This window comes from Glycine max, chromosome 20 (assembly GCF_000004515.6).
Source record: "Glycine max cultivar Williams 82 chromosome 20, Glycine_max_v4.0, whole genome shotgun sequence".
NCBI classification, from domain to species: Eukaryota; Viridiplantae; Streptophyta; class Magnoliopsida; order Fabales; family Fabaceae; genus Glycine; species Glycine max.
Window position 1 is genome coordinate 46637292 of NC_038256.2, and position 143249 is coordinate 46780540.

The 143249-nt window shown below is 33.2% G+C and overlaps 14 protein-coding genes and 1 long non-coding RNA gene across 30 annotated transcripts in view; 6 read left to right on the forward strand and 9 right to left on the reverse strand.

The window, feature by feature from the left end:
• The first annotated feature begins 697 nt into the window (after positions 1-697).
• LOC100789533 (protein ALWAYS EARLY 2) lies at positions 698-15620 on the forward strand. Of its 8 annotated transcripts, none has more exons than XM_041013473.1 (21): positions 783-855; positions 1036-1082; positions 1199-1336; positions 1813-1950; positions 2662-2757; positions 2933-2995; positions 3461-3538; positions 3967-4129; positions 5566-5825; positions 6024-6399; positions 6494-6571; positions 7100-7359; positions 8956-9006; positions 11082-11363; positions 11494-11672; positions 11784-12066; positions 12641-12796; positions 13546-13677; positions 13847-14284; positions 14476-14769; positions 15199-15620. In XM_041013473.1, the coding sequence occupies exons 3-21, from the start codon at positions 1328-1330 to the stop codon at positions 15361-15363; spliced, it is 3501 nt and encodes a 1166-aa protein (XP_040869407.1). In that variant the 5' UTR covers positions 783-855; positions 1036-1082; positions 1199-1327; the 3' UTR covers positions 15364-15620. The 8 variants fall into 8 exon arrangements, with proteins under 8 accessions (XP_040869409.1, XP_040869408.1, XP_040869407.1 ...); XM_041013472.1 differs by having other exon boundaries at positions 788-855; positions 2659-2757; XM_041013479.1 differs by lacking the exon at positions 8956-9006 and having other exon boundaries at positions 790-855; positions 2659-2757; positions 13847-13987; positions 14072-14284.
• A 3393-nt stretch (positions 15621-19013) lies between these two features.
• On the reverse strand, positions 19014-34622 carry LOC100790062 (sucrose nonfermenting 4-like protein). 2 transcript variants are annotated; one of them, XM_003555557.5, is made up of 14 exons: positions 34234-34616; positions 33632-33911; positions 33297-33384; positions 30583-30765; positions 28973-29080; positions 28798-28857; positions 28622-28711; positions 21894-22025; positions 21420-21564; positions 21180-21353; positions 20577-20640; positions 20387-20456; positions 19569-19686; positions 19014-19461 (listed from the first exon to the last, which is right to left on the reverse strand). In XM_003555557.5, the coding sequence occupies exons 2-14, from the start codon at positions 33766-33768 to the stop codon at positions 19370-19372; spliced, it is 1461 nt and encodes a 486-aa protein (XP_003555605.1). In that variant the 5' UTR covers positions 33769-33911; positions 34234-34616; the 3' UTR covers positions 19014-19369. The 2 variants fall into 2 exon arrangements, with proteins under 2 accessions (XP_003555605.1, XP_040869414.1); XM_041013480.1 differs by lacking the exons at positions 19014-19461; positions 19569-19686; positions 20387-20456; positions 20577-20640 and adding an exon at positions 20764-21089 and having other exon boundaries at positions 34234-34622.
• A 5324-nt stretch (positions 34623-39946) lies between these two features.
• Positions 39947-42268, reverse strand: LOC100784762 (uncharacterized). Of its 2 annotated transcripts, none has more exons than XM_003556462.4 (3): positions 42142-42268; positions 41716-41785; positions 39947-40533 (listed from the first exon to the last, which is right to left on the reverse strand). In XM_003556462.4, the coding sequence occupies exons 1-3, from the start codon at positions 42211-42213 to the stop codon at positions 40310-40312; spliced, it is 366 nt and encodes a 121-aa protein (XP_003556510.1). In that variant the 5' UTR covers positions 42214-42268; the 3' UTR covers positions 39947-40309. The 2 variants fall into 2 exon arrangements, with proteins under 2 accessions (XP_003556510.1, XP_006606521.1); XM_006606458.3 differs by having other exon boundaries at positions 41716-41782; positions 42142-42256.
• A 4433-nt stretch (positions 42269-46701) lies between these two features.
• On the reverse strand, positions 46702-49769 carry LOC100790589 (cyclin-H1-1). Of its 2 annotated transcripts, none has more exons than XM_006606879.4 (9): positions 49745-49769; positions 49460-49521; positions 49247-49315; positions 49063-49104; positions 47982-48059; positions 47532-47590; positions 47262-47346; positions 47035-47123; positions 46702-46915 (listed from the first exon to the last, which is right to left on the reverse strand). In XM_006606879.4, the coding sequence occupies exons 2-9, from the start codon at positions 49478-49480 to the stop codon at positions 46834-46836; spliced, it is 525 nt and encodes a 174-aa protein (XP_006606942.2). In that variant the 5' UTR covers positions 49481-49521; positions 49745-49769; the 3' UTR covers positions 46702-46833. The 2 variants fall into 2 exon arrangements, with proteins under 2 accessions (XP_006606942.2, XP_014627782.1); XM_014772296.3 differs by having other exon boundaries at positions 49401-49521; positions 49745-49765.
• A 4090-nt stretch (positions 49770-53859) lies between these two features.
• LOC100791116 (nuclear transcription factor Y subunit B-4) lies at positions 53860-58120 on the reverse strand. The gene is made up of 2 exons (XM_003555559.4): positions 57155-58120; positions 53860-54548 (listed from the first exon to the last, which is right to left on the reverse strand). Exon 2 carries the CDS (start codon positions 54540-54542, stop codon positions 54126-54128), a length of 417 nt encoding a protein of 138 aa, XP_003555607.1. The 5' UTR covers positions 54543-54548; positions 57155-58120; the 3' UTR covers positions 53860-54125.
• A 3176-nt stretch (positions 58121-61296) lies between these two features.
• LOC102668502 (uncharacterized) lies at positions 61297-63662 on the forward strand. Its single transcript, XM_014772566.1, has 4 exons — positions 61297-61566; positions 62037-62139; positions 62310-63228; positions 63323-63662. The coding sequence occupies exons 1-4, from the start codon at positions 61297-61299 to the stop codon at positions 63660-63662; spliced, it is 1632 nt and encodes a 543-aa protein (XP_014628052.1).
• Positions 63663-84199: 20537 nt separating this feature from the next.
• On the forward strand, positions 84200-88176 carry LOC100785295 (zinc finger protein GAI-ASSOCIATED FACTOR 1). The gene is made up of 3 exons (XM_003556463.5): positions 84200-84719; positions 85820-86216; positions 86869-88176. The coding sequence occupies exons 1-3, from the start codon at positions 84503-84505 to the stop codon at positions 87842-87844; spliced, it is 1590 nt and encodes a 529-aa protein (XP_003556511.1). The 5' UTR covers positions 84200-84502; the 3' UTR covers positions 87845-88176.
• Positions 88177-91999: 3823 nt separating this feature from the next.
• Positions 92000-99917, reverse strand: LOC100792166 (lysine-specific demethylase JMJ25). Its single transcript, XM_006606462.4, has 13 exons — positions 99140-99917; positions 98912-99057; positions 98724-98823; positions 98255-98387; positions 98093-98147; positions 97333-97972; positions 96866-97195; positions 95940-96362; positions 95762-95834; positions 94110-94195; positions 92886-93005; positions 92654-92724; positions 92000-92348 (listed from the first exon to the last, which is right to left on the reverse strand). The coding sequence occupies exons 1-13, from the start codon at positions 99683-99685 to the stop codon at positions 92249-92251; spliced, it is 2823 nt and encodes a 940-aa protein (XP_006606525.1). The 5' UTR covers positions 99686-99917; the 3' UTR covers positions 92000-92248.
• Positions 99918-103209: 3292 nt separating this feature from the next.
• On the reverse strand, positions 103210-105534 carry LOC100785831 (DEAD-box ATP-dependent RNA helicase 16-like). 2 transcript variants are annotated; one of them, NM_001289317.1, is given in 8 exon segments: positions 103210-103521; positions 103639-103676; positions 103775-103857; positions 104236-104373; positions 104552-104647; positions 104844-105023; positions 105182-105247; positions 105456-105534. In NM_001289317.1, coding segments are annotated over 8 exon segments (807 nt in total). In that variant the 5' UTR covers positions 105522-105534; the 3' UTR covers positions 103210-103381.
• A 1330-nt stretch (positions 105535-106864) lies between these two features.
• Positions 106865-108579, reverse strand: LOC121174324 (uncharacterized). Its single transcript, XR_005890362.1, has 3 exons — positions 108525-108579; positions 108246-108346; positions 106865-107302 (listed from the first exon to the last, which is right to left on the reverse strand). It is a non-coding gene; the product is annotated as an uncharacterized lncRNA (long non-coding RNA).
• Positions 108580-108975: 396 nt separating this feature from the next.
• Positions 108976-117476, forward strand: LOC100786884 (acyl-CoA-binding domain-containing protein 4). 2 transcript variants are annotated; one of them, XM_006606464.4, is made up of 18 exons: positions 108976-109388; positions 109774-109844; positions 110133-110196; positions 110285-110356; positions 110639-110833; positions 110929-111006; positions 111226-111327; positions 111442-111508; positions 111999-112060; positions 112770-112909; positions 113256-113382; positions 113460-113574; positions 114898-114986; positions 115358-115441; positions 115537-115725; positions 116054-116194; positions 116523-116582; positions 116979-117476. In XM_006606464.4, the coding sequence occupies exons 1-18, from the start codon at positions 109245-109247 to the stop codon at positions 117168-117170; spliced, it is 1992 nt and encodes a 663-aa protein (XP_006606527.1). In that variant the 5' UTR covers positions 108976-109244; the 3' UTR covers positions 117171-117476. The 2 variants fall into 2 exon arrangements, with proteins under 2 accessions (XP_006606527.1, XP_003556514.1); XM_003556466.5 differs by having other exon boundaries at positions 108978-109388; positions 115537-115713.
• Positions 117477-121100: 3624 nt separating this feature from the next.
• On the forward strand, positions 121101-125420 carry LOC100792700 (uncharacterized). Its single transcript, XM_003555561.5, has 2 exons — positions 121101-122220; positions 122967-125420. The coding sequence occupies exons 1-2, from the start codon at positions 121266-121268 to the stop codon at positions 125180-125182; spliced, it is 3171 nt and encodes a 1056-aa protein (XP_003555609.1). The 5' UTR covers positions 121101-121265; the 3' UTR covers positions 125183-125420.
• A 1411-nt stretch (positions 125421-126831) lies between these two features.
• Positions 126832-129878, forward strand: LOC100787427 (autophagy-related protein 18a). The gene is made up of 4 exons (XM_003556467.5): positions 126832-127665; positions 128353-128560; positions 128881-129007; positions 129650-129878. Exons 1-4 carry the CDS (start codon positions 126958-126960, stop codon positions 129738-129740), a joined length of 1134 nt encoding a protein of 377 aa, XP_003556515.1. The 5' UTR covers positions 126832-126957; the 3' UTR covers positions 129741-129878.
• A 4608-nt stretch (positions 129879-134486) lies between these two features.
• On the reverse strand, positions 134487-141449 carry LOC100793222 (ATP-dependent DNA helicase Q-like SIM). Of its 4 annotated transcripts, none has more exons than XM_006606466.4 (16): positions 141315-141449; positions 140650-141158; positions 140354-140573; positions 139849-139959; positions 139391-139580; positions 138981-139305; positions 138614-138831; positions 137994-138050; positions 137332-137412; positions 137075-137138; positions 136841-136940; positions 136685-136768; positions 136344-136431; positions 135910-136026; positions 135707-135799; positions 134487-135057 (listed from the first exon to the last, which is right to left on the reverse strand). In XM_006606466.4, exons 2-16 carry the CDS (start codon positions 141134-141136, stop codon positions 134728-134730), a joined length of 2565 nt encoding a protein of 854 aa, XP_006606529.1. In that variant the 5' UTR covers positions 141137-141158; positions 141315-141449; the 3' UTR covers positions 134487-134727. The 4 variants fall into 4 exon arrangements, with proteins under 4 accessions (XP_006606529.1, XP_006606528.1, XP_003555610.1 ...); XM_006606465.3 differs by having other exon boundaries at positions 140650-141182; positions 141315-141443; XM_003555562.5 differs by having other exon boundaries at positions 140650-141148; positions 141315-141351.
• A 1045-nt stretch (positions 141450-142494) lies between these two features.
• LOC100793761 (formin-like protein 11) overlaps positions 142495-143249 on the reverse strand; it is a 3914-nt gene continuing 3159 nt past the window's right edge. Inside the window, exon 4 of the mRNA XM_003555563.5 lies at positions 142495-143249. This exon is cut by the window's right edge and continues 139 nt beyond it. Coding sequence (XP_003555611.1) covers positions 142648-143249 — 602 coding nt within the window. The 3' untranslated portion in view covers positions 142495-142647.

The window sequence follows — 143249 nt, forward strand, 5'->3', positions numbered from 1 at the left end:
AAATATTTTTTTGGATAAATGCTAAGAACTCTCTATCTAAGACACTTTCTTAAACACACTTTTTATTGATTAAATTTTATTGAAAATGACAATTTTTGTAATCCCATATTACATTTAATTATTATTTTTATTTATAATTTTTAATAATTTTAATCAATTAAAAAAGTGTTCTTTCTTTTCCAATTTTGGTTTTCATTCCTAATTTTTAAAACATTGATTTTATTTCATATACTTTTTTTAATCCCTAAATTTTGTTCAAAATATTAGTTTTAAGAACTAAAATTTGGGTATTTTAAAAATATAGGAACAAAAACTATTAATTTTTAAAAGTTATACTCAAAAATCAAAATTTGGAACTTTTTTAAGAACTAAAAATATTATTAATTCAAAAATTATTTATGAATTCCTTAATCAACACAACGATGGATGATAAAATGAAATAGGATATTTCCAATATCATGATTATAGATAATAATGGATGATAAGATGAGATATGTTTTTTTACACTAATCATAAATTAAAAAAATCAATTCAAAATTACCGAAAATGACAACCGAAATTTCAAATATAATCGAATACAACGAGAATTTTGAACCCTCAATGAGGTGCAGCACGTGGACCGTTGATGGGAGGTAGCTGCTGACGTGTACGCTAGATGATAGGATAATACAAATCCGTATTCTCCCTCCTCTACCGCGTTCGTGGCATTGCGTAAAATCTCATTGGCCAGTGCCCTCCTTATATTCAAGTTTCGCGGCAATGAGGTTATTTTCACCTCTCTCCGTGTAAACCCTGCCACTCCGTTTTTTCTCTTCTTCTCGTGCTTCGGCGGAAATCGGCTTAGCTCTTCGACCGGTTAGTACCACGGAACCAGTTTCACTTTCGGATCTGTAATCTAGGGTTTGAATTCGAAGAGGAAAACACTAATTTGTCTCTTCTTTTTGTTAATTAGAACGAATTTGTCCTTTTCTGCTTCAATCTTCGTCGTTTTTCTTAATAACGTTCTTGTTTTCATTGTTTTTCTTTTTCCGAAAGACAAGCTGTTTGGTGCCTGTTGGCTGATTCTGAGACTTTTTTCTATGGTAAATTTGAATTGGTGTTCCGTTTTTTTTTTTTTTTTTTAAATTGTTTTGAGGTGGTGAGGGTGAAGGTTTTATGTTTTATCTGGAGGATGATTTGAATCTTGTGATTTGTGAAGCACGTAGTCAATTGCTGAATTGGATGTGATTGTGAGAAGTTCTTCTTGGAAGATGTGGATCTTCCTTGCTAATCAGTTGTGTTTAGCTTGCAACGATTTCAATTTGCTGTTTATCCTGTTAGTTTGGAAATGTTTCAGGTGCATTTTGAATTTTCTCTTTATTTTGTTAGTTTTCTGGTGATACTGATTTTGAGGATTTAATTGATGCTCTTTGTCTCTCTCTTGGGGGTGGGGTTCAATAGCTGTAATTTCCTTAATTGATTTGGACTTTGCTATCTTAAATAACAAGAGTAGCAATATGAGAAACTATCCAAGTATCTACATGTTTTGACATTTTGTTTTTGAAAATCTGAATGCCAGCTATGAAGCAGTTGAACTTCTGGCCTCTAATTGTTTTCATTCATGAGAAAGGCAGGAAAGTTGATGTTATTTATTGGACTTCATAACTTGTGGATGGAAAGTGGAATAATAGAAGGCCAAAAGAACTTACACTGACCTTAGCTTCCATATTAATTAAATATTCCATAAGAGAAATTTGTGTGTTGTGCTTCTATCGTGCATTATTGATTAGTTCGTTAGCTGAGTTTTGACTGGGCTAACATTGTTGATTGCAGCTTTGCTTTTTGGTTCAAAGACATAAGAGCTCAATGGCACCAACAAGGAAATCTAGAAGTGTGAATAAACGGATGTCAAGTTCAAATGACAATTCCCCTGAGAAAGATGGAATTAATTCAAATAAAAACAAGCTGCGGGTATGTCTTGATCTGATGGCATTTTTTCCCCTAAACTGGAAGCAGTAGGACACATCAATTAAAATACATTAATACAATGCTCCATCCGACTTGGTATCATATTTTCATAATAGTTTTATAAAGAGGTTAAAGTGGAGGTTCTTGGGTTTTACCCTTAGTATAATATTGGTGTTAATATTTGCACATTTCACTTGAAAAGCTGTAATCTACATTGCACAGGTACCAATGCAAGTATTTGGTAAAACATGATACATGAATATAATTTTGATAGTTATGATATGAGCACAGCAATATATATTATATATTATATAAAATACATATGATAATTTGCTACTTTTTGTGATAATTTTGAAGAAAACAAGACTACAAGATTCAGATTATGCTTTGTGCGAGGTAATCAGAGAGCATGGGACTTGAATTTGTATCTTAGATTTTTTGAATAACATTTTTTCAAGGATGGTGTGGGTATTCACAAAACATACACACACACAAAAATAAATAAATAGGGATATGCCAAAAATTCAAATTCAAATGTATCATATAAATATTTGATATCAGATATGGATATAAAACCAAATTTCAAGTATTCATGTATCATACATAGTGGTTCTTATCCATCAGTGTACGTGCACTGAGCATCAACAATATTTCAACTATTGTTTTAGCCTCAAATTTTTTACTCCTGGTTAACTTGTGCCCTTTGCACAGAAGAAAAAGTTGACCGATAAATTGGGATCTCAGTGGAGCAAGGAGGAACTAGAGCGATTTTATGAAGCATATAGGAAGTATGGGAAAGATTGGAAGAAGGTGTGCTTTTGTCATGGTGTTATTTTCTCTCCGTCTTTCTTGTTCATTTGGGCATTTGAGGACAATTGGGCTTGTTCTTTCCTTTATCTTCTTTCCTGTATCCCTATTGTTATCATAAGCATTGCAGTTAGAATTCTTGTTATTGTTCTCCATTCTTATAAATTTGAATTTCCAGGTGGCTGCTTTTATACGTAATAGATCTACTGAAATGGTAGAAGCTCTTTACAATATGAATCGGGTAAATCAATACTACTGTAGTCTAATCTGTAGTCATATGTCATGTTTCTTATATATACATTCTACCTTTTGTTTACAAAAATATGTGTTGTTTGTGTGCGTGCTTTTTTAGCATAACTGAGTTGACTAAAAATTTAGATGACATTTATTATGGACTGATAAATAGATAGATGTTCAATTTCTACCAATGTAACCTAAGACATTTGTTCTTCCTCTTCTTTTTCCCCATCTCCCTCTACCTTTCCAATTCTTATTATTATTTTTAAATGGGATGTTATTGGATATCAAGCCATGTCATTTCAAATGGTTATGCCCCCATAAATCCAATAATTTCTCCATAAGGCTAGTTAGCACATTTAGGTCCTTGCTTATAATTTCTTACTTCTAGCTATCATGAATTGACTTATTAATGCTGTGTAGATCATTTGTTTTAAGTGTCATTGAAACTATAAGTTGTAATTTACAGGCATACCTCTCTCTGCCAGAGGGGACAGCTTCTGTTGTTGGCCTCATAGCGATGATGACAGATCACTACAATGTGATGGTAAGGTCAAAGCTAATTCCTGTTGGTAGATTTTTTATTTTCCTGGACAAAATTTGCAAACAGCTTGTGGTGTAATAATCTCTCTTGGAATCCCCCCCCCCCCCCCCAAAGAAGGGTAAAACTGTTCTATTGGAAACTAAATTAAAAACCTGTTCTGATTATTTGCCACGGTATCCCTTGTTATATTATAATATAATATTTCCATCACTTCTTCCTCTGCTACTATCATGACATACTTTACAATAATGTAATTCATTTCTACTTTTGGATTTGCATTTCTCTTTATATTTATTGAGACAGATTAATATTTGTGAAAGATGTGTTCTTTCAGTCTGGTTTCACCATGTTTTTTTGCCCCCTGATGATGTTATATATTGGCTTTGACTATGTACTTATGAGTTGTCATTTTCTGGACTTGAATTTGACAGGAAGGGAGTGATAGTGAAAGGGAGAGCAATGATGCACCAGGATCTCAAAAACCTGTAAAACGAAAGCATGAAGAAGTTCAGCTTAGTGTCTCTAAAGATCAGTCTCATTCAATTGCTTCTAGAGATGATTGCCTCTCTATATTGAAGAAGAGACGCTTTGATGGTAAAATACCTATTGTCATACCACTCCCTCTGTTTTTTCCTCATCCAGAGAGTCATGTTTTGGCTTGCCTTTCTACAAATTGCTTTTATTCCCTATTGGGAAAACCCAAAGTCCCACATTGGCTAGAGATAAGCCCAAGATAGAATATATAAGTGGGGGACAATCCTCACCCTATGAGCTAGCTTCTAGGGTTGAGTTAGGTTCAAACCCACATTCTAAGACCCCTGCATGACAAAAGTTGTTGTGGCTTAAATCCTTGCAACTGGAAAGTAGACTAGCAGTTATGTAACAAATGAAAACTGGCAAAGTTCACCCATATTACACAAGAACTCCGATAAAGATTCTTATGAAAGATTTATTTTAGGTGTCTGCACTTTATTTTTGTTCTGATGGAAGTCCAACTGTTAGATATAAAATTCATTCATGAGTTTTTTCACCCAATAGATTTAGGAGAGTTGATCTATGACATGGTATCATAGCCTTTTACAACCAAATGGTCAAGTGTTCAATTCTTACTGCCATCATTCATCTAAGTTATTGAATTTTAGCACATGGTAAAATGAGGTCTGGATTTGTTCACACTTCAAACCTATAGGGCTTTCACGTGAGGAGTATGTTAGATATAAAATCATGCACGAGCTTTCACTATGAATTGTGATAGTTATTTTTTAACACTAACTATATATAAATGGGAGTAGAGAAAGAAGTTGATTAATATTTTGAGTAAATTATGCTGACTCTCCCGAGGTTTTGTGAGATTGCACAAACTTTCCCTACTTTTTCAACCTCCCTTATAAGGGGTCATGGTGTAATGTTTTTCTAAGTTCTAACAGTTAAGAGGGTTAATGTAATGTAAAAGGAATGTTAGTGTAGGGGTAGAAAAAATAGGGATTTATGCAATCTCACGAAACCTTAAGGGGCAGTAATATAATTTACTCTAATATTTATTACGCAATATTGTAATTCATGTGGCTGCTATCTTCAAGTCTCCCCCAATTAGAATAAATCGAATCATCTCCTTCGTAAGATTTTGATTGAGCTAATATCAAGTCTTATCATCAATATAATTTGGTATACACTGCATTACTTTCTCAATGTACTCTGGTATTTGAGAATGATCTCCAATCTCCATATATCATCTGCCTTTGTTAGGATTTGCTTTCCTATCTGTGAAATTCCTTGTGGTTGAAATTTTGAAATTAAATATTAGTAGTGATAAAATTAGACCCTTCTTGAACTGCCCCTCCTTTCCAGTGCATTTCAATTAGTATAAAATGTGCAGGTAGAATATTATCCTATTTCTCCATCATTAAACCCAAATATTGAACTATGAGTAACATGGTTGATTATTCTGAATTGTTAGTCTTGCTCATATTCATTGCAATATATTTTTCATAATAGTTAATTCCAATATTAATGATTATTTAATTTACCAGGTATGCAGCTCAAGCCTTATGCTGTTGGTAAAAGGACTCCTCGCGTCCCGGTTTATAAGAAAGACGATACAGAAAATTATGTTTCACCTTATAGAAGAAGCCTGAAGTCGACTATTGATGCTAATGATGATGAAGTTGCTCATGTTGTAGCTTTGGCATTAACTGAGGCTGCACACAGAGGAGGCTCTCCACAAGTTTCTCAAACACCATCTAGAAGAGTAGAGCAAAAATCCTCTCCCATCCAGAGCTTGGAAAGAAAGGTATAAACTCTTCACTGGATTTTTCTGCCGTTATCCTGTACTTTTTGGCTATATTATTACTTCAAGATATGTGTTCTGAATGTGTGAATATGCAACAATGTTTAAATAGAATCTAATGGAAGTCATTGTGAATGATATGCTTGTGTTTTGATACATTGCATTTTAAAAAGTGTAATTATTTTACAATTTGTCAACTAGCACCAAATGTCAGAGACAGCTTGTGCCAAGTTTCATGATGTTTCTGTGGATGAAGAGGTTTTAGAAAGTAGTATAGAAAGCAGGGGAGCTGAAAATGGAGAATATGCAAGAGATAATAGTTCATTGATGGATACAGAAGGCATAAGCACTGTTAAAGTTTTTCAGAAGAGGAAAATTTTTTATAGAAAGAGAGAGAGAGTGGAAAATGTGGGAAATCATCAACTTGATGATGGTGGGGAAGCATGTAGCGGCACTGAAGAAGGACTTAGTTTTAGTTCACTGAAGGAAAAGGTTGATATTGATGTTACTAATGAAAAACTTGAAAAATTCTCTCCAAAAAGTCAGAGGAAAAGAAACAAGAAACTCTTCTTTGGAGGTAATTGTTACTACATATATATATGTGAAAATTGTTTGTGCAACTTTTAGTTCCTTTTCTTCATCTCTGAAAATTTAATCACTTTATCCAACAGATGAAACCCCTGCCTTGAATGCGTTGCAAACTTTGGCTGATCTGTCTCTAATGATGCCAATATCTACAATGGAATCTGGTAAGAATAATTCAATAAATTTAATAGTATAATTGTAAGAGACTTTTGCATTGCATGTGTGCGTGCACTCACCCTGACAATAGGCAAGCTGTAAAAAAATTCCATTTTTAGTGCTTTTACATCCAACACTACTACATATAGTAGTGTAATTGTAAGAGACTTTGGCTTGTGCATGTGTGGTGCACATACACAGAGCAATAGCCAAACTGGAAAAAAATTCCAATTTTTACTGTTTTCACATTCAACACTACTACATAATTGAGATTGATTTGCCTCATTTTGGCCAATCTTCGTTGAACATTATTAATTGCAATTTTAAGTTTTAACTTTTTATTTCATATTATTTGAGCTGCATCTTCCACTTTTTCAACTCAAATGCTCAGATGGAATCTACTTTTTACTGCTGCTGTCATTCATGTTTGTTACTGTACTGCTGTTGTCATTATTGAGATTTTGCAAAATTTTCTTCTCTTTATCAGAGAAATCTCTTCTAATTAATTTCTCAATGTTTTCCCCTTTCCCATCTAGAATCATCTATCCAGTTTAAGGGCGAAAGAATGGTTGCTGATAAGAATAATAAGTCTGCTTTACTTGAAGCAACATCAACAAACCATAAGAGACATCAACTTAAACACAGTGCGGTCCCTGAAATTGAGGTTTCAACCTCCAAAAAGTCTAAGATTGGAAAGGAATCGACAAAGGATACTAATGTTCTCTCTGAATCAAAAGGGAAACTTCCATTTGCAGATACAACATGGAAAAAAAAGCGGAAGTCTATGGGTTCAAAGGTAAATACATTCTTGTATGCTTTATTGAACAGATTTTGCATCGAGTCTGTTTTGGTTTTGCTTAATTTTTTTCTCCAAAACAATTTTTTACTCAAGAAAGAATTTTAGCCAGAAGTTTGACTGAATTTTTGGTGGTTGTTGGATGGAATAATGGAATAGTGGTAGGGATCACTCCCCCTTCTAGGTGACAACAAGCATGCTAGACCATTCTAGCAAAAAAATTCTAGTGCTCTAGAATTTTGTCAAAAATCATTCCTGAAAGTGATTGTTTAAAATTATTTTGAAAGTTTTGGAAATAAATGCCATTTTATCCTCAATCAAATAGTTTTTCAATTATTCCATATCTCATCTTATACTTTTCTACATAAAGCCAATTCTATTTACATAATCTTGTTGAACTTTTGGTTTTCTAGAAGTACATGGAGAGAATAAAGAGAAAAAAAGGCTTTGAATAATACTACTTCCGTCCCTATATATAAGACCCATTTAACTAATTCATAGGAATGAAGAAAGTTGGTTAATTTAGTTAGTGACATTAAATTTGTTAATAATTTGTATTTTTCAAAATTACCCTTATTATTGAGACTCATCACAAAAACTCTTTCTACCTGATTAATTAATGTGTGGAAAGAGAATAGTGGTTATGAAGTTTATCTTATTAATTTGTAACTACTCATCTTCCACATTCCTTACAAGAGAGAGAAAGAATCCATCTTATTAATATGCAAACCTTTTTAAACTGTCATGCTGTGATGAGAGATATTAGCTGAGTGGACAATGTCTCTTACATGACCAATCATGTGTCTCATACATGACTGATTGTAGCTTGTGACACTTTAGAGTCTGATTGGAAAATGACTCTGAATCAGTTGGTGGTGCTACTGCATTGGAAAATGACTCCCAAACCCAAGTGAATCACTAGCTAATACCATGAGTGGTGCTATTGCATTGCTGAGAATGAGATGTTAGATTACCATCTTTTAATTAGTAGATCCCATTGCCCGTCTTTAGCTTGATTACTAAGAACTAAGAAGCTATGAAGCATGGAAATTCATATGGACACAACATCATGGAAAGATAGCAAAATTTAGTGTATAGATGTTTTCTTGAAGTGTGTCATATTGTCACAAGTTAACCTTGTTAGAAATGGTTTCCTTTTTTTATGTGTGTGCTTCATAGCGAAGAGGACAATTCTAGATAATTGTGAGTCGTGAGTTTTTAACTGCAATCAGGGCATTCAAGAGTGTAGGGTTGTGTTAAATTTGTCGTTTTCATTCTATTCTTTTGAATGTTTTGGTAATAGAAGTGTTGCCTTATAAGTATCAGATACTAATTAGAAAAGTCATTTGATTTTGGAGCTTATTATATTTAGGGGGATGGGCAAAATACATGAACTGAATTGAATTGCTATAGAACTGAACCGAACTCGTAATAGTTCAGCAGAACTGAACAATGTATTCTTTTCCCAGTACTTTCTCAATTTTTATTCCGATCCAATAAATTCTGTTCTGTTCATCTCTGTTGTCCTATTTTGAATTTGTCAATTCAATGATATTTGCAACTCAATTAGTGAAGGGGAGGTTTGTCTGGCTGTAGGTTGCAAATGCAAAGCTTGATTCTTATCCAAGTGGTCCCTTGAAAGATGAGGTATGCAAGTCTTCTGTAGATTTTTATTTTCCCTGGAATATGTGTAAATCTCTGCAGAACTGAAGCAAGTTTTATTGTTATCGGCATTTTATTTATTCTTCCCTTTAGAATATATTGGACTCTGTTCAAGTGATAGAAGAGTAGCGTGAATAGTATAGATAACCTTGTCAGTTTAAAAAAATAGTTTCAGGAATTATGCATTCTATGGTTTGTAAATGTTTTAAACTGTAGTTTGATGTACTTCTAGTCTGTATTAACTTTGCATCAAAATATGGTTTTGTTAACTGGATCAAAACACCCTGAACTGGTGTAAATTCTCGGTATTATTCTTCAATTAATTTTGGTACCAATAGATAGATGGCAGTACCAGAACTACAGTATTACATAAACGAAAGGTAACGCAGGGTAAAACACCCTGCACTCTCGTTACAAAGTGGCATTGTATTTAATTTTGGGCATGGCTGGAAGCGCGATCCAACTTGGCATGCTTGCGATGTGACTTGGCTAGAATTTTTCAAGGAGATTATCCAGTGGAAGCTGAGGGAAACTGCTGATATTACCAGGGGCCCATCCACCACCTGCATATTAAAATCAGTATCTAGTTCATAAAATGTTGAAAATGTCAGTCACAGGGTGTGTTTGGGTGCATTCGGATTGAGGTTTAATTGTTAAATTTTTTTTTTTTTTGCACAGCAAAAATAGTATTATATATTATGAATAATGCAGTACTAGATGTACTGCAGATAGGAGAAAAAGTACAAGGCAAAATTGCCTAACCCAACTGAAAATACAGGATAACAATAGATAAGCCAAAAGGAAATCATCCCTTAAGACAACTCCTCCCTCAAACTAGTGGACCATTGATTAAAATGAATATGGAAGTCTTTGTCCATATATTTTAACCATGCCCAAGTGTGGAATAAAGCTTCGTCCATGACTTTTCCGGAGTCGAAAATCTGGTTATTAAAAACCATTGAATTTCTATGCTTCCAAATAGTCATGGATAGAGCTATCCAAAGCACTGCCCGTCTATTATCTATACATCTATTGCTACTCCAGCTTGAAAATTGAATGAAGTGGTCTTTGGGATCAGTGGGGAAAGGACCCACTCTGTCAGCCCATCTCAAAGCCTCCCACCAAAGACTCCTAGTTCTTGAGCAAGCAAACATGATATGGCCAGCAGATTCCTCCTCTCCATCACATAAAGGACAAGAATACGATGGAAGGCACACCTGCCTCCTTCTTAGGTTAGCCTTAGTAGGCAATCTATCTTTAAAAATTTTCCAAGAGAATGCAGCTGCTCTTGGAGGAATTTTCAATTTCCACATAAGCCTGGAAGCATTATCTTCATATTCTGAGCTGCCATCTTCCATGAGAGAGTTATAAGCTGACTTTGTAGAATAGGATCCACTAGAGTCGGCCCTCCAAGTGAGATGATCCATTCTAGAAAGGTGAAGTTGCACCCCATCGATCTCATCCATGAAAGCTGCCACCATTTCAATTTCGTGGTCGAAGAAATTTCTCCTCCATTGGAACTTCCAATCCCACCCATTTTCAGCATGCTGACCCATTAAACTGATAGTAAGGTCCTGCTGCTGGCTCACCTGATATAAAACAGGGTATTTGTCTTTAAGGGTTATATCATCTCCCCTCCATATGTCTTTCCAAATGGCTATCATTGACCAGAGTTTTCTCTGTTTGGCCTGTAGATATATGCCTATGGTTTGCTGTAGGTTAAACCACACTGAGTTTGGTGTTCATTTCTCTTATACCCATCATTGCTCAATTTAGTGTATGTCATATGAACTGGTTGTTCCCATAATTCATTGACGGATAGGCGCAAAATTCATTGATGGATAGGCACATTAAGTTTGGTATCATTAGTCATGCTTACCATGGTTATATTGATAAATAGGCACAAATTGGTATTGTAAAAAATTCTTTGATGTACAATAGAAATACACATGAAATTGCTTTCATGTGAAGCTACACACCAGTCCTTTTTTTTTTTTTTTTTACATTACATAATAATGTGTCCAATTATTGTACTCATCATAGTTGTGCATGCCCTGTAGGCCTTAGATGACGATAACAAACCAGTGGTTAAAGGAAAACACACTGACCAGGCTTTTACCCTACCAAAGCAATTGAAGACAGTTAAATCATCAGAGAGTTCCTTTTGCAGTGATCAGAAAGATTTGACAGTATCAACTGCAGAAGTTCCACTTTTGAATGAAGTTAGTTTACCAACTAAACGAAGTAGACGAAAGATGATTTTACAGAGAACTTCCTTGCCTAAGGAAAAGTCTTCTGATTACATATTGAAAAGTCAACCTAATAAGTACTCTACCCTTAAGGTACAAGCTTTTTCTTAATTTAAATTGATTATGTGTTTTTGAAGCTTTGAGGGGCTTCAAGCTTTTTGTTTACAACTTATAGAAAAAAGCTTTTTGTTCTAAAAATAATAACTTCCTCTATAACTTGCAGGCAAAGGTTTCTAGTTGCTTGGCATCTAATATGGTTCGCAGATGGTTTATTTTTGAATGGTTTTACAGTGCAATTGATTATCCATGGTTTGCCAAAAGGGAATTCATGGAGTACTTAAATCATGTTGGACTAGGGAATATCCCAAGGTTAACTCGTGTCGAGTGGAGTGTCATAAAAAGGTATGAAATTCAGTTGTGGTTATTATGATGTTCTGCTAAATCTTGAGAACAGTAAATTATGTAATCATAAAGGATGTATTTGAAATTGTCATGTTGTACTTGTTTTTGCAGTTCCCTTGGCAAACCCCGCAGGTTTTCTGAACACTTTCTATGTGAAGAAAGGCATAAACTTGAACAGTATCGGGAATCAGTGAGGAAACATTACACTGAACTGCGGACTGGTATTAGGGATGGACTTCCAACTGATTTAGCCAAACCATTATATGTTGGACAACGTGTAATTGCTCTTCATCCAAAAACAAGAGAGATTCATGATGGTAGTGTGCTTACCGTTGACTATGACAAGTGCAGGATTCAGTTTGACCGTCCTGAATTAGGTGTTGAATTTGTAATGGTAATATGATTACTTATTATTCTGCTGATTTTAAAAGTTATAGCCATTCTTCAATAGGTAGTTTCAATCAGTATGTCACATTTGTTTCAGTTTAACTTTGGAATAAAATTGCTTTTTCTTTTTGCTAAAAGATTTCTCTGGAAAATCCCAAAAAAAAGTGATTATTTCCTTAAAATAAATTGAACCAAGCATGCATGCCACACACTGAAATGTTATAATAAACAATAAAAAGAGCTACCTTGTGCTATACAGCTCCTTCTATGCAGAGTGTCTAGGGTACGGTTGGACCTACTGTGTGCCTATAGAAGGCAGCCTTGCATTTGCAAGAGCATGATTTCTAGACTTGAATCTATGACATACAGCCTACAGGTCACATTGTAGTACTCCAAGTGAAGGAAATTGGTTTGGTATTTGTAAAAATATATAAATGATCTTTGTGTACCACATGATGTAAATAAACAGTCAAAGGCTTAATATTTTTTTTTTCCAATTGAATAAATTAGCTTGATATTTTTTAAGTCTAAAAATGATTTTCACATTTTCTTGTTTTTAATGAGCGGAATTTTTGGTTCAGGACATTGATTGCATGCCTTTGAATCCATCAGATAATATGCCAGAAGCTCTGAGGAGGCATATTGGTTCCCAAAAAGCCTCTTTCATGAATAAAGAACCACAAATTAATGGAAATTCAAATTTTGGGGGCTGCGAAATGCATTCCTTTCCCGTGAAGGTACACACCTCCTCAAGTGACTTAGTAGTGCATGGAAAAGTTAGATTGCTAACAAGTATCAATATACTAATATTATGTCTTAATTTGGTGCTTACATTTTTATTTTATACATTCCATCTCTACATGACATTGTAAGTTTAGATTTAATTTGATTCTACTATCTGTCATGTATTGTCACTTCATTAAAGAAGTTTGACTATAGTAATAGCTACTTGCCTACTTGAAAATTTAAATGATGTGTTAACACATGACTTGATTATAGTGTAAAATGGAAAAAATATTTAAATCAACACTAGATCAAAATTAAACTCTTAATTTTTTTCATTGGAAGTTAAATATGCTTATCCTTTTTTCCTGACATAAAATAAGCTTGAAGAGTTAATAGTAGAGCTTCATAATTGGTACTTTTAATGATTGACATAGGCTTTCTTGTTGTCTTTTGACTAGTGGACAACCATTCACATATATTACCATTGTTTTGCACTGCTGTGGTTAGCTCATAGCTGGATGAAATTAACTGCCCAATACTTTTCTCAACCTTGGAAAATTAGCTGAAGGAATTCATGTTAAAGGTGTCGGATTGGTTTGTTGAATTTTACATCCCTTTTGCTTGGATTAGTAATCCAGATTTCCACTACCACTGATGAAACTGTGATGCTAGAAACATTGAAATATTATGTGTTCTAAAAGTTTTTATCTCATAATTGTTAAAATCTTCTTACACTGGTGTTAACTATGTCGTTGCCCAGGCAAAGGTTGCTACCGTTGATAACCTCTGTGCACAAGCTGGTTGTGCTCAACCATGTAAAGTAACACACCATCAAGCTAAGGAAGCTGACATACATGCAGTTTCTGAATTAAAGCGTGCTCTAGATAAAAAGGTTTATAATTTTTCATGCGCAAAAATGAATACTTTTGTGCAGTTCTTTTGGAATCTGTTTAACTTCTGCTTTCATGTATGCTTGTGATTTACTTATTTTCTAAATATTAATTGCATTATTTACATTGCTGTGGGTGGTCTTGCACCTACTTTTTGGGCTGCTCGTACAGGAGACATTGTTGATGGAGCTTCGAAGTGCAAATAGCGACATATTGGAAAACCAAAATGGCATAGAATGCTTAAAAGATTCCGAGGTTTTCAAGAAGCATTATGCCACGGTACTGGTAGAGCTAAAGGAAGCCAGTGGACAGGCATGTGGCTTCCAATGGATTATTTATTTCATTACAACATTCTGTGTTAATCTTGAGCAAAATATGATTGGTTGTTATTTTCAGGTTTCTGATGCTATGCTACAACTGAGGCAACGCAATACTTACAGAGGAAACTCTCTGCCACCCTGGATGAAGCCACAAGCAAGTTTCAATGTTCACGATGATCTTCCTGGTATGTTGGATAGTTCTCTAACACAAGAGTTAGGGTCAACTGTTGTTCAAGTTATTAAAGGATCCAGGCTAAGGGCACATGCAATGGTAGATGCTGCATTTGAGGTATGGATGATCTATGGATTTTCTGACCTCCCCGCCCCTCCTCTGCTTTTGTACTTGTTTTCTCCCCACTGTTCTTGATCCAGCATTGTATTATCTTAAAATGATTTATTGTTGGTTTAGCCACAAATATTAAAATGCCAATAGTGGACAAAACTCAAAAGTCAGATGTAATGGTTGCTCCTATAATTCAGGCATTGTCTTTGACAAAGGAAGGTGAAGATGCCTTCATAAAGATTGGGCAAGCATTGGATTCTATAAATCATCAGCAGTTAGCCTCCAAGTCTAGGTTACCTGTGATCAGGTCTCAAGAGCAAGTGAATGTGAATGGCAGTTTTTATCATCTTAGTCATTCAACTAGCGGTGTATCAGAACCTATACTCAATGATCCATCAGTTCCAAAACCACATAATTATTCTGACAAATTTGATACTGAACTTCCGTCAGATCTTATCGCTTCATGTGTTGCCACATTAATCATGATTCAGGTAATTTCCCCCTGGGTGTTTGTAAACATAATGAGTTCCTTGTTATGCTCTTTAAGTTCTAGCAACAAATTCTGAATTGCACATCTAGGTTTTTTTGTGTGCATCTTGCCTCTCAACTAATAGATGTTTATAATCACGTTTTAGTTCCCCCTCCACCATCTTGAGAACGCAGCCTCCATTTGTTGGAAACAACATAATAGTAAATCTATTCCACTGTCCTGTAGCCTAAATTCTCTGTGACTAAGTGAATAAAATTAGAATTACTTGGTTTTTTCTCCTTATATATTGAGTTCTGTATATACTTATTGATTTGCCCGAGTGTGTTTTTCACTAAAGCATGTTGCCAGAAATATCCTCTCCTTTTTTTTTGTCTAAAGATTATTGAACAAATTCTTGCTAACCAAAAATTAATATTCTTTTAACTTGCAGACTTGTACTGAACGGCAATACCCTCCAGCTGATGTGGCTCAGATATTAGATTCCGCCGTTACTAGTCTGCATCCATGCTGTCCTCAAAACCTTCCTATTTACAGAGAAATTCAAATGTGCATGGGAAGAATCAAAACCCAGATGTTAGCTCTCATCCCTACTTGACTTGTATCTTTTTTTCCCGCAGATCTCTCTCTTATGTAGCTGCTGCCTGCTGTACATATGATGATGCTGAACTATTAGTTCAGATCACATACGGGCTCGTCGCCCACCTTGTAATGTCTTTATTGAGAGGTACAATAATTTACTTCTTTTACTCCACACCAATAGGTTCAAACGGTGGTATTAGAAATCATGTAATTCTCTACCGTGTCTTTTTAATCTTTGGTGTCAAATGGTGGTACTTAATAAAAATTATTTAATAAAGGTGATAATTTAATATTTTGATAATTCAAAATTAATAAAAAGCACAATGTTATCTTATTTGTCTTCTGGGAACATCTTAATCCAGAGAGAGAGAGAGAGAATAACAATGCTTGGGTTAGTAGTTTTTTTTTTTGATCAGCAAAGATTAATATGTATATTAATTGATTCCAAGTCAGACTTAATGTAGTCTGGATAGGAACCAATTTCTGGATACATAGATGAGACTAATGTGGAATGTTAGTCTAATTTCCTATCCTCAGCTACTTAATAAACCATGTGCTAAGATTGCTAGACCAGTGATTGTAATGAGTGACAAAATCATTTTCCAAATTTCTGAACCATGTCCAGAGTAAGAAAATTGTATCGTCCAACATTTTGTTGGCATTAAAGGTATCATTGGAAAATATAATGTTATTTCTTTGCTTCCAAATGGTTCATGTCAAGGTTAGTTACCACCACTTCCACCTGTTAGCCCTTATTCCATCGGTCACTCCAAATATATGTTGGAGGAAATGTTGTTTTGGGTTATGCGGGAAAACACCTACAATATTCACCCAAGACAACAATTCCCACTATACGGGAAGAATTTTGCTGTAGTGGAAAAACAAGTGATCTACGCTTTCCTCCATGTTTCTACAGAAAGGACAGGTGCTATCATCTAACTCAATTTGTCGCCTTCTCAGGTTTGCTTTTGTCGGCAATCTATCTTTGAGTAGCCTCCATGCAAATGCTGAGATTTTAGTTGGAACCTTGAATTTCCACAGTTCCTCAAAAGCTCTATCCCGGATCTCCTCTAATGTCTCTCCTCTCAGCACATTATAAGCACTTTTAGTCGAGTATTGACCACTTGGATCTGCTGTCCACACCCACTAATCTATAGTCTTAGGCTGAATTCTCTTACATTCAACATCTTTTAGGAATGAAACAACCTTATCTATCTCACTATCAAACAATGTTCTCCACCACTTGAAATTCCACTCCCACCCCGTGTCTTTGTAAGCTCTCATTTGCTGGATAATTTGGTTTTGCTGACAAGAGATAATATACAGCCTAGGGTATTTAGCTAATAGTGTACCCTCTCTGCCTATTCAATTGTCCTCTCAAAACTTAAATTTGTCATCACAGTCAACCCTCCATAAAGTTGTATTCTGCAGTGCATCACCATGTTGCAGATGTTGAGACACCAACTTTAAGTCCCTCTCCACCATATGGATTTGCTTCATTCAAACTCTTCTAACCACCGTACTTAAATTCAAGTATCGTGACCCACAATTCCTCCTAGTGCTGAAATAGGTTTCACTTTCATTTACCAAGCAGTGTTAGGTTGAAAGTGATGATATCTTTGATTCTCAGACCCCCAATTTCTTTTAGAAGGCACATTGTGTCCCATTTGATCCAAACTATCTTGTTTTGCTTGGGTTAGTAGATAATGGAGTATTTTAAGCACGTTGACGGAGAATTTTTTACTTTATGAAAAAAAGTTATAAAATTATTTCTTTGCAGTGGAGGAATAATAAATCTTTGGTTGTCAATTAAGGATATATTGAGGAGTTGGGTTGGTATATATATAAAGATATAGATGAAATACAATTGTCATTCAGCTTCAACAATTGTTAGATTGTAACCACCTGAATTTATAGGATCATGTTCAGAAATCATTTGAATAATTAATTTTAATCAAACTAAGTAATATGCATCATTTATTTTTTTTTATTAAAAATCAAAATGTGATTGGAAGCTTTTGCACACGTTAACGTTAGTGCCTTCTTGATGTTTTATGAATCAAATTTCAAATATTTAACAGATTATCTTGCTTTTTAACAACCTTTTGGATATTAATACCTTCTAATATTTAACGGATTTTCTTAATTTAAAATTCAAAATTTACCTAATCTTTTTTCTGCTAAATTCTAATATTTTTAATCTATCGGAGGCTTTTAATGCTGTCCCTGCTTTCGAATATCTTGGTAATTAAGCGCATGACAGTATGACACGTTCAACTAAGTTTTGGATATATAATATTTGAATCATGATGGGTAATATGTTCTAACATAAGTATCCCTGAATCCTTTCAAGAAAAAAAAATCCCTGGACCTAGTCTAGAGAGACGATAGTTGAATTATTTAATTAAATAATACTATTATTTAAGCTGGAAAGCCTTCAATTAAGTTTTTTTTTTGTTTTTTTATAATTTCTTAATTGAATTATTTTTATGATATATATATATATATATATGACTTATTTTGTTTTAAAAATATTAAGCTAATACAGTTTTTGGTGATTATATAAAAATATAGTTTTATATCATATAAGTAAAATACAATAAAATAAAGTCGTATTTAAACCCCTTTTGAATTCATAGTAGAAAATATATTTATCAATTTTTTATATAGCGTTACCACTTTCTATCAAATTCATTTCATCTGAAGTCTGAACAATCTCAATACTGATCAAATTCAATTTTTGAATTATCATTACATTACAGTTAAGCTTTTTCAAAATGTATATAGATTTCATGTTTCTCTTTCAACTTAGCTAAACCATAAACAACATTTTCCTATCAAGTAAATTGACAAACCTTTCAAAACTTTCACTTAATTTAGTGATACTGCAAAAGACTCAAAAAATTAAGCACATACCTTATAAACTTTTCATGGTCTTTCCTTAGTTATACGACTCCTACATACAATTCATTGCCTCACGCTCAAATAAAATGTGGCAAGACATTTTGAAGTATCATTAAAAAAAAAACTTCGTACCCCATTTCTCAGAGGCTCTTCGCTATGCGAAGGTATGGGGGAGGGATGTTGTACGCAGCCTTACCCTTGCATATGCAAGGAGGCTGTTTCCGGATTCGAACCCATGACCAACAAGTCACCAAGGCACAACTTTACCGCTGTACCAGGGCTCGCCCTCATTTTGAAGTATCATTAATCACACCTATTTGTAACTTTTACTTAAAATAAAAATAATGAATACTATTCAAATGAAAACCATAAATAGCAAAATATTAACCGAAGTATATAATTATTTTTGAGAGTTTTTATTAAAAAAATGAATTTTAGGAGAAAAAAAATGAATTTGAGAAACTCAATAAAATTTAAAATCATTGTACATTAAATTAATATGTAATATATCCATCCATTGGATTTTTTTAACAGATGAATTGAATACTTACTTAAAAAAGTTGTCGAGTGGATAAATTTTTTTCAAAAATATTAATGGATCATAAATAGATTAACAATCATGTTTACCTATCATTATGGTCCTATGGATTTACCTGGCCAGGCAAAATGATGCATTAGGAAAGGACGAATTCATTCAAATGCAAGTATAGCAACATGAAGTCATGAACTCCCCAGTCATAAGAGAAAACTGGAATCATAATGGAACCCAAAATACCTTTTTCTTACAACCAGTCAACAGTGTACCGCAAGCGGCTACATATTGACCCTATCAAGTCCTTTCTTTTTTCCTCCTTGATTTCTGTTAGCACAGGACACAAACATTGCATTTGTGCCGGCACAAAGGAGAAAATCATGATATCATCAAGTTGTTTAAAGGAGAAAAAACTAGTCCCTCAATTTACAGACTTCTCTCTCTACAATTTCTATCCTATATATAAAAAGCAGGCTGGCCATGATGGCAGGTCAATAACTCAGATAACTAGTTTTCATAGATCAAGTCTTTTCCAGGGCTACCACTGCTATTCCCTTCATGCAAAATGATAGCCATATATTCCTAACTAACTTAACAAGAGTCTGAACACGTCGCCTATAGAAATGATACCTTCCACACGCCTGCTGCCTGCCTCCACAACCACAAGCCGTCTAACACCTGTAATGTGAAGAGAAGAAAATCGGTCACCAAAGGATATATTTATTGGTTTTTTTCTTTTTCTGCCAAGAAAGGGGAAGGAGATTGCTAGAGTAGAGAAGAAATACCAGGATTTGCCAAGCGCACCATCACTTTGTGCAATGAATCGGACCTCAAACACATATGACATCTCGGTCCATTGCGAAGCCCGTAAGGAAATCTTGCATCTCGTCCCAAAAGCAATGCCTATAACCATAAAGTGCAAAAATATGTAGATTCAACTTTTGCTGACAAATGAAATCAAACTTTCTATTGATTACCAAAGTCATTTAAGTTACATTATACAGATAAATAAGAGCCTCAAAAGGAGCACCTACTCAAAAAACATAACTTACTAGCCTGGTGCATCTACTGAAATGAAGAACCTAGTAGACATTTTAGCACATATAAAAGAGCACTTACTACACGAAGAAACCAGAGTTATCTAATTGATGAGTGCCCAACATTAAGATTGGATGGGCTCTAATACCATATACCAAGAAATAAACTGGTCAACTCAACTCTAAAAACCAGCCCAAGAAGGGACGATTACCCGTCTTATAAGGAGTATTCTGACCATTCCAAGCCAATGTGGGACATCTTAATAGAAGTTGATGATAGGGACTATTTTGTAAACATTTGTAAGTATGTGGACCAATTTTGAAAAGGGAAAAAATTATAGAAACTAAATTGAAAATGAGTGAAACCATAGGGACTAAAATTTTATTTAACCTAATAGATTATAGCAAGCAACACAGTTGAGGCATAAAAAAAAAAACTACATTAATTAGTGTTTCATTTCCTATATGTGCAATACTATTGTTTCAAGTTTCCTCTAATCAATACACTATTTAAGGATAAGTTACCAATACAGAGCCCCACAAACTTAGAGAGAGAGAGGAATTACCTGATGGATACTAAACCCAGCCAGACTTATCCTTGCATACACTTTATCTTTAACCAATGCAATAATATCTCTGAAAAGAAAAATCAATACATCACATAGACACATATGCTTGACAAACACCTTATCCCCCTGTTTAAGTATAAAAATGAGAATCATACACATGTGGACACAGGATAAAGAGAGTTCCTACCTTCTTGAATATATATCAAGTAATGAATCATTAGTATCCACAATCGGTATTGAGCTAACTTCAGCTGCAAAGGACAGCAAACATAAGATATAGAATAATTAAAATATAGTTTGCTTCTAATTTCTAACATGAATAACACTACTATATAATTAATCAAGAATTACGAAGTTCAAAGTTCCCACTGCAAGGGGGAAAATTATTCACATATCAAAGAAGAAACACTCCAATTTGGAAAATATGGAGGTAGAAATGGTATATCATTTTCTTTGCCATGCTTGATTAACAAAAACATACAATTGATACGACATTTTCAAATTTGAGTCTCATCATGTAGTTTTGACCAACTCACTACTTGTTTCTGAAAGTTCAGACATTCAGTGCATAAATGAATGGTGCATCATATGTACCTATCCAAGAATCTATCCTTCAATTTTCTGTTCTCTTCCTTATGTGATACTCATTGTTTATATATAAGGCTTTGAAAGAATTCCTTTTGTTGAGGAGGAAAAACAACTGCAACTTGCAGCAACAAACTTAAGGACCATTTTAAGTCTAGCCAGAACAAAAGACTTGACCACTAGTTTGAAAGAGAAGAATGATCACCTTGAATCAACAGAGACAAAGCATCACCAAGAGAAGCATTTGGCCTTAGCATAGCAAGTGGCTTTTTATTGGATTCCCCGACTTTTGACACCCATGTACCTACAGGTATTGAACCAATTGGTAGCTGAAGAATGGGCAAGGAATCAGAAGAGTGCTCAAAATGCCTGCATATACCTGAAAATTAAGTCCATACATTAGTTCCAAACCATTTATGCTTAGCCAATAAATCTAGAAGCTTACATTTTAGTATTTCTGTGAGGGAAACAAGGTGTAGCAGCTGAGGAAATGAATCATCTTCTGAAGAAGAATGGATAATAGGAACTGTTGCCACCTTGTTTTGCAAAATTTTTAAAGCAACATCTTTTAGACACTCAAGGGGCCCAGCCTACAGAATAAATAAACATAGCATGAAATACTATACAATCATAAAAGATAAACATAACAAGAAATCAAAATAAGCAGGAAGTACATGGCTAACAAGCAACATCTTCAAGATATAATGTTGAAATCACATTTAATCTATCTATCTATCTATCTATGAATTGAATATTCATCAATCATGTTGTGGAATCCCTGATTAATTCCCTATTCCCAAATATGATCAGAGCATAATCCTTTTTAACTTACCTAAAAAGTTAACAATGTCACAAATACATGAAATTGGAAAATTAATTTGATGTGCAAAAATTTTGTTGCAACGCTCAGAGCACTTACATGAACCAAATGTTGAGAGTATGTTCTCCCATTACTATCAGTTCTGCATTCTTGTACCTTTGCCTCTCTCCATGCTGCTATAGTATGTGTCTCAAGCTGTTCTTCAGTCAAGTTTGATCCATGAATCCCCAGCTGAAATTAAGCATGTTAGATGAAAACAGAATTTGCAGAATTATTTTATGTATTTCTCTATAAGAGTGCCCTACAAATCATAGATTTTGAAACAAAGGGTATTTTGGAGAGAACTGTATGTATGGGCTGCAAACTTGATCTCTTATTAACAGCTTGAGGATGATCGATCAATGAAGAAATTAAGAAGCTAATCAATAATCATTAACCTAATCACTAACTAATAGTCATTACAATTGACTATATATTCTAAAAATCCCCCATGAGCTGAAGTATAATAAGCTCTCAGCTTGTTACAAATAAAATTGACAAAACATAGACAAAACCAGCCTACCAAACCCAAGAACTCAACAATGCATGCAGAAGCAAAAGCAAACAGGGCCAATCCAAGCCAGGCCAGCAGCAAAACATGGTGAACACATATCCATACAAAATAAGCCACAGTGGATACATGTTTCCAAACAGCCTCTTCAAGTGGTGGAACTGATTCAACTGAAGCACTAGGGATGGATTAGACCAGAATAGGCCCAATAACCATCTCTCTGTAAGTGCTGCCAGAAGTGCATCTTTCCTTCACATGCCACCAGGGCAAGACATCACAGATTCCATTGATTCACTCATGGGGGCTTGTGGTTTGGGCCAATCTGAGCGATCAGAGAATGGAAAATCATCTGGAGAGGTACTGATAGGATGCTAAATCTAGGCTAAACTATAAAAGAGTAATAAGGATAAATTCTCACTCCTTTAATTCATTACCAACATTTATATACAAAAATGATCACACCAATCATTGGTTCTCCACAAATTCAGGTAATAGAAAAGGAATCTGGCAAAATGAAATATAAACATGGCAGTTGCAACCAATTCTAAAACATCATATAGAGCCTTTTACAATCTCAACAGAATCCTATCTATCCAATGACGCTACACATAGTTATTGGGATGAATGGGTTTCCTGATAGTCCTCTTGAGCCTAGTGGTTGGGCTGGATTGCTATCATCACCCTCCGCTGGAAAATGCACCTTGTCCTCAAGGTGAAAAACAGTGCAGATGTTTATCCCATGATTCCCAAGTGGTGCCTTCAGGGGCCAGCCCGAGCCATTGCACAAGAACCAGCTTGGTTGGTGGAGATGTAGTAGTGTCCCATTTCCAATCCAGCAGTGACAGAGGTTCAAGCAAAGGACGGTTGTCCAAAGCATCGGAAGAAAGTGGTGCGGGATTGTCAATGAGAGGATGGATCTTGGAAGAAGCGGGAAGCTGCAAACGGTAAGCAACAGAATCAACCTGTTCAATGATTTGAATGGGACTGTAGAAATGCTTGGAGAGTTTATGGTAGGAACCAGCGATGGAATGTTGCCAATAAGGGCGAAGGCGAACATACACCCAATCTCCAACTGAAAAAGTCACATCCTTGCACTTGGTGTCTGCAAAATGCTTCATGGCAGCTTGAGCCTTAGAGAGACGTTGCTGCAATAGGGAGGGTAAAGCCTCAAAAGTGGACAAGAGAGTGTCAACTGCCTCCACAACCCAACAAATACTGTGGAATGATGGGTGGAGGCTTACCATAAATAACCTCAAATGGAGTGAGACCTGTGCCCGAGTGCATTGAGGTATTGTAGGACCATTCAGCTAATGTGAGGAATTTGGACCACTGAGAAGGCTTGTCATGAACAAAAGACCTCAAGTATTGTTCCAAGACTCTGTTAAGTACTTCAATTTAGCCGTCCAATTCTAGGTGATAGGATGTGCTCATTCAGAGTTTAGTGCCACAAAGTTTAAATAGTTCCTACAAAAATGTACCGATGAATAAAGGGACCTGATCGGAGACAAGATTGTGGGGAAAGCCATGGAGTTTGCAAACCATGTCCAGAAAGAGAAGACCAACTTTGTAGGCAGTATAGTCAGAAGGTAAGGCACCAAAGTAAGCCCCTTTTGAAAACCGGTCGACCACAACTAAGATAGTGGAGTAGCCGTGAGAGTTGGGGAGACCGGTGATGAAATCCAATAATAGGTCCTCCCAAACAGCTGAAGGGATAGGGAGAGGTTGAAGGAGACCCATGGGTCACTTGGTCTCATATTTCATTTGTTGGCAAGTGGTGCAGTGGGCAACATATTGCTGAACATGTTGGCAGATTGTCTTCCAAAAGAAATAAGCTTGAAGACGATGCAAAGTCTTGGTGATCCCTATATGACCACCCAAAGGGGTTTTGTGATACTCCTCAAATAATGTGGCAGTAAAAGGGTTGTTAGAATTGAGCCAAATTTTACCTTTGTAGAAAATGAGGTCACGGTGAATGGTGTAGTCTGAATGAGTAGTTGGGTATTGTTGAATTTGGGTCATCAACTCACCAAATTCAGGACAAGCATGGAGAGTCGTTTCTAATTGGTCCAAAACCACAAAGTTTGGCAATGACAATGTGAAGAAAGTGGCCTCCGACGGATTGGAGATCCGGGAAAGGGCCTCAGCCACAACATTGTTGGTTCCTCTCTTGTATTGGATGGTGTAGTCGGCCCCAATGGCTTTGAAAGGTACACTTGCTGCTCAGGGGTTTGGATGACTTGTGCTATAAGTTCTTTGAGACTCTTGTGGTCGATGAGGATGATGAAAGAGTGACCCAACAAGTACAGGCACCATTTGCGGACGGCGACGACAATGGCATAGAGTTCGTGGACGTATGTGGAGGCATGCTGCAATCGTGGACAAAAAGGCTTGTTGAAGAAAACGATAGGATGGTGATTTTGCATCAAAACAGCACTCATGGCCAAGTCTGAGGCATCTGTCTCAAGTGTGAAGGGTAGATTAAAGTCCGGTAAGGCAAGGACGAGGGCCTCCGTCATGGCTCATTTGAGGCAATTGAAGGCTAATTGAGCCACCTCGCTCTAGAAGAAGTTGTCCTTGCGGAGGAATTTGGTCAAAAGGGCAGCAATGGTCGCATATACTTAGATAAATTTTCGGTAAAATCCGATAAGGCTTAGAAATCCGAAATCTGCGAAGGGACTTGGAGGAAGAAGGGGTAGGCCAATCCACCATAGCCTGAATCTTGGAAGGGTCAGGCTCGACACCTCGTTGAGACACAATATGGCCAAGATACTTGAGTTGTGATTGGACGAACACGCATTTGGAGAGGCGGAGATAAAATTGGCCCTACATAAAATTGGTCCTACAAAAGAGTATGAAATACAGATTCCAAATGAAGAAGGTGAGATTCAAAAAAGTTGTTATAAACTAAAATATCATCGAATAAAACAGCAACAAATTTCCAGAGAAAGGGTTTGAGAAGCTCGTTCATAGTTACCTGAAACATCAAGGGTGCATTAGAGAGCCCGAAGGGCATGACTCTATTCGTAATGACCCTGGTTGGTGCAAAATGTTGTCTTGGGATATCGTCCTCCGCCATGCGAATTTGGTGGAACACTTGGCAAAGGTCCAACTTCAAGAACCAGGAAGCATGGCCGAGTACATCAAGGAGCTCATAGATTGTTGGCATTAGTAAGCCGTCCTTCCCCGTGATGGAGTTCAGGGTGTGTTAGTCCACACAACACTGCCAGCTGCCATCCTTCTTCTTTACTAAGATAATCAGTGATGAGAAAGGGATTTGGCTCAACTGAATCATGCTAAGGTAGAGCATGGATGTGACTTGCCGTTCAAGATCGATTTTCTAGAAGTGGGGGTAACAGTAGGGGTAGACATTGACGGGGTCGAAGTTGGGAAGTAGGTGGATTTTATGGGCAATAGGCCGGGGAGGGGGTAGGTTGGTGGGGTCTTGGAAGAGGGAGGCGAAGTGGAGGAGAAGGAAGCGATTTCAGGGTTAGGGTGACTGAGTGGGTCATGAGTAACTTGGTCATGTTTGTAGGTCGGGTCGGGTAAAAGGGCTAAGGGAAACAAAGTTAAAGCGATGTGGGTCTGGAGAATGCGTTAGACCTCTTGGGCGGAAGCCAGTTCGGGTTTGATTAGGACGTCAACATGGAGGATAATGGGTTGGCCCAAATAGGAGAATGTCATGGTGAGAGAGGCATAGTCCGTCATGATTGGGCCAAGGCCTTTGAGCCACTAGATGTCGAGGACGAGGTCAGCCCCATTGATTGGGAGGACATGGAAATCTAGGGTGAAGTGGGTTCCCTGAATATTAAAGGTCACTTGGGGGCAAAGCATCTCACAATGAGGAACGGAGCCGTTGCCGACCACGACCAGTAATGGTGAAGTTGGAGTGCAGTGGAGACCCAGAAATTTGGCCACACGGGTTTGCACAAAGTTATGCGTGCTACAGCCGCCGACCAGTACTGTGACGAGAGAATGAGCGATGTGGCTGTAGAGGCAAAATTTCTCAGAGGCGGGCATACCAGAAATGGTGTTGAGACTCATATGGGGCGTGGAAGTATCTTTGATGATGGCGACAGAGAGATTGTGTGGATCTAACCGTGGGGACAACAGGTCAAGGGTAGCAGGATCGTCATCGTCGTCCGCTATGAGGAGCAACATACATGCTTTGCAGTGGTGGCCAGGTATGAATTTCTCATCGCAATGGTAATAGAGTCCTTTCTTGCAGCGAAGAGCAATCTCATCAAAAGAGATGTGTTTGAATGGAAACTTCTAAGGAGACGAGCTAGAAGATGAAGGTGGAGGAAGGGTGAGAGTGGGACCATGTTGTTGCAAAGTGGAACCAAAGCTACAACAACAGTTGTTGATTTTATCTTCTTGAATCTCGGCAAGTGCAATGGCCTGGGGAAGGGTCATGGGTAGCACAACTTGAACCTCGCGCTAGAGCTCCGACGACAAGCCAGAGACAAAGCAACTCAAAAGGAACGGCGGAGCAAGGCCGACGATACGGTTAGCCAACCGTTCAAACTCCGTGAGGTACTCGTTGACAGTTCCATGTTGGGAGAGTTTGAAAAACGCTCCCTTAGGATCGTCATAAAAGGAGGGGGTGAAACATGACTCAAGAGCTTGGAGAAGGCCTGGCCAAGATGTGATGAAACTTTTGCGGTACATCCTTTGATACCAGCTAAGCACGGGATCGTCCACGTAAAACGAAGAGATAGTAATACATTCTTCGTCGAGAGTGCCATGATAATCGAAGAATTGGTAAATTTTAAAAATTCATCCCAAGGGGTCATGGTCGTCAAAACACGGAACATCGAGTTTGATCAAAGGTTTATGGCTGATGGGGATGGGCGAAGGGGCGGGGGAGGGAGAGGAGGTGCTGAGAGTGAATAATCAGTCCAAGATGGAGTCCATTTTGAGGGAAAGCTCAGTGTGGTTGGTGGTGAGGCAGAGGACGGCATCCTCAAGACGGTCAGTGACTAACTTTCTGGTGTTGTGGTCAGCCATGGCAGGTCGGACCAGTTGATAGGATGCTAAATCTAGGCTAAACTATAAAAGAGTAATAAGGATAAATTCTCGCTCCTTTTTTCATTCTTTACCAACGTTTATATACAAAAATGATCACACCAATCATTGGTTCTCCGCAAATTCAGGTAATAGAAAAGGAATCCAGCAAAATGAAAAAGAAGCATGTGGCAGTTGCAACCAATTCTAACACATCATATAGAACCTTCTACAATCTCAGCAGCATCCTATATATCCAATGATGCTACACGTAGTCATTGAGATGAATGGGTTTCCTGATGGTCCTCTTGGGCTTAGAGGTTTGGGCCAGATTGCTATCAGGTACACACTCCAATAACAGCTAGGATAAATAGCACAGGGAAACCACAGGTTGACGGAAAAACCTTCCAGTGACTAGACAAAGCACACCATTTGTCAAGATAAAAAAAACATCATCAATAAAGGAGCTATAGGGAAAACGGTATAACAGAAGAAGTTTTGTTGGAGAAATTAGGGTTTTCTTCATCATCAACAACAGAAAATATGATAGAACAGCAGCCAGAATGCAGGCTGGGAAATTGCTGCTGGAACAAGGACACAGAAGTGGAGAGGAGAAAAAAACAATAAAGGGTTGAATATGACTGAACAAAACCACTGGAAACTAGAGAGAGGGCATCAATCAAAGGATGATACAGCTCCAATACCATGTAAAATAAAGAAATTTTGGGAGAAATTATGGATTTTTAGTCATCAACAGCGACAAATAGGATAGAATGAGAAGCCAGAACATAGACCAGAAAGATATAAAGAGAAATTGCTGCAGCAACAAGGACACAGTGAGGAGAGGGGAAAAAAAGAATAAAAGTTACAGAAGAACAAAGTGTCATCAAGGGGATCCAGCAGGCACATATTCAATGCCCTCCCTCATAAAGTTCTCTTTAAAATGTTTCAGGATCTAAATAGTCTTATGTGAACCGGTTTCATAAATGGTAGGTAATTAGCCTAAAATGATGCTAACAGGATTTACTAATGATGACAAAAATACAATTAACATGTGCAACATTAATGTATGCCATAACCAAACCAAAAGGATAGATCGACACGCGCCTCGTAATTTCTTTCAACTTCACAATAATCTAGGCCTCGATGATGATATACATTTTGGAAATTTCATTTTTTGTCATTATTTACCATTTGGCAAGTTCTCATTTTTCCGTACTTCTACTGAAAGCTGATACAGGATATTTTTTTAAACATTTTATTCCCCACAAACCTCTTTTAGAATTAGAATGAAGTCCATCGCACTAAGCATTCCAACAAACTGACACTTGTTAGAATCCCATACAGGAGCCATAGATATTCCCTGAAAGCAGATAAACATAGTATCATACATCGCTTGAGCATGGGTGTGTTATCTGACAAGTGTAATGAGGTGAAGAAAAAGCATACCTCTTGATAAAGAGCATGGAATGCTTGCTTAACTGGTAAAGTTATATCCAAGGCAACAACCTGAAATTATAATAAATCAAATCTAAAGCAGAATAGCTTTACAAAAGAACAGATAAGCTATTATTGAATGAACAGTTGGACACATTAAAAAAATTGAGAGAAGAAGTATTCAAACCTTGCCTGACTGGGGAAGCAACTCATAAGCAGTATGTGTGGACAAGAAAATAGATAAACGGTGTTTTGAGACCTGCAGATCAGACTCTGACATCCTCGGATTAGCTTCCTGAAAAGTTTCAAAGTCAAGGTAGCTTTTTTTTGTGTAGCACAATTTCAAGACAGAAAAGGATTATGGAATCAAAACTGTTTCTGACATCATTTGAGAAAAGGATATAGAATACAAAGATTTTTTTTTATTTCTTTCAAAGCAAATATAAATGTTTAAAATATTCAAGAATTTCTGGCACCAATTTTTTTTATCTATGAATGAAAGAAGAAATATTACTAGAAGAAATATTACTAGAAGAAAGAAGTATGCACACACACCAAAGAGAGAGAGAGAGAGAGAAGACAAAATAACAACATCTGATAGAAGAACGAGACAAGCAAAAGGCAAACAAGGTGTTGGGTGGATTTACGAAATCTCCATAGTCAGATTTCTGGTTCCTTAATGCTTGCTAGGTAGTGTGTATTAGGGAACCATACTTCTGCTTGGGAGAGTATTGACATGTATACATATTAGTACCACTGGTACTTGTTTTATCATATTAATATATACTATAATTTTTGCTGATAAAAAAAAATCAATAGAATAAGGTTCTCCAATCCTTTTGTGCATAGAGGCTGGGAAGAGTTCTTGAACACACAATATATCTCTCAAGCCAAATACGCCATAAAGCAGCATAGACAGTGCATCACCATAGAGACTTTCCCTCCTTAGTTCTACCAAAACCTTTGAAGCTAAACAAAAGAAATTGTTCCACAAATGAGCAAGGGATGTCCACAAAAATGCTCTCTCACTAAGAAAAACAAACTCCTTAAGGGAATCAGACAAACACATTTGGCCTTGCAAGTTAGTCAAATTATCCTATAAGAATCAGTTTCTTCTAATGATTTCCTTTTGAAAAATGAAGGTGGCAAGGATTGAAATCCTAACCACTTGGTCATAAGAGGCTTCGATACCATGTCAAATACCAATTATGAATTATCCCAAAAGCTTATGATAGATGAAGGCTCAAGATTGGTTTTATATCTTCATAAAAAGGAAAGCAATCACCTTAAAGTAAATAGATAGATCTTCATTATTTCTTCTAACCAGTTGATGAATCTCATCTTAAATTATAACTTCAGTAATTTAATGAAATGGGATTTACTATTTACATGACCCTAATTGTGACAGATTGTCGCGCCCTAGTTGCAACAACTATCACATATATGATTGTGTTACAAGTAAGCTCAAAATTCCTAACAACTTCCACGTAGGCAAGCAGAGAAGGGTCTTGCATTTTTTTGGGTGGATTCGCAGGTGAGAATTGTCACCGATTTATAATTTTTAATGTTACATTATGTCAGCATCTTCTTGCCTTCCATCAAACTCAGAAACGTCTACTATAGGCAGTTTCGTAGATAACAAAAGTGTCAAAGTAGGACTAAAATGCATGCATGGTACGTATATATGCTCACAGAAAGAAATAAATCCATACTTAAGCATAATGATAATTATAACTGTCATCTACCTCTAACATGCAACAATACAAGGGGATAGATGGTAAGGGAGAAAAAACTTACCACATGCCCAAAGATGTCATTGTCAACCTCCATGTGGGATTGACCAGGTGTTTCAGCACTTAAGATAGGAGGCAGAATATCTGGTTCTCTCACTAAATACATAGTATTCACTATCCCACAGTCCCCACTTACAAATGGCTGATGCTCATCATGCCGCCACTCACCGTCTACATTAAATTTGTACTGCACATAAGTGGAAACAATGTTATCACCATAATGAAAGAAATGCACTTTCCATATTATGTAATGTTTAGAAGTATTTCAGATTTTCCATAAAATATCATATACTACGTAAGACACATAAATTATATAATTCATGTGTTTTGAATAGTATTTAAAAGTAGCAACAAATTAGTGATTAGCCAGAATGTTAAAAAAATCAGAAAAAATTAAAAAAAAAAACAAAGCTACAAATTATCTATTTAATGACAAATTTTGTCATAATATGGAACAAACATCTCATCAAAAGTTAACATAACAAAATGTATTCATACCAAATATATGATATGAGTTAAATTTTTAATCTTATTCAATGTCTGCTACATGTAAGGACATTATAAGAACCGAATCTACTAAATGTCCTCGTTGAAATTATAGGGTTTAAGGTATTGAAGGAAGAAATTGGGAGAATGGAGACTTTGAATAAAATTCTCGAATATTGTAATGTGCTCAATATGCTTACAAAGCACAAAGCACTGACCCTTATTTATACTTATACTAGATCATACTCGTAACTAAATAAAGAAATATGGAAACCAATACAAAGAGATAATCTAAGATACTCTTAATTCTTCCAAGATAAATCAAGATACATTTGATATTTTTCTTATATTCTATTACTCGCCCTCAAGTTAAAGCTTACTAAGGTTAATAATCTAAAGCTAATTGGATATTTTTCATATATTCTAACACTCTTACTCAAATTTAAGCTTGTTACAAATAAACCCTATAAATATAATACGGGCTCTACCAAACATAGCTGGAATGATCATCATCCTAGAGAGCTAGCTGGAATGTTGCATTACCAGGTGCATGACTCATCAATCAGATAGGAGAAATCACCATCAGAATGATTCAGTTTATCACTAATTCATCTCTACATTACTCATTGGTAAAACTCAGTCACCAAAATGTTCGTTAGTGAAAAGAAAACATCATTGACAAACATCAGATGATTTGGGATAGAGATAAGGTGAGACTATTTGGGACCAAAGACAAGTAGGGCAACAGCTTCTGGAACTGGAGAGTAGCAGGGCCAGACCATGTCCGGGACAAAAACTGGGGCCACATAACATCTGGTACAAAAACTGGCAATGGCCAAACCATGTCTAGGACTAAGATTGAGGCTAGACTGCTTCTCAGACAGAAAGAAATATTGGACCCACGGGAAAATTTGCTAGCAGCGGAAAACAATAACGGCAAAATGGAGATTGTAATATGAAAAAATGGAAATAAAGTAGTCAAATTTTAAGGACTCCACAGCAGAATAGTGACATGATCAGTCAAGGAGGATGTTACCATTCTGATATCATATTGAAATTATAAGTTTTTAGGTATTGGGGGAGGAAATTGAGAGAATAGTTTGAATAAAACTCTGGTGTATTCTAATGGGTTACAATATGATACAAAACATAAAGCACACTTATTTATACTAATACTAGATCATAATCTTAACTGTAACAAATCATGAGATAACAAGGAAATATGAAACTAATATTAAAAGATAATCAAAGATACTCTAAATTATGCTAGGGTATAATCAAAATACTATTAGATAATCTTATTATATTCTAATAGTCCTCAAATCTAACCATAAAATATTTACACCGACTACAATAAGGAAATTGGTTCCCTAGAAAAGAAGGAATAAAAATAGAAAGATCATAATTGAGTTATATATTACTGAAAATTCACATAACTAACCAGGAGTATCACTTTGTATATTTAGCTGTGTTTAATTCATTATAGAAAAGCTCAAACCCTACAGGGTGTTTTTTTTTTTTTTTTGCTTTACTAGGGATTGAATTGAACGTATAAATTCTACCCAAATCACAGTTTGCCCATGTCACTTGAGCTAGGCCAAAGCATCAGCCAAACAAAAGTATATAAAAATCAATATAATTAGAAATTGCTCTTTCAATCTGATAACAGAAAATAGGCTTGATTCTCAATGAAATTGTAGCTCAATTGGTTCAATCTATAAGATGGGGATGTAATGAAGTTGAGGTTCAATCCTCCAATATGCCACCCAAGTACTTGCACCTTCAATGTACCATTAAAAAGGCTTGATTATATATGTTAGCTCTTTTTATTAGATGACATACAGTAAGAATAAAAATTAATACAGGCTTATGCCTCACATGAGGGCAAGGCCAGTTTTCTACTCATAAATACAGTTATAGTGATACAAACTCCTAAAGAAAGATAAAAATCATCATAAAGTTATTTTTTGTTTCCGTGACTACTTTACCACATCAAAATCTTAATTGCAAAATGAGTTTTAAAGCAATTAATTTACAAGCAACCTCCTTCTTTATCCTTTCTTAATCAGTGGCAGTGATCTCCTCATCCCCAATTCAGATCATCTGAAGAAAAAGGCACATTTCTGATCTAAAGGTCATTGACCATAATATAGATACAAGACATATAAATTTTGATCATTAGTAATTTATTTTCTCAGGTTTGCGAAATTCATAGAGGCAAAGCCAAACAACCTGATGATATCCTGGCGGTAAGCTGCAAATAACTTGAAATACAGTTGGACATCCTTCCATCGGTGACATAGGTATAAATGCCGACCATCTGTGTATACAAAAAGTTATAATAATATTTAAATTAATCCCAGCATGCAGTTAAAAAAATAAAACACAAACTAGAAAAAGTTAGAAAACAGCCAAAAAAACAATCAAAGTGACAGTCCGACACACTCACATCACGCTTCTCATGTTCAGTAACGCACGCACGCACAAATAAAGATCAAAACGGCTACAACAGAAGAACCACCGTCCCAATAAACAATTCAATAATTTCAAGTTGTTGTTGTTGTTACCTCGTGAAAGAACCTGTTAGAAACACCCTTCTTCCTCCATGAGGCCAAACGAAACGCTTCGGAATCAAAACGGGCCGCACAACTCCACCGCTCCCGTGCCCTCTACTGGCCCCAAACATTTCCACACCGAAATTCATCGCACTCTCCAATCGGAAAAAAATTTACCACAACACTCACGCATGCAGTGTAGTATACCTTCTCCGCGATCAAAAAATTGCAAAACTCGAAACTCAAAAACCTCACACTGTTAATCAAACTTTGCGGTTGATAAATTCAGTGCCTGAAATCAACAAAAACGTAGTGCCGTCAAATGAACAACACAAACACAAAGTTTCACCAATGAGCGAGTGTATACACAGTTCTCACAGAAACAAATAAATAAATTAACAAAGAGAAAATTCGATTACCTACCAGTACTTGAAACTCAAAAAAAAAAAAAAAACTAGGCACTGTTTATCAAACTTGGCGATCGATAATTCAGTGCCTGAAATCAACAAAACGCAGTGTCGCCAAATAAGCAACACAGACACAAAGTAGTTCCAGCAATGAGTGAGTGGAAACATATAGTTCTCAAAAAAATAAACAAAGAGAAATTCAATTACCAGTAGAAAAAAAGATTAAACGAATTCAAAGAATAATGCAGCAATCAACGAAAGCGCGTTGAAGTTGAAATGAATTAAGTTTAGGTCAGAAGGTGTTCTTGTAGAGAGAGATTTTGAAGAAAACGGGGAAAACTTGGAGAGCATGTTGTTGCATTGTGGATGATTCTGTTGGTTACAGAATCAAAATGGAGGAAGGAAGAGAGAAAAAAACGTGACGGGGCAAATAATAAAATTACGAGGGCAGACACCGTAAAACGGGGAGAGAATAAAGGGATAGAGTGGGAAACAAGAGCAAAAAAACACACTGCGCAGTAAAATTGTGCGACCCTGCCAGCCCAGCGTTCTAAAACGGGAAAACAATAATACCAAACGTGAAAACAAAAACGCCTAACCGTCATTGGATTCATGCTACTCCTGTTTCTTTTATTATTATTATTATTATCAACAGCACTTGATCGGGACTTAATCACTGATCGTGAAAATCAAATTTAAGTTATTTTTCACTTAATCGGGACTTAGTTATACTTAAGATGGTCTTTAATTGTGCGTGGGTGAGCTAAACCCATTGAGTTGCTATTCTTGTTTCTATTGCCATCTAGTTATGAGATGGAACCTCCAAAATACTATCTCATAGTAACGTTTTTAATCATTGCTGTTTGTTCAATAATAATTTTAAATTTAGTTCTATACTAATCTCTTTTGGCTCATATTATTATTTTTAACTAAAAAAGTATCAGAATTTTATATTATATAATTATAGGTACTGCATTAAACAGTGTGAACATGATTTTAAGGGTAATTGCATTTTTATTGTGACCAAGTCCCCCCCCCCCCACACACACACAAAGGCTCTGGTGCATGTTCTTTTCTCGTGACCACATTGGTGGTTCCTTCAATAGCAGAATTGTGGTTTGTTTTTTATTTGACTGAAAGAGGAAAATTTTAGTTTTGTTGTTCGGTTTTTGTCTTTGTTGCCAAATCATAACTGTGTGTGTGTAATGCTTAATGTCATAAAAGTTCGGGAAAATGAAATGTTATCTAATCAATACATCAAAGACATGTCTTAACTCCCGAAAAAAGTTCATAAATGATTTATCAATAAGAGATAATTAATAAGAATCCAAGTTCAAATCTTTTAGTCCACACACTTTTTATCTTAATTGTGGAGTAGTCATAATTGCTCATAAGTTAGGCAAATAATTTTTTACATTTATTTTCTTAAAATCTAATTAGATTATTGATTTAATATAATTACTAAATCTTAAAAAAATAAATGATAAATATGATGAGTAACTCTAAAAGAATTATTATGGAATAAGTAGATTCCTCCCTATGTATATATATTGTGGGATATAGGGATTTAAGTTGAGAAGAAAAAGAGAATGATAGATATGGCAACTAATGTGAAGAGAAAGAAAAAATAAATGCAAAAGCATGTAACATGATGGTAAAAACTGATATCAAAATCACCTGTAATTGAAAGAAGAGGAAGAAAAAAAACTGTAAGCTCATGTAGCTAATAAGGTTAATGAAAATATAACATTAGTTATATATGTTATTTATTTTATGAAATATTTTTTTAAAATGTAGATTTGGTATATTTGTTTCTATACCTCCATAGAATCTTAATATGCACAAATTACTATGTGAAAAATCATAATTAAATACACGGTATCTAAATTTGCATGTAAAATACGTGTGTAATGTTTAATTTGATGTACTTACTAAAAATAAAGGACTAAACTATCTAACAAAATGTAGACACCAAAATAAGATAGACTTGTTATAATAATTATAGATTATAAATAAATATATGTCATTGTACTTATTATAACATATTAAAGGATTTTCGAAAGTGAATCATCAACGTGAAATTATAATAAGTCGTTAAATTTGAAATTAATTGAGTAACAAAATGGTTCTGAATTTATACGTTATCAATTAATTTAATCTCTAAAATTTTAATAATAGTCAAATTGATTCCTAAAATTAAGGCATAATTTCACTTTTTACCCAACTTTTAAAATTTTGCAAACTATGTCCTCAAAGATTTTTTTTTCTTGCATACTTTGACCTTAAACTTACACAAGAAAAAAACTTTAGAGACATAATTTGAAAGAATTTAAATATTTAGGAAAAAAAGTGTAATTATGCTTATTTTTTTATTTTAGAGACCAATTTGACCGGCCATTATAATTTTAAGGACTATATATAAAAAGAGAATGTGGGAAAAATAAGATAGAGAAAAAAATGAATGATTTTTTTATGAGTACACATAAAAGTTGGATAAAATTAAACCATTAGTAGTGTTAATTTCATGTAATGTTAACATCATTTTTTTGTACATAACATTTTATAATTCATTAATCACTAATTATTTTTTATATATATAATTCTTTTTTAATTTGACAATTAAGAATGTTATTAATGCATTATTGCATCCACATGCACAAAGGAATAAATTAGTTTACACTAATTAGCATAAAACTTTTAAGCTTTACATGTTCATTTTTTTTTTTAAATATGATTTTTATTCAACTAAGTGTTGAATCCACCAAACGAAAAAAAAAATAAATCCAAGGCTTATCCCTCTTAGTGGATTGTTGACATGACACTAGTCATGTTAGTATTATACACATGGACATTTTAGTTAACTTGTTTGTCACGCATCATTTATATCACTTAAATGATTGTTACATGACAAGTAAAAAAAATTCCATCCTTAAAAAAAATCAAAAGATTACTTTTAGTTTCTATAAAATATTTAAAAATTGATTTTAATCTTTAGAAAATAAAAATCTCATTTTAGTTTTTATAAAATTCAATAATTTGATTGCAATTCTCGTAAAATTAAAAGCTTTGATTTTAATCCTTATAAAATATTATATTTTTGTTTTGATATGATATATTAAGCAATAGTAAATGAAAAAAATAACATAATAACGTTATTGATAGGAATAAGCATGAGACAAGTTATGATAGATTTTTATTTTTGTTCTTACCAACAAAAAAATTGTTAGGGTCATTTATGTGAACTTGAACCAAACTTGGTCAAGACTAATGATATGAATGTGTGTGACACTCTTGTTAGTAAAGAGTGTGCAACATAGCAGACAAATATACTCAAACTGCTACAGTCCATTGTGTTGCGTCACATTTGCTCTGATATATGTCTCGCAGTCAGGATAGTCGAACATATGCCCCATGACATTGTATTATCTCATCTCTTACCTCTTCAAAACTTACTTTAAGCAATTCAACTAAGAGGAAGACGACATCGTCCACATGAAGAGCTTCAAAGCTATGGAAGGCGCCTATAATGGGTAGATGTAGCAACGATGCCACATCATCTAGGGTGATAGTCACCTCTCCTACCGGTAGATGGAAACTACTAGTTTCCTTATGCCACCTCTTTGCAAAAGCAAGCATAAGTCCCAGAACACCAGTGTCCAGCGAACATGTGATCAGAAGACTTAATCATGTAGCAGCCACTAAGCCTTCAATCTCTAGAGCAGGCCTTCCAAAATTTTCTACCTTCCTTCTATGGGAGGACAACTTCAACTCAAGACATTCCTAAAAATAAAAATAAAAAACATTTGAACAATAATAACAAATAATTATGAAAATATTATTAATTTCAAAATATAATTACCTCTCTATTCCAAACTGTCACAGCCACATGATGAACATAGTCTGTCAAAACTGATGTGTCGTGAGACCCGCTTGGAAAACTCTCAACATCATTAACTACATCATCAGCAGGTGCCTCTTGAGGTTGTTCATGGACCTCTTGAGTAGCATGATCCACATGCTTAACATCCTCAACAATAGGTCCAACTTCTCGCTACCTACATTCAGATGTTGTGGGCCTTCATTGTTGGGGGCCTTCATCGGTATCACGACTTACTTCTCTACCTAAAGCTATTCCTATAATCATGCCTAAAGTCCGACCCAAACCTCCAGTTCTAACCATAATATGCACATTAAAAGCATGATTAACAAATTAATGGCATCGTTCAAATAATAATATGCACATTAAAAGCATGATTAATTTTTTTTTTGGAATGCACATCACTAATTGATCTACACTTAAATATATGAGAAAAATCCAACGGCAATTTCTTAAATTTCCAATAAATGAGTATTTTTTTACACTACCAAATATCATTTCTATAAATATTTATTACTATTATTGTCAAAAAAATTATATCATTACATCAATAAAAAAAAATTGTCATTTACATATATAGATTTTCTTGTTACACTAATTTATACTTATAAAAATTAACAATCAAACGTATTTAAATATTTTACAAACAAATATTTCAAATTTCAAATATAATTTAATTTCTTAAAGAATAAAGATTAAATACTTTTTTTTGGAATTAAGTAATTATTAAAAACCAACTTAAATAAACAAATGAAAATAATTAAATAAATACATATTAAAAAAATCCAATAATTTGTTTTTATAAAATAAATTTTATAACATATGAATTATTAAATTATTTTTTAAAAGATAAGTTATTTTATTTATATATATATATATATATATATATATATACGAATTGGTAATTTGTATGATTTATACGAATTACAATCCATATAAGCCATACGGATTTCCAACAACCAAACACCACCAACAACGCCACAGACCGACAAAGAGAGAAGGGACACTTACGGCAAAGAGGCAGAAGATGACAATGACGATTGAGCTTGTGGTCACTGGCAGAACGAGCAGTGGTGGCGGCACGAAGACGAAAACAGACGAAGAATGAAGAAAAAGAGCGTGTATGGACAGTGTAAAAGTAAAATGAGGGGGGGGGGGGGGGGCGTTTTTAAAAATTAAGTGAAGGGTGTTTTTGCCACTTCACATATTTTGCTGGGTGTACCAGTATTTCTGCAGGTGCCCAAAGCAACTGCCAATCAGCTGATAATAGGCCCTTCCAGGTCTACTGGTGGATCGTCCAACACCACTAGTCTGTTCACAATCTGCAAGCCTCGCTTCGACATTTCACTAAGACCTTGGCGCACTGGTTCAGTTCCCTGAGGGAGTGCTTAAACTCAAGCTGCGAGCCTTCTTTCACAAAAACTTAATGCTAGTTTGATTCTCTTCTCACTTTTAATTTTTAAAAATTATTGAAAGTCCTTGTAGATGTCAACTCTCAAAGAAAGCGACAATGTCATGTACCAATGAGTTATACGTCTTGCTAGGATGTAAAATATGGACTACAGACTCCATGAATTAATAAAATCCGAATTTTCACTTTTTTATTTTAAAAATTATTTTTTAAACAATTTTACAATATTCACCAATCAAATTTTCATCCAAAATTTGATGTTTTAAAATTTGTTTCTAAAACAAGTGTTTTAAAAACTAAAAACAGTAACAGTTGAGATATGTTTTATTATCTTCTGTTTTCATTTTGTTCCAGTTCTCCCTTAATTCCACAATCTCTCTGCCTGACATCACCCTCTACTAGCTGTTAAAAGTATTACTTAGAACAACCTTGTTTAGTTATATTTTAAAAACTAAAAACAGTTTTTGAAAAGTAGAATTAAACACACCTTGAGACTCCAGTTCTGTTCTGTAAGTACAGCATGACACCGGCCATGTTACACTAATCTTACTAATGTTCCATCTCAATACACTCTTCGGGTTGAGACTTCAGTGAAAACTCGTTCAAATTCAGAGATAAAGAAGCATAGATAGTGATCGTAAAGAATAATTGACATTTTCACTAGATTTAAGTTCAGTCAACTTCAGATCTTCAGCAGCCTATCCGATTCAAAAGACAAGACATTGTTTTCACAAAGTTCAATCTTAGTCAATTACAGTTTCGGACAAGATACCTAAAATAGTTCACCAGTCAAAACGTGCACACTACAAAACTCATCCATCAAGCCTCCACTTCATCAATAGAACATATACCTCTCCAGTATTCATATGATACTCTCAAATTTCCAAAAGATTGGTTAGTTTATGGAGCCTTTCAAGAATAGAAACTGCCTCACGTACACTTAATCTTTGATAAAATGAATCAAAATCAATCCTTATCTATAAAAAAAATCAAGATCAATTCATTTGATTAATAACAGCTTCCACAAATCCCCACCCATCATCAGCATCAGGTCCCACCCAATATCCAGATATAACTATTTCGGTGCAATAATCTACATCCAAATTATATGAGTAAGTTTCATGTAGAAATATTGTGCAAGACATCAAACAACGATGACAGCTTCCTTTCATGGATAGTATGCGTTTATTTGAACTGCAAGTTCCAAGAATCTTTTGAGCTGCAAATATAATATATACTGTCAGATTAAAATTGATAAGTGCAAACATGATGAAATTATTCAAAACACTCCCAGAAAAAATTTCATATATCTTCCAAAAGTTGCGTATGTTTGAATCCTAAATTGAAGTTGAAGTTAGCACAGATATGAGAGCGATAGACACAAATGGTTATGTGGGTGTAGTGTAGCCAACATTACCAACCATGATAAGATTATTCAGATTTCAGTTTTGCTTTACAATTTCTCGTATTCATCACAGCGTCTCCCCTTGCATGTTTTCTGATATACATATAAAATCCTAGTGGATGGGGGTGACAGAGGACTACAGAGATCTAGAAGGGAAAATTAACCCCACCGAGAATGGATCCAGGATAATTATGAAATCCGAAATAAATTCCTGTCTGAGGAAGCCAAGGCATTACTATACAATTAACAAATATACAAAAATAACACCAAACAGACAAAGTTTTGTACCCAGCATGCAGCTTAGAACATCGTAATATTGTATATTTTCACAGAATCTAAGTAAAGCTAACCATGCATATATAATACGCAGGTTTCAAAATCCAAGATGTCTGTCCTCTACTTTGTTTTTTAAGAGTGCGGGAGACTGATATAGGTAAGCTTCACCTTTTTATTCAAAAGATTAGGCTATTATTTTTTCCCTCATTTCATTCATCTTCTTCCTCACGGATGATCTCACTTCATCAACTGGAAACTTATAATACCTTCCACAGACTTTCCTTTGTGGTTCACATCTAAAGGTAGGTATCAAATTTAAGATTTAAGATGCAGATTCAAAACTCTAATCCAACCTAACCATTAAATGGCTGTAGCAATACCACCCTAAAAACGACTATTTGACTTTCAAGAAGCCAGCATGAAGAAACAAAAAGATTACACAGGTTGCAAGTTTAAATCTGACATATTAATAATATGGCCTTACCATTTTGCATTCTATCAATAAATTACTAGGGTAAGTATTCCAAGATCCTGGCAGTGAGCTTATATTAATGTAATAACTAATAAGCAACCATGAGCAATTAGAGTTAAACAGCTAAGTATAGAAAATCAAATCAAAGTTATCAAACATTTATAATGCAAAAAGAGTGATCAGTTCTATATATCAATATTCTAACGGAGAAGCACATGGCAATTAAGTGAGAGGTTGAAAAGAAAAACCTGCTGGAATAGTTGCTTTGCTTAAAAATCTATCTAGAGGATAATATAATTGATGTTGATGCACTCCCTGCTGGTAAGTCATCAAAAATAGTAGTAGTAATTAGTCATTCAACACGGACATACAAAGAGAAACTTTTTCCTATGCCGCAAAATGTTGTCACGCAAGTATACTTGTTAAATTTAAGCTGCTGATATTAATTTATTCACAATACCACAGAACTAGAAATTGAATGATTCGTCTATCTAGAGTGAAATGAAAAGGGAAAAAAATAACGAAAAATAAAAACAAAATAAAATTCAGTGATAGAGCAAACGAACGACAACAGTGGACATATGCTTTGGTACATTGTGGAACCAAATTATGAGATGGGTACGGAAAGTTGGAAGGGAATTGAAGTATAGAAAGAAAGTGAGAAAGTGAAGTACCTTGTTTTTGTTGAGTGGTGAAGCGCGCACTCGCAGAGGAAGGGTGAAGGTGGAGGAGACTAAGAACGCCATTTTGAAGACTTCAACCTCGCACCCTTGGGGAACTATAACATTCACAGAGGGCTGTTGTTCCAATTTTATCCCTTTATATGGCTTTTAGGTTAGTACAACGCTTTTGACTAATTGAGCTAATGAATCAATTAAATTATATTATAAAATAAATAATGTTGTTATATATAACACTAAAATTTCTAATGTATACTAAATACACATGTAAATTTAAATAATAAATTTTGTGACAATTAATTTTGATATAAAATCATACGTGACAAACATAAATGCACATTAAATATAGATTAGAAATTTTAATATTATGTATAATAACATTATTTATTTTATAATATAATTGATTCATCAGTTTAGTTGATTAAAGCGTTGTGCTAATAACTTAAAAGTCACAGATTCGATTCTTGTTTGGACCATTAATTTTAAATTAATTCGTGACAAATAATTTTTAAAAATAATTAAAAAAAACCTCTGAACTATATTCATATGACTCTTTACAGATGAAGAAAATGCTGAGTGCACCAGCAATACTGCTAGGTGCACCTAGCAACAGTGATGAGAAGAACCCATTCTCTTTAGGCTGGCCCAATCTATTGGTGCAAATTTGTTATTAGGTTGGTCAAAGTAGGGGTGTGCTTTCTAAGAGAATAAAATAGATAAGTAATACTTAAATATTATTTCTATAATCAAAGTATTTAAATAAAATAGTTAATTTAATATTAAAATATTATATTATATATAATAAAAATTAGAATTGAAAAAGGAGGGGGGGATCAAGACCCTTCTCCCGTATACATATGTTCATCCCTGGTTCCCCCCTGGGTTGCATGGTTACTAAAACTAGTACAAAGACAAAGTACCTCGTTCAGTTGTAAGACGCGCAGAGGAAGGGTGAAGATCGAGGACACTAAGCTCGCCATTATAAAGGCTTCAACTTCGAGGACACCAAAGGGAACTAACACTTGGCCCAATGTCCCATGCTATTCACAACTCACAACCCTTTTTTACTCTTTGCACTACTGCTAGTTTTTTGTATTATTTTTTTCTTACAAAAATACCTTCATAGAAATTAATTTCCGTAACATAAAACTATATAGAAATTAGTCTTCACGTCCATACGAAAACCAGATCTTTTATGTAGTTAATTAATTCATTATACATATTTTATTTTTATTTTTTAAATTAAATAATTTAATAGATTTTAATAGTTGAGTAAGTTGTCAAATAAACTATTCATAGTAATATATTTATTTTAAATAAATTTAATTGTTGAATAACTTGGTAAATAAAGAAGTATGATGCAAATCAAACTAAGTAATCATACTCATATATAATACATATATGCCAAATGCAAAAAAATAAAATACTACAACTAAAATGAAATTCATTCAGTAAAAAGAAAAACTTAAATAACACTGTTTTGGACAAAAACAAAAACTTGGCCTCTACGATAGGACCGTCGACATGTTTGGGCCTGAAGTGTGTCCCATATAAAATACGAGGGAGATGCTAGGTGCACCTAGCATTATTGTTGGTGCACCCAACATTTTATAAAAATGCCAAAACTGCCCCTGCACCCTCTTTCTCCTTTAAAAAGCTTTTTTATTTTTTAAAAATGGCACAGTGCTTCTTTCTCCATTTTTGTGCATCTTCTCCTTCGTTTTCTCTCTTCAATGCGTAGTGCTTTGCCGTATTTTATTCGTTTCCTTGTGATAGGTTAGGTTCGGTGAAGGTGAAGGTGCGGGTATTCATTGTTGCGGTGGTTGATTCGTCGGCTGCGACAAACGAAGTGCGCATTTGTGCTGGGTGTGTGTTCTGGTGGACCGTAAATTGTACGGATCAAGTTGATCCGTAAGGTTGATACGAATCAACTTGATCCGTATGTTATTTTTTACTAATACTAATCAAGTTGATCCGTAAAAGGCTTACGGATCAAGTTGATCCGTACAAGCCTTACAAATCAACTTGATCCGTAAGGCTATACGAATTTTGAAATTTTTACCTTTATTTAAGTTTAATTTTTTTTTAATTATTACTTTGTTTGTATTGTCATTTTCCATTTGAATTATTTATAAGTGTAGAATGATATCAGGTTTTTGCATTTTACTAATGATGAGTTATTGTAACTGACAGTAAAAGATTAGGTGTATAATAGTGCAGTTACTAATCATGAGTTATTATGTATAGTTTTGTATGTTATGTCTAGTGTGTTGTATGTCTGTGTTGAAATTTTTGATTTATTGTTAAGATGGACGAAAATCAGTGGATGTATGAAAGTATAATGTCTAAAGAAGTGGATATGGATTATCAAAATGAAGAAGAATGTGGTGTGAATGAACCACATGTTGATTGTTCCGATGCGTTCAATACTTCTCATGTAATAATGTTCATGATTGTGAGTGATTTAATAAAATGAATATGTTGTAAAAAACTGAAATTATCTGGATTGCTTTGTAGGTGTTTGACAGCCGAGAGGATGTTTTGCGGTGGGCTCGATCCGTTGTTCATGAAAACGGATTTGTGGCGGTGATTATAAGGTCTGACACAAACACTGGTGTAGATGAAGAACTTTGTTTGTGTTAATTGGTTGTGAAAGGAGTGACGAGTATAGGTGTAGGAAGAAAGAATTTGTTAGAAGAGATACTGAAACTAGGAAATGTGGATGTCCCTTCAAGCTTCATGACAAGCCAGTGGTTGAAGGACAGGGCTGGATGGTGAAGTTGATGTGTGAGATTCATAATCATGAATTGGCCAAGTCATTAGTTGGACATTCATATGTTGGACGATTGACTAAAGCTGAAAAGACACTTATTGCTGATATGATAAAGTCAATGGTGAAACCAAGGAACATTCTGCTAACTCTGAAGGAACACAATGCCAATAGTTGTACGACCATCAAACAAATATACAATACAAGAAGTGCATACCGTTCTTCCATAAGAGAAAGTGATACTGAAATGCAACATCTCATGAAGCTTCTTGAACGGGATCAGTATATTCATTGACATAGATTAAAGAATGAAGACGTGATTCGTGATATCTTTTGGTGTCACCCTGATGCAGTAAGGTTAGTCAACACATGTAATTTGATATTTTTGATAGACAGTACCTACAAAACAAACAGGTACAGACTCCCACTGCTCGATTTTGTTGGGGGTGACACCAACTGGGATGACATTCTTTGCCAGTTTAGCATATCTGGACGATGAATGTCTTAATAATGTGGTTTGGGCTTTAGAACGCTTTCAATGTATATTTTTAAGACGTGATGTCCTCCTTGGAGTTATTGTGACTAACAGAGACCTTGCATTGATGAATGCAGTAAAAACTGTATTTCTTGAGTGTACAAATTTGTTGTGCAGCTTTCACATAAACAAGAATGTGAAAGCCAAATGTAAATCGTTAATTAGTCAAAGAAATGTTTGGGTGTATGTCATGGATGTCTGGGAAACTCTTGATGATTGTCCTTCGGAACAGTAGTTTGATTAATGCCTGAAGAAGTTTGAAATGATTTGTTCACCTTGGTCAATATTTGTTGACTATGTCAAGGAAACATGGATAATCCTACATAAGAAAAAATTTGTTTTCGTCCGGACGAATAAGATGATGCATTTAGAAAACACAACAACAAACAGGTATAAATTCATTCAATTATTTCTATTAACCTTCATGAGAAACATTAGTTCCGAAGTGTCAAAACTACGAACGATTATCTCTGACAAATCCGAAGTGAAGACACAAATCTGAAGCAGAGATGTAGTTGTATTGATTTTTTATTTTTGCTAGACTTGGTTGACGCCACAAAGATTCTCCTCTCCTTTTCGTCAAACACTCACCTTTGCTCTCATCCTCTCCGACAACTCACTAGCCGATTCTCCTCTCCGATCCAAAGCAGAGACACCAGCCTGAAGTAGAGATGTGAATCTGGTTGTGACACAAAGCTTCATCGCTGAAACTCAAATCTAGTTGTGTGGGTCACTTAAAAGATGGAGCAGTCACAAAAATTGTCAAAGGGAACAACACTGGTAGAGAAAAAGATGAACCCTGCAAATGTCAATCATTTTCCGTTGTCATCGTCGACAACAACATTCGATAGATGGAGATACTATGCCTCCATTCAAAACAGAGAAAAAGAACAAAAAGAAAAAAAATACTTGATTTTTTTTATTTAATCTGGTGTAAGATGCCCACCGTAGTTTTCACTTATTTTAACCATTAATTTTATTTAAAGCACAATATTACTCCATTTTTTCTTCCTACCGTGGGAAAGGAGTTTACCATTCCCACCCTAGTCTTAGCCTCAACAAATAAAAATAGTGTTGCAGATGCGAAACTATGGGGGGGAAATGATTTGTAGTTTAAACAGAAATATTTGTAGAAGTGAAATGTGGCAAGGGCAAAATAAGCAAAATAAAAACACCACGAGCATGGAATTTTTAATCGAAGCATTTTCAGGCAATAAGTTCATTGGGGAACAAAGAAGACATAAGTGAAGCAACAAAATCAGACTCACTAGTAAGCCAGCGGAAGGAGTTTTCAAAAGATTCCTTTTCCTTTGGCCACTGACCGAGTCATTTTTTGTATCCAAATAGAAACAAAAAAAAATTGCCATCCATATGAAATGAGCTAGGCAATAGATGGCATATTTTGAGCTTCATTTGAGCTCTTTTTGGACTTGTGCTTTGATTTCTTCTCCCGCTTCTTGCCCCTGTAAAACAAGCCAAAGTTATTAATTATATAACACAATTTTCTCGATAAAAAATCTTTTTTTGGGTGTGTGGATCTGTAGGACCGGCAGGTAATTCTATTTAAGGGTAGAGAAAGTACTCGTCATGAGAGTGATGACCCCAACAAGACTTTAGTTTTCGGTTGATATGCTTCAATTCCTTCTCAGAAGGACTTTTGTATTTTCTAACCAGCATACAAAATCAAGGCCGCACAGTGGTCCATGTAAAACAGAAGTAACCCACGGTTCCCAGCCAATACAAAATGTTGATTTGGAATTTACACATTTGTTCGGTTAAAGGACAAACATTAGAATGAGAAACAATTACCCAAGAATCAATTGCATCCAGTGATTCAGAAAGCTCGGACATTGTATGCATGGAATTCTCACGGGAAAAAATACCCCTAAGATAACTGCAATTAAGTGCGAGTGTAAAGAGTATGCTACAATTTGGGTCAAAGAATATGCTACAATATCACACCCAAGGCAGGCCATTTTGTTACATGACTTAGTAACAAATAATAACAAAAGGGAAAAGAACAGGGGGAATGGTTAGAATAAATTATCGCAAAGAAACATGTGAAGCAATAATAAGTACCTATCAAAGTCAATGACTCTGTGGAGTGCATTTGAGTTGCCTAAAGCAGCCAAGGCCAACTGCATCCAAAGTCACAAACAGGTAGTTAGATTTTCGAGTAAAATGTTTAAAAAAAGAAAACTGAACTAGAATATTGAAATCTAGATTGATTAGAAAATGTTAAGTTGCAAATCAGTAATTGTGAAGTTTTCTGTTTTAGGAAACCCTAGCAAGCATATTTTCAATTTTGAAACAATCAACTTAAGTTTAAAAAAGAATAATGGTTAATCAATTTGCATAGAAGTAATGGTTGACCACTCTTTCTGACATGGATTACTTGTTTTCCGCTGAATAAATTTATTTTAAATCCTTGGTAAAGGCAATGCAGAACAAGAATTTTTTTGGCTGCTGTTTGTAACAAAACCACTGCTACAAGGAAATTTCAATATTTACAGATTATTTTAAGAATACCTGCCCAGGAGGAAATAAAAGTGGTGCATCTGTAAGCATCATTTTATCAACTTCAAATCTTGCTGTCTCTTGCAAAGTCTATATGCATTAGGAGAAAGTTTAACATAAGACAAGGAAGTTATTTGAACACCAATAAGTCAATGAACATGTGGTAAAGAGGACGTATATAGTTTAATATACCTACAGAAGAACAATGGTTAAACGGATAAAAATTAGTTTTCCATGAGAGAAGGGAATAAAGGAAACAATAACTAAACACATTGGAAGTGCATTGGGAAAGTGTCAGATGTGAGAATAGCAAATGTTGATCATCGATATAAGATTAAATGATCAAGATTAACTCTGCAGAGCCTTACGACCCTTTATTTTTATAAGGGCAGTCCTTTAGTAATTAATGCTCAATATTTGGCCAAATGCCAAGTATTCCATTTAATTGAAATATAAAAAATAAAAAATCAATATATTTCAAGTGGGACAAATGGATAAATGGATCGACATCATCTGTAGTCTAGAAAAAAAAAAACTGCAAGCTGTGAAGTTCCCAATGTAATGATTTAAATATATTATTCTAAAATAAATTTTAGCTATAGAATACGAATAATGGGTACATTTGTTAATAATTTTAGAAAGAGATTATAATGTAAAATAATATAATGTAGTGATTATATTTTAGAGATTTTAAAAAAAAAAAAACTAATTTATGATTGTTTACAATCATAAAATCACTTTTAAAAGAGTTGGTTTTTATTAGAAGCTATTTCAAAATAGCTTCTGATTTTAATCAGATTTTAGATTTTTTTCAGCTTATGATTATTTTGAAAAGCTCACACAAATGCATGAAAACCTTCTAAAAGTGATTATTAAAAACAAAAAGGAGACTTTTTATGAAAAATAAAAACTGTAACAAACAGGCCCAATAACCACTAATTGTCACAAGAGAGGGAGGGGGGGGGGGGGGGGGGGGGGGGTACCAGATGCACATCCTACATATAAAATAAAAAGCCTAAGGAATTTCATCTGCTCACAGTCACAACAATGTGCTCGGCCAGATAATTACATAGAACAATAGGATTACTAGTACCTTGAGCATTTCAAGCTGGTTATCACCAGCATTAAAGAATTCCTGTCAATGCCAATAGTCACAATTTTTAGAATAAAATAAAATCATTGAAAAATAAGATTTATTCTGACTATTTGAGATGCAGAAATAATTTTTAAAAATGTATCATTTTAAAAAGTTCCACTCATGGGCCAACCAGACAAACCTCCATATCATTTATAAAACCTTCAACTGAGCGATATGGTGCATACACAATAAGATCAAATTCCAAACTCTGCAAAACAAGGGTTTCTTGTCATAGATGAACAAAAACAAAAAATAAGAAAGAGACCATTTTGTTATTTGAGGCCTATCCATGCCTGATAAACTATCATCTCATTATTGAGAATCATTTGATGATCCTGTGATATCCCCTTACCAAGCTCCTCAGCTGACACATGATTTTCTTCTATTTTACAGGCAGCATATATGCAGGTCAACCTGTGAAAAAGTTTGATCTGACATACTGAGAAGCTAACAAGTAAATAAAAACTTGAAAACTGATGATTAACCAGGTACAATCATCCTAACCAATTTCAACATATTAAAATAAATTTAAGTAATGAATTCACTATTATGATCAATTAGTTTCAGTTCCAACTTAATATTGCCAAAAAAAACAAGTGTGATACATAGGTCCTCATAAGACTGAGGCAAATCTTACATAATGTGTTTTGGTTGATGTTCCAGAGACAATGTACACGACGACTATATTCAACTTTTTTTGGAAATTCTTTTCTTTGCTTTTCTCTTTGAATCTGATTGAACATGCAGGTTATGTGAGTAACATATAGTTACTGTTAACTTTGATTGGTTTCACCAAGAGTTAGTCTGTTATCTGTGAAAAGATTACGCGAGTTTATTACTTATTTCAAGCCTAAACAATGGGCAGATATAGGTTGATGTCACGATGCCAACTGAAAGATAATGACTTCAGGGAAGTCATGATTCAAAATAAACACAAAGAATAACATATAGGAGGTAATTTATCCCTTCGCAAAATGTTCTTTATATAATCAGAGAGTTTCTATGATATCCTTAATAATTTTGGAGGTTTTGATATTATTTTAATTTTTAACCAATCAAATTATATGTCATTTTTTTCTCATTAATTATAAAAAAATTGTTTTTTTTCAAATTAGTCCTTTATTAATTAAAATATATTTTTTTTTGTAAAAAGTTAAAATTACAACTATTTTAAATTAGAAAATCTTATTAAATATAAGTTTTGAAGTTTGAACACTAATCTGTTTCATATTCTTCACCGGTAAATCATACTGAATTTGAACCCTGATCTTCTTCGCCTCCTTCACAGATAATTTTTTTTAACAGTTTCTAAAGTAAGATTCCACACGGGCTTAGGGTGCCTAATCACAAGTTGACATAAGTATATGCAGTGAAAAAACTTCAAATCGGATCTGGCTAATAAATTTTAGAAACTCTCTATAGAAGAGTGAGCTGACTTGCAGGGAAACTTGGGTTAATTTCACCTTTTAAGCAACATTATCTTGGAACAGTTTTTTAACTGGCCTTTATGATTTTTTTAAAGGCCAAGATAAACTTTTTTTTATTAAGATCAGCTCGTTCACTGCACAAGATGTGCTAAAGCTAAAAATAAGGGAATTAGAGTTCTGATTTAATGTAGTTTACCGGTAAAGGAGGTGATGAAAGAGATTAGGATTCAGACTTTTAAACTTATTTTTAATCATATTTTCTAATTTGAAAAATTTTTAATTTTAAATTGTTAAAAAAACTAATTAATCAAGGATTAATTTGAAAAAAAATAATTAATGAGAGAATGACATGTAATTTGATTTATTAAAGAACATAGTCATTTTTACGAAAAACAATCGCGCAAAGTCATGCACGAATGTTATTATTTGATTTAGAACAAATTAACAATTTAACTTTTTCCTTTTTTATCTTTTAAATATCCAATGAAATGTGTACATGTATTTATCGTTCAAATTCGTGTGATATATTTTTCTACGAAATAACATAGCTCTTTGTTAAGAAACTAAGAATTTTAAAATCCTTAAAATTATTAAAGGCACCATAAAAACTCTTATATAAGTAACAGTAATTAAAAATATCAAGCTTAAGATATAAAAGTTAATTTTTGTATGAGATCTCACCAGTTTAACCAAAACTTGCTATTGACCAACTTGTTAATTGAATTATTTACCGTGCCAAAAATAATAAGCATAAAATTAAACATGTATATTGATACTGAACTTCTGTTAAAAATACACTTGGTGACAATGATCACACTGAAGTCTGAAGTTTTATATATATTAATTTCCAAAAAGAAGAGCGGAAAAAACCTAACTATATGCAACATGATTAATGAATTTCAGTTTCACGTGGGCTCCTAGCTAGCTAGCCTGTTCTACGAATTAAACAAAGAATTAATTAATTAATTAGTCAATTACTGTTCATAAAAATCCAATCAGCAGCACATGATATATTATATCATAACGTGGAAAGAGACTCATCAAGAATTCGTTTTCTCAGAGAGGGGAGATCTAATGGAAGAGAAGGGACATTCAGAATCATACTTGAAAACCATATTAGGGATGAATATATGTTGACAGCTCGAACATCAGAATTCATAACTCAGCTAATTTCGGTGTAAAACTAATTAATATGTGCTGTTGAAGTAACCATAAGAATTCATAACTCAGCTAGACTGATACATTAAAAGTCGTGTTACAACCTTTAACAATCTAATTTTCGGAGTTCCTGCATGGAACAGTGCTATACCACGGCCACAGGCATTCACTAAATTCCATGGAATATTAATATTAATTTTGATATATATATTGAGAATTTGCTCCACGGCAATTAAATCGCTGTATATTAATTTTTATATAATATGCGTACTCTATTAAAGCTTTTTGTGGTGTTGAGGTTCTGCAACTGATATGGACTACAAGCCCCTGATCCTGAAAAAAAGGCACATCTGACGCGGTTTGCCATATTGGTTGATAATTGTCAGTCCCCACTCCCTCAAAAGGAATGCTATGCAGCAAAGCAATGTTATGAATCTCGATGCCGCAATTTCGTGGTCGGAGCCAATGGGAACACTGTTCATTTTAAAGTGTTCATATGCAAAATCATACTGTGATTCATAAACGGTTACAGATTTTAATGTGTACAGTTATTCTATCAAGAAATCAAGCTATATCTTAGTGTTGGAGTGCTGGTGGTATATATATAGGTAGTCTTAATGATAATGATGATTTAGTGTTTTCTAAGTCAAATGGTCAACTGCATCATTGCATTGGTATGGATAGTCCAAAAAGTTTTGCGATTTCTGAACCTTCATAATATATATATATATATTAATTATTTTACTTTTCAAAAAAAGAATATTATTGATCAGAAAAAGAAGGCAAAACTAGTACAAGATATGTATCAAGTTCTGAAAACACCAGTACATGATGGACCTTCATAATATTAATTCTAAACTGATGTAAATTGTTTGATTTTTAGGTTTAATTGTATTCTTCAGTATATAAAATGCCAAATGTAAAAATTCAATATCACGGTTCCCTCTACTTCTGCCTCTTACTGATGGGAAACATACATCTCTTAGTGGTGAAGTTTTGTTATGTGTGTTTGTGTTTGTGTCAGAGATGAGATAGAAAGAGAGTATAATCCATTAAGGTAATATATAGTTGAGAAGTGGTCCCAAGGGCTTGTGTGAAAATCTCAGGCCATCGCTGAAACCCTAATTCTGACAGAAGATAAAATTGAGAAGCTAGGAATTTACTGTCAACTTTAATGGGACAATGTCCTAATTGTTCATTTGAAATATAGAAGAATGTAGGCATGCCCGAGATATGATTCGACTTTCACGGTTAAAGCAACGAGATAGTGGTCCCCGATTCTAGGGTTAGAAAATCAAAACCTAGTACATGTACCTCCCAGTTTATTTTATATATAGCCTTTTTCACTGTGTTACTGGCTAAAAATTTACCTGAATTTGGGTAACAAACTTATGGTTCTCCAGTGGTTAAACACTCATATTGTGGCAAGACTATCTTAATTTCATGATTTATAATATCAGTTAAGGACCGGAGAAGTTGGGAGATCAATCACAAGCATATCTAATGGAGATTTTTTGGTAAGGACACTTTAATTAGAACTTCTCAAAGCCTCAAACTAAACTACTAAATATGTTCTGTGTAAACAGTTGAGGAATGTTCTAAATAAATTAACGTTACTAGTACTGCATCACACAAGGAGGTTGCAATTCATTAATAAACTAGAGAGGAAAGTTTTGCGGTGCCAAAATACAAGAAATGATAAAAAAAGAAACTAACAAAGATGAGAAGAATTTCATTTATGAATTGACTTGTCCTTTCAATCTAATTCAATACTTTGCAAGATTTGGATTACATATGTTAGCTGTCAGTTACCACTGTTACTAGATTCCATTATTGGTTTGTTGAATTCAGTTACTAGTCCTTGTGTATAAGATCTCTTGTCAAGAACATCCATTTCTAATTAAATGAATGAAAATGTTAAGTGGTAACTAATAAGCTAGATCTAGCTGGAAACTAAATTCACAAACCCTATATATCTTACTAAAATTTCCACTTTAGTCTTGAACACGAAAATCATGTTTTGGTAAGGATCACAAAAGAAATCTGCGGTTCCATAATCTTCACAATAACCTCATGGAAAAAAATAATTAGCCCAGGATTTCGTTTCAAAGTAATTACCTTCAGCAAACCAGCCTTGCCCAGTTTAACTTATCTTCTATAGATATGCTCAGATGAACCGGATCATTTTTATTAATGATTCTCGTAGAAAATTAAGAGCTACTACTCTTAAAGCCCTTATAATATACAACATTGCAGAAGCCGCTCAATACATTAGTGATACACTACTTAAAGAAGATAGAAGGGGAAGTCCGCTTATTTGACAAGATGTATAGTTGCAAAATTACCTCACAACATCCAACAAAATTAGAAGTGTTCGTTCTTCTTGTCATCAACTTGTTCAATCTTCATCGGAAAGACACATAAACTATACTTTCATCCAGATTGATTTGTAGGAGGAGGGTTTTCAACCCTAGACAGAAGTAGTGGTGGTGGTGGAGCACGGTTGATTTGAGTTTGGTTCTGAGGGTTTTCATACTTTTTGGTGTGATTGATTTTCTCCCTTTCACCTTGCCTGTATATATGCAAGTACCTTCCAATGGCCTCAGCATAGTTGTCAAACCCTAAGGAACTTAGAGCCCAACAGATGTCATCCCCATTAACGGTCTTGCGATTCTCCTTGTGACACTTGTCAGATGCCTCACCAGTCACGAAACTTATGAACTCTGTCACACACTCTTGCATTAGTTGTTTCCCTTCTTTAGAGATCTTTGCACTGGGGGGAAGAATTTGCTTCATGATTCGACCCACATTTGCAATCGGCAACGCTCTATCTTGCACATCCTGATCCATTATTTCCTAAAATCAGATTACAAACACCTTAGATTTTGATGTATGAACAAACTTATATGTTTTAATTAAATAGATTATCTGTTTATATTACACATGTGTGTAAGTGAAGTGAAGGCAATATTTTGTGAAACACGATACGAATGTCACATGTGAAAATGCTGGTATGTTTATTGTAATGCAACATATTAATGGATTTAATTAGGTTTTTTCATAAAAATTATGCCAATAAATCATGTTGGAGAGAAAGAAAAAAAAAAGATTACCTTAGTCAATAAAAGATGAATAAAGTTTACATAAGTAATGATGAGTTTTTCGATCTGACAATAAAATTTGTAGTTTCTATTTAGATTATGTTTAATAAAAATAGCCAAAAATCTAGTAGTTGAAAGACTAGTTGAATATTAAAAAGTTAACTGATTCTTGAGAGTTGTTAGACTAACTTGTTGAATTTTAAATGCTTAATAAAATTATTTGTTAAATTATCTTGTAAATGTAAAATTATAAAATTAGACATGTTAATATGAAATTTTTATTTAAATTTTAATTTCAATTATGAATAAAAATATATTTTTGAAAACTATAATTTTAAGTTTTTTAGTTAATTTTAAACTCTGTAATTTTTACATTATGATCAATTATTTTAATTATATTTTTTAATTTTAATTTTTCATATTGTGCATTAATCTTATAATGTATCTTATATAAAATATTTATCTCAAATTTAAAATAAAATAAAAGAAATAATAAAACTCTACCGTATGTTATGTAAAAAGAAACAATAAAATTTCACTTTATGTAAAAAGAATAAAAAGTAAATTTAAAAAATTATATAATTTAAAACATTACTTGAAATATCATTTTAAAAAACATTATATATATATATATATAATAGAGACGTCATCATATACAACATATTTGATTAGAAATTGTATCGATTGAAATCTTATGTTAATGGTACAATTAAAAGACAAACACAAATTTTTTAAGTAATCATATAATACAAATTAATTTTTAATATTGTTATTCATGTACTGTTATATGATACAAATTAAATTTATGAATTTCATAATTCTAAAATGAAAATTATCCTCATTGCGTATGTCTCATTTTTTTTATCAGCCAACATCATTACATATGTCTTTATATTAGAAAAAAAATTGTTAATTTAAACATGTCAGAAGATATGAGAAAAAATATAATTTATTTTTTAATAAAATCCATGATAATTAATGATAATGCATATGAATTAAATCGCGTATGTAATGTATGTGACTGCAGTTTTCCTGGGGAATTCCGCTTAAAAATATGGAAGTCGGCCAATATTTACTTTCTATTTTGGGTGGGAATAAAGCTGAGTGGCAGACCTTAAACCATATCTTCTACACCTGAGACAAGAGCTATATATACTATTGGAAATTTTCTGTTGTAGAATCAAGGGTTTATTAGTTAAGGTACAATTGGTCCCCACTGCCATTTTATTTTATATTCATACAACGCACACACACACACACACACTCTAATGCCCTTAATTTAATTATTGGAGAATAATATAATTTTATTATTCGTACTGCTCACATAAGTGGAGCACCTTTAATTTGTGCATTTTCATGTTCTGGCATGGACAGATCCGACCCACACACACACACTCTAATGCCCTTAATTTAATTATTGGAGAATAATATAATTTTATTATTCGTACTGCTCACATAAGTGGAGCACCTTTAATTTGTGCATTTTCATGTTCTGGCATGGACAGATCCGACCTAAACGTACCTAAAAAGAAGTCTGTATACATACCATAATGTTTTAGCATAGTTCTTACTTTAGGTTAAATTATGTTTTTGACAACCTTTTGTGGCAATAGCATTTCTTCTTTTATAAATTCGAATTCGTTAGGTTTTAATTCTTTATCAAATTCTAGAACTCTCTAACTTTCGTATTGGATATTAACAAAACCTAGTGGATGCTTAGATTCTCAACATTATGATACAGATATGAAAAGTTTCGATTACATCTCATCATTTTAATAGGAAATTTAGAATACAATATGATATATATACTTTTGAATGCATAAAATAGTTAAGATATTAACTATGTTTTTGGTTCTTAAATATTTAGGTTTTTACTTTTAATTCTTAAACAACTAATTTTAGTCCTTGAAGTTTTGGTCCATTAGTACTTTTAGTCATTATCATCGTCAAGTCAAGTGTAGTTGTTAAATGATGAAGTAACAGTTGCATTTTGTGACATTTTTTTCCATTAAAAATCTCTAAAAATTGCTTGGTTTAATTATGTTCTTGTATGTTTTTATCGCAGTGTGGTTAATGGTATTTTTATTATTATTTATGATGAAAATTAAAGTGCGCTTGTCTAATGGTTTTAATTTGTTGTAAAACTGTATAGATTCTAACTAAAGAGAAATAACCTACAGGGTGGCTGTTAGCATAATTTGCAAAGTAAGAAAAAGTTTGCTAACCTACCACTCAAGCAATGTAAGGTACTAGATATAGGCGCAAGTTATCGTGGAGAAGTAAATTTTCTTATGTATGGTGCAAAAAAATAATGACCTTTAAATTAATATTATTTCATAGTAAGATGGGTATCCTCCGCACCTTAGCAGAATCCACAGTAGAGGCAACCGAGTAGCAAACTTACTCCTCTTACGCTTTGGCACCATTTTCGTGGATTTTAGGCTTCTTCTCAAAGCTTCAAGGATAAGCTAACCGATTTCGTCAATCCTTTTCTCATTCTAAGTCTGCGACGCGGAAGCTCTAATAAGAGCAAGTTGTCTCAACGGAGGTGATGCAACACTCTGGCCAGTTGAGCTTGCCGATCGAGATCCACTGCCAATGCTGATCTAACACAATAGATCCACCAGATCCAGTAACTCCACTATGTCCACTAACACCTAGCTCGGAATCCACAAAGGTCTTTGCTATTTCTAGAAATGAAAACCTATTCAAGAACATTCTCTGGGTCCTCCAAGATTCACAGTGCGAAAATAGAGATATATAGATCCTAGACTATTACCTAGCTCTTTATATCCTCTAATTCACTTGATTAGCATTGAATTTGAAACCCTAAGCAAAAAACAATTAGATCTAGGATTGTAGATCTGAGAAAATAAAACAAAGATTTGACAGATAATGGAGTAGGAAAGGAGAAAGGAGAGGGAGGACGACAGTGGCATTGGTTGGTGCACGGCTACCAGAAATCATCTCCAGTTACGATGAATGGTGGTTGGTGACAGAGCAGCTGGAGAGAAGAAGAGAAATAGTGGTGGTAAGGTATGGAGGATGCACTATAATATTATGAAAGACCTTCAAATAGGTTACATGTAAACAATTGAAATTTGACTTAATGAACTACTCAAACTCAACCCAATATAAGGATAGGAACGCAACACAATATTAGTATGACAAATTGACAATGTATCCATTTTCTTTGTAATATAACCAATAAATTGGCAAAATAAATACTCCAAAATTAAAAATCCCAAAACGAAAAAATGAGCGTCGTCGTTGTTGTTAAGTTGTTTGACTGTTTCTATGGGCACCATCCGGCTGGTGCTGTTCTCTTAATTTGACAATCATTAATTCAGGCACGCATATTACCCAAAACTTCATCTTCCAACGCACTAAATAAATACATTAAACTGAATTGCCATTTTGTGCACGAGAAACTTGGATTTGGATTGTAGCATCGTACTTCATATTCGGTCCTCTACCGGCTAGCTACTCGGTGTATAACATAAGCCCCTTAATTTACATGTGTTCCGAGCCAGCCACGATTAATTGATAAATCAATATAGGATAAATAGTTATTTTTGTTAATGTAAATGGTTGATAAATTTATCCATGAAAAATTAAGAATTCAATATTTATTTTCCGAAAATATAAAAAGTGTCTTTATCCAATTGTTAGCTTTTGTCTCTTATTATTAGTAAAATAGTTTATGTGACACAAATGGACGAATTTGTTACAATTAATTGTCAATTAACTATGTTGAATACATTGGATGAAAATGATAATAATTTTTTTGGGTGAAAATGTCAGTATTTTATTTTGGATCAAAATGTCAATATATTTTCATTGGACAAAAATGTCAATAAGTTATTATTGGTAGATCAAAATGTCATTAATTTTCTATTGTATCAAAATATCAATAATTTTTTATTAGACGTAAAATATCAATCATTTTTTGTTAAACCTAAACATTAGTATGTTTCTATTAGACTAATTTATTAGATCCTAAATGTTTATTAGTAAAACAAATATACTAACATCATTATATAAAACATTTAAGAAATTAACATTGAAATATGATACAATATTAAACATTAAATAAAAAACTTCTTCTAATAAAATTTCAATTAACGTCATTGATCATTTTTCTTTGGATATTTTATATTATTGTAAATTTTAAAACAAATTAAATAATATATATGCTAATATTAAAACTAAATATCTAAAAAAACCACTCTTTTTTTAATAAAATAGACTTAAGATGAAATAAATTTATTAAGTAATTGTATATTAAATTTATCTTTAAATTTTATAATTTTTTAACTATCATTTTAGTTTATATGAAATAAATGAGTACGTTTACATTTTAAATGATAATAAACATAAATTTGTTAAAAAATTTTTTTTTTAGATAATTTTTTTTAAACACAACTATATCTTTTTCTTAAAATATAACCTTATAATCTTGCTTAAAAAAATTATGACGTGGACGATCAGAAAATTAGTGACATGGACGATGCGAACGTGGTGAAGTGTCATGAGATGTACGATCAGAACAGCGAAATCCAGGTGCTGCTGGAGTTCATGGACGGAGGTTCTCTAGAGGGGAAACACATCCCGCAGGAGCAGCCTAAATATTTTTTTTCAGGCTTGTGTTTTTTTTCTCTGGAGGGGAAACACAAAATTTAGGCTTGTGTTTTTTTTGGACGTTGCAGTTGTGTTCCCCTCCATGGACGTTGCAGCATTCACAAGTGGGTGTTCCCCTTCCTCTGCAAGCGTAGCCGCTGTGATCTTCTACTAAAGATAGATCTGCTTTAATTCTTATCATTTTTGGTATTCTAAAATTTTGATGTAGATCTGTTCACCATTGGACATGTAAAGGAAATTATGATGCTCAGAAGCTGTTTGATAAAAGTTGAGTCAAATTGTTTCTTGTTATTGATGATGATTTGTTTTGTTGTCTGAGCATTATGGGTGCCTAAGCATGTTCGAATATACACAAAAAATTGCTTGTGATCTATTTAAATTTGATATGATCTTTTTTAAATCTTCTGCAAATCATTTATTCATCTTCTCTGCAAATTTTTTTGTTTGTTTTCCTTGAGGTACATTGCGAAGTAGATGAGATGGGAGAGTTTTGGGGATAATTTTTTTAAAAGAAATCACATGTCATTCAGACATTGACACGTGATAGTGAACGTTTGAGGTTAACGGTCAACGTTTGATTGGACTGTTCAGGACCAAAATTGAAGAAATTTATAAAAACGGGGATCAAATTTGTGAATTAAATTATCGGAAGATCAAATACGAAATTAGAATAAAACTGGAGGACCAAAAGTACAATTTTGCCTAATGAAAACATCCAAATATGTATTGTTAACCACCTTTAGTTGAATGTTATGTTATATACTTTAGAAATTATTACGAACAATATTACACACTAGTAGTTTTTATTGGCTGACAAAGTTGAAACAAAAGATGCAAGATTGTCATGTCTTGACAAAAATAACATGTATTCCTTATTATAGTTTTTACAATAAAATTGATCATGTCCCTCCGGTTATTTTGATCAAATAATACTTGATATTCTGAAGCTGTATCAACCTGTGGAGAATGTTGTATTCGAGAAGGAGTAGGGTAGGCAAATTGAATTTGCTTTTCCAGCAAAGAGAACTGATAGGGTTTTATGAGTGCTTTTGGTAGCCAATTAATGGTTTTAATTTATCTAGGTTCTAATTACCTTGGAGCAGAAATTACTGATCTCTGATTTTTTTTTTTTTGATAGGCAATTACTGATCAATGAATAGTTCCTAAACTCTGATGAATGAAAAATCGCTTCCCCAAAAGTTGCTCCTTTATTACTTGTATTCTACTCATGTACTGTACATGAATGATTAAGATTGTTTTATTAGTTCTAATTTTAACCATCCGTTTTAATCATATAATTGAAATTTACTCTTTTCACACTATAATCTCTCACTTGATATGCTTACAGTTTATATTCAAATTTCCACCCTTGACTAGTTTCAACCGATTCAGCAAAGTGCTAGAATCCTGATCTGTTGTGCAGCCTTTCAAATCTGCCAGTGTGTTGTTAGAGATTTTTTGTTTCTAAATACTCAAAAAGCAGTACATAAAGTTAATGGATAGTGTTTGGGTTTTAAGAAAAGGTGGTGTCTAATATTTTATTAGACAGCTAAATATGCATACATATATGGGGTTGAAAATTTAAAAAAGCAAAGGAGGGGGGACTAGCTAAGTAGCTTCAATACATGCATACTACTGGTAATCAAATCTGAATTCCTTCAACAAGTATGATGCCTTGCATAAGTGCTGGCAAGGAAAGCCTGAAATGGCTGGTGTGTGATTAATGGAACTCCCTGTACATGTTCTAACTCATTTGTGAAGCATGTTCTTGAACTTGTTATCTAAATCTACATTTTCTTTTTATTATTTTTAGTGTTGATTGAGTTTTAGCCACAAGTTTACCAGCCTATGCTGCTTGGTAGATGAAATCAATTGGCAAGGATTATGACAATATTATGGAGCATGAATCTAATAGGCAGCTAATTCCTCCAAGTTCTCCTGATAAAAGCAACATAGTTGGAGCCCCAAGGTCAAATCCTCGAATTGGTTTTGAATACCAGGTGGAAGTTCCTTCCATGATAAAAGAATCAAAACGGCTTAAACTTCTAATGAATACTGTTGATTCAGAACTTGTACATAATGAAGTGGAGGATAATGTAGCTAATTTGAATAACTCATGGAGTGATGCTGATGTAAAAAGTTTTCTCCTTGGTTTGTTTATCTTTGGGAAGAATTTTGTGCAGATAAAAAGATTTTCAGAGAACAAAGGGATGGGGGAAATACTGTCGTTTTACTATGGGAAGTTTTAAGTCTGATGAATATCATAGATGGTCAGACTGCAAAAAATTAAAAGGGAGAAAATGTATGACAGGACACAAAAATTTCTCTGGTCGGAAGCAACATGAACTATTGTCTTGCTTGACTCACCATGTCTTAGAACAATTTAAAGATGCTTTGCAACAGGTATTCAACCTTGCTTTCTCTGAGAATCCCATGTCTTCCGTGTTGCTGTTGATGAACTACAATATGCATGTTTCAGCTACATTATTATTAGCTTAGCTTGTGTCAATGCATACTATGATGTCAATGGTATTATTTAGAGCTTTATTATCAGTGGATTCTTATTCCCTTCAGTTCTCACTTTGCTCATATTTATAATCAGGTTTCCAAGTCATATTCAGAGGGGAGAATTTCTCTAGAAGAATATATCACTTCTTTGAAGTCTACTGTAGCACTTGGTGTTCTTGTGGAAGCTGTAGGTATTGGTAAGGGGAAGGAAGACCTTACCCGCCCAACTGTGGAACATGTGAAGAAAACCCAGGTGTTTTCAATACAAACTAGCAAAGCTTGGTCTTCTCTTGGACCTAGTGATATAATCAAACATTTGACTGGGGGATATCGACTGAGCAAAGCCAAAAGTAATGATATCTTCTAGGAAGCTGTTTGGGCCGCTTACTGGCAAGAGGTTGGCACTCGGAGAAACTAAAGAATCAAGGCTCTCTGAGCTCCAAAAATTTTGTGGCCTTTCTTTTCCCTGGTGTTAAAAAATTTTCAAGAAGAAAACTTGTGAAAGGTGATCATTGCTTTGATTCTGTCAGTGATGTCTTGAGCAAAGTGGTAGCTGAACCAAATCTTCTTAAGCTTGAAGTTGTAGAAACTAAAGTTGGTGGCAGCAATGAGGAAGATGCAGAAACGGGATCCAACAAGGATGGTCAACCTGATAACCATCACCATCGTTACCTCAAACACCGAGCTTCTACTAACAATGGAGACCATATGAAGAGTGCAATTTTTTATACTGATTTGGTGCACAGAGGGAAGTCATCTAATTTAAGGGAATTGAAATCTTTACCTGGCAATTCGGTAGGTAAAGTTGAGGTAGATGCTGATGATATAGCATATAATAAAGGGAACAAGCATATTAGTAAAACAAAACACAGGAAAGGTAAGCTTGATGACATTTCACCAAGTGGGACAGAAACTGCTAAGATATACAGCAAAAAGAATAGTAGTAATGCTGACTGCCAGAAAGCTAAACACAATAGAGATGCTACTGGCCAAAAAGAAGTGAATGCTAACCCTGATGATGCAAACAAGATGACAGAAAACCGTGAAAATCAGAAGACCTGTGTGCCTGATGGCAATCAACCAAAGAGAATCATAGAGAATCAATTCAGTCAAAGAGCAAGATCAGGTCATTCAGATGTTGCAGTTCCTCCCATCAAACGGCAAAGACTCACTGCTTGGGCTAAGGCTGAGACAAGCCACATTCTTAAGAACTCCTCAGGAGGCTTAGGATCAGAAAAACTGGGACTCTCAGTCATCTTGCTTTCCAGATGCCAACAAGAAAGCCGGTAATCCACTCAGTCATCAGCAGGATGTGACTCTAATTTCTTCTTCAGCTGAAGTAAGTGTGGAATTGAAAAAAGAAGGAAAAAATTTCAATAGAGTCTGTCTTGACAAGGGTATTTCTTGTGACAAAGTTGATAAATATGAATCACAACATTCCATCAACTTCAATGCACCTCAGGTTCCACTGAAGTTTGAAGATGGTGAAATGATGGCAAAGGCAGAGAAGGATGAGCAGGGCCTAAAGCCAAATGATACAATTCCAAGGAGGAAGAGCACAAGAAATAGACCATTGACAGTTAGAGCGTTGGAATCTTTTGCAAATGAATTCTTGCATGCACAAAGGAAACAGAAAAGAAAAGACATCCTGATACTTAAAGACCCATTCAACGCTTGCAGCCGCAAGGCTCGCACCAAAGGTCTAAAGAATGTTGCATAGTCATAGCTCAGGTCATGGGACTCCAGATTCAATAGTAAAACAGCCTTTGAATGAAAGATTCTAGTGTCAATGAAAGTATAGCAAGCCTTTAGATTATATTAAATCGTAGTGGTTTATTTATTCTAGGAATTTCAGAAGTCACCTGTCATGGTGAGGTTTGACTTTGGGAAACTTATGCTTCTCCCGTCTGACTTTATTGCATTTGAAGTTAACAGACATAATGTACAGAATTTTGCCATATGGGAAATTTGATGAGTTAAAGGTTTTTTGTTTTCTGGTAATTTTAAGTTTCATGAAACGTGCTCGGAAGTACATAGCTATCATGATTTAAAGAACAAATCAGAGGCCTGTTGAAAATGGCTTTTGAAAACATATCTTGCTTGTTAGCTTGTTGTGTATATTTTAATGTTCAGAAATCCCGCTCTTTCTTTCTCTTTTTGTTTTGTTTATTCGTGTTCAAGCATGCTATAAAAGCCGTGCATGTTTGTTCAAGTTTTATTATATTTCAGCTGTTCAAGCATTACTTTTACTTCTCAACTAGCCATGTCAGAGATCTTAAACATGTCATCAAATTACAATTTAGGGAGCAGTACTAACGACCTATAAATATAAAAGTGATTGTGGATTGATGGTCCAAGAAAGTCCAATATGAGAATCTAGTTGTTCGATTCAGGGGTGAACCTGACATTATATATGTAACTTGTGTTTGATTGGATGCCTCATATATCGTTATGAACTTGTAAGCTAGCAGGGCAAGTAAATAATCATTTTAGAACTAGGAAAATATTTGAGCTCAGGAAGTGTTAGGTAGTTTCATCTGTCACTGCGGAAAGTTGTCATCTTCTATTTGGCCTTTGCAACTCTTGTACTGAGAATCGTTTCCTGAAACACGTATGATTTTCAATAAATAGCATAAATTAATATCTTTTTAATGCGAATTTTGGTCTCTCCCTGACAAGATCACATAAACAGACTTGCATTTTTTTTTTAAAATCCTAGTTGTTTAGTGAATTCTTTCACGTAGTATTGTTGTTTATGCATAATCAGATAAGATTTAAATATGTTTCAAATCCCTGCAAACTGTGTTTTGATTTTGGTTCTTGTAAAAAAAAGTTTAATCCTTATGTAGCGTAAATCAATTTTATACTATCATTCAATCACACATTATTATATTTCTTTAGAAAAATTGTTTGTTTTTCATCCCTCTAAAGTAAATTTGTTATTTGTAGTCAGGTAAAAAATGAGTAGATTTTGATTTTAGTCCTTGTAAAATATTTTTCTTTAGTTTTAATCCCTCCAAAATTTGATATCACTATTTTTTTCTTTGTTAAAGTTCATCTAAAGGAACTCAGAGTTGACACAATAATGTAAGACATTAATGTGTTCACATGTGAAAAAAATAATCTATTTAGTGAGATAATCAATGGGTTGGAAAATATCCATAATTCTCCTTGTGACATCCATGCACCTTAGATTAAGTTATGATCCAATGGGTTGGAAAATATCTATAATTTCTAATCCATGACAAAAAAAAAAGATTTATTTAAAGGTAGATAAATAACATTTATTTTTAGGATCTAGATTTTTTTTGAGATAGATAAATCAACATTAAGGTAGATAAATCACATGTTAGTATTCGTATTAGGAGTTAGCATGGGTCAGGTCAAATCAAATTTGTGGTATTTTTCTATCCGATTTCATCAATTTTAATCTGTTTAGTTTAAATTTGATTTTTTCTAAATTAAGTTTGCAACTTGATCATCTAAATCAATTTGATCATCATCGATTTTGATCATATTGAATAAGGTCGGGTCATTAGATTTATGATTAAAATAAAAATGAAAAAATTGAAAAATAATTATGATAATATGCAATTTTATACATTTAACTCAGAAATTATTTTTTATGTATTAGTCTAATATGAAACTTTTTCAATTCCATTCTTAAGTTAAAAATTAAATCATGTTTTACAATCATAATAAAAATAAAAGTAAACATAGTAAGTAATCAGTTATATCAAATTGGATTAGATTTTGAAATTCAAAATCTGAGATTGAATCGAAACTCATCGGATTTTTATTTTTTAAATTCAATTCAAGCCAATGATCTAAATCAATATGAATTTTTTAGTTTATATTGGTTCGGATATTCACTGAGTTGTTGGATTGGTTCAGATTCATGATCACCCTCAGGAAAAATTGTTGAGTAGGGTCGGATATAAGTTTTTCCCAACTTTTAAAAGTGAGGTCGAAAATGTAATTCCTCGTCCGGCCATGTCCTTGAACCCGGCCTGCTGCATACATATATTTTATATATTTTTTTCATTGATAAATTTTATAATGGAGACAAGATAGGGAGAGGGAAGAGAGTTTAAAAAACTAATTATGAAAAACAATATGTTGAATTGATTTTGATCAAGTGTTAATTAGATTATCTATTGGATTTTAAAATAAAAGAGGATACCCATTTAATAATTATATGATCTATCCTTCAAGTTTGGTGGCATGCATGACGGGAGCTTAATGTTATGTTACTCTTTAGTATATATATGTCCCATGGTGTAGGTGCTAATCAAGTGCAAAGAAGCAGAAAAATATCCATCTGAGTGAGTTGCGCATAGGCTGATTTTTTGTGAATGCTGGAAAGAATTTTTGGCAAACAAATGGTGGGCACAGATATTGTTGGATGACTGTAGGGAATTTTACATCAAGATTAGCAGTTGAATAAGTTAGCAACATGCTTACAGTCTCAAATCTCAATAGCATATCTCGCTTTCGATAGCATATACAGGTAGGTAGTATGATTATGGATAGCGGAAGGCATAATCATGTGGCAATGCGTGGTGTATAAATGGAGGTTTTTTTTTTTTTTTTAATTCAAAGGATGCATGAAATCGTTGGGTGGGTAGATACATAGGTGAAGGTATAAATGCAAATATCTTAAGAAAGGGAAATAAAATTGTAATTTTAGAAATTTTTAAATTCAGTTAAAGCAAAAAGAAAATAAATAAGAAGGATCTCATGACTCATATTGGTTTATTTCTAGTGTATTGGTCAATTATCAAGTTTCATTAATTTCACAAGTTACAAATATTATATTACAATCACTTTTACCTCTACAAATTAAATTTTACCCCAAGCTGAATCGACACCTCTTTGATTATATCATTGATGGTACATAAATCAAAAAAGATTTGTTGGTTGTGTTTGCACAATAACTAAATCTATAATCGTCTTAAAGATAGATTTACAATCAACACTTAATTTTTTCTCTTAATATGTTCAAGGTATTTTGAGAGCTATTTCTAACTTCACAAGAATGCACAATTACAAAAAAGAATAATGAATACTTTTGCGGAATAGTTGTTCTTATCTTCAAAGTTTCTGTTATATATATATATATATATATATATATATATATATATATATATATATATATATTTCATCTTTAAGTGTTTGTTGTCTCAAAACGACTAGAATTCTTTTTTTGGAAAAAAATGTAAATTATATTAAACCCAAAATGATACATTAATAAATGGAGCATAACCTGCCGTTAAAGAAAATCAAAAGTCTCCCAAATACAAGAAGACCTATATCAAGATGCTAAAACAAATGCAACAGGTGCGCTTGTCTATACATAAGAAACTTAATCTTGCTAATAACCTCTATTACAGAAAATTGATAAACGACTAGAATTCTTAATTCCATCTAATGCATGTGGTCACTAAAACATTTATTGTTTGCATTAAATGTACGTCCTTTCTTCACGCAAAGAGTTTACTATTTATTGTTGGCGTATACAATAGGAAATCACTCCTTCCTTTTTGTTAGAGTAGGTTTGTGCAATAGAGCTCTTATAGGATTCAACATATATTAGGAAAATGTTTCTATAAAATAGATCTCGACACAAAATATTCAATGTAAATATCATCTTTAATGTTGTATCAAATCATGCTTCAATCTGGCTATTGTCCGAAACATCAAATACAGATTTTACAAGACATTTTTTGATAGCGCATAAGACTCAACTTTTAACTTTTGTATTTACATCTAATCAAAATAATTAAGGATCATAATTTGTTTTAAGACACACATGTCTATTGACTTAACAAAAGACTATTCAAAGGCCTTTGTTATTGTTATTTTTATCTTTTTTTTAATATATGAGTTGGACTGGATTTTACAAGAATGAATTAGATGGATCACGAATAAATGTATTATGGGAGTTGATATTGGCCGGACCAAATTTGTTATTGTTCCCTACCATTACATGAAAAAGACCAAAATACCCTAATTGGCACACACCCTTCCTCACCACTCTTTCTTTCTTCCTTCCTTCCTTTTCTCTTTCCCTTTCTTCATTTCCTCTTTCCCCCTCTCTTCCTTCCTTGTCTCACGAAGCTCTCCCTTGTGCTCGATATTTTTTTCTCTGTTTGTCAACAGAAGGAATCATGATCGCATTGTGCAATTTGTAAATCACGATTTCATTGTGTTGCGAATTTGCCTCACAACGAAATCGTGATTTGATTGTATTGCAATTTCTATTGTACTATGGGAGCAGAAAAAAATGTTCAACAAAGTATGATTCTGTTGCACAGTATACAACAAAATCATACTTATTGTATATTTTTTTGTATCCTCAATTGCACAATGAAATTCTAATTCTATTATATAATATTTTCGTCACTCCAAATGCATAGCGGAAACACACTACCGCTAAATTAGTGGGATAAAAAAAAATATACAATAAATATGTGATTTTGTTGTGTATTATACAACAGAATCACACTTGTATTGCATAATATTTTTCGTACCCTCATCCGTGCAACAAAAGTGTATTTCTACTATGAAAGTGAGAAAAAATATCTTTAGAATTTTTGAATGTTAATAGAGACTAATACTAATATTATTGGGATCAATAGCAATTGCCATGCACTATTTTGCAAATCCTAGATGCAACTCAAATCACTTTGGTTTGGATAATTCCTCCTATAGTAGACTGCAGTTGGGAATCATTTGATTTTCTGCATTGCAATATTGACATAGAATTAGGTCTCCGAATGTAGGTATATATACTAAACTGTAAGTACGTAACTGCAGTCTGCAGAAAAATAAACATTGTTACTAAATACGTAAAATGTAAAATAAAATATTAAATCTAGTGCAACAAATGTCTATCTGACTATAATGTGTGTTTGGTAGCAAGTTCCACACACAGTCCGTGCAAATTTTGACGTCTAATTGTTAATTTTATGCAGAAGCTGCAATACAAAGCTTCCATATACTGACGCGTGTCTCCTTTTAGATGCAGAACCAACGCTATATAATTGATATGTGGGCTGCTTTCTTGATTGTAGATGTCTGTTTTAATATTTAAAAAATAATCTAATAATTATTTAGATAAAGATATTTAAATATATATTTTAATAAAATAAAAAATAGATTAAATTGTTTTAATAGATTAAATTATTATTTTTATTTTAAAGATTGATTAAATAAATTTTCAAATTATGTATAATTCTTATATAAGTAGATAGTTTCTTTTCTTAGAATTTTACATATAAATATTTTTTTTTGTATAAGGGGTTGCTTAAGGATCGAGAAAAAAAAATAGTAAATTTTTTTATGCAATTGGTAGAGAAGAAGAAAAATAATAAACAACACGAAATTTTTGCTTTAAGAGATGAGTAAAATAATTTTTTCTAAACTTTCATGGTGTGAATTATTGAAAATAAATTTTCTATATATATATATATTATTTAAAGGATTTTATTATTAAATTAATGAACATATGTATATTATGTTTTAATCATTGCAAATATTATATGTCTTAGTTATTATATTACATATATAATTATTGTTATATATGTGATTTCATATTATTAGTTGATTCTATTATGTTATTATGTGATTTTGAGAATTATTATTAGATGGCATACAAACATGTAAGATGAATGTTGTAACTAGTCTGAAATTCAATGTTTTCAATTGTCAAGCCTCCGCAGAAAATACGAAATATTTACTAATTGATATATAATTTACTTATAATTAATTAATCAGTGTATGAAAATGTTGAATCTTCGGTTTAAAAGAATTTTCCCGGAACGACGTTGCATTGTGGGAAATAATAAAAGAAACATTTTCCTTACACTGCAAAGGGGAACTACCTGTACCTGTTGCTGTTTGCATCTTTAAGTTTGCTTCTTTAAACGCTGCTTGAGGTTTATCAGTTTATAGACCTATGGACCGAGGTGCACGGTAAAATATCCCTGTCTTTGGTGTATTCAGATAAGAGATGTTTCTCGGTTTATCTATTTCTATAAATGAAAAATTTTAAAAATTAAAAGTTGAAAAATTCTTATATAATAATCCAAAAATTACAATAAAAAAGAAAAGGAGAGATTGATATATTTTTCTTCAACTTTTTCTTTCTCTTGGCTTTTTTCTAAATTTTATGTAGATTTATTATGTGTAAATAAATGTATACCAAAAAAAAAAAATTACAACGTTGCATCTGCCTAGTTATATAAATACTGTAAATCACTAAATCCCGCAAAAAAGCTTTTGTAATGGATGACTAATTGGTCATTACGTATCTCTTATATGTTCGCATTTTCCTTCCTCGGTCCGAAATTAATTAGGAATTTTGTGTTTCCAAAAGAAGAAAGAAAATATCCCTAAGTGAGAAATTTTTATTTTTTTTAAAACAGAAAAGTCTAAAATGGATTTCGCCATTCATTATGCCATTGCTTTTTACGCAAACATGTTGGTTAAGAGTTGAGATCAGTAAAGAGTTAAAAAAATTTGATTCAGCCGGTAAGATTAGGTTTATATCTTATAAGAAATAATAACATGAGTTCAAATTTTTTTATTAATGTAAGTTGAATGTTATTAGTAGGCAATATGTAAATATTTTTATAATTAAATTAATTAAGTTTTGAGTTCTCAAAATTATGAGTTACGAGGGTTTTGAATTTTTCGTCCTTAAATTATTTTTAAAAAAAAATTGACCCTAAAAAATTTGTCGATATTATAAATAGTTTTTAAATATTTTTTTGTTATTATAAATAATCCTTCAAGACGAGAGCAAAATCATTCTTTTCTCACACTCACAATGAATATCACTATAAATTGTAGATGAGAAGGATGAATTTTTGTTGGCAGTTATAAATCTTCTCATGAATAGTTGTTGTATGTTCATAAGTATTTCGAATGTTAGAGTTCAATAATAATTCTTCTTTTTTTCTTTTATATTTTAATAACATAATATTTTAATTGTTTACTTAAATATAATAAAACTTACATAAAATATATGTGACATATACGTAACATTTAATATATATTGTTTCATAACATTTTATCATTTAACATAAGACATTAACAACAAATACTATTTTTAATAATGACAAATTATTTAGAAACTAATTTTTTTTAAAAAAAAATAATTTTGGGACAAAAATTTAAAACTTCATAATATAAGAACTAAAAACTTTATTAACCCTTTATAATTCCTTAAACTTAATGTATGCTCTAACTTAATGTGCCTAAGACTCAACTAACTTAAACTTTAATTCTAATAATAATAAAAAAACAGACAAGAGGAGAGACCTAATATTATTTGGTTCCACTTCCGGTGTTCTATCATGCAAGCTAATTATGTGTGATAATTGTGCAGTTTTTTACATCAACTTAAAATTTCAAATTACATTTTTATTTCCAATAAACATTGATGCATTAGACTCATGGGATGATAACTTTGAATATTCACGTCTGATCTGTTTCCTGTTAACTTCTTTTTCTTTGTGTAACTAGGAGTTGTATGATTGCACGCCCCTATTAATGTACTTTTCATTGAGTGTAATTTGATGGGCTTGCAAAGTTTCAAAACAAAATGATTTTAAGTTAGTTGTAGATAGAGACAAGTATCTTCTTAATGAAGCCAAGTGGACATCAAATCATGTAATTAATCCTATTCAAAAACCATTCTTAGAAACAACAAAGTGAAACCTTTCGTGGAAATTTCACACACTAAGTTCCCGCCCTTATCTCTCACTTTCAAGATTCAAGTGTGAAGTGAAGGACATGCATCATGGGCTCCACCTGGCAATTTCGTTTGGGCCCCATGTCCTACATCTACTGACCTTCACGGGTCCAATATCATTCGAGGTTTTACCAACAAGGGAATCTATTCGGATTATCTCCTCTTCCATTATTAGTTTATTTTAATTATTTATCAAGCACTGTCCGTACTACAAGAAACAACACTAACTTTTCCTACGCTGCATGGAATGGATTTTTGAAAATTTAAGCAAATTAAGAGCATGTTTGGATATTTGTTTGGAGTGTTCTAAACTTAGTTTCGAGAGTAAACTTAATTTCATAATATGTTTAGTTAACTTCAATAATACATTCGCACACACTTATATTTTACTTGAAACAAAATTTTCATAAAAGCAAGATTAAGATTTCTTTTGCAAAGTTTACTAAGTGAAAACTACTCCAAAATTAAGTTTGTCCATTTTCATTGACTAAGTCTTTTATCTCATACTAAAACTTTCATAATTATTTTAAAATCACATGGATATATATAATTGATACTTGAATTTATTAGTGGATGTGCTTGGTGTCCGTTATTTTCAATAAACCTTATAAAATATTAAATGAGCACCAACACACATAATCATGTCTCAAGTTTTAACCTATTAGGGTTTTCATTATTTTCTAATGGGTCAAATTGATTTTCGTTCATTAAGTCTATATCAATTTTCTTTTGTTAGTCGTCTAATGATCACTTTATATTGAACCCATTTAAATGTAAATAACTAATATAAATGTTATAATATAATATGTAGTCCATATTAATTAATTAGGAATTATAAAATTTCTAACACTTGTAAGAAAAATATGAAGATATTTATTATTAGCCTAAATGATCTATTTTATCTTTTATCTTATTTTTTTGTTTAGTTTAGTTTTTTATTGATCTTTTAGAAAATTTAATTTGATTTTTTATCTTTTTTTTTTTGGTTCAGTTTAATTTTTTATCTTTTAAAAAGTTCAATTTGATTCTTTATGTTATTTTGTTGTTCAATTTAGTTCTTTATTTTAATTTTTTTGTTATTTTAATCCTTTAGTTTATTTTAAATTGATGTCATTAATCATATAAAAATAAAATTTGTTTGTTCAATTTTCTCTCCTTCCCCTCCACTTCATTTTTAATTGAAAAAATTTATTCTTAAATGATTAACAATATCAATGTTAAATGGACCTAAGAATTGAATTAAATAAAAAATAAAATAAATTACTTAAATAAGATAAAGAATTAAACTAAATAAAAATAAAATAAAATAAATGACCAAATTGAACTTTTTAAAAGATAAAAAATTAAATTAAAAAAAATAAGATAAAGGACCAAATAGGTTATTTTAATTTATTATTACTAAAGTTCATCACTGTTATATATTTTCATGTGCTATAAAAATAAATTTTAGAATTAAGTAGAGAGATTTGAAGAAATTTGTGTGTGAAGATGGAACCCTTTTATTATTACCTTTTTCATTGATATATTTATGAAACACGTGAATAGCATAAATAAGGATTTTTTATCAAAAAAAAACATGAAGGATTTTTGTTATAAGATTCTGTTGGATAACAAGCTGAAAGTTTGCTACCCATTTTATTTTTTTACCCAAAGACTTTAAATAGGGGCTTATATAATACTCATTTCATCCTTCTTTTTTCAGAAATTTATTGATTCAATTTTATAAGATTTTTTTTCTGATTTCTATATGTATTAATTATTTTTTCCTGCATACTTTTACTTAATTATTCTTTCTTCAAACATTAATGATAAATAATTAAGGAAATAAAGAGATAATAAAAGGATAAAATTTGAATGATATTATAAATAATTGACAAATTTAATGTGATTAACTAAATTAATTATTTTTCTTAGGTGTGAATTAATTTAAAGAGTCTTATAATTAAAGATAAAGAGAGTAATATTTTAGCTAATATTTTAAAAGCTTTAAAATTTATAATAACAATAATTAGTAAGGTGATAAATTAAATTTGAAAGCAAAATGTGGGACGAAGAAGTCAAGTATGTCACGAATTGTACTCAAGATAAGAAAGGACGACTGTGATGACGTGAACTTGATAAATTATTGAAAGTAGTTTTAACAATAATATTTTACATACTTATATTAAATTCATAAAATATATATATATATAAAAAAAAAAAAAACACACCCTAGTTTAGGGGTTGCTGCGTAGGAAATGATAAGAAAATTTAATTTACTCAATTTACCTTATTAGTAAAATGCTCATTGTTCATTGCATAGTTGGTGTTTGTTTTTAGTTCCGTATAGCGTGCAAAATGCATCCTGTTGTAGCTTTTGAATAGCAACAATCGAAGCATTAAATCAAAGACTTTGTCGTTGTCCATTGCATGTGTTTCATGCGAATTAATGTAACATTAGCAGTCAGAAAACATCTTACAACTTCATTTAACGGTGGATAAATGAACTAGTAATAGGTTTTTAAGCGGGCTCACTTTTTTCTTTAAGGATACATAAGAGCGTTTCTTAAACTTGACTTCCATCTCACACTCATTTAATGATAGAAACAAATTTTGCAACTTAATTATAAAAGCAATTTAAGGAATAATTTAATGATTTTTTATCCATGAAAATAAAAAACAGAGTAAAAAACTTATAATAACTTATAAATCTTATTCAATCAACCGAACTACCATTTTGACACTAAAGCATGATTTGGAAGGATAACAAGGCAAAATGAAATTTTAAAAAATGCCAACCTGGGATGCATGTGAGATGTATGTTCGCAAAAGTTAGCACTTGAAAGAGATCCACGTACTTAAGAGATCCACGTTAGCACTTGAAAGATCCACTCAGAATTGTTTGTAATAATCAATGTACTTAAAAGATTACCTGAAAGCATTTACTCGAAGAAAATATATATTGCAAAAGTGATTGTGGCCAGATTAGGTTGGATTGATCTTGTTAAAAGAATAAAAGTTGAACTGATTAAATTTTGTTTAGTTGAGTTCAATTTGATATTTGTTTTAACTTGATGACTGAGATCGGGTGATCCTATTATAAAAAGAAGCCAAAATGGGTGTTGGTTTTTATATTAATGTTGCAAACAACTAAAATAATAGTATTATTTATATTAAAACTTCAAAATAAATATAATAGATTAATATTTTTTTGGTACAGACATATAATTGATTAATATAATCAATGTATTTTGAATTACAACTGATTTTTTAAAGGGTGTTAATTACAATTTATTAAGCTAAGTAGTGTTTATAATTACGTAATGCTTATGACTTAAAACGGTTAAAATATCACATGTTTCAATTAATTTTTTTTCTTGAAAGGATGTTACAATTGATTTTTAATTACAATCTTTTTTTTATAAAATAATTACAATCTTTCAAGTTAAACTATTTGATTTCAGTTATATATAAATTTCTCCCTCTATGAATATATAAATTTAAGTTTTCATAAACAGCTCAACACAGAAGCTCTTTTAATTTGACTCGCTCACAAAATTCATTAATATTTAGCGTCATGGAAATAGAAATTGATGATTAATTAATTATTAGCTTAGGGTTTTCAAGCGTTTATATCAATTATTACCTTTGTAATAGTGTTTTTTCTTTTCCACCAAAATATTTTCCATACACATAATCAAACACTGACCACCTTAAAGAATTTGTCGTGGAAAATTCATAAAATATGATCTTTGATATGATGGGTTACAAGTTCAAGGTCTTACTCATTTTTTTTTTCATTTGAAATAAAGTAAATGTAAGTCTTCCAGAAGTATTTTTCTAAATTCAAAGTAGTTTTTTTACCTTAAACAAACAGAAATTATATCCTTTAAACTTTTAAGAGTGACTATTTTAGTAGAAGAGATTTTGTGTTGTGTTAGAAAAATATCTCCATTCTAATTTTTTTTACTAAAAAAAAGTCATTTTAACTTAATTATGTCCAAAATTAAAAATCGTTTTCAAATAGATCAAATTTCTATACAAGTATTTAATTGCCTGATGATTTAAAACGTACATGTAGACCTTTTAAAGCCACTCAATTTTCCCAAATCGTCTATTGAGAGGAGGAGACAGCATATATATAGAATCATATCTAGGGTTGTTCAAAAGTATATCCGCTTTACTTAATCATTCATTTTTTTACCACTTTTATATATAATTGAAGTGTGATCAATGGAGGCCAGGGAAAAAAAATAATTCAAATTTGAAATAACGAAGAACTAAAGAGTGTAAAAGGCTAAAAGCTTTGACCATCATTGCACATCCAACTCAACCAAATGGAGTTTCTTTTTATCATTATTTACCTAACGGCAACAAAAAGATCGAAACTCATTTTCCCCTGGGGGTCCTCCCGGGCCTTTTTAATTTTTTCAATAATGAAAAAAGAAAAAATTTCCCCCCCCCCCCCCCCCCCCCCCATATACCAAAAGACAAGGAAAGAGAATGATTATCAAATATATATATATATAAGGAAAAGGAAAAGCTTTGATGGAAAATGTTACTTTTAGCAGTTCAAACAAAGACGTATAAGCAGTTGCACATGACGAGGAGCACAGCATTGGGCAGATTCATATCATTTGCAACGAAGTCGGTCCCATTTGGGAATCAAAAAGAGCCTCAGAAAAGGTCACAGCGCTAGCTATTTAGTGAGTAGTGAGTGTTTTTACTCATCAAACCCTAAATTGTGTGGACCTTATTAGGGTTTGGGAATTATTTGCTTGTTCTTTGTCGGCAAATGCACCATCTAAATGATAAAGTCATGAATTTAATTGTTTTCTATAGTCATATCGTACAGGTTGATGTATGAGATTATATCAAAAAGAAGAAAAAGATGTACATCTTCATAATTGTAAAACCCGCTGTAAGCCATTCATGCATGTGATAATATATCACTTTTTGTCCCCCTTATGCGTATATATATGTCCTTTTACCTATTCTCTGACAATTATTTCATTTATTACCTCTATACTTTTGTTTTGTTTTGAGCTTTCATAAATGATCCTATAGGCCAGTTGGTAACATTTTCCTTCTTAATAGATTAATCCAGAAATCTAAAAGTTTTATTTTATTTTTATTTTTTGGGCTGAATGACAGGGGCACAAGCCCAACAACGTACAAACAAATTAAGAAAAACTAGCGAATAAACACAATAGCTGAGGAATCAGCTAATAGGGCTATCGATAAGAAATCTACAACTCAGGAGTAGGCTATTAAGAAAACAATGAAAACATGCTTGATTTGGGTAACTTTTTCGGGGGGAGACAAAATAATAATTTGGGGCAGAAACAGCAATAACATTAAGTTGTTCAAGATTTTTACATGAACGACAGTTACATTTACAGATTTTGTTAATATTAGTCTTAGGATTCGATTTTCAACTATGCAAAAAAAATGCCATTTATGAAGAATTTAATTTGCATGTCAGTATAACTTTTGCTTAACAAAAATTAAATTGTTAGTACGAATATATTGTAAGTTTATACTAATAATATGATATATAATACCAATAAACAACTCTATACCGTTTTAGTAGTTTTAAGGACATTGTTTATTATATTAATTGGTAACATAAAGTGTAATAAATATTCTTTTAATAACATTTTCATTTTTAATTATTTAAACAAATCTTTAATGACTCGTGATGTTAATAAAAGTACTGCGCATGCATGTATATTCACAGAATGTGATCTAGAGAGATAGATCGATCGAGGATGGTACACTGGCTTTAGACATATGAATAAAGTTTATTTACGTACAAAAAAGAAAATCTCCAGATTTGCCCCACATCCCAGTGATACAACCAGACGAATGTCCCACATGTGCTAAGTGCAACTTCCTTCTCATATTTAAATTCTGCATGAGTGAAACTTTTGCTTAAAATGATTGATGAGGATCTTTCATCCATAACACAAAGATTGCCTTTACAGAATTGCAGTGCAATCAGGATAAGAGCGCATTATCCCTTGTACCCTCGATGCACGTAAAAAAACCAAAAAAAGAAACAGTGATATCACAGTATATACATATTGCTCATGCTTAATTTTAAGATAAAAATATAGCCATTTAATTATAACTAATAATATAATTAATTAACAGGATAACAAAATCTTATTAATTACCCTCGATATTAATTGAATAAACGAATATAGGTGAAAATATATAACTAACTAATAATACAAACGGATTATATTAAACACGCAATCTCCTAACAGGGCACAGCAAGAGAGAAAAAAACAAAGCTGATGGTTTATTTGATACATGTCAAATGCCCTTCTTTGTATGATTGTATGAATTGTACGTGAATCGGAAGTTTCGTTTGGTCATTCTTCCTTTGAATTTATATTATTGTTTGTATGCATATATAGATAAATTGAGTGTGCTATTCCATGTCTGCTTCTCTCGCACAGGCCAATAATCATCGATAATAACAAAGCCATGATTTGAAAATAATGACAAAGTATGCTAGCAATGAAACTACAAAATTGCCGTTACTGGTTTGGTATGTAGAGAGCTTGACCCCAACTTTTAGAGCTTAGTCATTTTTCATCATTCCATTGTCTCATTCTCTCCCATATTTCTTTATTTATTTTCTCCTACCTTTACCTTATAAATAACTTGTTGTCACTAGCTCAATACAATAATGCACAACAATAGGTTGCGTCAATATTATATATGAAGTCTGATCTATGCAAACGACAACAACATCGGCTACACAGGCTTATAAGTAAATGTGTAGTCTCTTATATATATATATATATATATATATATATATTATTGTTGCAAGTGGACGACATTAAAGTTTCAATCTTAATCAACGGGACCTGTTGTTCCAAGTTTATCAGAAATTAGTGGGGACCAATGGTTCATGCCATATGGCTCAATCACAACAAATCACACTATCAATGGAGAGAAATTAAAATTTTGAATTTTTTATTTTTTATAAATTAAAATAAATTTTGTTTGGATAATAACTCCTAAAAGATCAACAAAATAATATTTTTCATTAAAAAATAATAAGTTTTCTAATAGTCGTTGGAGTTGTTTTATTTCATTTATTCTCTTTCGATCCCCGCCTTTTACAAAAGGCTAAATGTTAGCCTGCAAATTACTTAAAATTTTCATCATTAAGTAATGAGCCTAAGATAACTCATGAAAAATACTATTTACACATTATTATTTAATTAGCTTTTTTTTACAAAAAAAATAATGATAAATATGAGATAAAATAAATGATGTGATGAAAGAGATAAAAAAAAGGAAGTGTTATATAAAAACTATATATCGTTTTTTTAACATGATCAATGATATTATCTATATTATATCTAATATAAGTTAATGTAATTATTACTTAATATTCCAATTAAAGCAAGTTCTTGATTCATGTATATGGAAAAAATAGAGAAAATAAATTAAAGAAGACAACTATAGTAACTAATGAGTTGGATAGACGTAAATGGTTTCATTTTGTCAACATATTTTAAGGAAAAGAGGGTTGAAAACAATCCTTCACCTTTTCATTGATTGATAGGGATATTTACTATGTACGATCCATATGTATATGTCTGATATATTTACTAAGTAGCTTTTACCCGAAAAACATAACAATAAATTAACGAAGTAGAGGGCACCCGTGGGAATTATAAAGTCGTCGGATTGGAAGACGGAGAAAGACAGCAATCTAATGTTTATATATGCAGTTATGGGCACATGGATGCAAGAAATTAGTGTATGCATATGCTTCAATTATTTGATAGTAGTACGAGCAAAAAGGTGTAATCATGGTTGTTGAGACAATGTTTTGAAGTTAAGAAACCAATGCTTAGACAGGCAAATCAAAGATTTTATGGGCAATGTGACCGACGTCAATAGATTATAGATCTGCACCTAAAATTTTGGTTTCGATTGACTAGTTAGCAATCGAACTACTTTGTATAATCAGTGACATTAATTTTATATAGGAAAAATTGTAAATTTGATTTTCTTAAATTATAAATTTGGTATTGGTATAATGTAATTTTTTTATTTTAGTTATAACTCTAAAATTGAACATTAACTTTTACGTATTGTATTTTTATTAGACGTTAACCGTTACGTATCATATATTTATTAAACGTTAATTTTATATATTTATTTAACATCAACCTTCAATAAAACCACTACATAGCTATCAATATCAAATTTTGGAGTTGAGGATTGAAAAAATAAGATTACAAAAATACGGAACTAAATTTGTAAATTAAATTATAAAAGTACTAAAAACAAATTTTAAAACAAATAAAAAGATCAAATTTACAATTATACCTTTTATATAATATGTCACCACATTTTATAAGTAATAACTTTTACATTCTATAACAAAGTAAAAAGAGACAGTGAATGAAAGAGGTAGTTTTGTTTAATAATCTTTCCTTATTTTGATGAAAGAGAGTTCAACAAATTAATCTGTCGCATATATATTGTTTTAACCTAAAAAAATATTGAATAAATAAATAAGCACACTTTTAAAGAAAAAATTAATGCAATAAACATCTTAGTTTGGATCATATAAAAAAGATAAAAAAAATTTCTCAAAAATTACTATGAAATTAAAGGATTGGAGAGAGTATATCTTAAAATTTAAAATTAATTAATAATTAAAAATCATGAACGAATCACTCTTGTTTAATTAATTTTTATTGTAATTATTTATTTTATAATGCATGTAATATATTCATTTCGTATTAGTTTAAGATTTTATTCTATTTGTTTTATATACTATTATGCAAAATTATTGCACAATGGTGAAAATACCATACACACATCATATCATCGACAATTTAATTATAATTACATAATTTAGTATTTTTCAATGATTGATAGGTATTTATTATCGTCATGTCAATTTAATTATAATTCTTAGTCAGACTATAGTGAAGCACAAATTATTATTTTCAATTCAATGATTCAGTGTAAGCAATTATATTTCTAAAACATTATTATATATGAGTTATTACTTTTTTTAAAGGAATATACGAGTTATTACTTATTCCGCATGAAATCAAAGTTTAAAATTTTCCATAAAAGTCCATAAAAATTTCACTCCAACAACTGATTCAGCAAAAAAAAAAATCACTCCAACAACTTAGTGACTCAATTATTAAATATTACATTGGTTATACTTAAAATATATGCATTAATATACATTACTTTTTGTAGTATTTCTACTTTGGAAATTCAAAAACAGTTTTTTTCTCTTTCAAATATCACTATATAATCATGAATATGTACTCGCAGGACACGCATATGGAAAAAAACGTAAAGGACGGAAGACAGCACGTTAGATGGAATAGTCACTTTCTTTCGTTATTTGAAAGTGCTATTTATATGTATTTGTTGAATAAATCAGAATAGAATTTTGAAAATGCCTCAAAATTGTCACTTTCAAACAGAGAAGTGAAGATAGACACAAAAGCAGGAGCCAATAAGTGGTTCAATATTGTTTGTTCATCATGTACCAAAAAGCCCTACGTGATGATAATATATAGCAGACCTGCGGTTCCAAAGTCCCATCAACATGATATCATACATATTTATTTACTTACTTAACAGTTAGTTCCTAAATCCTAAGTGAAAATACCCTCTTTATCTCTGCAACTATACTGAACAACAATACCATATATAAGGGGACCAAAGTTATTGGCGAGTTTACACGTCAGAACTTTAAATTACTATATATAGAACCATATAAATATAATAAAAAGTTGACAGAAAATTTAAACTAAAGTATAAAAATATTGTTTTTTATGTGTAGAAAGACTTACAGTTTTTTTTTTACTTTACCGTATATTTCCTGTGCCTTCGACAATATATATGCAACGATGGTGTAACAATTATTAAAAAATTAATCACGATATTATTGTTGTTATTATTATTAAATTAAGTGAAACCGAAATATTCTTTAACCTCTTGCTTTTTTATAATTGTGACAAAGACAATTTGACAATACTCAAATTATTTAATAGGTTATATAATCAAACAAAAACGCTCTAATTTACCAATCCAAAAAGAAAAGATCAAATTAAAAACGTATATCATTAAAAGTCACTGTGATTAAGGCCTTTGTTTTAATAATGATACAATTTTGAATTGATAGCTAGAAATTACTTATCTTTTCGAAATGAAAAATTATTTAAATATTTTTTAAAAAAAATATTTTTTCATACATAATTAAAAATCAAATTTCATTCACTGTACTTAAAAAAATAAAAATCAATTAGTTACGTAGAAGTTCGTTGATTCATGATGACTATGTTTTGAAAATTATATATTATCACTTGTGAATATTGACTTTTGCCGTTCAAATAATATTTACAACTAATAATATAATGTTGAATAAATACATATATTTTTGCATATAGTGGATTAGTTTATATGAAAAATATAATATTTTGTGTATAATGATGATAATGAAATTTCAACTTAAAATCTTATGTATTTTATTCAAATCTTTTATTACTAGCTAGACTAATTCTAGAGAGTTGGACTATATAATAATGAATAACTATCGTTGAAAAAAATATATAAGGATAATTAAAAATGAATAAACATGTATCCCAAATCTAGGATCAAGTAATCTATGCTTCCTGACATTTTTTTATTGAAATTTCTCACTTTTTTTAACTATATTATTAATACAGATCGGTATTTATTGACTTTATTATAACTAATCTCGGTGGGATATTGAAATGTGCCGCTTGAACTTTAGAAGAAGAAAAATATTTAGTTTCGCTAATTACTACTACTAAATAAATGAGTCGCTAATGACGTGAAATAGCTCAGACTAATTAGGAATTGAAATATTGAATATCCATTCATTTTAATGAGTTCCTCACTCAGCTACAGTGACAATAATATGATATTTACCCGTTTCATTTTAATTTAGTTTCGCTCGCCAACGGTTTATAAAACGTCTTATATATAATAAGACTAAATATCATTCTTTTATTTATTTTTTTTGTTTTGAGAGAACTAAATATTATTCTTAAATAATAGAAGAAAGAGAGAAAGAAATTAGGGAGACCAATTGCCCCACGCCACTGCTAAGCATGCTTAGGTTACACCAAATTACAAAAGAGTCCTACATTTGAAATTTAATTTCAAAGTTACCCCGGACTGTGACCCATCGGAAATTACCCCGAACACACGTGAACAGAAGAATTTTTGTATTATTGTGGGGTCATTTTCGAGAATGATTCGATCAGAATCAACCCGTGACGGGGTAAGGTTAAATCGGTAACTACATGCTCTAGGCGGCTGAGTCTTACTCATAGTGGCATCTTTGTGATTTCGATTAAAGAACAGGGGTGTTTCCGGAACAATATTATTCCCTTTAAAATATCCCCAGAAACAGACAAAGTTTCCAACTTGAAGCCCTCGTCCGCTAGCATAGTCAAATAAATTACACTTTTTAAAAGACTACCACAACTGAAGTACCCATAATACCCTTCATTACTCCTTATTAAGAAGGAATATTTGTAGATAATCTCTCTCTTTCTTCCCATACGAATTTATACAGCTAATAACTATTTCAACAAAACAAAAAATGAAGTGTGGGAATCAATTTATGTTCATTTCAGTTCTTTCATAGTATTTTTTGGATAAAGTTCACTTCACCATAATAGCTCACGTTTTCATGAACTTTTGACAACCAATTTTCCTTCTCTCCCATATATGGGTAACGTTGGCAAAATTTAAAAAACAAAATAGAACTTATTCGTTAATATAAACAAGTTAGAATTAAGTTGCTATATTTCTTTTTATCACAACCAATTAATCTCATTAACATATATTGTATTTAATATTAAGTTAAATTTTTATGTCCTAAATTTTATATTGTCAACCAATTAAAAATTATAATAATTAAGATAATTATTATAAAAATTAATACAATAAGTACATACACTATTTACTATTTAAGATTTAAATATGTGATTATACATGTACTTACACAGCATATTTATTTATGGCCAAACCAATCTCTAATTTAAGAAAGATGTTGAATTAATGCTGAGTCTTGACCCATTTTTCAAACACTTTGTGCGATAATTTATTTTAGGGAGATGTTTGTTGTAATTATACTTTATTCTTTTTCTTACACGCATATATTTAAAGAAAATTTTGAAGTACATTAAAATGTTTATTTCTCCTGATTGATTTAAAAACAAATATAAAATAATCTAACAAAAACGACATTAAAATTATTTTCTGTTATATGCATAAAATGGCATTGATCTTTTTAATTAATTAATTAATTAATGAAACATAATGAGTATATATGCTGTAAGTAGCTAATTTTATACCCGGAAAAATAAGTGAAGGGCTTTTTATTAAATATCAAGCATTGCAAGGGGCATATCTATAGCTGCAAACAACAGTGCCTAAAAGAAGTATAATAGTATTTTTTTTTTTAATTACAATGCAAATCCAAAGCAAGGTTCTTGTATTCTTGTGCCAGCAAACACCCTCGTCTCCACACCATAAAAGGAGGAGAGTTTCCTGGCTTTTGTCTTCCTCTAGTTGCACAAATCCCATCTTTTCTGTCTCAATTACCTCTCTTTTTGTTTTCCTCCCTTAGTTCTTTTTCTGAACAAAATCCATCTTGCTGCAGCTAGCTAGAGAGCAGCTGCAACAAGCTGAGTGAAACAAACAAACAAAACACTTTTGTAAAATTGAATAAAGGGAATATTTTCAATAGATTCTTCCCTTTTCTTTGGCTACCTTCAATGTCAAACATCACAAGTTGTGATAGTGGGAGCTTCTCTACAGAGAATACCAGAGAAGATGCAGTAGTTAAGCAGCAACCTGAGATACTTGGTCAGTTCCATAGTCCACATTCTCATACTTCAACTACAACAACAACAAATAATAGCAATGGTTCCAACACAGACTCACAATCACCTGCACCTGTTAAGAAGAAAAGGAACCTACCAGGAAATCCAGGTAACTTTTCTAACAACCATTTCTGAAAAGTTTACTCTTTTTCAGCCCCATTTACATATATAGTGATGAATATTATTCTTTGTTTTCTTCTTCTTCTTCTAATTCCTAGAATATAATATAGCAAAAATTCTGGTGTATATATATAAAGCCTTTCAATTCATGGAAAAAAGTAGGATATTTAATTTTCTTCACCCTTCTCGTTGATTTTTAAAATGAAATAATCGTGCATAGCTTGCTTGTATATTTACTAAAAATGGGGTTTTATATAATAAAATTAAGAAAATGATATCCCAGAAATGGTCTACAATAAATTTCTGGATGATGACATGCTTAATTAATTAGAGCACATTTAATTAAGATATTTACATATAGGCTCCATAAAATTAAGAGGATAGAGCCTTGATCTGTTAGAAGTCATCTTCTTTCAAACGGAGACAAGGATCTGGGTATGTTTTAAGCCAGAATCTGATAGCAAAAATGATGAATTATTGGGGAGTAACTAGTAGGCGAAGAATAAGCTCAATTATTGCCTTGAAGGGCTTTACAATCATTGCTATTCACTGTTGACTTTGCTTGACTGCTAGTTTTCCTCCTGTTACCTTTGTTTTTTGTTTATATATATGAAATACCCTCTTGCTCTTTATGTGGTGTCTGTTGAGTATTCTTTTGTGTTTGTTTCCATGTGTCTGTAAAAAAAAAGAAATATGAAAGGGTTAGTGGAAGAGACAAAGATAGAGGTCTTGGAGTTTGGCTTTAATTAAAATTTAAATATTCTATCTTTCTCTTTTCGTTCTTCTTATCTTGGTGGCTGAAGTGTGAACAAAGAATCAGATATCACTCATTTTTTTTCTTCTTCTTGTTTCTTCATTCTCCATTACTATTACACTTATCCATCTTCACTTTACAAGTTTTTGTCACTTTCTTCGTTTCCATAATTAAATATCCATTGAAACAACTTGAAATAATAATAAGTATTATCTTAGTTTGGGTGCTTATATATATAATTGCATATTAATAATTAATGGTGAGGGAGCACCAGAACTACTGAGAGATGCTATGCATAGTTTAATTACTTGTTTTGGTACTCACGTTGTGTGCAGATCCAAGTGCTGAAGTTATTGCTTTATCACCGACCACACTAATGGCTACGAACAGGTTCATATGTGAAATCTGCAACAAAGGATTTCAAAGAGACCAAAACCTTCAGTTGCACCGGCGAGGCCACAACTTGCCATGGAAGCTCAAGCAGAGAACCAGCACAGAAATTCGAAAGAGGGTTTACGTGTGTCCAGAACCTTCGTGCGTCCACCACAACCCAGCAAGAGCACTCGGTGATCTCACTGGTATCAAAAAGCACTTCTGCAGAAAGCACGGCGAGAAGAAGTGGAAATGTGATAAGTGCTCAAAGAAATACGCTGTTCAGTCTGACTGGAAAGCCCACTCAAAAATATGTGGTACAAGGGAATACAAATGTGACTGTGGTACCATCTTTTCCAGGTTGATGCATACACACATGTATCAAATTTCTACGTCATATATATATATATATATATATATGAAATTTGACTCATCAATATTCATCCATGGTTTCAGTGCATAAGTTGCATGCAGCACTTGTCCTTTTATAAATAAAATGTTACATGGGATCTTTCCTTGACCACACACACCCTTGTTGACTTAAAAAAATGGAATTACTTACTTTCCATCTTTGAATTTATTTTCGTATACCTTTAAGTTAGTTTATCTGTTTTGAAAATTTTTCTCTAGTTTTGATAAACCTTTCTTTATCATATACGAAAATAAGCAAGGGTATACGCAGCCCTTGATTAATAATCAACACAATTAAGCAAGTGGCATCTATATAAAATATTTTTGCATATATACAACGGAAGTCATTTTGGTCTACAAGCATAAGTCACTATAAATACATAGATATATATTAAATTTATTTGACTCAGTCAAAGATTTCACCACTTTTTATTTGATAATAATAATAAACATGCATGATCCTCATGAACAACTATATATATTTATATATATCTACTTGGCATTATTTATATGCAGCTCGCGAAACTCATATCTCTTTTTTTACTTAATGCATGCATCATTATTACTTACTGAGTGCTTCACATTCATCTATCTTTTGCAGAAGAGACAGCTTCATTACGCACAGAGCATTCTGTGACGCACTAGCGGAGGAGAACAACAAAGCCAACGAAGGACAATTGCCAAAGATAGGTCCAAACTTGCAATGCCAACAAATCCCAAACCTCGTTTCATCATCATTACCAATCAACACCAACATTGTTCCCAACCCACAAATGGGTGGCACCTCGGAGTTCAACCATGCTGATCACAAGCACCCACTATCACTCCCACACGAGCTCATGCCAATGCCTGCACAAAAATCCTTCAACAACATGGCTGCAGGAACAACAGTGTTCACGAGAAGCCTCTCATCAACCTCCTCTCCCTCTCTTCAACTAAGCTCAAACATGTTCGAGGAAAACGGGCTCCACCTTGCAGCAGGGTCGCCACACATGTCAGCCACTGCGTTGTTGCAAAAAGCTGCACAAATGGGAGCAACAGTGACAGAAAAAACCTTTGTAACAAACATGGCACCACCATCGTTTGGTGTGCTGCAACAGCATCATCAACAACCAAATGGACAACCCTTCATGAACCAATACATGCACAGTGGCCAGCAACAACAAGATGTTAACATTTCTGCTCAGTATAATAGTTTCGGTGCAAATGGGATGGGTGGAGGGAGCGTTGGGATGAACGGTGTGGACATGTTCAACGCTATTTTGGACCAAAGCAAGGCTTTGTCGAAGATCATGGAGCAAAACAATAGAAGCAGTAGTGGAGGACCAACAAATGGAGGTTCGAATAGTAGTGCTATTAACGTTGCTGGAAGTAAAGGAGGTAGTGGGGATGTTATGACTCTTGACTTTTTGGGCATAGGAGGAGGAGGAGGAGGTGGTGGTGGTGGTGGGGATGCACATGGAAATTTCTATGGTGGTGCTCAACAAGGGGAAACTGGTGCACCGGACGTGGTTTGGAGAAACTGGTCTAGTAAGAACGCAGGGTTTGAATCATTTTCAGCAACGAGCAGCATTTGAAAAGATCACCCGAGAAGGAATAAGAAAGTCAACTTTTTCAGAGGGTGGAATTTTCAGCTGAGTTTGGCCGTTATGTGCTTGTTTTTCTTTAACTAATCCCTCCCTTTCGGCCACATAATAGAATAGAAATCGTGCGACAAACCGAACGTGTCTTTCTAAAGATGAAGACGCATTGAATCGTCGACTGTGTGGTCGAGTTTACCGTCACCAGCCAGTGTAACAGTGTAGACCCATTTCCTTAATTAGAGGATCTCATAAATTTGTTTTCAAATGTTAAAATTAAGGATAATGTCAATTTCTGAAACACTTTTTTTATAGATCATTTTTTTTTATTCTGTTTTTAATCTCTCTTTTATCACAATACTCGATTTACTTCTCTCTATGTATCTCTCCACAAAATATATTGTGAATACGAATATGTGATAGGAAAATAGTAAACATATATCTACCCCATCTTTGATGGAGTGGGTGGAAAAAGAGAGAAATAGGAAGAAAAAAAGAAGAAAAAATAGAGATAAAAAATGATAAATCTGATAAATTATGTGATGAGAAAGATAAAAAAATATGAGAAGAAAAATATGATGAGAGAGATGAAAGAGAAAGTAAATATATATTTATAATTATTCTATCTTTCAAACACTACCATATATGTTAGCTCTAAGAACTTTTAATTGGAGTGGGCTTTTCTTTCGGAGTTCTCATGTTTCTTTAGACTGGATATTCTCCTATCTTTAGGGCTAGGAGATCCTTCATTTTGAGCTTTTCCCTCTTTTGAAATGCACCTCATGAATCTTATGAGCTCACAACAACTTGTCCAACATCAAGGTTTTCATATTATGACCTTCTTGGATGACTGTGCTACTTGGTCAACACACTTTGAAAAGACTGTCTAGGATCTTTAGATTATTTTGAGCCTTTGACACCATTTGAGATGGTTTTGAATCTACACTAAACATCTTATCAATGGTTTTGTCCTCCTTCTTGGTAAATATGTCATAGTTCTCATCAAGGTGGCAGCTTTTATCAACTGGTCAAAATCTCCAGTCCCTTCATAAGTAATTTGATGAATGGCACCCCACATCTCCTTTGTGGTCTTACAACTACAAAACTTGTTATATTCAGATCAAGATAAAGCACAAGTGATAATATACCTTTACCTAGCATGAGCTGAAGGGTGTTGAAGTTGTCTTGAGTATACTACTCTTTAAGTTTGGTGACTAGCTATGGCATCTCCATGGGTGATGATCTTCCAAATATTGTATTGTGTAGACTTTATGTACATCTCCATATGATATCTCCAGTATGAATAGTCTTCTCCAATGAAAGTTGGCGACCCTGACAAAAAGGCTCCAATAGCTAGGAATGAATTCTAGATTTTGTCATCTCAGATTTTTGTCCTTTAACATTGTTAATGCTCAACTCTAGAAGCTGAACTCTAATATCAAATTGAAAAACACAAGAAAACACAAAAAGAAAGTTAAATTCTGTTTAAGAGATTTTCTCAAATCCTTTTTGTAGTCTTATCAAACAGACAATAATGTTAGGATTTTATGAAACACTATTTTATCTCATTTAAAGGTTTGTTTAAAAAATATAAAAAAATGAGAACGTTTGAAAAGAGATAAAATAATAATAATAATAATAATAATAATAATAATAATAATAATAAGAAGGACTTCTACTAGTTCGCTTGCAACTTTAGACTATGTTCCGTCTTTGACAAAACCGCCAAGATTGCACTAACCACAACAGGCTATAAGTATTCTTTATGCTTAATCTCTTCAAACTTTACTATTGAGTCTTTTTTTACTTGTTTTTCCAAGCAAACACATCAAATACTCTTTGCACAGTTTTATGGGAATAAAAAATTGTTATATTTGATTTTAATAGAATTTTTCTGAATATATAAACGTTTTTTTTCTTCTAAAATACCTTTTTGTGATATAACTTTTTTAGATACTCTACGTTAAAACTTAATAATAAAGTTTTCTTATATCTTTTATTAATGATGAGAATGTTAATTTTTTTTAAATAAAAAAATTTATGCAAATGTTTTTTTAACCTAACAAAGATGTTCCTTTGCTCTTAAATTTTATAGAATGTTCATCAAAATTATGTAATTCTCAAAATGACTAGCTAAATACAAAGTAGACCTAAGAATAGTTTACATTAACAACTCATTAGTATGTTTGTGTAACCGTTTGCAAACACAAACGAACGTTAGCAAAAGCATTAATCAGACTCTTTCTTATGCGTTTAGTTTATAATGGATCATTGGATTTGTCTCGAGATTCGTATGACATCAGATTACACAGAATCAAACATGCACTTATTCTTTTAGTTTAGAAAATTGAAGTTAAGAATTATCAAGTTGTCATGAAACAAATATTCTTCAAAACATGATATTCTTGTGATAACTCGTTGGAAAGTAAATAAAAGAAATCATTTAATTTTAATAAAATAATTAAATTATTTTATAAGAATTAAGTTTAACAAAGCTATGAAGGAAATCAAATATGTACTATTTGAACTAACGAACCGACAATATGTTTTATAGAGAGGGGGAGAGGGAGTAACAGTTGTTGAATCTTAACCATATAATTAAAATAGATAGCTACAAATAAATATATAGATAAAAAGAATTATATTTTCGAGATTAATTTTTTTTCATTGCCCACCCTCTTGGTAATACATCCGCGACTACAGTATAGGCCAAATCTTAAATGAAAGCATAAATTATTGGGAATTCCTTGTTAAAGTTAAAGCACAATTTGATTTATGCTTAACCAGATTATCACGTGAGAGAATTAAGTTTTTTACCATACGACCAAGTAAGATATTTCATACTGTCAAAATTAATTTATCTCACATTTCATGTATAGTCAAAATCTTCACAAATGAAGGCAAGAATTAAAACAAAGTGGGAAACTAATTTATGCCGTGGCTCTTGATTACCCGAAGGAATGAGAACCACATGAAGCAGATAAGATTAAGAGCTATCCCATTCCCATGAGGAGCCACAATGTAGTGACAAAGTAGAGAGTATATGGCGTAAATTAAATTGCATCCATATGATATAGCACGACAAGTGCCCTGTTATTTAGAACAGCACATGGGTATGGCAGTGCAACCCAGGTTTGGGGTATGGAAACCAATTCGAATACCACAATGTTCCGGCGATGATCCTTTCAGAGGCATCACTAGTTTTCTTCTTGGTTTGCCACCACAAAGTGGGCGTAATCTGAAGCTGGACGTGCTTTATCCCATTGGAGGCTACAGCCGTTGCGTTGACACAAAGGAAGGATTCTGTAATTCGCCTTAAAAATTCATTATATTATTAAGAACCAGTGTATACAAGTAAAGGGGAAAAAAGAACTCTTTATATATCACATACCCAGCAAATTACGTGGGAGATCAGACGCTGCTAAGAAAAGAGAGATGGAACGATCATTGGATCCCCCTCCGCTGAATCAACGGCGGCGTTCTAACATCAATGAACCGGTTGTTGCATTTGGTCCCCCCGGTTCCACTGGAGAGAACTCATTGTTTCATCTGTTGCTCCAGACTACTCTAATTATTAAGAAAAGAAAGATTGACAACTTGTACACCTAACCTTTTTACTAGGATTGAAGCATTTGGGGGGCCAGATGAGGTGGGTGAAGCAGTGGTTCGAAGCATAACAGGATCAGGGCAACTTGATAAAATCAAGTTTGAGAGGATTTCGTTAGAAATGTCAAATACTACGAACTGGAGTTCAGAGTTGAGAGTCCCTCGTTTAGGCGGCACAATGTTTCCGTCTGCTGCGCTCGTGGTGGTAGGCTTTTTACTTTGAATGCTCAAGCACCTGAAGCAGAGTGGCCAGGACTGAAGTCAGATTTCTATCGGATTGCTAATTCATTTAGCCTCACGACTTAGTGGTTCAAAACGAAGCTTCAGTGGAAAATAAGGTCACAAGCCAAGACCCAGAAAAAAGCTTCTCTTAGGTCGACCTTGTAACTCCTTTGTTTCCGAAGCTATGTTTTTGTGTTGCATGGCTAGGGAATGTCCACTTAACCGAGAACCAATTTCAAGTTGTTGCGTGATATGTGCGGCGCTTGTTGCCATTTCTAAACCCAATGCATTTCTTAATTTAACTAAAAGGGCAGCGGAAACAAGTTTTTAACTTTGTATATATTACATTGTTTCTTTTCCACATTTTGAAATAAAATACAGATTTGAAGTTTTGTTATTATATGATTCTCTAACGTAACTATTATACACATTTAAATGATTACCTGGGTATTTGATCAAAACTACCCTGAATACCAACCCATAAAATATTACTCAAATACAACTATTGTACACAATCCACCCCCCCCCCCCCCCCCCCCTTCTGGATTCAATGACCAAACTGAATGTGGACGTTCAAGCACAAGTAATCTGCCTCCGCTTAACCATCTTCTCGTAATTCTCAGAAACCATTGCAGTCAAATTAGGGTCTCCATATCCAATCTCTGCGCCAACTCTGACAAAACAACAGTTAAGCCGTTTCACTATTTTAGGTAGCAGTAAGAAGATGTTGACATTGGGACAATTATTTATCACAAAAATCAATCAATAAGTAAGCATCACATTTCTGTCTATGGTTGACCTTGCAGGGGACCTAACAGGACAACTGGCCAATTCCAAAATCCAAGTATAACAAAAGTTAAAGCCAAGGAATAAGAACCATCAGTCAAGCAAAACAATTTATTTTCCATTTTTAAGGACAAGGACGTTGGAAGAGAGAGAACTAAAGCAATTGCCAGGACAAGTGTAAAATTTGCATACTTTGGGTCAAGTACAAGTTTTTGAACTTCTTTGATGGCTGAACTTGCTGCATAAAGAGATATCTTCCCAACCTGCATAAATGTCCAAGAAGCATAGATGATACATCAACACCAAAGTGCCAACATAAATATTTTTTTAAACACAAGCATTTTAAAAGGACAAAATAGGGAGGGACAGGCAAGTGGCAACAAAAAAGAAACTTAATACTTAAATGTAACTCCTCTCTTCTGACCTCCAAAACTTGAAGCTTTGCTTCATGTTCATTAGGTAGACAGCGAATTTCCTCTGCCAATCTTACAGCATCACCCACGCTTTCCGGAGATAAGAAATCAAGGCCCAACTGAACATTGGACTGAAATATAGAGTGATCACACATATTATGACAAATTTGGCCAAATTGTTTTCATTAAACAAAAAAAAAATCCAATTTACTGCATCAAATTTATGATAATGATCACATCTGGGATGGTAATGAATCTAAGCTAAAGATTATAGTTCAAAAGAAGTGCAATATAAATTTAATTAAAGAAGCTTATAAAATCATTTCTAATAACTTCCAAAATGTTGATTCCTTTAGTTAAGTGAGATCAGATCATTCAGAAAATTTGGATTAAGTTACATTATTTTGACCTACATATCACATTTAACTCACTTCTTTTTGGTAAGGCAGGTTGGTGTTATTTCTAATTTTCTATATCAAGAAATTAAGAAATTTAACTAAGAAATTTTCTTTTTGGTAAGCGGAATTTGGGAAAATGTTGGGAGCGTTAGTGTAATTGCTCTAAGATTTATCCCAGCTCCTGACAAACCAAAGCCTGGAACTGCCACTACACAGCATTATCCTAGCTGCACAGGGTCTTAAGTCTTAACCTGCGATTATAGAGTTCTTCCAATTAATGGATGGGGTGGTAACATTAACTTTGGAAAGGAGGGATCCACACAAAACAAAAAACAGTTATTAATGCTAGCAAAGGACTCAAATTCAATATACTTGATAGATTAACAACAGACCAAAGCCAACTATCACTCTATCATTTGGTTTCAAATAAGCTCAATAGGAAATGCGCAATTTAACTTTAGATAGTTAGATATTAATAGATAGGAATGTTTGTTTCACTCAAGTAGCAAAAATAACAAAGTAGGTGCATTCGGTTACATGGATCAATCAATGGCATAATGTTTTGTTATAAATCAGCTCAAGTAGAAAACAAACAATGAAGCAATAAAATTGTTTACCATATAATTCAAATCACTTGAGTTATGTTAGTATCAGCTCTAGAATAAGACCTCAGTAACTCGGTACATTAAATATTCATAAAAACAAAAGAGATTATATTAATAATGGTAGACACTATCAGATCAAAATTCCTTTGTGTGGATAACAGATATAAAACTATGATGGCCATCAATTTAGCAATTAGTATATGAGGTGAACTCATTAGGTAAATGAACTTACCTGGACATTCCTTGCTTGGAAAGGGCAACCAGCTGGAACAAATATAGCTTCCCCCAAATTCTGTTCAAATGACCAAGGCTCCACTCCTATTTAGGAAGGATACAAATAACATTAAAAAGGAAGAAGATAAATAAAATTAATTGTTTCAGAAATTCTTAAGGCTACCCACAATTTAGCACATCAGTGCTAAGATTCCAATAATAAACAGTACACATGAGAAAATTGGTCTCAGTCTCTCAAGATACCTACAATTAGGCCCCTCATACAAATGCTCACTTATCTTTTCTTATACCAGCAAATTTAAAAGAAAAAAGGCTGTGAGCGTAACATTTTAATATGTGAAACTAACAAAAAAAGTTTTATAGGGTTAAAATAGTAAATGTATTTTTATATACAAGGCAAAGCTACCCCCCCCCCCCCCCAAAAAAAAATAAAAAAAAGAGTTGTTTTAGGCAATATTGGGATGGGACGTAAGGAAGACTAAGGGAATTGAAAATTGTTTTCTTAGAATTTGGGCTTAGGGCCTAACTTAACCTCACAAAACCGAATTGTATGGTGAGAATTGCCCAAACTTTATAAGCAATACTAAGGCCTTATCTCTAGTTAATGTGGGATCTCAACCCCCTAAGAGTTGATGTTTCAGACTCATTGATTGCACACTACGACGCTTCACTCAGCCGTTCTGGTCAGTCCCTTCATAGGTAGCCTTTTCTGAGACATTGGCAACCAACTCTCATATGCTGCTGCAATTAAAGCAGGTTAGCAGTGACTGCAATTAAGGAAGCTGTCCAACACACCCCCTAATGCCTAGGGCTATGGGCCTGGAGCGTGGCAATGTTGGTGCCCCAACAATGTATCTAGGATAGGCTCTAATACCATCTTAGATTTCGGGTTTAGGGTCTAACTCAACCCCACAAAATCGTCTTGTATGGTAAGGATTGCCCAAGGCCCAAGCTTTACAAGTACTGCTTATGCCTTATCTCTAGTCGGCGTAGGACCTCAACCCCCTAAAAGTCGTTTTAGTGGCTGCACACTACGACACTTCACTTAGCCTTTCTAGTCAGACTCTTCATAGGTAGCCCTCCCCAAGACATTGGCAACCAACTCTAATAGGCGGCACTTAAGGTAAGCTAGGGGTAACAACAATTAAAGTGGCTTTCCAACAAATTGACTTGACCTTTGTAAAAAATGTTTGACGAAGAGAAAGCAATTAACCCCTCCTTATTCCATTTACCTCCAAAACTAGGACAAGAACTCCACTCACTTCCTTTACTTAAAACATCCAAACAATAATTTTTAACATCCCTCCCCTCTGCATCAATCAAAAGCTTCCAAACATAGCACTAGGGGAATGAGAGGGAATTGTCCTCCTCATATTCACTTCCCTTCAAAATTTCTTAAACTCCCAAAAAAGGGGGAATTATTTCCCCCCTTCCATCTCACTCATTGCAATCATTAAACAAACACTGATAAAAAAAATTTTTAAAAAAAAACATTAAAGAAACACTACAATATTTTGTCAATTTACAGGGTGTGATGAACTGCCAAGGGCAAGGCAAGGCCCTATGTAATTCCACCGCGTCAAACTAACTTATACCACTTATCTATCTAGCTCTTGAACAATTCAAAGAAAGAAAAACATAAGATCTTACCAAATTCTTCCTTCAACTTTCTTTTATGGTGCTTGTCAAGAAAAATAGCTCCATCATAAAGAGGCCATTCAACCTTGAATCCAAAGAGCCATCAGCAATAATTAAAAAACAAACCTAGTTAGTTTACCAATAAAAAGGAGGAAGCAGTGTAATTTTAAATGTTTTCTTAAAGACTTACAAATTCATTTCCTAGATCATCTGACTTCCCAAATTCCTTCCAATGTATTTTCAAATATTTAGTCAATATTGGAACATCCTGCCGGCGAAAAACATCCCAAAGAACTCCAGGATGTGTTTTCTCAAAGACATCTCCATTTTGTGTGAACGGAAGTTTACAATTGGCCGTATTACCTTCAGCACTAGAATAAATTTCAAACCCTTGATCCATGATTGACTTATTCTGGTTTGAGTCCATTTCCAGTCCACTACTTTTTGTACCAAGTAAGGAATCAGGTGAACTCCCCCCTGAAGATATTTGAGGATCCCTGTCTGATTCTTTTGCCTCCGATTCCTTATTAGCTTTATCTTTTTGCATCATTTCAATTTCAGTTATCTGCCAGTTCTTCAGCTTTACTTCATTTGTATGAACCAAAAGGTACACCTGTTGAAACTCAGTAAATTAATTATATGTTACTTTACTCCTAGCCCCCTTTTTTCCTTTTCTTCAAATAAAATCAAAATTCCATTATTTCACTCTAGACAAGATAACAGGGAGAAGAGAGGGAGAGAACTTTAAAATATTAAACACAAATGCACAGTATGTAGCAGAGTTTGGGTAAACATCCGACATTTGAATATGCATAGCACTTAATAAATTGTTATTAAGCACTTACTATTGACAATTAATTAGGTACAAATATCAACCTGCATATATTAATATGGGAAGAACATGATAAATACATAACCAAACATAAATTAACAATGAAGCATCAAATTGATATAGTTAATTCACTTGAAATTTGAACCTAAAGAAGTTGCAGTCTATCTAGGAACCCAGATAACCATAAAGTGGCTGTAAATAATAACTTGTATCTGTTCAAACTATAAAAGACAAAAACAAGACCATTTATCATCTCACAGGTTAATGAGGGTAAAGTAATATACCATGTCACGCATATTGAAGTGGAGATTTGTCACTGAATCACCTCTACCAAGTTCATCACTAATCCCATAAGATATATATATCTTGGGTCCTACGTCATTCTGCAAGGAGTAATGAGGCAATTTAGCTGCAACATTGAGAAGGCCCCACTTGGAGTGAATATACTGAAGTAAAGGTAGTTTGCTGATAAACTCGGGTCTTTGGTACAGTAGAAATTCTTCAGAAGCGCTAGGTGAAGGCCAATCTTTCAATTTCAATAACTGCGGCCAACCATTTTCAAGAATATGCCCTTCAAAGTATCCTTTCATGAACTGAGCAAGCTCAATATCAATCTGTCAATATTAAAATAACAAAATGCAGCCATAATGCAGAGTAATTTAGCATAAATGATGAACCAAAAACAGTGCAATAGATAAAACCAAAACAAATTCAATCACCAAAAAGAGAAGAGGTAAAGATATATTTGTACCTCAGACCCATCTAAGCAATCTATGGCCTTAACCATCCTGTTTTCATCTTTTGCTTTCTCATCTGTTGTCTCTAGAATCCCTCTCCATATGACCATTGGATCCCAGCTTGAAATGGATGACCCATCAAATACTTGCTTAACAATAATGGGCTCACCAGTTTTCCAATGCTTTCTAAAACTGCCAATCCCATCAGTTTTGATATCATCAGATGCTGGACAATAAAGATAATTATCATCACTGGCTTCTCTATGAGAATATTGGCAAAGTCTGAGATCATTCCGCCCAGTTTCCGGTGGATCATCAGCATTACTAATTCTGCAGCCACTAACCATTTCCTCTACATTTTTGACCAACTTTGCAACCCAGTTCATCTTGAAAATTCGGCTTAAATTTAATGAAGAATAACCACAGCCACCATACTCCTTAGGGGGACATGGAATACTTCCGTTGTCATTGGATCTCCAATGCGGAAATTTACTTAATATATTTCGATCAGAAGTTTTTGCTTGCTCTGTTTGAGGTTCTTTATTGTGATCTGCAGTTGCTTCTCGAAGATCTCGACAGCAATTAAGGCACAAATCATATGAGCAACTTGGACAGCGTCGATGATAATCAGTAATAGGTATCCTACAGAAATTGCTGCAAGAAACAAATAAAAATAAATAATGAACCTTATACTGTCTAAGAATAAGGAACAGGTGCATGATACTTCAGCACCCACTAAAACCAACAATTCAACAAAATTTGTTACAAATGTACCAGCACATCTGCTCATCTGTGTTCAATTTTATCCTCGGAAGATCTATTTCAGCACCTGAGAGAGAGAAACCATTTTTACAGCATCAACTACTTATTCACCACACAAAAAGAAAACCAACATACACAACCACAAAACTACCAGCAAACCCAAATAAACCTTACCACGCAACTTCTTTTCAAGTTCAACTTCAAAACACTGCTCATGGTGGATCTGCTTTACCACCGGAAGCACCGACGACAACAGCACGTGGAGATACTGTAACTTATCAAGAACAGGTATCTCGCGTATCCGAACCTTAGTCCCAGAAAAAGCAGAAAATTCACTAAGAAGAAAAGAAATTACACATGCTAAACTTGAAAGGCATGCCTCATCAAATTTGAAGGCCCTCTTTGGATAAACTTCTCCATAAACACTTATAGGAGAAGGAAATAGAAAAGTAAGATGAATTGAGCTTCTCCCATATGCTAAAATTAACCTAAGCACTTAAATTTTTGTAGAAACTCTCTCATTTAACTTCTCCGAAAGCTATAGCACATAAGTTAATTTTAGCTTATGGTAGAAACTCAATTCATTTCAAGTACTTACGTAGAAGTTCATCCCAACAGGCTAAGTCCATAACAATCAAAATACCTTAATGGAATTATCACTCCGCAAGCAAGTCTTGCAATTACATATACCCCGGCAAGCAGGACATATCCTCTGAATTTCATCCAATGAAATGTCCGAGTACCTAAAAACAAGTAAACCATAACTAACATAACAGTCTCAACCCAACTGAAAGAACTACCACTTATCATCACTAAATTCCAAAAACTCACCATGTTGATAAACAGCTATCACAATATCCCCTCCTATCACACCGTTGACACCAAGTAACTCGATCGCGGTCATTCCTCCGGCACTGGTGACAAGTCTGCCCGCCGGTGTCCTCGTCAGACGAACCGGATGTTCCATCCGAATATTCCTGCCACACAACACAACCTTCCAAATTCATCACATTATACTACACTTGGATCCACTAAATCAAAACTCAAACACCAACTCACAGCATTAGCTTCCAAGCTCCTCCGAGACCTCTTGCGTGAAGAATCCGGCGGGGAATCATAGGAGACCCAATTCTCTTCCTCATAGAGCGCCGCATCCCCATCCCCATCCCCATCCACATCCACGACAACATCATCATCATCATCATCATCATCATCGTTGAGGTTCGAAGCGCGTCTCGCAGACGAGCCTCTTCGCGCGTCGCGCTCAGGCTCGTAGCGAAACTCGTTCTTGGAGAGCTTCTTCTGCGAGAGGCCAATGGAGGAGAGAGGAAGGTCGAAATCATCGCTCTTGCTCTCCAAATAAACATTATCGGACTCGTTCAACGACAGTGAATGCGACTTCCTCTTCGCTTTCTTGAGGTTGGCCCTCATTGCGGAATTGGCGGCGCGCTTCTTGGCCTGGATGTAGTGCTTCTCGCAGACGGTCTTGTCTGGCATCGACATCGCCGTGCAGCGCCACTGCTTACCATCGGACCTTTTGCACCGCAAATCGTCCGGAATTCCCGCCGCATTCTCCTCGCCGTTGGCCGATCGCGCGTTATCCATCTGAGGAAGAAACCCTAACCGAAGCACGAGGGAGCGAAAGCAAACCCTTTTTTACTTACTGTTGTAGTGGAAGGAATTGAATTGCGAAGCGAGTGAGATATGGGAATGGAGACAGTTGGGTTAGATAAGAATTCCAAAAAGCTTACACACATACAGAGGGGTCATCCCTTCTGCGCCTGCAACTCCAACGGTAAAAAAATATTAATAATTAATTGATTTTTATTTACTTTTCATATCGGAGGGGAGGGACTATGTATTCATTAGAAACTGTCTTAAATTACAGAGTTAATTAGAAACAAAAGGAGGAGATGGATTCGATTTTCCTTATCGTCCATATATAGGAATTTTGTTGGTAGATAATTAATAAGGATTTGTATAAGTACTTTTTAAGATTTGAAATTTATCATGGATTTGATGAGTTCTCAAAATTTAATTCACACAAATTTTTTATTAATAAAAAAAATATAATATAGGTAATTCATAAATTAAATAATAATGTAAAATTTATTTATAGTATCAATGTATTTTAATTAATATTTTTTTCAAAATCTTACAATGAATTTTAATAGTTTAAATTTTGATCTTTCTTATTGTACAATATTTGTTTAGTTGGGATTGGAATGTTGTTATGATTTACCAATAATAATAGCAACTTATCTATGATTGCTTCATAAATAATCATGTATAATTAAATTATGAGTTTAATTTTTAATGAAAAGATTTTTAATTTGTTAGTTAATAAAAAACTTAACTATATTTTTATTTTAAAATTTAATGAACTTATTAGATGTAATGTAATAATATTTTTTTTATCAATAGTTATGATCTTTCAAAGAGAATTTATATTCAAGATATAATTGAATACTAAAAGTAACTTCTCACCTCATATTTAAATCTTAGTACATCACGTTGACTAATTTCTTAAACTAAACATAACCTTCCATAGTAATTATATGTCATTGTAAAAGTTGTCAATTTTATAAAATCCTTATATTATTTTAAAAATTAATTATATCTTTAAATTTGAAAACGGGAAACAAGATTTATTTATAATGAAAATGAAAATATTTATTTTTAAAAATACCTCTTCTAGAGCAAATTTATTATAAAAATAAGTAATCAAGTAAGGATATACTTTTTAAAAATTTAATAATATCTAACTAAGATTTGTGATATTTAATAAGATTTTTTATCTTCTTTAAAAATCTTAATTAAATATCACAAGAGTGTTTTAATCAATCAAAAAGAAGTGTTTTTAAAATCTTTTCAAATCCTAATTGAATAAAAAGAATTTCTAAAAGAGTGTATTCAATTAGGATTTTAAAAGACTTTTTTTTCATAAAAAATCTTATGGATTTTAAAAGATTTTATAGGAATGGAATGATTTTAAGATTTTTATAAAAGATTTTTATAATTAAATTTTTCCAAAATTTAATAGCTAATTGATTCTAGTTTTTGTCCACTTATATAGAAATTATTCACACGTCTAAAGCTATACTAGCTAGCCCTCCATGTGTTAGCATCTTTTCGCTCCTAGTTGTTAAGAGATGATCAAACTATAAGAATTCTAACTTGAAGTTTATCCAAGATAAGCGTTCGTCCAATGACATCTATAAGAACAAGTCATTTTTTGCTTTAGTATTAAGCAAATTACCCACCATGTAATAAGTTTTGTCATCAGGATTTTGGATCTCTTTTATAGCATCTCAAACATTACTCTTCCTTTCTCTCTCTTTTTTTTCACTAAGTTAGATATATTTTCAAAATTTACTGCAATAGTCTCAATGCCAGTAGAAAGGTCTTCTTAATACTTTGACTTGATTGTTGGTTCTGACTAAGCTAGAACTCCCTTTATGCTCAAATCTACTCCTTTTTTGATGGCTTGGTTTTTAGTTGGAACCTCAGAACCTAATGGGGAATGGGATTATGGACTACATTGGTCAGCTGATGTAGGCTTATAGGGTAGTTAGTTTGTAGTGATTTGGTGGTATGAACGCATCATTGTTAGGATCATATGAAAACGTGTTTGGATTGAAAGAAAGAAATGACCAATTACTCTACTAGTGTTTTAAAAAGTCTAAAACAAGAGAGTAAAAAACTCTTGTGGTATAAAGATAAAAATAATTTTTCAAAGTAGTTTATTATAAAAAATTTATAATACTTTCCCATCTTGTTCCTAAACTTTATTTCACAATAAAAGATAAATTATATTAATTAGTTCCTAAATTATTTTAAAAAAATAATTATTAGGTCTCCAGACTAGAAAAAATTGTAATTAGATGCTTAATATTATAAAAACAAAATATTGAGTTTATAGAATTATTTTTTGGTTTGAACTAAGCTCTCTTATAACAAATGTTTTTCCACACGCATAAATTAAGAATCAAACCCATCACCGCCACATGTTAATTTATAGAATGATTTTAAATGGTCTCAAATTGACATTATTTGACTATTTTAACTTTTAAGCTGTCATAAACTACCTCCAGAGCTCAATTACACAAAATTTTCAAGATCAAGGACACAATTATAATTTTTAGGGAGTTAATTAATTCAACCTAAAAGATATTGTGTTACCTAACTTATTTTTATTTTAGATAATAAAAAAGGATAAATTACATTCCATTCAAAACAATCCATTTTTAACATGTTATAAAGAATTATAAAGACTTTCTACTACAGCTTTTAATGTCACTAATAATTTTTAACATGCTTTCCATTTTATATTTTTAAAATTAAAATGATAGTTTAGACATTCATACACCCAAAAAACATTCATACTATCATATATTATTTACATGTTTTTTTTATAAAAAAAAATCCTTCGCTACCTAATGTTTAGAAAGTATTTTTACAAATTTCAATATACTAAATAAAGAAGGAAAAGATTATCGCTTCTAAAGTAAAAATAATTTTAAGTTCTCCCCGTATAATCCAAATATGTTTAACATCGTGTTAGACAGAGATAATATAGTTTTTTTATAAAAAAAAAACATTAATTTAAACTTCAACATTGCTTCTTACAAAACAAGAAACTTATTGTATAAGTTTCTTAAAACATTTTTAAATTATAAACACTTTCTTTTAATAGTAAAAATAAAATTGACTCGGCCACAGGCAACTGCAGTAACGTTCTTGGAATGGGAAGGGAAGACACTCTAGTGTCACCAATATGATCTTCCACATGCCACATGCAAGACAAGAGACATGGACGAAAGCGAAATTCTAGTTTCAATTAGCAAAATTTAACTTTGTAACGAGAAATAACTTCAGGCCCTACGCGGTATAAAGGGATCAATAATTCCAATACTTCACTGTTGTTTTACGATATTTGGAGCTAAATTACAACAAAATTGAGCCTGTTATAAGGCTTTGTAAGAAAAGGGCAAATCAATCAAACACCCTTATTCTTTTTGTGTTTGTGCGGTCTTTTTGATCCCTGACAAAAACGTATAAAAGTCATACAGAATACAGAAATAGTATTACAAAGTAACAACTAATGACACTCTAGCGTTATCTTTAGATTTGTGCAACATTGTATTTGTACTTATATTTTATAAGCATCCAGACACAATTTTTCCTCTCCACCGACACCTTCATCATTAAAGATTCAAAATTGGCATAACAGGTAAAATCGATGGCTAAAGGTTAATCATACCACAGCATAGATAGCCTTCAGAGGGTCTCCATCTTTTCTTAATTTTCTCTTGGATCCCTTGCAAGCTTGACCATTTCCCTTGCCTCTTTTGTTGGTTTGTCTAATAGGTACTCAGGCACATCACGTAGGTGCGGAGGTGGTGGATTCTTGCTCAAAACTTTGTCATGCTTCAGTAGATCTGTTCAAATACAATTTCAATCCTTTAAATTTAACTTCAAACATAAGTTTTTTAAAAAATAAAAAACAATAAATGCCAATTGTATATTTTAACGATAACATCAACCTATTACATTACCTAGGTCTTTTGGATTAGTTTCGAAGTGGGCTTTCAACCTAAAATAAAAGCACAGTTTTGCAGAAATGAATTAGAAAGGGAATAAACTTAGATCATAGTTACAATTCTCATACCAAATGCAATAGCAGGCACTCACTTTTCAGAGTTCAAAATTTCATTCCTCAAATCCTGGGCTCGTGACTCTCGGACAGCAATTCTAGTTACACTCTTTGCAACATCCTGCAAGAAAAAGCCAATCATCATTATTATTTTCAAAAGCAGCTAGTTACACCAAATATACTTGGGCACGCATAGCATATCCACCTAAAGTCAGAAAAGAACAGACGGTGCAAAATATATTCTATACATTATTCATTTAAGAAAAGAAAAACAGATGAGAATATGTGCAAGATGCTGACACAAATGACAAGATCACAAAAAGGATGTTTCTCATTTTTGTGGTCACAAACCTAGAAAAAAATTGACACATAAGAGGATTAATTAATACGAATACTGAAGGAAAAAATATACCAAGTCAACCAAAAAGGCTCTCAGATTTGATGCATCAAGGAATCCTATTTTAGTTTTTCGTCAAGAGTAAAGGAAATAATAAATTACCTCAGCCCTGTACCGTAAAGATTCAACTGCATTCTTGGTGAGGAGGGGAAACTCAGCAATGGAATTTGTGCCTTTGTTTTCATCATCCCTAACAAAAGATCTTATTTCTTCTAAAGTATCCATCTCATCCGTAGAAACCTGAGATTAAACAAACAAATATCTAAATCACCCAGCATTATGCAGCTTGGTGCCATCTAGGATATCCATAGAATACCAAATGGACCAAGACAGGCTAGAGAGCAAAATGCAACAAATAACACATTTTGGAATTTCCGTAATGGAGAAAAAGGGGATTTGTTATGTCCAAGAAACTCACCAGAGAGACAGAAGCACCAGAATTGTATGCTCTTCCTGTACGTCCAATTCGATGTACATATCCCGCTACACTTTCAGGCATTTCAAAGTTTATAACCTGTTCATCAACAAGAGAAAGCATTAACTAACTGGTTTCGCTGAACAGGGACTCTCCCCATGAAACATGGATATAAACCAGAAGATGAATTTACCAATTAACATAGTATGCAACTCTTACTAAAAATGGCATATGCAGAGCAAAATGTCAATGTTAGACACAAATATAACAGAGATATAAGAGAGGACTTGCATACCGTGTATACATTTTTAAAGTCAATTCCCCTTACAACTCCAAATTCAGAATCTAATTTTATCTTAGCATGTTGCCTAGACTTCCATGATCCAACATTACTTTCCTTAGGCACTTCATCCTTTTCCTTTGACTGGCTAAGATCTGTTGCAATTAGATAATCAAACAGGCCCGCATTGAATTCCTGATAAAAACGGGTTTGTCAAAATCATGTGAGAAAATGAAGATCCAAACTTTATAATGAATTGATAATAAAAATCACTTTTTGAAGAAAACTTAAGTTAGAACAGTCTTAGCAGCTGTAGTACCAAATGAAAGAAGGAACTGAATAACATTGCATACCTCAAGAATATGGAGGCGAGAATTCTGAGGCAACTCAGGATTTAAAACAGCAGATCTAATTCCAAACTGCAAGGATAAATGGGGGAAATGAGAGAGAGGAAGAAATAATGACAACAAAATAATTCCACTGCAACTGATACAGTATGAAAATCAATACAAATCAAAATAGAAAAAATTCACACTTGATGTCGATGTATGCATTGAGTATGACACATTGAAATGCCTTGTTTCACTTAGTGCACTAGGTATTGAAAAAGAGGAAGTTTATTTTTACATGAATAAGCCCACATGGAGGAGAATATGAGGAAGCAACCAACTTTGCACTTGCATTTTCTTTCATCAATTTTTCCTTCACTGTCTTACATTCTGACCTCAAATATTTCCTTCGTTGTCACTTTGAGTAGAAAGGAGAAATACCCACTCCTAGGACTTGCCTATTTGGAATTCTTTGAGATAAACCTACAACTCATTTGTATTGGGAATTCATTTTACGGAATGGATGGGTAATGAGTGTGGGTATTGAGTAGTAGAAAGTTAAATCCTAGATTTTATATGGGTTTCTTCAAAATTCTACCAGTTAATTTCCTAGATTTTACATGTTATGCTGTATAACCTAATGTCAAATTAGTCTCTAAACTTTACAACTTAATGTCAAATTAATCCTTGAACACAAACTTAATGACAAAATGGTCTACGAAAACATAAGGACAGGACATAATTGTCGCACTTTTTACACATTTAGAAACTAAACAAAAATATTCCTTCTTTTAAGGATTGAATTGTCTCCGCCTTACACTTCCATTTAATTTTTTCTTCTATTATGACATTCTATAGTTCAAAATGGTAGTGGTGATGACTTTGTGTACGATTTGAGCAAATACTGATTTGAAAGTAAAATGAGGATGACAATGAACTGAATGATGAAACATTTGAGATAGAATAATAAAATATAGCCTTGATAGACTGATGTAATTTTACTTCTCATGGTACATTTGAATGCACTTTCATTATGGGTTATATAATGGAACCCAACACTGTTTGCTGCAACGAATGCAACCTACGAGCCAAATGCTTGTAATCCTATTGATATTGTTTGCCATAACGAAGATATAATAAAGCTTATGGGCCTAGTTCCCATAATATACATGACGGAATACCAGGCTTATCCGCACATAGCATGATTAGATATCCAATGACACATGGACCCTAACATGTAATATACATGAAAAGTTATATATCTAACACATACTTAAAGCTGAAAATCTATCAAGTGAATGCTCATGAATAGTTATATATCAAACACATACCTTTTCCTAGAATAGTTTCAATCTGAAACTCATGTCTATGGTATTTGTGAATATCAGAACTTTCTTTTGGACCAACCCCAACTTCAACACAGCAAGGATGTTAAGTAACTTATCACTGGCAGGACATGATATCTGACACAATATTTAATGAAAGCATTTAAAACCTGATCAATTCCACAGAAAAAAAAAAATGTTGAATCAGAAAGATACAGGCATACAACAACAACAACAACAACAACAACGCCTTATCCCACTAGGTGGGGTCGGCTACATGGATCAACTTCCGCCATAATGTTCTATCAAGTACCATACTTCTATCCAAACCATTAATTTCGAGATCCTTTTTGATAACCTCTCTTATAGTCTTTTTGGGTCTTCCTCTGCCTCGAATTGTTTGTCTTCTCTCCATCTGGTCTACTCTCCTCACTACAGACATAAATGAATATATATATATAATGCAAGAAAAACGCAACCTAAAATCTATTGTGAAAAGTGATATAGCTTTCAAACATGCTCTAGGGAGAAATGCTAACAATATCAGATTTTAAATTCATAAAAACAAACTTAAATTTTTGTTGGGATCACTAATTCAAATGACATTTTTATCTTAAAGTGTTAAATCTTCTCCCTCTAAATCAAACTTTTCCTTGTCAGACTGGTTCGTCTCCATAATGTCAAAAGGGCAGGTAGAATTTACTACCCAGAATTGCTGAACATTCTAGGAATGACCTCATCCTTATGATTTCCCACTTCAGGCAAAGTCAAAATAAAGGGACTGTGCAGAATCAACTTCTTTAGTTTGTCCACGTCAGCACTGCAGACAGTGTATCAGAAACAAATAAATACAATAGATGAGAGATTAAACAAATGGACATAAATGTAAGCCTAATCTTAAATAATGCCATGGACTGATCAATGACCATACAGGGGAAAAAACTTGGCCAGCAAAACTTTACAGACATAATATTTCATTTTATTTTTAGCTAGCATAGAATATAATCTTCAAATGTGGGAAGAAGCAACAAGGCACATTCCAGTATAGGGGACAAAAATGAATGTTTTCACACTAGTGTAAGTTTTTCTTTAAGCTAAAGAAGACCAGCAAGAGCAAAACAGTAGTGAAATACATACTTTTCAGCAAAACTGTACAATTTTTCCATCTATTCCTAATATCCCAAGGAACAATGTTATCAGAGGAAAACACTTTAACCACCAGCAGAGAATCACAATCCAACCACTTTTGCCAACCATTCTTGAACACAAGTTCAATAGCCATCATAGCCCCAACTAAGTCAGCATAAAGCGCATGTTTGATGCAAAGATTATCAGAAAAACAACCAAGCATGGCAGCACTACTATCCCTAGTTTATATTACACATCCACACCATTTAATAACTTTTTACTAGATAACTTTATCACAAGACTCCATCAGATTAAATTATTCAATAATATGTGCAAAATTTTAGATTAATCCAAAGTTATTTGATATCTCATTTATACACATCAAAATTAACATAATCAATTTTTTTTTAAATATGTGAAAATAAGAACTTATTGTTGTTCAATTTTTACTGGATTTGACTCAAATAATATATATGATAATAATTCAATGGCCAGATCAATGATAATCTCATTTTATATAAAGCTATTGAAGTGTAAAGGTGTGTGTAACTCATTAGCTAGAGAGTCAGAGAGATTTGAAAATGACAGAAAACATGAAAATATCATAAGTGGAAGCAACACCATAAATAGCACACCTTGATGTTGCAGACATAAGAAGACACTGGCAACTTCTGGGTACATGAGGCGTAAAAGCTTTTATATGATTTTCATACCCATATGATAATAGAAGATCTGCCTGAAACATTATTTTGAATATCAATCACATCAACACGTACAAACAAGAAGTAGTATCAAGGATTGTTCAACAGCTAGTTGAATTGGCGTTAATTAATAAATAAAAATTTAAAAGTGAACCAAAACGTGAAAATTGCAAATCAATGAAAAGCATTAAACCCCAACAATATTTTGGATACCAAGTGGTGTTATTGACACACTTGAAAAAAGCAATTGCTCTGGATATAACTCAACATGAAAAAAACAATATGACAATATGATACTTGTTTTCAAACATACATTATATATTTTCTTTTTACTATTATTATTTTTTTGCACCGACAGTTTCTTTCAATGGAAAAGCAAGTATCATTATATGGGAAAACTAATCTTCTACAATACTTTATTATTACATGAGATCTTACACTTTTAATAATTTTTACTAATAATATATATAAATTAATGTTAACAGTAAACGGTAAACTCATTATATTAGATCATGTATAGTATTATCATTTTTTCCGGAAACAATCAAGTAACAGACACCATGATTAAAACATAAATGATTAATATACTGAAATTAAATTTAAATAATATTAAAATTTGTTTGATGCAGAAATAATTATAATTTTTTTAGTGGTTACCAACGAAACTGCGGAGGAGTAGTCATGAAACCTTAGGGGATTAAAATTAAAAACTAGAAGCTCGGACAATGGAAGTATCTACAATTACTGAAACCTTAGGGGATTAATGCAGAAATTTGGCCCATTATGGCGGATCTGCGAAGTTTGCAATAACGTCTAGTTAATATTAATCACACCTTGCTCACGCCACTCCCTGAAGGAGCAACGCAAAAAGAACGAGGCATCATATTCATATTGATATAAGTGTAGTAGGATCTGAGAATTGGAGTGAGTTTGATGGCGAGAGCAAGCTCTGGTCTGCAATACCCAGAGCGGTTCTACGCCGCGGCCTCTTACGTTGGATTCGACGGATCCACCAAATCTCTCACTTCCAAGTTCTCCAACTCCACCGCTCTTCTTCTCTACAGCCTCTATCAGCAGGTACCCTACTCAACATTCAAGATCTCTTCCTTCCCCGCATTTTCACTTCTCCCAACTCCAATTCACGTCAACGTGTATGGATTTTCCATTTTTTTATTTTCTAATCAATAGCCGCCTTTGTTGGAAGGCGACTGTTGGTAGATCTGGAATTTTTCGATGGTATCAATTCATGTGACAGTAATAATGTAAAGAATTTCCAGGACTCAATGATCTTATATGCCTAGCCTGCAATTGCATACGTTCTGATGAAATGTTGATTTGCCAACCATTTTAGCTTCCTCGTATCGAATACGTTTTTGTTGTTTTGTTTGATGTGCTATTATTATATGTATGTTTTTGTTCGTGAGGATTACGTGTAAATTTAATGCTTGATTTCTTATGGCAGGCTAGTATAGGACCTTGTAATGTCCCAGAACCCAGTTCATGGAAACTTGTGGAGCATAGCAAATGGGCCAGGTTTGTGTTCTTTAAATTAAACATTCAAGCTTCCTTTGCTTTCTCTAGTCTCTGCGATTTTTTCTATATCATCCCTTCACTCTATTAACGTATGCATTTATGCATGATGCAGATTTTACCATGCTTCTCCATGCTATATACAGTTATACGTTATGCTCATATTTTGTTATTTATACTGCATTAGTTTTTATCAACACTTCATTTTATACTATTCTATCAATTTGCACTATTGCATTCCTGCTTCTGTTTCATTGAGAATATCATTAAAAGCATTCGTTGTTGATGCAGCTGGAACCAGCTTGGAAACATGTCTTCCACAGAAGCCATGCGCCTTTTTGTTAAAATATTGGAGGTCATGCATGCTCTTAATTTTATTTCACATTTTTCCCTTTGTATATGGTAGTTGATTTCTTTTATTCTTATTTTCCTTTTTTGTGTAGGAAGAAGATCCTGGTTGGTATTCAAGAGCATCTAACTCCGTTCTAGACCCTGTTGTTGATGTGCAAATGAATGTATGTATTACCAAATACCAAGGCTATATATAATGATGAGTCTTCTTCCTTTCACCCACCAGACATGCAACCAATTCTCGTGCAACTTAGTCATTTGAATGATTTTGTTGTAAATTATCTGCTGATTTATTCTTACAGCATTTAGGATTTGATATTTAGAGTTGAATTAATGTATTGTGTAGTCACATAAAGATAAATGAAATAGGAACATGTTTTCTCCACTTTTGCCGCAACTGTTAACATAATTTCTCCCCCTTCCACTGTATTGTGTTGGTTTTACAGCACAATTCCAAAGTTGAGCCAGTAATTGAGAATGCAAACGCATATCCAGAGATAAAAACCATTTCCACTGAAAATGGAAGTCATGTTGGAACTCAGGATAAGGATGTTGTCATTGAAGGCTTTGGCTCAGTTGGAGTATATGACCAATGGGTTGCACCTCCAGTGTCTGGTCAACGTCCAAAAGCCAGATATGAGGTCAAAATATAAATTTCATTCTTGTTTTGCTATTTTTTTTTCTGGTTCGATCAATTTATTCCTTTTGCTGAGCTACTGTGTTTTTATATGTTCAGCATGGAGCTGCAGTCGTGCAAGATAAATTGTACATATATGGTGGAAACCACAATGGTCGTTACCTTAATGATCTCCATGTAAGCATATGTTTAACATCTCTGTTGCATGAAGTATACATTTTGGCTAAGAAGTGAATATATCTTGTAAGGTTTACTCAAACCACTAATTTCGGCTTAAGTAACGGTTTATCATGTGGTTTTACAGCTTAACTTTTCTTAATCTCCTTCTCCCTCTCTCTCTCATGAGTTGACTACATTATGTACATTTATACTTTGAATTACATTGAAACAACACAGGTTCTAGATTTGAGAAGTTGGACTTGGTCGAAGATTGAAGCTGAGGTTGTTGAATCTACTAACTCATCCTCAATAACATTCCCTTGTGCTGGACATTCCTTGGTTTGTATTGAAAAAGTCCATTTCTCATTTGAAAAACCTCACTTCATCTTCTCTTCTACTAGTACTAATTCTGGAATATTTTGGATTTTAATGATTGAAACTTTGTTACCATAGATTCCATGGGAAAATAAGCTCCTATCAATTGCTGGTCATACAAAAGATCCTAATGAAAGTATACAAGGTATACACATGATAATAATGGTGTATGTCTCGTCATTCTATTGAGGGGTTAGCATCATATGTGCAAAACTTGAAGCATGTAGAAATGAGAAATCTAGGAATTTTTTCTAGATGAGTTTCAGAACAGAAGCTTTACAAAATTTGATGGTTTACTTCATTTAAAAAAACTAAAAAGCATGATACTATTACTTTATTCACCTTAATGAAAAGCAATCAAGACAATTGGGAGGTGATGAAATTTTAGTGTACATATGCAAGTGAAACATTTATGCACAAATTTTTCTGGCCCTTTGAAGTCAATTTTTGTTGAACAATAAAAATGTAATATTTTGCTTTGTTGATTCAATCTATATATCCATTAATACGTGCTTTCCCCTTGTTTAGTGGCTTTATTTTCCCTACTTTGTATTCTTTTATTGTTATCATTTTCGTTGTAATTACAATTAAGTTTCCATTTTTAACATTATTAAATGTTCATTGTATTATAACAGTGAAAGTGTTTGATCTGCCAAACGCTACATGGACAACTCTGAAGACTTATGGGAAACCCCCGGTATGTATTGTTATTCTTTCTTTTATGCATATTAACCCAAAAAAACTTAGAAACTCTTGAATTTTGTATATATGTGACTGCAACAGTTGCATTTGCTTTTCCCTAACTGTCTTTTCTTTTCCTTTCTTATTATACTCCCATTCCTTAAGAGATGATTATATTATGCCCTCCTTCCCTCTAGTTTCAAAAATTACACTTCCCTCCCATGAAATATAGAAATGTTCTACACTTTAGTCCATTTTAATGAACAAGCCTTGTAGGGGCATTTTCCCTGTCTTTGAAACTTTCAGTGTTACCAGTAGCTAACTTTGAACACCCTATTATTGATTTTAGGATTTAGAAGATGAAATGAAATTTTAAGCAACCTTACTATTGGTTTTGGAACTTTAATCTAAATTTTCAATGTGTCTTCTATGGCACTCAAATTGACAGTAGGGATTTAAATTTAGTTGCCAATATCGTTGAGCATTGCACTGAGGAACAAACAGCCCCTAAATGTCTTGTTCACATTAAAAAGATCACAATGTTACACATGTCAATCTCTTAGGAGAAGGGAGTGTAATTTTTGTTTTTTTTTAATAGAGAGAAAACCAGTGTATATGAAGGGAGGAGAGGGAAGTGCAATTTTATTATTTTTTACAAAAAAAAAAAGTAAAAGAAATGCATTAATGGAGTGTTAAAGTTGCATTTTTTCATCTATGATTTTTAGGTCTCACGTGGCGGACAATCAGTTACCTTTGTGGGTACAAGCTTAGTAATTTTTGGTGGAGAAGATGCAAAGAGAACTCTATTGAATGATTTACATATTCTTGATTTGGAAACCATGACATGGGATGAAATTGATGCTGTGTAAGAAGTTTCCTGAAGCAACCTTTCTCTCTCACTTATTTCTTATTTTACCTTTTTTTTGGTTGGGTGGGGATGGGTATGGAAGTTTTAATTGATATGCTGGGAAATGTTAATGTTTTAAGGGTGTAAACAAAAAAAAATCACAGGTGCAAATTGAAGTTTAACTTTGTTTTGCAACTAACTTTTCTGCTTATGCCAAAATCTGGCTTTCATGCATGGTAATTATGTTACTCATTTTCATGAGTGGCGAATTTGCTATATTTTGGTTTTGTATTACTATATAGAGATGAAAGAATGAAAAAGGAAGCATGTTAATGCTTGATGCTAAAGAAGTCTTAATTGGCAGTGGGGTGCCTCCTTCTCCAAGGTCTGATCATGCTGCGGCTGTTCATGTGGAGCGATACTTGCTTATCTTTGGTGGGGGTTCACATGCAACTTGCTACAATGATTTACATGTTCTCGATATGCAAACTGTAAGACCATTGCCTTTTCTATTAAGCTGTGAACCAGGAAAATCATCTTCCTCTAATCGTCTATGTGAACTACACAGATGGAATGGTCCCGGCCAACACAGCTAGGTGAAATACCGACACCTCGTGCTGGACATGCTGGTGTGACAGTAGGGGAGAACTGGTTCATTGTTGGCGGGGGTGACAATAAGAGTGGTATGGTTTTTTTCACCTGGTCACTTAAATACAAAAAAATTCATTTTGGGAATGAATTTTTCTGATAAAATACTGCTTGGTTCATGAACAATTTTTTTTGCAATTCACGGAGTAGACATCTATTCTTTTAGAGGTCAAACTAAATAAATAAATAAAACTAGTTTTCTGATTGTGGTGCTGCAAAGTTAATTGGTTTTGCATTCTTTCAAAGATACACACATGCTCGTATTCATGTTTGAGTTTTGGTTCTTTAATCCATCATGATTAGTTTTGTATTAGGGAACCAAACCTCCACATGGGAGACTTCATTGGTGATTGTAAAAATCACAATACGACTTGTACTGAAACTTATCTAAAATATAATATTTTTGCGGATCAAAAAAAAAATTTGGTGTGATTAATTGTGAACTTACATAGATACTACATAATGCATTGTTTTATCTGTAAATATATTAACTTTAAGAAAATGGCAAATCAACGAATCACTCCAAATGCATTCTGGTAAAAACTAGCCTTTTATCCAAACATCCCTCTCCTACAGAATCTATTACTGAGACAATTAGAATAGAGAGTAAATTCAAACAAGCACTTATTTTACATGACTTACTTTTGGTTGCATCTATCTCCCTCAGTTCTTTGGTTTCCCCCTGGTTTTGGATATTTCATCCATAGATGAAGCAGGTTAGTTGCCAATTTCCTCTGTCTTGATCCTTAAAACAGATTTTGGAGTTACAGTAACAGGTATAAATTCATGACTTATAAAGGGAAGTAACAATTATAAAGGACTAATCTATCATTTGATTATGAACTGAAGTGATGATAGAAGTGCTTATTTGTGGAAATTTTTAATGCTTACTGTTCATTGTGAAAGATAGTTTACAAGTAAAAGCATTACTGTTTCATTTGGATCATTGTGAAGGGAAATTTCTGGTGTAGTTATGATAGAAACCCAGTATCTTAGTACAAAGAATAAAGAAAATCTCCCCTTATTACATCACTGTAGAACTTTGAGGGTCTGCATCTCTCAATGCTCAAAGGTCTGGATTTCCTCTCAAATGACAAAATGCCTTTCCTTCTCAACCCTTCTTATTTATAGGCAACGACTTACTTTGTCTCTTCTGATTATCCCAGTCCAACCAACTCGCTCTAATGCTAACAGATATCTAACACTAACAGATACCGAATAAGTTATGTATGTGTATGGCTTCATCACCTAGGTTGTTGCAAATTTATTGATGATTTTAGATTTGAGGACATTTTTTGTGTTGTCTTATTATTGCTATACATGCCCCGTTTCAAATTATATTCCATGCTATTCTGCAGGGGTCTCAGAGACTGTTGTGTTGAATATGGCTACACTGACTTGGTCAGTGGTAACTTCTGTTCAAGGGCGTGTTCCTGTTGCTAGTGAGGTATTCATAATTGTGTAGGGACCTTTTATCATGGGAGAATTCCAAATAATGAATTCTCGTTAAAAATATTAACCATGTAGGAAAAATAATTGCTTGATATGGTTATTATTTATAATATATTAGTTTAAATAACCACTCCTAGTGGTTATTGTCCCTTGATGGTAAATGTTTTTATCAAGAGTTCTGTTTCTGAAATTCTCCCTTTTATTATATGGTTCTTTTTACAGGGTTGCTTGTGCTATAAATTCTGATTAACTGATCCTTGTTAACTCAATGCTGTCATCATTCATCAGGAAGATACACAGACCTTTCACATAGTTTCCTTGTGCTGTCTGCTTAAGATATGACAAAATTTCAGTTTCCTATTACAGGGCTCGAGTTTGGTTGTAAGCTCTTATGATGGTGAAGACATACTTGTATCATTTGGAGGATACAATGGACATTACAATAATGAGGTGAAGAACTGAAGATTATTTCAAAATCTTGACCTTTTCTGCTTTATTTTGCTCTTTTATTGTTCTCTCTCCCTGATGTAGTTTGCTGGATTCAGGTCTATGTCCTTAAACCAAGCCACAAATCAACCTTGCAATCAAAACTAATAGAAAACCCCATTCCATACAGTGTTTCTGGTGCGCATAATGCCGCAAATGCTACCCGAGATCTGGATTCTGAAGCAGGCCACAAAGGGATTATCAAGGAACTTGTCATGGACAGTGTTGATTCAATAGTATGTATCATTGTAAGCCATGTACTATTTCAGTTGACTAACTAGACCAACACATCTAGCCAATGTCGTTGGGCAGTTTGTGTGATATTTCACCTATTGCTGATCTTAGGACCAATGCTAAAATAGTAATGAAAAATCATTTGGAAGCTCATAAGAAACTCCAAATCTCTACATTGGAAATGCATTTGTAGATAGTGGATTCCTATTTTACTGTTGAACTACTGCAAATTCTGTGTGGATTATTCTAATTACAGGCATAGATCATATCGTGCATTTGGTGCATTTCATTTCAATACCTGCTAATCACCTTTTTCCCATTTTATTTTTTGGTATCTTGCAGAAATCAAAAGGTGATGTTATAACAGTTCTAAAGGTCGAGAAAGAAGATTTGGAATCATCGCTCTACAAAGAGAAGTTGCAAACTCTTCAACTAAAGCAAGAGCTTTCAGAAACTAAAACTCGTAACTCTGATCTTTGCAAGGTAACTACTTTAATTGTTGAAGATCTTTTTTTATTTTTGAAAAGTTGAAATGGGCTATTATGTTGTTAGTACATATCGAATAGAATGCATGGGTGAAGTATTGGTAAATGATGGTGTTAAAATCTAATAATTTCACTATGCCATGACAACTCCCTTATTTATGCAGGGCTAAGAAAGGACTTCAGTTATACGGTGAAAATAGTGTTTCTAATAATATATTAATAAATATAAGCAGAATGCAGTCATGCATGAGATCTATAGACAAAATTTGAATATTATTCTATAATGCTATCAAGATGTCCTCACTTTTATGACACTGAACATGCAGGAACTCCAATCAATACGTGGTCAGCTTGCTTCTGAGCAGTCAAGGTGTTTCAAACTTGAGGTAATCATTAATGCTTCTGACAACCTTCCTCTCTTAATCATGAGAACGTGTTTCTAAACATTTATTATCTTTACATTGATAAATGAAACTTTGAAAGTACACGATGTCTGAAAGGTATGCCTGATCTCTCCAGTGGATCCAACTCAGAATAATGAAGAAATCACAAAACTTATGTCGCCTAAATGAAAAATGGAATGGGTTGTGGGTAAGGAGTACTTTTGATGTAGAGAGTATTTGGTGATGCATACCTGCCTGGGAGAATTGTTGTTATTTACAGTCTAGACATCCCCTGGTCTAGTTTGTCTATCTGAGGCTGGTTTAGAAGTTTGGTGTTTGTTCTTTTATTATTGATGAAATAATTTGATTTGTTTCTTTTTTCACTGTTTGGGATGACAGGTGGAGGTTGCTGAATTAAGTCAGAAGCTCCAGACAATTGGGACACTACAGAAGGAACTTGAGCTCCTGCAGCGGCAAAAAGCTGCATCCGAGCTGGCTGCCCTGAATGCAAAGCAAAAGCAGGGTTCAGGTGGTGTATGGGGTTGGCTTGCTGGTGCTCCTCCCCCTACCCAGAAAGAAGATGATGGGTGATCGCGTGATTAAACTAACTGGATTACCATGCTGCATTTAGTTTCATTAGCCCATTTTTACATCCAATACACTTATTTTTTTTATTCAATTCTTTTTTTGGTGAAGGGAATAAAATTTAGCTTTCTGTTTAGGAAAAACCCCCCGTAGGGGTCTTGCAATTGCAGTAATACATATTTCACATATTCTGTAATTTTATTTACTTGTTCAGGACAGTGCATGTTGTTGTTCCCGCCAATTTGCTGATTTGTTTCGAATCCACTATTGAATGAAAAGATAAGTATTCTTCTATTTGGAAGAACTATATCACATTGATAAGTGTTACTGTTATATATTTTTTAAACTTCATCAACGGTTGAGACATGCATAAAATATTATCAATGATAAGTGAATTTTTATTGCTTTGACGAATTTTTCTTAATTTTCTTCAACTACAAAAAACAAAAATCAATCATTTGGTTGTTAACTCTTGAATAAATGTTATCAACACAAAAAAAAATATTTTTTTCTGTCTAATCAAACACTATTTTTTTAATTATTTTTTTTATAAACTTTTCATATTAAAATATGAATGTCTATTTATATATGCAATGACATCAATTTACAAATTATAATAAAAGTTTGTTGATTTTTAAATTGATTTTTTTAAAATCAACATAATTATTTTTTATTGATAGATCATTCTAAAAAATTATGACCTTAAAAAAATCATTCCAAAAGAGGTGAGTATTTTTTTACAAATTAAGTAAAAGTGTCATTCTAATTGTAATTTTCCTTAAAAATTATTCATTGATCTAAATTAATTATAATGTTTTACAATAAGTATTTTTTTACTTGAACATTTCATCAAGCATGAGAGTATAAAAAAATATTTACGAGTTTATAAAACAAGTATTTTTTTTTTCTTTTAGACTCAATTTAATTTATGAGTTTTTATCATTGAATAAAATTTAATAAAACAAATACATAAATAATTATTTTTATATTTTTTTCTTATTTAAATTTTTTTTATTTTCATCTCTTTAACCTTAATTTTATGATATGAAGTTAACAACCAAATCGAAATTTTAAATATATAATAACTTCTGTTTGCTATTTGAGATGTGTTAAGTTCAAAAAATATTAAATTACTAATTCGATCCTTTCATTTATTTAATTAGTTTGGTTTGATTCTTTTATTATTTTAAAAGTTCAATTTCACCTTAATTCTTTAAAATTGATATAATATTGACATTTTCAAAAGTATTGTTTAAATTTCTAATTAAGATGTCTTATATGTCAAATAAGTGTTTTTTTGTTGTTGTTGTGTCATGTATACGAGAAGTTAACGTTGTTTCTTGTAACGTTTAGTAACATTGTATGAATTTTAAAAATTATGGGATTAAATTGAAAATTTTAACAATAAAAATAAATAAATAAATAATTCATCTTAAAAAGTTAAATAAATAGAGGACCAATTTAATTTTTATAAAAAAATAATCTATTATATAAAGAACATCTTGTTCTTCGGGATGATATCATGTAACATTCTTATATTTATTTCCTCCAAAAAAATATTAAATAAAATTATTTTATTTTTAATTCAAACAAATATAATTAACAAATAAATGGAATCAATTAACATTGATATAATAAATTCATGCTAATATATGAAAAAATATATAAAATAATTGTTAGTATATTATAATATTCAGGATAATTGATAATCCCGTTATACGAAAAAATATATTGATATATATATATATATATGAAAAAAAAACAGTACTAATTAATTGATGTTTGATTCATAATCAATTGATACATTAAATATATTTAATTTTAAAATTTACTATACTTTTTTACGGTCAAAATTTCTTATAATAAATTACATTAACTATCACTTTCATAATTTAAACTTAATTCAATCAAATAATTTTGTATCATTATATTTATTCTACATGTGATCTCTCTTCAAATGACAATAAGTAGGGTTTAAATAGAATCCTATAATATTCATCTTCATACCGGATTTTAATATTCATACTCAATCTCATATCCACAAAAGTAACACCTTTAATCTCATTCTAGTCCTACTGAATGCCAAAATACTTATATTAGTACCCATAATTCGTACTTATGTGTAAGATTAATAATAGTAAATTAATAAAAAAAAAATTAATTAAGACAATTATTACAATTATAGTAACAATTCATTCATAAATAACTCAAACATAAAATTAAAAATAATCATTCAACATAACGATTGTTAAAGTTAATATTCCAATTGCCTAACAAAATTTATAATTAAAGGTTTATGATTTTTCACTCTCTAATAATCATCTAACATAGCGATTTAGGATTTTTCATTCTTTGATAGTGATATCATTAGAGATTAAAGACTCATAGTATTACTCATAAAAAAATATAATTATTTTTCAAAAAATTATGTATAAATATTATATACATATAATTTTTCTCTATATGTTCACAACAAATAATATATATACATGAGTGATTGGATGACTATGTAAAATTGTTTACGGGTATAGGGTGGGACGGATTGAATATTATAGTACTCATACCACATCCATACCCGTGTAACGTTGTGATATATATATCCGTCACATACCCAACCCTAATATTGGAGATAGTTATCCACCGCACAAATTTTGTTAGGTATATGTAAGATCTTAGTACACTTTGTTATCCCTAATCCTTTTCTCACTCTTTCTCTTCCATTTTTTTAGTTTTATTTACATTCCAACAAAAATTATTCTTGGAAAATTTGATAGGAATATATAATCAATATTTATTTTGATTAAACATGTATCTTAAACTATGAATTGTCTTAACTTTTAAAAATCCTTACTATAATAAATAAAACCAATAAAGTGATATAATTATCAATTTAATATATATTATTTGTTCATATTTTTTTTTACTCAACCATTTAATTACAAAATTTAGAAATATATTTTATCATTTAATTTCAAATATCATGAAAATTAAGTATATAGTCAATTATTTCATATTTAGTTGAAAATAATATGCACAAATAAGAATGACAAATAAATTCACACGCATATGTTTAGAGATAAACTTTGCATAAATGAGTATTTTTAGTGGGTACTCAAGGATAATGAGTGCAATAACAAAATATCATAGTACCTATACTTGCAAATAATATTAAAATACTTAAAATATTTTCTATTTTTTTATCAAGCTTAAATATGTAAATATTCTTTATAAAAAAATTTGTACTAGTATAATTTTATTTGAACTTATATGTTAGTGTTTTTTTTTATTTGAGTACATATTTTAGAGAAATTTTTTTTGGAGTTCACAATTTTTATTTATTTATTTAGAATTAGTCGTGAACATTTTTAATTGTGTAGATCATAGAATATTTGAAAAACTTTAGTTGTAACAATTAAAATTATTTTTAAAAAATATTAAAATAAATAGAATTACAATAAAAATGGTTGTTAAAATATTTTTAAAGTATTTTTTAGTTTTGGAAAAATATCCGTGCTAATATTTAAAAAATTCACGAGTATCTGCATAATGAATATCATGCGATAATGAACGATCACATAACGAGATTTATCTCATGAGACTACTATATGTGTGACTAGGCCTCCTTCGCCCATTGTCAATACAATTAAAATGTAAAATTATTTATTGATATATATATATATATATATATATATATATATATATATATATATATTCATAATTATTTTATATGTTTTTTACATATATAAATTTTTTAAAAGTAATTGATCAATATATTAAAAAATATAATAATATAAAAAACCATAAATTATAAAATCAATACTCCTATTACACTAGTATTTTAGTAAAAAAAATGTTTTAACTAAAACTTAAGTTTTTATTTTAAAGTGAGAAGGAAATGATTTTCCTCAGTTATAGTTGATCCCCAAAAAATAATACCCAGGAAAATGCATTTCTTACTCTCTCTCTGCAACAATTAGGGTTTTAAACCTTTAATCCAATCCAAAAACTCACATTTATTATCTTACTGCGATTTTTCCACCTCGCGCGATATGGTATTGTCCCTTTCCATTTCCCATTAGCTTCTTCTCCTCACGCCCGCTCATGAGCCACCATCGCAACAACCACGCTGCGCTCACTGTTTCAACCGGCGATGCGAATCCCGATGACTGTCACCAACCGGTCGATGCTCCCCTTTCCGCAGCAGAACAGATTAGGGTTAGGGTTTCATCGGAGGACAACGCGGCACCCGCATCCTCCACCGCCGATCGCTTCGACCGCATCAACAACCACGCCGCGTCGAGCAGAACGTCTGAATTAGCAAGATTCTCGAACTCCGAGGTGAAATCGCTGCTATCGGAGTTTGACGATTACGTGGCAGCTGGCGGAGCGTCGAGGAACGTAGGGCACGGTTTTGAAATCGGTGACATGGTGTGGGGGAAGGTGAAATCGCACCCGTGGTGGCCGGGGCACATATACAACGAAGCTTTTGCTTCTTCCGCAGTACGAAGAACCAAGAGGGAGGGCCACGTGTTGGTGGCATTCTTCGGTGACAGCAGCTACGGGTGGTTTGAGCCGTCGGAGCTCATCCCGTTTGACGCGAATTTCGCAGAGAAATCGCGGCAGATAAGTTCTAGAAACTTCCTGAAGGCCGTGGAAGAGGCCGTAGATGAGGCCAGTAGAAGATGCGGCCTTGGATTGGTTTGTAGGTGTAGGGGCCCTGGGAATTTTTGCCCCACCGATGTGGAAGGGTATTATTCTGTTCAGGTGCCGGATTATGAGCCTGGAGTGTATTCTGATGCTCAGATCAGAAAGGCCAGAAGTGAATTTGGAGCTGCGGAAATGCTTTCTTTTCTGAAGCAATTGGCATTGAATCCACATGGTGGTGATCAGAGAAGCATTGGTTTCACTAAGAATAGGTCCACTGCGTTTGCTTTTCGACGGGCAGTGTTTGAGCAGTATGATGAAACTTATGCGCAGGCTTTCGGTGTGCAGCCGAGGCGCCCTTCGGATTCTGCCGGTAATCACCTTGATCGGCCTGTGAGGCTTCCTGCTAAAGGTATATTATAATGCTTTTCTGTGTTTTCCATTTAGGATGTTGTTATATGCTTTTTTTGTGAACATTGTGATACTCAGGCCAGGATTGGATATACTTTTACATAAGCAATTATAGTAAAAGAGTGAATTGAGTTTCTTGCATGAGCTAAAATCAACTTTTACACCTATTTTTTTATAGAAGCTCTTTTTATTTAGTGTCTCCAAAAGTTAAGGGGGATAAGTTGATTTTAGCTTGTGCAGAAGCTCAATGCATATTATCTCCTTATTTTATTCTCCTAAACGTGGTTTTGAAGAAGTTTATCAAAACAGGGTCAGTAAGTTTATCTTTTTGCCCACCACCATAGATTACAAATGGTACAGTTCTTTCTATTTTTTCTTCATTAGGTTTCCCTTGTACTAATTGTCATAATCATAATCTATTCATGATTACATTAATGCAAGTTTTTTAAGTTAACTGAGACTTGTTACTGTAATTAAGTATTCCTACTATCCTGGCAAAAAAGTTGAGTGAAAGGTGAAGCTTTCTGTGCAGGCTGCAGCATTAGGATAACTCGGCCATTTGCATTTTATGAGCTTTGTTGATATGTTATTGCATTGTAAGCTCATGTGATTTAATTGCTTGTGAAAGGATGTTAGTTAGTGTGGATTGAATTATATCTGGCTGATTGCTGCCTGTCTAGCTATTGTAATAGGGTTAGTATGTGGATGCTACCATTTTTCTGATGCTTTTTTGGTTGCATATTCTAGCTCCTTTGAGTGGTCCAATGGTGATAGCAGAAACTTTGGGTGGTGAGAAGAGTGCAACAAAATCTGTAAAAGCTAAGGGCAATTTCAAGACGGACAAGTATCTTTTTATGCGGCGAGATGAGCCCAGTAACACCTCCCAGTTACCGTCCAGGGAGACATCTGATGCAGCTGGGAGTTATGTGCTTCAGAAGAGGCCTTTAGCAGTGTCAGCAGCCCCTGAGGCTTTGGAGAAGCATGAAGACACAGGGTTTATGAGCCAAGGCATTGCAGCTTCAACTGTAAAAGGCGAAATAGCTGTTGCAGACCAGGTTCAATCAGATGGCATTGGTCATGCATCCCAAGAAATGACTAGGAGTGTTGAACCAGTGGAAGTTGCCAGTAAAAGCATGGGTAGGCCTGGGGAGATGGCATTGCCGAACATAGTTAATGAGACATCTCAGTCTACCAATATGGAGAGCAAAACTTCTATTGATGTAAAAAATGATGGAGATTTAACACCATCAGTACCACATGAAGATTTTCAGCAAATAGAGCAGGGATTCCTGGCTACATCTGGTGAAGTTAAGCATCACAAACTTAATGTTGATGGTGTGCCAAAGAAGATAAAAGTTCATAAGCGGCCTGCAAATGACTTGAAGTCCAAAACTTCTGGTATTGAGGGGAAAAGGAAAAAAAAAATGAAAAATGATTTAAATTTACAACCTATCTCAGGCCATCTGGAAAAGATTTCTACTTCTGAAAAAGCTGTACAGCTATCAGGGCAATCTGAAAAACCTGTCTCAATTGGATTGGCTTCTAGAGAGGATTTACGTTCAGAACCAATGCAGGTGGATGCTTCTACCAGTAATCTGATGCCCATGGATTCCATTGCCGAAGTTAATATTGAGTTGCCCCATCTTTTGGGTGATTTGCAAGCTCTTGCTTTGGATCCTTTTCATGGTGTTAAAAGAGGGATCCCTGCAGTTACTAGGCAGTTCTTTTTGCGGTTCAGGTCTCTTGTTTATCAGAAAAGCTTGCCTGTATCCCCACCCATGGTAACAGAGAATGAAGCTGTTGAAGATCGAAGACCTCCATCCAGTATTGGGACATCAGACAGTCCTGATGATCGTGCTAGAGCTTCACCACTTATAAAGCCTGTAAAACACATTGTTCGGCCTGACGATCCAACCAAAGCTGGGCGGAAAAGGGCCCTCTCTGATCGTCAAGAAGAAATTTCTGAAAAAAGATTGAAGAAAATCAAGAATATAAAGGCACTGGCTGCAGAGAAGAAGGCAGGCAGCCAGAAAACTTCTGAAGCTCGTCAAGGAGATGGAAAAGAATCCATGGCCCAGGCTCCACCCAAGGTAGTGAAACCAGAATTGACCAGGAAAGTGGAGCGTCCAGCCAAGGCGGTTGAACCCACCATACTGGTGATCAAGTTTCCCCCAGAAACATCACTACCATCTGTTGCAGAGCTGAAAGCAAGGTTTGCTCGTTTTGGGCCAATAGATCAATCAGGTCTCCGGGTGTTTTGGAAGACCTCAACATGTCGAGTTGTTTTCTTGCATAAGGTTGATGCACAATCTGCCTATAAATATGCTCTAGCAAACCAATCCTTATTTGGCAACGTGGGTATGAAGTGCTTCCTCCGTGAATTTGGTGATGCTTCATCTGAAGTCTCTGAAGCTGCAAAGGCTAGGGGAGACAATGGTGCCAATGAATCACCTCGGGTCAAGGATCCTGCAGTGGTTCAGCGCCAGTCATCAGTATCAGCCCAGCAACCTCTTCCTCAGCCAATGATCCAACTCAAATCTATACTGAAGAAATCTACCGGGGATGAGCTAGGCCAAGGAACCGGTAATGGAGGTAGTAGTAAGGGGACTCCGCGTGTAAAATTCATGTTAGGTGGGGAAGAAAGTAGTAGGGGAGAGCAATTAATGGTGGGTAATAGGAACAGCTTCAACAGTGTTAGTTTTGCTGATGGTGGTGCACCTTCTTCTGTTGCTATGGATTTTAATACTCCCCCTCCTACTCAGTTTAAAAAAATCCCACAACAAAATTTGCATAATTCCGAAATGGCACCCAGAAATACACCCAATTTTATAAACGCGACCGCATCAGCTACTGCACCCACCGTTGATATATCACAGCAGATGATAAGCCTTCTGACAAGGTGCAACGATATTGTGAATAACCTGACGAGTTTATTAGGTTACGTGCCCTATCATCCACTTTGATAAATATGGCACCGTACTCAACTGTAGACCGAATCCAATACAAGAAAAAATGCGGGCTAGTTGGATTGTGAATGACTTGCTCGAGGAAATGCATGAACCTAGAAATATAATCCTTCAATAGCCGTTTATTTTGAGATTTTTGTATCTTCACAATGTAAATGTACTACCATATTGATAGTGGCGTCTCATTTAGCTGCCTTTTCATTTGTTTTCTTGTTCATCTACTTGAATTGAATCATTTGCGAGGGTGGGGGAGATTTTTTTGGTTACCGGATGAGGTTGCTTGTTCATTTTTGAAGCCCACCCACTTACATTCCATGTACTTCGTACTCTTATTGTCCTGGAAAGTGTATGCCAATGCATGACTACCTTTGATTGGCCTTTTATAGCTACACACACTTTGGAGCCATTACGGGCCTTGCTCCGTCGGAATTAACAATAATGTTCTCTATACATGAACTAATTTCTGGATAATATTTGTTATTTTTTATTTCAAATGTGTATATAAAAAAATAAAATAAATGCATATCCTGTCAAATATGATCTGTTAAAATAATAGAATTCTTATTCTTATAAATAACATTGCCATCCTTCAAAGAGCGGCTAGTTTTAGTGACGTGTGTAGTGCAATGCCGTATTCTAATTTATTAACTCAAAAAATGTCAACCTTAAAAAAAAACCTTACGGATTACAATTACCAGCAGATGTTTATTTCTATAAAATTTTCCTATTTCGTAAGAGATTTCAATTCCTTTTTCATTTATCTTTTCATATTTAATAAGTTTCTTGAGGTATAAATTTATGACTATTAGACATTGATGATGGATGAAAAAATAGGAATGTTTTTTTCATTGTCTCTAATTTTTCTTTTTATTATCTTATTTTTTTATTTCTAATATTTTTAAATTAACTTTTAATTAATTTATTTATGAAGTATGAAAATTATAAAAAATAATTTAAAGTAAATTATATAAAATATATTTCATTTATGTAGTTACTTTTCTTATAATTATAAAAAATTATATAAATTTTTAAATTAGTCAAATATTTTTCTTTGAAAAATATTTAAATAATAATTAAATAATTTTTAGTATTTTAATTAATAATTTAATTTAAACTAAGTTTCAAAATTATTATCATTATTATTAATGTTAATATTTATACAAAAGATAATATGCTGGTTAAAAAAATAATATATATATATATATATATATATATATATATATATATATATATATATATATATATGTTGTATGAACTAATATGTTATTTAATATATTTATTTTGTTATTATATATATATATATATATATATATATATATATTATATCATATATAAATCTATATATATATTTTTTGCATAAAAAATTATATACATATTTTATATAATAGGTTGAATATTATAACTATTTAATTTTTAACCTACACATTAATAATCATTACATTTGAAGGAAATAAATTATGAGAATGATAAGTCACTCTTCAATAAAGTTACTCTTGAAATAACTTAATTTTAACTTTAATTGTGGATCATAACTCAATTCTTTCGTCAGCATAATACATAATGATACTATCATATCATACTGATATAACAACTAACGGATTATAATAGGATATAATAATTATCTTTTCCTAACTGAAAGAAGAAACAAATCCTTAATGATAGAAATATATTAATAATCTAAATGGATATTAATATCTCACTAAAGTGACGACCGTGTTTCTGGGTTGCAAAGAAAGCAAGAACAATTTTCATTCATTCGATTCCCAATAATAATGTCTCAGACCCCACCCCAAACCCTCGATTCCGATGAGGCGCCGCAAACCACCCACGCCACCCAAACCCCTTCCCTCCTCCACCTCTCCTTCAATCAGGACTCCGGGTGCTTCGCCGCCGCCACCGACCGCGGCTTCCGCATCTACAACTGCGACCCCTTCCGCGAGATCTTCCGCCGCGACTTCGGCCCCGGCGGCGGCGTCGGCCTCGTCCACATGCTCTTCCGCTGCAACATCCTCGCCTTCGTCGGCGGCGGCTCCTCCCCCGACCCCCGCTACCCTCCCAACAAGGTCATGATCTGGGACGACCACCTGTCCCGCTGCATCGGCGAGCTCTCCTTCCGCTCGGAGGTCAAGGGCGTCCGCCTCCGCCGCGACCGAATCGTCGTCGTCCTCGCCCACAAGATCTTCGTCTACAACTTCGCCGATCTCAAAGTGCTGCACCAAATCGAGACCATTGCAAACCCTAAGGGCCTATGCGACCTTTCACATGTCTCCGCCACCATGGTGTTGGTCTGCCCCGGGTTGCAAAAGGGGCAGGTTAGGGTTGAGCACTACGCCTCTAAAAGAACCAAGTTCATCATGGCTCATGATTCCCGAATCGCGTGTTTTGCACTCACGCACGATGGCAGGTTGCTTGCAACCGCCAGCTCCAAGGGCACACTCATTAGGCTCTTCAATACCCTCGACGGTTCACTGCTCCAAGAGGTCAATCAATTCAATCTCATTGCTTATGTGTTTTTAGTGTTGTTTTCTTATCAGTATTACAGTTTCACTTCGGTAATTTATATCATAAAGGTTGGTTTGCATTAAATATCAACGGAGGTTATTGCGATGAAACTTCAATTCTAGTTGCATAAATGTAGTAACTTCTCTTAAGGAGTTCCATCTAAGCATCTAAGTTTTAGTGTTGTTTTCCAATCGAACTTAAAATTTCACTTCGTTAATTATTGAGATGAAACTCCAATTCTGATTGAAGAATAACGCCAAAAGCACATAAAGAATTGGTATAAGTTTTTCCCTCTGTTTTAATCATTCTACAAATCCTTGGGATTTGTTACGATTGCACACAATATGCCAATACCCCCGTCTTTCGTGATATTGCACATGATACTTTTACATGGTTATGTGGGTGTTACTGTAATGTATTTCAAATAATTAAGGGGATTACTATAGGAGTTAAAAGTTATCATGTGGAATTTCAAGAAACCATAGGGGGTTTCTGTGTGATTTGCTCAAATTAATTTGATAGGAGTCGGATGGTTGGAACTTAATGCATGCTTAGTAACTTTCTTGAGAGATAAATTGCTTTTAATGTTTTAAGATGTTAGTGGTTTCTAGTGAGTTAAGTGTTTTGGAGGTTTGAATGGGAATGTGTGGGGTGATGATTTTCAGGTACGGAGGGGTGCAGACAGAGCAGAGATATACAGCCTTGCTTTTTCTCCTACTGCACAGTGGCTGGCTGTCTCAAGTGACAAGGGGACCGTTCATGTCTTCAACCTCAAGGTTGATTCCGGACTGTTGGGGCATGATAGATCGCACAGTACTTCTGAGGCAAATCTTGCTAGCCCCACCGCGATGTCGTCTCTTTCCTTTTTTAAAGGTTTGTGTGCCCATGATTTATTTGTGAATGATATTGAGTGGAAATTTGGTGCATTGTGTAGTGATTGTGAAAGAACTAGAACAGCAATTGTTGCTTTTGAGGTTTTAAATTGTGGTTACTGTTGGAGTTGTAGTTTTTTTCACAATCCTTAGATATTGCTGACAAATGTGTTTGATGCAACTACAATTGAGGTCATGGACTATTTTTTAGAACCTTGGTCACTGTAACATTACCAAGTTTAATTTAGTCTGGAAATTAAGAATTTTGTAACCTGTAATGAAAATTGTCCCTCACGATCATCTATTTTGTCTTTTTTATAGGTGTGCTACCCAAGTATTTTAGCTCAGAGTGGTCTGTGGCTCAATTTCGCTTGCAAGAAGGTTTGCAATATGTTGTTGCATTTGGCCATCAAAAGAATACAGTTGTAATACTAGGCATGGATGGCAGGTATGTCAGTAATGGATCATCATTTCTGTGTCCTCTTTAGTTTGTCATGCTCTGCATTTTTGTTTGTTTTTTTTTTTTTTTGGGGGGGGGGTGGTGTTGTAAGAGATATTAGATATTCAGTATGGTGGAATAATGATTTAAAGCCTACTTCCTTCCACTGCATTAATTTTTATTTATTTGTATACCTATGCATTGCTTTGCTAAAATTGACCAAAGTTGGTGGATTCATTCAGGTTTTGTGCTTATGAAAGTTAAACAACAGAAAAATCAGATTGATTTTTACAGTCCTAAAGTGGATGATGTGTTATTGACTTGTTTTTTTTTTTCTTTTTTAAAGGTCCAAGATTAAGATGCTTCTTCAATATTGGCACCAGACGACTAGATGCATCATTTTTTGTTTTTATTTACAACTTTTTCGTATGCTTATAATTTATGATATAACTGATAAATGATGCCAGTTTTGGGAAAATTTATATCTTAAAAATAAATAAAATGGTTTAAATGAGGGCATTTGCATTGTCCAACGATAAACTTTAATCCTATCAATATATTATTGTATACCAAAATAATCACTACTTCCTTGTCTTTGACTTGCTCTTTTTAGAAATTTGATGCGAATCTTCCTTGAAATTGTTAATGCAGCTTCTATCGATGTCAGTTTGATTCCGCAGCTGGTGGAGAGATGACCCAACTTGAATATTACAATTTCCTAAAGGCAGAGGAGACATTCTAGTCTAGTATGGATGCATCATGTATAGATCTTCAGTGGCAGTTGCTGTGAATACTATTTGAATTTTCTGTTTACCTCGTATTTATAACGCGTAAACTGTAAATATGAGTATTGCTAAATCCACCAATATTATCCTGTTCACTCTGTTGGCTTGTATAGATTAACACCTTATTGTAAATTAGAATGAACTGTCAGCAGCATTCGCTCCAAATTCATCACACTTTTGCTGCGTCTTTCCACCCATTGGTTCTTTACTCATGGATCCTTGATTAGTAACGCCTAAAGGAATCCCCGTAACAAGTGGCACACATCTGCTAGACTCTTTTTTTTTTACACATAATTTAAAATGAGATATAAGGTTATTCTTAAATTGAAATAGATAAATAGTTTAGAAAGTTAAATATACAGAAAAGGATAAAAAGAGGATAATTTAAAATGATTGAGTGTGATATATATTATTTTTGCTATAATATATTTATGGTATTTTATCTTTTTACTAAACTTTGTTTTGGTTTTTTAATCTTTTAAAATATTCATTTTAGTCTTTTATTTTTCAAATTTAGATCAATGTTATCCTTATGAAATAGTGATTTTTTTATTTTGGGGACATAATTTTGAATTCTATTTTAGATGTGAAATTAACTCTAATAGATTCAACTATAAAAAATTATAGAATTCAATTAGTTTTCAAACATAAAAGTAATCATAAATATAGTATAAATTGCATGAAAGTTAGTCCCATAAGTTATAAAAAAATTGATATTAAATTTGTCAATTTTTAGTTACATATTTTTATCTTATTTATAGTCTTCTTTTGTTCAAACTTTAGTTGGATTTCATAGTTTGGCTTAGGTGAATCTTATTTGATAAGTTTTACGTCTAAAATTAGTAAAAAAAAATCATGTCCTTAAAATAAAATAAAAAATAACAGTTTGATAAAGGGTAACATTTCCTCAAATATTGGGAGATAAAACAATTAAAATAAATCTTTTAAAAGATAAAAAATTTAACTGATAGTTACTAAAAAGATAAGAGATCAAAAATATATTTTGACATGTTTTTACTAGTTGTGTGAATATACTTTTCAATGAGAGAAGAAAGAATGTTGAAAATATCTAAGTGGGAAAAAGTGAGAATTTCACTCTCTAAGTTAGGAATTCCTATTTATAGTATAGTAGTAAATTTTTAAGAAAATAATCAAACTTCTTATTTAGATTTTTTTTTTTAAATCATTATAATTTTTTTAATGCTTTTGTAGTTTAATAATACTTAAAGAGCTACTACCATTTTGAAATTTATTATTTTAAACAACTCAATTTGATAAAATTTTAATTATTATATGTTTTAAATATTAAATGACCTAATGAAAAACAAAAATAATAACTAAAATAACCATTTCATAAAAAATTAAATAATCACTAAAGAAAAGTTAAATTAATCTGTAGATCGCTGAATTATTCCTGAACTCAGTATTTATTTTTTAATTAGGTCTTAGCAGAGAACTATTATCAAAACAAATTAAAGATTAGGAAGATGATTAAAAATAACAATAATTCAAGTACCTATTAAAGAATGGCAAATAATTCAAAAACATAATTAAGAATGGTCAAGTCTCTGTAACTCAACATTCTTAAGTTGGCAATTTAACCAAAAAGAAAATGGACAGAAAAAGAGATTGGAACAATGGATGCCAGCCAAAATTGCCTAATGATCATACTCATCTAAAGTATATAGACTTTACTAAAACAAACTAAATAAATACTTCCAATTATGTCAAGAAAATGGTAATGTATAAGAAATATAAAGAAGGTATAGTGCACAATTACATTTACGAGAGCTGAATCAAGCATTGAAATTAAGAGCAATTCATTAAAGCACTTCTTGAGGGCGTGTGTTTTGAAGTATCCAAATCCAACAGAACATCGATTGCATCGGGGAAAGAAGCAATGATTCTAAACTGAATTTCCCTCAATTCAACGGCAAAGTCCAATGCCTGGCTCATGGTTGCTCGAGCACCCGCTAGTGCTTCAACCACCTCTGTATTGGTCAAGTAAGACGCGCATATTTGGCTCAATATTGTGTCATGTCTTTCTTGGAATCTCACTGCTCTTTCTTCTGCAGCTTCCAACGCCTCGCTAACGATTTTTAGTTTCTCTGCGGCCACTTGTTTCCTCTGCCATCTCTTTATGGGCACGCAAAATAAGAACGACGTGGAGAAGCCTATTATGGCCAAAACGATGTTTCCAAAGTCCATGAATCATGTTCATTCATGGTTCAACTTGTCCTAGAGCATATATGACCATGACAATGAAGACCGCTGTGCTTTGCTTCGGTTGGGGGTTACCACGTTACTTATACTTTAATTAATTACCTATTCTCTTTTTTATTCGTGGGGAAATACATATCCAAGTGCTCCACATCTTGCTACCTTTACCTTATGTCTCTATGGATAAAAAAGAAAAATAGACTTTTCAACCTAAGTTAGGAGAGAAATTTTTTATTTTTCGGAAATCATTGGTTGAAAATTTAATTTTTTATGTTTGATATGCATTTTTAAAAAAAATAAAATTCCCAGGAAAAGATACTTTTTCAAGAATGTTTTTTAATTAATTTTTCACCAAAATTTTCTCATGAAAGATATTAGAACTAAGAAACACGGATTCAAACATAGTCTCGAACACGACACACACAGAAATACACCTACAATAAAACACACACACATAAAATATGATCAATATCAACATGACAAAACTTTAAATATAATCAAACATGACAATAAAATTTATATATTTATATGATCATACCTACTGCCTTACATTTAGTTGCATTATCAGTCACAATTTGTACCACATTTGATGACCTAACCTCTATAATTGCATATTTGATGTGTTGAGCAATGAAATTCTTGTCCTTTATATCACTAGAGTAATTTACCGACTTTAAGAACATTGATTCACTCTCAATGACAACCATGAAATTGATAAGAGGTCTTATTTGAGAACCATTCCACCCATCACTAACAATGGTCACACTTTTCTGATTCCATGAATTTCTTATTGGTTGCAAGAGATTCTCCACATGGCTCCTCTATGTTGTAAGCAAGGTAGTTCTCAACTTATTGTGACTTGGAGGCTTATATCCATTGAGATTAGGAGTATTGGCATCATAAGAAAATGCCTCCCTATAATAAGGATTCCTTGCTAAATGAAATAGTAGCCCTGAAGAGAAAAACATCCTTGCAATTTAGACATCAAGACCATCTTTGGCTTGCAAATTGAAACCTTTTTTTAAGGACACGAGACTTTTGGAGGAGCACCATCTTGTGTCTGTTTGCCTTCACCAAGTAGAGAGACACTTTTTTTCTTTGAATTTTGTATCTTCAAAGTTGCTTCATTGTCCAATTCTTTTTTTTAATTCGATAAATTTTGCATGAGTCACCTTTAAACAAGGTCTAACTCTGTCTCCCAAGATTTTCAGCGGGTGAGCCCTTACTCGGGTGTAAGACTCAGTGTATCAGCTTTAACACAAATTGCATTTAATCATGGCATTTCCCCCACCAAGAGTCTTTCTTAACTTTGTGACATATCTCGATAGGGTTTGATTTGATCCTCTTGCTTCATAGCTTCATTAGCACTAGTCATCTCTACAATAAAAAAAAATGGATATGATAAGAATTAAGCAAAATAAAACATGGAACAAAGCATGTATATGTATGAATGAGCACATGACCAGTTAGGAAAAAAAAAGAGAAAACTTAGATTAAATAAAAAGAGACAAAATAGAGAGTCCATAGTCACTTACTCTGTTTTTTTATCAGCCAAATAAAAAGAATTTTATCTTTAACAAACCCACAATATAACCAGATAAACAACCAAGTAGGGAATGTCAAACCTATAACCCATAATTTTATATTATAAAACAGGAAAAATAAAACATATAAAGAAGAAACCGGGGAGCAATAGAAAAATAAAATGTAGAAAAGAGAGAAACAAGGGAGCAACAGAAAAATAAAATGTAAAAAAGAGAAACAGGGGAGCTACCTTGTGTTTTGCGCGCGGCGACTGAGGTCTACTATGGTCTAAGCACGGTGGTTTGCATGTGACGTCGAAGGTCTGACGATGATGTTTGATTCGCTTGCAAAGCAAGAAATGTGAAGGAGAAGAAGGAGGTTTGTTTTGTGCATGAGAATTAAGGTGGTTCATCCTCTTTCATAAACGTTTTATTTTATTATTTTTTTTAAAAAAATAATAAAAAATAAGTGACATGTTCACATCCAAATGGTGGGCTACATCCAATTGCACATGTCTGGTGACCCAACTGTATCTGACAAACTTCAGACACACACGACACCATGTCACATGCGAGTTGTGTCCAAATCCGTATCCGACACGATTTCAACACGAGACACCCTTGTGCGATCATGACTTTGCTTCTTTGGACAAGAATCTTACTTTTCTGAATTTAATTTTTGTTTATGATAAATAATTAAATTAATCAATAACAATATATAATTCTTTGATTTCTAAAAAACTTATTTAAAGATTCTCAATGATCAACCAAACAAATTTTATTCATGCCCAAGAAACATGATTCCCGGGCATGAAAAAATTTGTCCTCTACCAAACTTCCCCCAAAAGTCACAACAAAGAAGTGAGAAGCAAACCTAACTTATCATATAATGCTATTAAACGTAAATTACAACTTCGTAGAATAAAGAATACCAACACTGTAAAAATGCGAATAAAAATATGTCTTCGCTAATCATGATTTTCCTTTGTTTTAATTGGTGTAACCGCTATCCATGGGTTGCATAATTGGAGTATTAGCACGATCAGTGGCTATCTATGCTGCTTTCCTCCGGAGAAACACACATAGGAAAAAAATGAAAAGCACATAATGTTTGATCATGACTTTACAACTAATATTGAAAAAATTCACTTGCAGGTGCTAATGAGTAAATGGTGCGATGTATTAATAGCTATATAAAATATCACTTGTGTTTTGAGAGTTTTGCTGCCAGTCTACCACGAGAAGTCCTCAAACCAGCCCAACCTTTTCTAGCTTTTCTCTTACGTTGCTTCTTGGGACTTGGCAGCATCCCTGGCTTTCTATTGACTCGCATTCTTTCTAAGCGCTCACGCCGGATCTCAGGATCAGCCCAACCTTTTCCCCATTCCGAGAATGAGGAAAATGGTTTGTTAGTTTTCCTTGCAAGCAACATATCTGCCTCAGGGTAAACATAGAAATCTTGCTCACTCATGGACTTCACAAATTCCAATCCCAATTCTGTTGGCTCCAGGTATTTTGCCTGAACATGGGTCTGCAATTGTATGGTGGAAAACTTGAGATCAGATCACAGAGAAATGCACACTCTGCGGCACATGACTGCATACATGCACATAAGACAACACATACACAATAAGACAGTCACAACCATAGTTTTGCTTGGAGTTTAGGACTTGGGAGAATGTATTGAAGAGCATAGCAGTGGCACATTTCCACTTGAATGCTTAATGCAGAAGCATCTCTCTGATTAGTCCTTAAATTCAAAACACCTTAAAAAAAGCTTTCCATGTGATGTGTTTTAGATCATCATTAAGTTTAAGAGAAATACTAACAACACAGTCTTTTAACACATTCTCTATTAACAAGATAAATTATATGGGTGTCACTGAAGAATCTAAGCCCACTCTCTTTTAGTTGAACCTACATAAATCTCACATAATAATAGAAAGTGTGTTGTATAGAGCGTGTCAAAAAGTATGTTAGTATCATTTTTCTATGTTAAATTATCTCCTTGTAGGATCACTATTCAGTTGTATACATCATTTGTTGATTTTCAGAGGCAACAAATCCGACAGTTTCAACCATGAAATCTATTAACAATTTTGTAATCATGAAAATATAGTTTTTTATACATATAAAGACAATAAGGATAGGTTATTTCTAGGTAAAGCAACTAACTATACCTTGTCATCTCCTTCCCCGATGTATCCTTTAACCTCCAAAATTCGAGCAAGACCTCTCCACCATAATATATCAGTGGTTAAAAACTTCTGAAACTGTATACGGACATTCACATATGAAAACAAGGTTGGTTACATGGATTAGCAACAAGATAGAACATCCAACATAACAAACAGTAAGAACTGACAACTATAACTAGGTTCACCTGCTGCCTTATTTTGCCAACCAATATCTGAAGATTTGGCCTCTCTCTCAGTCCTCTATGTTTGGAGTGAAAATGTATATCATCATCATATGAGCAATCCAAATAATTGTTACATTCCTGAAAAATTAATATCCATCTCACTTCATTTTCTTTCTTCTTTCAGAATAAAGAAAATACAACTATTTTGTCCCACAAAACTTGAGCTCTTAAAACTATAGATCCAGGAACTCCACAAAAGAAAGCATTTTTTTAATCAATTTATCATATTGAAACATAACCCAGAGAAAGACAAATACACATGCAGTAGTAAGAGGTACATTTGTTTGAAAAATATGCACCGACAATCCAAGAGTTAATATTTTGATATAAATTCACATGCAAGACAGAATTAATTGATAGTGTAGTTGGTACAAAATTGAAACTATTCAACATACATTATGGGCTCCAATAGTTTGCAGTAAAATACAGGCCTCCTCTTTTACATTCTGCCTTTGAGGTGGACCATCAATGCACACATCACATCTGCATAAAAGGAGATTTATAAGGAAAGTGATTATATCAAGGCTAACACGCATTAATAAATCACTCAAACATATTAACTCACAGCAAGTAAATAAGGCCAAGGGATAATCCCTTTTACAAAACAAAGCAAATATGCTATTGCAATTATCAAGGTAACTCTATACCAGCTATTCTATTTTAGAATATTTTTTCACTTCCAATGGATGCTTAAACAAAATAAAACAGCAAGGCATTGAAACCAAACTTTACATACAAGAGACATTTCTGATGACTGAAATCCTCTCCAAAGTATTCAACGAGTATCTTTGCTCGACAGCATGAAGTATTCATTCCATATCTGTAAATACACATTAAGAATCTGTACTAAAATAAAACACACAAAAGACAAAGATGTATTATCAAAGAAAACCTGAAACAATCAGACAACATGATATATGCTTGTTTCATCTGATCTTCACTTTTCCGACTAGGCAAAAGCGATGGCTTGTTTGCCAGGTTTGCATACAGAACTGGTTGATGGGCAAATGTAAGTGGTGCAAAAAAAAAAAAAAAAAAAAAAAGCAACATACTACTTATGTGAATCAAGGTAGTAATATAAGTGCATCACAAGGTAAAAATTATGTTTTAGTCAAATTAAACTTACTGCAATCTGCTAATTTCCCATCTCGACCAGCCCGTCCAGCTTCTTGGTAGTAGGTTTCTAAACTCTGATCAAAAAACATATTCAATTATTTGAAATTCCTCGAAAAAAAAAGAATGACAATTCAGGAAGTGCAAACATCAAAAATTGGAATGCATAAGAAAATACAGATGATTCTTCAGGCCAGTGGCCAACCATAGTGGATCATTCTTCAATTCTATAATTAATTATGGCAGGAAAAATGTATTTGAAAAACAGACCTGTGGCCAACCATAGTGAATGATTCTTCTGACATTTGATTTGTCAATACCCATTCCAAAAGCTATTGTAGCAACAATAACCTGAAGGATAAAGCACAGATGCATACATGTTATTTGACAAAACTTTTTATGGTTCCAGAATGAAGGAAATAATTGAAATTAAGCAGTAAATTCAAACAACATAGGAATAAACAAGGGTAAAAAAAATCAGATCCATGTCTCAATATCACCAAACTTTCAAGAAATTCAATTCTTCATTTTTGGGTGGAGGGGAGCAGGGGCTTGATTATATAAGAACTTAAGCAGTAGCAACAATAATGACAAAGAAACATCAAACTTAGATATATGACAGGCAGGGCAGGGTTTCAAACAGCCAAAGTTGCAAAAAGAATGTAAAAATGGAACTAAGCTAACATAGGGGGAGGGGGGAGGAATAGATTCGGTATGAAAACAAATGAAACTCAGAAAGCCATCAAGATCAGATAAAAGGTTTCATCCATGTAGTCATGTGAATAGCACACCACAAATATAAGAAGATCCAATGATGACATACCATAACTGATAACTGGCCATCTCAATTTAAATAAAACATTTTGGTCCCTCTTTAAACCCTCCCTCCCATGGGACATCTATAATATTTAGTTCTGGCTCCAGATACATACCTCTAAAGTATTTTCATGAAACTCTTCATGAACCCTTCTTAGATGCAATTTGGGAAGCTGGAAAAAGAGATTGAGCTCATAAATCAGTTTAAAACCTAACAAACAACATAGATCAAATGGTGAGAGGAGAATGTGCAGCAAACATTTCTTGAATAATAATGCAACATAACAATCGAGCCTGGTTTCGTGAAATCCACGATAGAGCATGCCAGAATAGTTTGAAAGTAAAACAGAATGGAAAATGACAAATAAATTTTAAATTCTGCTTCCTAGTACATCATGGAGGGTGCCCTGGCACAACAACAAAGTTGCACCTTCATGACTGGTTGGTCATGGGCTGGAATCAGGAAACGGTCTCTTTGCATATGGAAGGAGAAGGCTTCATATAATTACCATCCCCCATACCTTTGCAGAGTGAGGAGCTTTTGGCACCAGGGTACGTTAGTTTTTTCTTTCCTAGTATGTCATGATAGTTTTTTCTTTCCTAGTATGTCATGATGTCTTAGAATTGAAGATTCTAGTGTCAACTGACATGATAAACCTGATAAAGTTTAATTCACTACTATCTAAATGACCATCTACATCTAATCAAACAAGATTGAGTATAATATATCCCATACTCCTGCATTATAAGCAGCGGCTTTCACACCAAACTTGCATAGATACTTTGCAATTCTCAGTGTTTCTTTTCTGGTGGGTACATATATGATTGCTGGTCCTTGTTCCAAAGGCTTTTTAAGAAATTTAAGTCTTCCTTCTGGTTTCTTTGGTGGATCAATTGTCTCAGATAATTCCCATTCCTTGTGAGCAGGTTGTACACAAAATTCACCACAGGTAACTGCATTTATAAAAAATGTGACAATACATACAATTAGGAATTATACATGCTAATGAGACGGATTTTCTTATATATTTGCACCAAAATTTCTTTCAGTTTCTTAACTAAATTATTTGTAATAAAGTCAGAAATAGAAGAAAGATTAGTACCATCTGAGTTATCCACACTCTGAAAGGCATCAACATCATTTTCCAGGAAATCAACAGACAATTCTCTTCCTGTTAAAAAATCGTCTGTGTTTCCTGAGTGCATTATATTAATATCTTTATAAGCATAATCATCTTGGTTGTCATCAGGTGAAACACTGTCTGTATCAGAGATACTACTGGCATCAGAGCTATTAGAAACATGATCTGAATCATCTGAGATGAAATACTTTTCATTTCCAGTCATATTTTGCTTTCTACCATATACTTGAATCAATTCATGAAAATCTTTCGCATAAGAAGCCTGTGATGTTCGACTATGCTTTACCTGTATGAAGCGAGAGTGAATCTTAAGTGTAACAACAGATTATATATTCGCAGATGAATATACAAGTTATAATCTACAAACTCACCATGAAACGCAAATTAGATCGAAAAAATGATGTAAGAACAACATTCGTTTCTTTTGACATGTGTAATGATTTTAAGATGTCTTCTCGAACTCTTTTTGTAGCTGTAGCTGTCAAGGCCATCAGAGGTATATCAAATTTCAGGGATTTTAGCTTGCTAGCACTGAAATTTTCCCTCAGCACAGACAGTCGTCTGAAACAAGAGCAGACATTTAAAAACGGGTCATACTTATGACCGTAAACTAAAGACATTCAGGAAATTGTAAAGTGCGCACCAAACAAGGAACAAAACAAACATGCATGATAATCAATCAAAACAACCAACAACTGATCTTACTTTTGGTGAATATACAAACCACAAGTTACATTTACAATCATTTAAGATGTTCTAAGTATACTTATTAATCCAGTTCATCTCCAATAGGCATAAACAATAAGGAAACAGAAGGGATAAAACAGACCTGTAATCTGGACGAAAATCATGACCCCATTTAGAAACACAGTGTACCTCATCAATGGCGAATAAAGCAATACCATGACTTTCTGCAAGCTTCTGCAGTGGTTCAATCAATCTACAAAGGATTGCAATGTGGTTACAAAACATTAAAAGAATAAAAAATCCTAAAAGGATTTCTTGTTTGGATAAATTTCTCCATAAACACTTATACGAGAAGAAAATAAGAATGTAAAATGCATTGAACTTTTCCATAACCTAAAATCAACTTACGCACCTTAACTTTTGGAGAAGTTAAATGAAAGAGTTATACATAAAAGTAAGTGCAAGAGTTGATTTTAGCTTATGTGAGAAGCTCAATTTATTTTACCTTCTTATTTTCTTTTCCTGTAAATGTTTATGGAGAAATTTATTCAAACAGAACCTAGGTCTTCTAAGACACATGATGAGTTTCAAGATCAACTTTTAGTCCTTGGAGCTAAGGACAATCTGATCAAGGCCCCTAATCATACCTTAATACAGTCTCCGGGCAAATATACACTATACTATACAAGCCCCCCATCGCTTTCTGCTCAACAGTATCGTCAGGTTGCCCAGACCCAAGAAAGCAAGCACTGATTCCGTGTCTTGTTAGCTTTAAACACTGGTCATGCATGAGACTTATCAAGGGCGAAATCACAACCACCACTTTCCCAGACAACAATGCAGGAATCTGAAAGCACAGAGACTTCCCTGTTCCGAAAACATAATTATGAATAAATGCTGCAGAATAGCTACACTACGCTACACGGTAAGGCACAGATATTACCAGATCCTGTTGCAGCGAGGACAAGACAGTCTTTATGAGCAAGCCAGGCAGAGAGGGCTTCCTTCTGAAAAGTCTTCAAGGATGAAAAACCAAAATGCTTTTGCATCAGAAGGCTAACTCTCTGCTCCCAATCATATGCAATATCCAAATCTTGAGCTTCAAATGGCTCTGAAAGCACAATTGGATTGGGATCAACTCCCATTTGAGGGGATTCCTCCTTGGCATCATTGGAGTGGAAATGGTCGAATATCTTGGACTGTCGAACTTGACGGCACGAGCGAAAAGGTTGTTTTCTGAGAACGGTCTTCTTCCTCCCGTTGTGTGCATGCAATTTGGGGGTGCGGGCAGTAGAGTTGAGAATGTGTTCCACGGCGCTGGGAATAGATGGACCCGCTACTTTTATGGCTTCCATGATATCGGTATAATCAAAACCCATTCCAATCATTTCTGCAATGACTTGGGCCGAACTTGTCTTGTTGCCATCCATCGCATTCCTTTGCTATAATAAACTATAAATAAGGAAGAAAGATCCCCTTTTGTTTTGGGGGGGAAAAATCAATGTGAAAATAAATTATGGTTCTTCTTCTATTATTTATTCTGCAGCGCTTGTTTTCGCTCCCAACAAATTTAAAGGGTTCGCGCAAAGATCAGAGAGGAATGCGTACCTGAGAGAGACTGATGCTGTGACTCAATCCCGCCAAATCTTTTTCAGGATGATGGTATTCAAGGCATTGCCATTTTCACTATTCAAATACGCTACCTCCAAACGACACCGTCTCACGCACGTCTATATCTTCTATCAACCTATCCATAGTTTTTTTTTTATGATTTCTGTTAATTTGTATTATAAAAATATGAAAGATTAAACTCTTAAAATATACTGCATAATAAAAAAAATTGAATATAAAATTTGAAAAAATTATTATCATAAAATATAAAAAAATTAGAATTTAATTATAAGATATCTCACTAATATTTTATCGTGTTGAGTTTGAATCCACAAAATTGACAATATCAAAATTTTAAAGTAGATAAAAAAAAACTCAACCTAATCCATCATACAAACACCCCTAATCAACCATTAACCATTATTTTCATCTATTTACTTGTATTTAAACCTGACAATAATTATTAGTGTGTTTGAATATCTCCTAGAATCAATTTTGGTTCCAAAATGATAGGAAAAAAATATAAAAAGTTGTAATTATTTATTGTTTTAACTTTACGCTTGATTTTAGAATTAATTTTGATCGATTTAAAATCTAATGTAAACACATGCTACAAAGAAGTTTGAGGAGCAACACACCTCTGATTTTAAGATTAAAAAGTCTCAATAATATACATTTAAATATGTTAATGATTCTTTTATTTCATAACTGATTCAAACAATTTAGTCATAAATAAAGTCACAGACCCTTACATAATTAAGTGAAAAAAAATAATTAATGTTGGACTTAACTCTAGTCTTAATATTGACGAATGTATATTGTATTGTTGTTATTCTTATGCTTATTTTATTGGTTTTTTTTTTCATTTTTATGAAAAAAAAGGAGGATATTTTTTTTAATCTTTTTTCCTTTTCAGTCTTCCATGAATAAAAGAACTATAGTCTGGAAAGAAAAAAAATGTTGGGACAACACTTATTTTTAATGAAACATAAACAATCACACAATAAATTTAATAATATATTTTAACTCAAAATCTTAGGATGGATGTTATATTTCTTTATGTGTTACTCCCCTTATGATTCCTATATCCAATGTGAGACTTATATTTGCACTGTACTCCAACAAAGAATCAAAATTTGTGTTTGGAACACTTGTTTTAAATTGTAAAGATGAAAAGTTTTAATCAATCGAAGTTCCATATGATTAGCAAAGTCAGAGAATACAAAATCCAAATGCTCCAAAACTCCACAAAAATCAAAATAAAGTTACACTCGGTTGGTTTAAAAAATTTCAATTCCTATGAACACACAAGGCAGTGTTTAATTCTAGTCTATGATCTATCTAAAGGGAGCATAGCAAGAGGGTTCGGGCTACGTGGAGCTTTAGACCTTCTAAGTTCTTTACACACATTATCTAACATCCCCAGAAAATCTCTCACAATCACAAATATCCTAAGAGGGTTTCCATCTTCTTTGCTCACATCCCCATGAAAATACTCCGTAATTTCTTTCACACGTGCCAACACTCTATCCTCATCTCCTCGCAACTCCTTCAAGTTTCCATCAGCATAGTTAAGGAATGACTTCATACACTGCACAAAGTTCATGCTCCTTTCATTTTTAAGCAACTCCTTCTCCACTAGATGTTGCAGCTTTTTCATTCCTTCTGATAGGGTTGACACAGAGCTTGCAAGAACGTCCAAGTCAATGGTGGCTGTTTTTTTCACGTTGTATAACTCAGTGCTGAGACCAGAAACAAGTTCTAATCCCATCCTTTTGTAATCTTCTTCCTTCTCTTCCTCCGTTCTGTTCTTACTTCTTTGGCTGATTTTCCCCATAATGCTATCTGAAACTCTTATTCCTTCCGAACGAACAATCTCCTGAACAACAAAATGGAGCAACGTGGTTTTACCATCAGTTCCCTTAACATCTG

Excerpts from the sequence above, each read along its gene's own strand:
- LOC100789533 (XM_041013472.1), top strand. Across the intron at positions 5,826-6,023 it reads TCCAGAGCTTGGAAAGAAAG|CACCAAATGTCAGAGACAGC; the intron begins GTATAAACTCTT and ends TTTGTCAACTAG. Across the intron at positions 11,364-11,493 it reads ATAAGTACTCTACCCTTAAG|GCAAAGGTTTCTAGTTGCTT; the intron begins GTACAAGCTTTT and ends TATAACTTGCAG.
- LOC100790062 (XM_003555557.5), bottom strand. The coding sequence starts at position 33,768 with ATGAATTTCGGTGTGGAAATGTTTGGGGCCAGTAGAGGGCACGGGAGC. Across the intron at positions 28,712-28,797 it reads TCCATGCTCTTTATCAAGAG|GGAATATCTATGGCTCCTGT; the intron begins GTATGCTTTTTC and ends ATCTGCTTTCAG. Across the intron at positions 20,641-21,179 it reads TTTGTCTCTGTTGATTCAAG|CTGAAGTTAGCTCAATACCG; the intron begins GTGATCATTCTT and ends TGTCCTTTGCAG.
- LOC100784762 (XM_003556462.4), bottom strand. The coding sequence starts at position 42,213 with ATGGCGTTCTTAGTCTCCTCCACCTTCACCCTTCCTCTGCGAGTGCGC. Across the intron at positions 41,786-42,141 it reads CACCACTCAACAAAAACAAG|CAGGGAGTGCATCAACATCA; the intron begins GTACTTCACTTT and ends ATGACTTACCAG. Across the intron at positions 40,534-41,715 it reads CAAAGCAACTATTCCAGCAG|CTCAAAAGATTCTTGGAACT; the intron begins GTTTTTCTTTTC and ends TTATATTTGCAG.
- LOC100790589 (XM_014772296.3), bottom strand. Across the intron at positions 49,316-49,400 it reads ATGAGATGATAGTTTATCAG|AGTTTGGAATTTGATCTTAT; the intron begins GCATGGATAGGC and ends CTTGTTTTGCAG. Across the intron at positions 46,916-47,034 it reads GGTCATCACTCTCATGACGA|GGGCAAGAAGCGGGAGAAGA; the intron begins GTACTTTCTCTA and ends CTTGTTTTACAG.
- LOC100791116 (XM_003555559.4), bottom strand. The coding sequence starts at position 54,542 with ATGGATCAGGATGTGCAAGATAGAGCGTTGCCGATTGCAAATGTGGGT.
- LOC102668502 (XM_014772566.1), top strand. The coding sequence starts at position 61,297 with ATGAAATCAATTGGCAAGGATTATGACAATATTATGGAGCATGAATCT. Across the intron at positions 61,567-62,036 it reads ACTCATGGAGTGATGCTGAT|GTTTCCAAGTCATATTCAGA; the intron begins GTAAAAAGTTTT and ends ATTTATAATCAG. Across the intron at positions 62,140-62,309 it reads TGTGGAAGCTGTAGGTATTG|GAAGCTGTTTGGGCCGCTTA; the intron begins GTAAGGGGAAGG and ends GATATCTTCTAG.
- LOC100785295 (XM_003556463.5), top strand. The coding sequence starts at position 84,503 with ATGTCAAACATCACAAGTTGTGATAGTGGGAGCTTCTCTACAGAGAAT. Across the intron at positions 84,720-85,819 it reads GAACCTACCAGGAAATCCAG|ATCCAAGTGCTGAAGTTATT; the intron begins GTAACTTTTCTA and ends CGTTGTGTGCAG. Across the intron at positions 86,217-86,868 it reads TGTGGTACCATCTTTTCCAG|AAGAGACAGCTTCATTACGC; the intron begins GTTGATGCATAC and ends TATCTTTTGCAG.
- LOC100792166 (XM_006606462.4), bottom strand. The coding sequence starts at position 99,685 with ATGGATAACGCGCGATCGGCCAACGGCGAGGAGAATGCGGCGGGAATT. Across the intron at positions 98,824-98,911 it reads GATAGCTGTTTATCAACATG|GTACTCGGACATTTCATTGG; the intron begins GTGAGTTTTTGG and ends ACTTGTTTTTAG. Across the intron at positions 97,973-98,092 it reads ACAGATGAGCAGATGTGCTG|CAATTTCTGTAGGATACCTA; the intron begins GTACATTTGTAA and ends TGTTTCTTGCAG.
- LOC100785831 (XM_041013049.1), bottom strand. The coding sequence starts at position 105,396 with ATGTGTCATACTCAATGCATACATCGACATCAA. Across the intron at positions 105,024-105,181 it reads CTCGCCTCCATATTCTTGAG|GAATTCAATGCGGGCCTGTT; the intron begins GTATGCAATGTT and ends CGTTTTTATCAG. Across the intron at positions 103,858-104,235 it reads CTTTACGGTACAGGGCTGAG|GATGTTGCAAAGAGTGTAAC; the intron begins GTAATTTATTAT and ends TTTTTCTTGCAG.
- LOC100786884 (XM_006606464.4), top strand. The coding sequence starts at position 109,245 with ATGGCGAGAGCAAGCTCTGGTCTGCAATACCCAGAGCGGTTCTACGCC. Across the intron at positions 109,389-109,773 it reads TCTACAGCCTCTATCAGCAG|GCTAGTATAGGACCTTGTAA; the intron begins GTACCCTACTCA and ends TTCTTATGGCAG. Across the intron at positions 112,061-112,769 it reads AGACTTATGGGAAACCCCCG|GTCTCACGTGGCGGACAATC; the intron begins GTATGTATTGTT and ends TATGATTTTTAG.
- LOC100792700 (XM_003555561.5), top strand. The coding sequence starts at position 121,266 with ATGAGCCACCATCGCAACAACCACGCTGCGCTCACTGTTTCAACCGGC. Across the intron at positions 122,221-122,966 it reads TGTGAGGCTTCCTGCTAAAG|CTCCTTTGAGTGGTCCAATG; the intron begins GTATATTATAAT and ends TGCATATTCTAG.
- LOC100787427 (XM_003556467.5), top strand. The coding sequence starts at position 126,958 with ATGTCTCAGACCCCACCCCAAACCCTCGATTCCGATGAGGCGCCGCAA. Across the intron at positions 127,666-128,352 it reads ACGGTTCACTGCTCCAAGAG|GTACGGAGGGGTGCAGACAG; the intron begins GTCAATCAATTC and ends GATGATTTTCAG. Across the intron at positions 128,561-128,880 it reads GTCTCTTTCCTTTTTTAAAG|GTGTGCTACCCAAGTATTTT; the intron begins GTTTGTGTGCCC and ends TCTTTTTTATAG.
- LOC100793222 (XM_006606466.4), bottom strand. The coding sequence starts at position 141,136 with ATGGATGGCAACAAGACAAGTTCGGCCCAAGTCATTGCAGAAATGATT. Across the intron at positions 137,413-137,993 it reads TTCATGAAAATACTTTAGAG|GTTATTGTTGCTACAATAGC; the intron begins GTATGTATCTGG and ends TTTATCCTTCAG. Across the intron at positions 136,941-137,074 it reads TGGGAAATTAGCAGATTGCA|TTCTGTATGCAAACCTGGCA; the intron begins GTAAGTTTAATT and ends CCCATCAACCAG.